Below are 122,821 nucleotides of genomic sequence, written 5' to 3'. Positions count from 1 at the left end.
GGTGAGGAAGGGGGGGGGGGGAGAGAGAGATGGAATGTCTTTACTACAAGGTAATGCGCCCTTTGAGTTTATTGGCTGTCTTTTAGATAGCTACCCGACTATAACTTAATTACAGCCGTTGCTATTCAACAATTCAACACATTTGTAGGATAAATCGCAGAGGCAAGTTGCTGTGACGCGAAATAAAGTAAAACCAAAATCATTGCGCCCGGGCTGGGAATCATACCAGGGTCCAGTGTTTTACAACTGTACCACGTAATTTGGTTTTGTGGGAGGTATATATCAGCGTTTATTGGAGATATTTATATTCGGTGTTAATTCAACGTGTCAGAGTGGTGAGAGCAAAAGTAAAACAAATAACATATTATATGATATCTCAAGAAATATATTTTAAGCATTGATTTATAATAAACACAATTACGCAATATATTCGTTTGATTTAATTCCACATTACAGCGGCAATAAGTCGAACGTTCTAGCGATAAAAAAAATTTTTGTGGGATCTTTTGAGGCAAGATCTGTAGTGGTGATCTTGTAGTTTGTTGTGTGGGCTACCACTGCTACCTGGATTCCCACTCTCGTGACGTGTCCTCCCGCCCCTTCTTCTTTCTCTTGCGTCCCTCGCGACGTTGCCAAGTATATCAGACATGTAATATGTAGGTAGCCTATCTTGTACAGTAGGCCCATTCTAGCGCTCATCTGGCGTTAAACGTGTCCGTACCTACGGCGGACAATTTGCTAGTAACTTTGGCCACATCTTCAGGTAGCTAACCTGAGGCGCCTAGGAGACTTGTGGAATACATATTGTCTCAAAATATTGTAATGAATCCAGACGGGTAATTTATGTAATGGTTGTAAGTCCATGGCACCACAATAAAATAGTTTTAATGCTTACATAAAAACGCATTAAAAAAACTTTAGAAAAAATGAAATGGTGCTTTAAATGCTGTCAACTATCAGGCAAACGAACGGCGTTGCAACGTATTTGAAGAATGCTTTTATTTTACGAAAGTATTAAATATGAGTGCAAAAATTTTAAGTTAGTACGAAATGAAGATACATATCAGTCTAGGTCGAAGTGGTACCTACTTTAAATGAGTCAGGCATCTCTTAAACGATATTTTCACACCCACAAACTGTATCTAAAAATTTACGAACCGCATTAATGGAAAACTTGGACAGAGGCGTGCAAAGGACTTTATTTAGGCTATACACTAGTGTCCAATACAATGATAAAGTCACCACTTCTTCACATTCAGGCGAGTCTGACGAAATATTTAATTTTGAATTTTCTTTTCATAATTATAAAAATTCCAACCTTGCTGGCCAACTGTTAGCGGATACCCAACATGACCAAACAATTTAAATTGACAATCAACAGTCTGCAAACCAATAATAATATGATCACACTGTTTTTTAAGTGTATTAAACAGTCTGAAATTCATGTATTACCACTTTTTTAGAGGGCATGATAAATAATTTGACATTATAAAAAATTGATATAATAAGAGAAAAAAATCTCAGAACTTTTGTTCAATGCAAATATGTATTATCAGTGACATTTCCTTTAGTTCCACACTTCCACATATTCACATCTGCCCTCATGTCTAATATAGTACATTTGTTTTTAAATTTTGCTGAAATAAAACTTACATTGTTTCAAGATAACAACATCGCCAGCATTGTCTGCAGCACTTCAAATTTTGAACTATGACCAAATATTGACTGCGGGCTACCGAATGCGCAATATAAATCACCTATTACCGTACTTGGTTTATTAAACCATCACAGCAAGAGCTTCTATATGTTGTATCCATTATGCCTAATATAAATTGAAACATTACATCTTCACATTGTTATATACAGCTAGCATAGGGAAAAACACAGCTAGGTCAATAATTTTTTATATGAATGCAAATTAAAATAAAATAGTTTCAGCCTACACATACGTCTTGTACAGCTTTGCTATGTCCGAACATAACAGTCGTAAATAGTTCGCTGTTCGGTCGAAACTGACACGTGTAAATAGTATATGTATTACACGTGAGATAAATTTTCATTTTCTGTGTAAAACTGCTAATCTAATTTACATGCAGTGAATCGTAGTAATACCCTAAAAGACTGCTTTGAAATTTAGTACACAAACACTTATACCATTACATAAATTAATCAATAAAACAAACAACTACTGACCAACATTTAACTAGGCTAGGCAAAAGTAATTGAACACCGTGGTAATTAGATGAAAATAAATAGAACAAAAAATTAAATTATTTATCAGGTTTACTGGATTCTATAAGGTTTTAAGAGCATCACAATTAAATGAATAAAGAGCAATCAGGGTTCTTGTAACGTTTAATAAATTCTGTGGCAATGATTAAAATTTCATTAAATTGTGAATTATTTATAATGCAAAATGACATTAAATCTAATCCTCAGACACAAAGTGGGAAAACATGAAAAATATTGAAAACATTGTTTGTCAAAATTGGTTACTGAAATTAATACAATTATGGCAAAAACAATCAAGGTTATTACAGTATTAATATGGAATGCAAATTACTAATGCGAAAAACTAATGGGAAAAACCAATCCAGTTCGAAGCCTATTGAAAAAAAAATAGTGTTAAAAAAACCTGGACGTGGCCAGTAGGATGGACGTATATATTGCAAATGTTTTTAATCTCAGGGTAAATAATAATATTCTCGGCTCACTCAAGTCAGTAGGGTTCAATTCCAATCCCTAGGACTACTGGGGCGGTCGCCTATCAAATGTTTTATGCCAAAATTACATACTCGAAAACATCCCAAATTATGTTCTAAAGATATTTTATTTAAATTTTAAGTACTGTTAGTAAGGGTTTTGGTCACGTGCGGGCAATATCTGAGACACTATGTACACGACGTCAATAGCCGAGGTACCGTGACACATGCACGATAGGGCCTACCTCTTAGCTGCGAAGCGTCACTGGGAATTAAACTGAGGAAATCTTACTGCGGCCGAAAACGTGCGAAAATAATATGCACAGACTGCACCACCAATATAAGGTGACAGTGTCCCGTCACACGCACTCGCCCTAAATCACTATTTAAATGCCTGGTGCAGAGAGGCCTGCACCAAGCCTACACCAGCAAGGGCGCCCATATGATAATTTGTAGGGGGGGGGGCCAGACTTAGGGGTATGAAGTATTTTTAATATTTTGGAAGACTAACTGCGGCCTGTTACTAGCCATAAAATAGTTCCAGTTCTGACCCTGTTAAAATTTTTTGTCCTGTTACTAAAATAATAGACCACAGTACTCATTCGCCATAAAAAAAGCTTTATTGGCTACTTTATTAATTAAATAATAACTATTTTATTGTAACAAGTGAATTTTTAGCAACACAAATGCAGGAATACAGTCCTTATATTTTTGCAGCGTCTCGGGAACACGAATATCAAGAATACAGTCCTTCAACTCATTGCTCTCTTTACCCCTAAATAAATGTCGCGTACAAATTAAATTAAAATAATTATAAAGATTAAACGTGTTGGTCAAAAGATTTAACTTTGGGAGAGAAACGATTTAAATATGTTATCACAGTAGGAAAATAGTTGTTTTTAAATGTAACGCCTGAACTATGCTTATAATTATAGTCAATTTTTTTTCAACTGTTGTTTACCTTTACCACGGCGATATTGTATCACACAAAATATTCCCTCGTTCACAGTTAAATGAATATTAGTATGTTTTGATATAAATCATAATTGCTTATCATTTAGAATTAGCACAGATGGATTCAGTAGTCGAGGACTATAAGTTTATTTAGTGATAGTAAAGCTTCAAATTACAAATGTGAAATCTGTTTACAATATTCAAATAAGATATAAGTTACTAAAAAAGGAATTGTTTCAAATCATGTAACTTCAAACTCAATTTAATATTATCAGCTCAGATCATGTTATCAATGAGTGCCTTTAAACAGTGCTTACGGCTATTTTTGCTCAATGGTGTCAGCAAATTGGACCACTGGATATGAACTACACTTAAGGGACAAGGTAAATTCTCAAAAGTAAATTGCAAAGTTAAGTTATTAATCAAACAGCAACTTCTAATTCCATCTGATCAGACACAAAATCAACATTATAGTTAGAACAAATTAAAATTTAGTTCATACCAAAAATTATTCACAATAAAATTAAATTGAAGATGAACTTCTGGAAAATTAGTGTGATCTCAGATTATATGAAAATAAATTGATTTAGGTACTTGATAATCGATAGTTCAAGGGACTCCCGAAAATTGTTCAAATGCTATTCAATACGACGGCAACCAACCTCCGTCAGTACATGCGAAAGTATGACGACACAGATGACCCCTGGCTCTGAAACAGAGCTGTGCGTGGTCCGGGAAATATGGCTGCTCACTGCCGCTGCTTCCTTCCTCGCAGTGGGAAAGGTCTTGTTCGGTACGCACCAATGGTCGATTTCGAAGTTCTGTGTGAAACACAGCGCCCTCAACTGCTTCTATATCGCCACTGTCGGTCAATCGTTGGCCTTCCTTCCTTCCGGCTGGAGCGGTTTTGATATGAACTTGCAGAAATTATTCTCCTCAGCTCGATTCTCTTCAGCCAAAAATGTTGATCGCTGGCATTACAGCACGTTGAACAGCGTCAGGAATCAGTCTTGCAGGCTGTAAACTTAGTTGACTGGTTTCATTCGTTTCCGTCGTGAAAATTTGATAGTTCGTTTCAAAGCAAGCAATAGATCGTGAAGTAACCCTATCGTGGTTGCAGTTTATCGCCTACGATGATTAAAATTTGATGTCACAATAATTTAATTCATTAATACTACTTCTGCCACATAGCTTTATTAGTAAAAACTTGAATGTCAGTCGAAACTATAATAAAATCGTGCAAAATTGTTATGTCGTGGATAATCAAAAGTAGGTAATAACGATGTCTCTTCAAAACCGTGGTAGAACGAATACTCCTTTTTTCTAAAGAATGTACTTTTCCTTTGCTATTTAAACGACTTTCAGATGTCAAAACACAAAACATAAGCTGAATGTCCTAGCTATCGCTATTCGCTGGATATGCTAGCCAATCATTAACTTTCTTACAAGTTCATCTTCTTATAATAATTAAATTTATTGTTCAACACATGAATGTCAATGGGTTATTTATAAAATATGAACATTTTATGAAACAAGCAAAGATAAAAAAGAGGAATTTCATATCAGTGTCTAAACACAATCATAGAGGATTAACCTAATTTAAGTTAACAGAATTGTTAAGTATGAATAAAGTATAAGAATTTAAATTTCAGTATCTTATGCTTCTCTACCTTCATAATTTAATACAGAAAACAAATTAAAAATGCACACATCACACAATTTTTCACTAGTATTGACATAAAAAGCAAATTTTAAGATAAATTAATATGCATAAGTTTGATTACGGATTTGACTATAATATTTATCTGAAAAAGCAAACTGTAAATTTATTTTCTTTTTGCCGAACAAGTCAAGCACTTTGTCCTCGAAACCAGGGTTTTTCACTCTTTTCCTGTGGACACTTAGAAGGCACAAGCTGGACAGACGGTCCTCGCCAGTAGTACTTCTCAGCCACGTCTTCACTTTACGCAGTGTGCTGAAAGAACGCTCTATTGTGCAAGTTGTGGGGGTATGGTTTGGTAGAATATAAGCAGTCTCCTTAGGTACTGATGGGTAAAACATTGTTTCTGAAAGTATATCATGGAGCTTTGTTTTTTCCAAACATTCCGTATTCGTCCAGACGTCATACCATACTCTGGCTTCTGCTTCCAAGTTGTCGATTTGATAAAACTTTTGCAAACTTTTTATGTTTCTCATGAAATCTTTCGTCTCCTTTTTCATCAAATGTAGTTGAAGAATTCCACCTTTGAGAGGTATGCCTTTATCTCTTTCAAATCTTGTAGTAAGAGACATAATTATAGAATCCATGTACGGATTGTAAATTGCAACTTTGAAATAGTCTTCAGGTGATGAGCACTGGACATTCACGTTACATCTGTGGGTCTGTCTTCCAGCCAATATTGGGATTTTTATATCTATGTCAAGCTCATTACAGTCTTCTTTTACTGCCTCGAAAATGGTTTTGAATTCGTCATTGCTTTCTCTCTGCTTTTGAAATTTTTCTAGCAGGTCAGTATTGATGTATCTGTCACCACACAAAAGTTAACATGATGCAGTGCGTGGTGCAGCTGTGGTTAGTGGCTGTGAGGTCACTTTATATCACTCGTGCAATGAGGCAAGTTATGGAATGTTAAAAAAATAATAAATAAGGGGAACGCAGGGGAGGGCAGAGGGCGGACGGCAGTCATTGTTTTTACTATTTAATATTATATATATTCCGTTCAATAAATTATAACATGTATCTTCAGGGGGTGGGGTGTTTAAAATTTTATGAAGATAACGTTTTTACGAATGCAATCCAAGCGACCGTGAGCGTACGTAAAATCGGGATTCCAGTGTGAATTGCTTCCGAGTCTACTGAAGGTAGCGGAATCCTTATCCTTTTAAACACTTTTGAAGGAAAAAATAAAGTTTTCCTCTAAGTTCAAAATTCCAACATAAATTTTACGTTGTAAACTTTTCTGAACAATAATTCTTATTTGAGTAACTTTAATGGTGTAAGCTTACCTTAAAAATTATTGTGAATATTCTGAGCGGATGTGATGAATGAGGAAAACTAAGAAGCACTACATAATAACAATGGTTTTTATCTTTACACTTTTCACTTATTTATTTACAATTAAGTTATTTATACTGACTGAATACACTAAACTAAATCTAGACCAGATGCATAAAACTGTAGATCTAAAGACTATTGAAAAATCTCTGTTTTGAGATGTTATTTGTGAACATACACATTATTATGACGAAAAAGTAGCAAAACATTTCGCCGTCTGCAAGCACATGTCAATTGTCGCGTCGTCTAACTCTGACTGGTCTAAATCTGTTGTGTTGTGTTATCGAGTGAGCTTGGGCAGGATTACGAAGGGGAATGACTCGCCACGGGCGTTGCGCTTGAACAGCGTTTTCTCCCTGTACACAACACCTTATATCGCAGCAGCAGAAACTAATGCTTGAACTAACAAAAAATGAAGTAGACATGTAAAAAACGATATAAAATAATAGATTCGTGTTGAACCACTTCTACATAATACCGAATTTAAATAATTTTCTTTAAAGTAAAACACCTGACTACACTATATATTTTTTCCTTCCCTGAAAGCTAGGGGGGGGGGGCCACGGCCCCCCCCTGCCCCCGGGTATGGGCGCCCTTGTACACCAGTCAAGCCGACACAATGGCGTACCTTTTTCAACAATCTCTTCCAAACAGTTCAGCAAACGACGCTATCCAAGTTGAAGGGCCCTGAAGCTAATCAGCGCTCAGATAACACAGCTTGGTTGGGCTAAAGTTCTTAAACTGTCCAGAAAAATGCAAATAAAAGCGAAAAACGTCGTTAGAGTTCACAAAAATTAAAATTTAGTAGGTTTAAGCTCCAAAATAATAGGTATTTAAAATTACCTTCAAAAAATGTAAATAAACAAACAACGGTTGCAATGGCAACGACGGCTGTGGAGTTAGCGGCGTGGGCATAGAGTAATGAACTCTTTAATCGTGTTCAATTACAGCTGATAAGTTACATTACCAAATAAATTACGTGCAATATTTCCAAAATATACAATTATAGTTGGTTATTAGAATATATAACTATATATTAAGACCGATTTATATAGGTGTGCCTATTTAAATGCAAGGAATCGAGCTTCTTTTTTAATGCAATTTCATTTATTATTATTTTTATGTGTTACAGCCCCGTCATAACAATATCTGTATACTCATTGCAAGATTTCTACGAGTTCCCGCTTGCACTGTAATACTGTTTTCGTAGCTAATGCAGAGTATATTATAGTTTGTACATTTTCAGTAGACTGTACTTTCGCTTTAATTTTGAACACTTGGTGCATTATTTATTAAAATTTGTTGTCATATCGTTTTACAGAAGCTGGCAGTAGAAAAAAAAATTCTTCTTACATGAATTTTTTTTTACTACATAGAAGTAAGTCAATAAAAGTACGTGGAATACAAAAACTAATTGATGGTAATGTATTGCGTAACAATTAACTATTTAATTTGTTATGAAATGGTTTCTCTTACTCGGTTATACAGTTTGAAATAATTCCGTGGATAGTAATTGAATGTTAGTTATATTTGAGTAGTTATAAATAAATTAAGAACATTTTATATAGTCATTTTCTTTACGTCATGGCCTTTCTCGTAGCACGCAGCGCTAAGTATTAAGGTTAAATATTTGAGCTGTGCAGTTGCCCCACCTAGGCAATGCATTCAATGCTGCGGCACGCACCACGCCTATACGAATTACTAGCAAACCAGATCTGTAACACTGTAGTGTTATTAGAAGCTATGAAACTCAAAGGATTAATCTACTAATTTAATGCGGTATATTTTGAATTTTATTTAAGAAAACTGAGTAACCAGGCTCTTAATATGTGCTTTACCGCTATTTTCGCCATTTTTTCTCTCTGGAAATATATGCGATACGAAAAAAGTAGAACATGACAATGGTAGATAATGCATCTTTTTCTTTCGTGGGAAAAAAATCGTATACACACAGATTTTAGAGAATGCTAGGGAAGGTCCTTAAATGCACGCAGTTACAGGCGTAGATTTGTTATAAAGGTAGACTAAAATATTTTAAATTTTATTTTAAAACATTATTTCAGTGATTTACAAATTTGTTTGTTATTAATTATTTCGCAATTTAGAGTGCATGAAAGGACGGGGATACAATTAAGTCGATCTGACGAAGCAAATAGTTGACGTCATTGGAAGCACTGAAAGAAAATCCACATGAGAAATTGTGGGCGCCTCTCAGGGAGTTTACCCAGATTATCGTTATAGGACACAGGCGGTTCCATCACTACACCAGCAGTTCCTGATACATCATCACGTGGGATAACATATACACGTTTTAAACATTTATTTCTCTTGTAAGAGAAACAAAAAATAATAACAACAAAAAACTTTATTAAAAGCAATTACTATATACAGAAACGATTTACGTTATTATTTATATGTGCTGGGAGAAAACAATACATATTATGTATGTAATATTTATTTACATATACACATATATATAGCCTACACACATGAATGTATGTTGGTATCTTCCTAAGCTCCATACTTCTATTCATCTACGATGTAATAGTGTACCGTGTAGTGTGGTCAGCTGCAGACCATCGACATGGTCTTCAGCGCCCAGTTACCAGCCGGCTAGCCAGACATCCTTGCCGTCGCCAGCATGCCTGACTGGGTAGGCATAAACCCGTCATTTCCTTGGAGGGGGGGGGGGGGGAGCGCCGGCTTGACCACGTGGTCAAACGGTGTTGCCAGCTCCGTTCCATTTGAGAGCAGGCGCGTGCCTCGCTAGCAACGAGCATACAATCATTCTAGGGGCTTCAACTGTCGACGAGCCGCGAAGCAAGCTCACTGTCACTCAGCAGAGTTTGCAATGCAAGATTTGCTTAAAAATGAGAACTTGAATCAGCGTAGAAAACCTGTTACGAAATTATCTTCAAATATCCTAATGAATTTTCCAAAACTGAGTGAAAATGACCTTAAAATATTATTTACTTACACTTATCAATTAGCACAAGCAGTATATTATCTTACTGAAATAATTACTGACAACGAATTAAACCTTTAATTCCTAAAATATCGTCAAAATATTATAAAAATATGGGTACTATCCAGGCACATTAACAGCAAGACATATAATTGCTTTATCGAGTATGAGCCATATTCGAACACCTATGAAGATATTCAAAGATATTTTTGTGATTGTGCAAATGGAAACAGAAAAATGTGCTGTTGCGCTCATGTAGCGACGGTTATTTACTACTTAGCTCACGCTCGTTATGAATCAAAAACTATAAAACCACCTGAAATATTCACCTCCATGTTTAATGCGACTAATATAATTTCTGCTATTTAAGAAAATAGTGAAGCTGATTAAATTCCCAATATTATAACGTTATCCATAATTATATATATACTAACTAAACCCGGCCACGCTTTGCTGTGGCACAGTTTAATATTAATTCATTGTTTAATTTAATATTTTACTGTGCATGGCTGTGGAATGTAATAGAAGAAATAAAAATGTGTTTAGCTTAAATATTTTTATTGTAAAGCTAATGGAAGGACTACATTCCTTGTTTTCCCATTTTTTGCATAAACATATAGATCAGATGGTTTACCGACTCTGGAGCACCCGACATATAACTGTCCATGAGAGAAGCATTCATTTTCTAAATTCAAACCGCACACTTGCAAAGATTGTCCTTGTGCTTTATTGATGGTCATAGCGAACGCAAGGCGTATTGGAAATTGAAGTCGTTTGAACTCGAACGCCATATCTGTCGGAATAAGTGGCATTCGTGGAAGTAATACGTCTTCACCTTTATGAAGTCCAATCAAAATTGTTGCTTCAATAAGATTATCCATTAATTTTTTAACTACTAATCGTGTACCATTACATAATTTAGGCTGACAGATATTTCGAAGCAATATAATTGGCACACCAATTTTCAAATTAAAAATATGTGGTGGTAATCCTGGAACATCGAGTGAATTGAGAAATTCCGTTGAAAAGTTCACTGCTTCATTTTGGTGCACTACTGAATCAATAGATTTGTATGTCATTGTTTCACCTTCGATTCTGTTTATAATACTATTGTTCATATCGTGTACGTCAACATTTTTAGCCGCTAGAATGGCTCTTTCGCTCAACCATGCATGATTTTTGAATTTTGTTTCGATGTTTTGGAATACCTTGTCTACTAATTCCTCTTTTGAATCTACGATGTTGCATAAATCAGATGATAAGCTGATTTTTCCTGTTTCTGGATTTGTAGGTACAGTGCCGTTACCAACTTCAATTAATTGTCTTGAAAATATGACTGCTGTTGGATCGTTCTGAAGTTTAACTCGCATATTCGTGGTTAAATGCATTTTTTTTACTGTGCTCCAAAAATTTGAATATTTTTTAATTTAAACGTATTTTTATCAATAGAGTCGAAAGAATATACTTTCAAATTAAATAAAGTTTTTTATTCTTTCTTGAAATATATATATATATATATATATATATATATATATATACATATTTGTGTAAATTATAGTCGTCAAGGCACAATGGTCGAGTAGCCTGATGTGCTTCAACGTGCTGGCGTTCCACTATGTATACCTCTGTAAATATCAATGTATGCAAACATCGCAATAAAAAGCTTTTGAATTTGAATTTGAATTTGAACTTCGACAATATGGTACAGCATCGTCGAGCGTGGTCACAACTAAGTTGGGTGACCATGATATTTAGTTATAGAAACTTTTTTTTCCGACTTTTCCGGTGGATTTTCCCAAACTTTTATTTCATATAAACACTCTTCTGTTAAGATGCAATGTTCTGTAAAAATTTCAATCCAAACCATCGTATACTTTCCGAGTTTTGCGGCCAAATACATACGGAAGCTAAATTTTTATATATATATAGATAGATTTTGTATGATTTAATTTTTCATAATACATTATTTCATATACGTACCTTAACTGATTTTAATTTTTTAAGCTATGTTCCACCAATTCAATCATTTTGCATCTTTGACATGTAATAGGTAACTAATTAACAAATCCATACTTAATAATTTAATATAGTAGATGGGAAAGTGAGTTTGTTTGTTTGTGATCTTTTCACGCCTAAACTTCTTAACCGATAATCATGAAATTTTGCATACACGTTGTCAGGGGTACAGAAAAGGACATAGCATACCCTTCATTCATCCAAAATGAAAAATTCTATTGAAATAACATCAGTCATTTTTAGGTTATGTAGTAGGTACCAAACAACCAAAAATTAATAGGTCATGAAAAAAAAATCCCTATTGGCACAGCCTACAGGCGTAGGTAGATTTAAAAGTAACTATTTCTTCAACCCCCCGCAATAATGGTTCGTCTTATCAAAATTGTTTCATTCATGAGTTTTAGATAAAAATTATAAAATGTACGAACAATTTAAACGGATTTGATAGTGTACCAACTGAGGGAGTTATGGTTTTTTTTTTAATTTTAACCCTTATTTTTTCAACCCCTTGAATCAATGGTTCGTCTATTCAAAAATATCTTTAGACAAAAGTTTTGAGATAAAAATTATATAAAAATACATAATTTGTACAAATTCAATGTTATGCCTACGAATAAAGTTATGATAATTGTTTGTCCACCAACCCTTGTTTTTTCAACCCCTTGCAGTTATGGTTGGTTATATCAAAAACGTTTTTAGACGAAAGATTTTGGCATTACTCCTACGAGTTTTATTACGTTCAAACGGATGTAATATTTTCAATATTACGGTAGTTAGAACCATTTATCTGTTTTTTGAAAAACATTCCACATTTCTACCCCTTTGGTCGGATATTGCCCATTAACGAACTCGACCGAGATTTTTCACAGTTGGATTTTATGTATCAGTTTGGAATTGATTTGAGAAAAATTACGACAGTTATCGTGCCCACAAGAAATTTATATTGTTACGATTTACCTGCGGGGGTTCGTAAAGGATAGCCCAATTAATAGATTTTATTTCACACACACTTTTATTTATTACTACTACTTGTCACTTACAAATAATCTTCTAAATTGGCAAATAATTAACTACACTTAAAGAAATGCCAATTCCCCAGTCACTCGTTTCACACACCTCGCTGGGCCGCACTTCCGGCGCAACTCTGACCGCAGCACCCCTCGTGGGTCTCCGCCGCGGGACTCCGTCGCCGCACTCCGCCGCCGCCGTCACACCCTTCGCCGAGATCCCACACGACGCCTCACTCGGAACTTCACTCGGCTCCGCCGCGCCCGCGACTCTATCGCCCGGAAACTCCGCCGCGGGAAAACTCCCGACTCCACTGAACTTACTCACTCCCTGCCCTGGAACCTTCGTCCAAGGACTTCGCCGCTCTGCCGCACCTGCGGTACTATCGCCCGGAAGCTCCGCCGCGGGAGAACTCACTCAGTCACCGACTGACTGACTCTCTGCCCTGGAACCTTCGTCCAAGGACTTCGCCACTCTGCCGCACCCGCGGCACTATCGCCCGGAAACTCCGCAGCGGGAGAACTCCCCACTCACTGACTCTCTCTCTCACTGACTCGAAGGTCGGCCCAACCTCCTTAAATAGCCCTTGGGTTCCCATCCAGAACAATCGGGCATGTCTCCGAGATATCTCGCGACCTTCGCCGTCGAAATGCCCAGAAACGCGTCGTGAGTCCTCGAAGGACGCGGTGGCTGCTCTAAGAACGCCGATAAAGGCGTCTGAGTCATTTTATTCCGCAGTGCGGCCTCTTTTAAGTAACCCGATCTGAGGCAGGTGCGCGCTGCGACGGTCAGGATGTAGCGAGATAGTATGACACGAGATACCAGGGAGAGGATGCGGGTGGAAGGGGGCGCAGACAGGCCGAACGAGTGCGGCGACGCCAAGCACAGCAGCCAAGCGCGCTCGTAACAATATATATACTTTTGAGTTGACTGTGGTTTTGAGGTCTATGAACCATGAAACGAAAAACTATATAAAAAATTTTCCGGAAGTCGCACCATGGTAACGGCTACAATAGGTAGCATTTCTTTTAAATCTACCTAAAAGAGAGTGTGTATCATTTCTCTAAGTCTGCCATGGAGCGCGTGGTGGGTAGCGAAATGAATGCGCTAATAACAGTTTATTTTATCGTTTGATTCGTTTGTCACGTCTAGCTTATGTTTCTTAGTTCTTCACAAACTATTAATACAAAAGTTATTTTTACTAATGAATTTGAACTCACGCATACGAAGTTAAGTTTTTTATTCGAGCGATGGTATGTCCTTTATTAATTTTGTATATTAGTTAAATTACTTTATTATTATTAAATTAAATTCATTAAATACAGCCCACAAACATGGATGATGCTAAGTTCACCTGGGTAGACGTAGATTTACTTCTTCCAACGCATATATACTACAGACTTGAAACTTATATTGCGTAGTCATCAAATAAGATTCCACTTGGCGCAATCTCAATTTCGTGGAACGACGAAAGACTACTATTATGTAAATACGCTTGGTGAGTCAAAGACATTTGTAATTTTCTTGATGATATAAGGCAGGACATAATCAATCAGCTTACTGATAACGTAGCAACGAACGGACCATTAAAATATAACTTATGGCTCGACTGTATCTATGGTAAGCCTTATCCGTTCGAGGATAAAGAGAATAAATGTGCCTTCAAGACATCTGATGCAACTATTTACAGTTCTAATGAAGTGAAGCAAGCTGTTAAACACGGTATTGAAAAACTATGCCAGGAGGAAGAAGACTATGTCACTAAAGGATCTGGCTGGTCTCTGTCTAGAATAAACCATTTGGAGCTGAGAATTACACATTTCGCCCCATGCAGAACGAAATGTTTATTAGAATGTTAACTTTCGCAAGTGTTCTTGTAGTAGAGTAGAAATGTAATGAAAATTATTTATTTGAAAATTTAAGGTGTTTTATTTCTTGAACCTGTCATTATTTATTTAAATTAATTGATCAAGGATCGAACCTACGAGATCGAATAAATCAGTATATTAATTGCAGATTTTTTTTTATAAATTTTAGAACTTTTCCTGAATTTCTAGCTCAATAATTAGAGAATTACAAAATGGCGCCCAAATTTCATGATGGCGTCCAAGATGGAGACCTGACAATAAATGAATACTGCACTCTAGCAGGTACTAAATAAACTTACAAGATGGTGGCCTCCAGCAGACGAAAACAAGATGACTGCCTCCAGCATCTGGAAACAAGATGGCGGATATGACATCATACCAACTTACGTAATATTTAATTTGGCATAAGTTGCGGGAGGTTAGTATGGCGGTGGCTTCCATGAAGGAAGGATCGGTGATCTTTTTTTTTATTTTATTTCGGTGAGCTTGTTTTGGTTAAACGCCCGATTATGTCAGAACACTATAGAGTTTCGGCCGAGTGGTATAAATATGTACCTGTTCGTTCGACTGATGTGTCGTTGTTGCTGCAGTTAAGTGACCTCAGGCATAGTGATAGCGAAGTGAATTGCGAGTGTACCTAAACGTTGTGAGCGCAAGTCGGAGCTTAGGGAGTCTGTATACGAGACAGTGGAAAGACGGTACTAACTGTGGACTGTAAGTTGCGGCGTGTTTTGTAAACACACACTTAATTTGCATATAGACTTCGTTGACATAAATCTTTGTGCTCGCCATCTGAGACTTTGTGAATACTAGCAAATACATTATTTTCCTTCCTCGTTTTATCAATAGAACAATAATTATGTAATTAATATTGTACATTTGTATAAGGTTGTAGTTTTTAGGGAAGGTATTGGAGTTAAATTTTAAGGTTGATAATTTTAAATGTGTATGTTTATCAAATAGTTGTACTGGTCATAATTATTAAATCAATACACATTTATTTAATTCTTTTATTACCTCTTGATTGAGACCTCAATCCTTCTTGAACAGCAAATATAATACTGTTCTAATACTTTTCTCCGGTACAGTCGTGCTACCTCACGTCCATTGACATTTTCCTGTTCGTACGTAATTCAATTTTGGCCTGATCCTGGCTGGTATACCGGGCAATCGTCTCTCAGCACTGCACTGCACTACACGACACGACACACTTTCACAGCAGGGTAAGTCGGCAACACCAGTGAAGTGGACGCCATATTGTATCGATGTATGAGCGCACCACCGTCATGTACATCATCACTGCCGTCTTGGGGATGGAGCTAAAACACTAGTACAGACAGAATATAGCTTATAACATTTTTTCCCTGATTGGTCCCTTGAAAAAATTATAACATGTTGAGACATACATTCAAAGAAAGGCATCACTCCCTCCCACATCCTTACCCAAGACCCGCTCCCATACTGGGTGCGTCCCTCGGGTACGTAAATAATACAGTTGTACGGATAACGTTTTCTTTTACTAATAATCATCCATTTTATCGTTTTAACATGTGATATTGACACCTCTCTCCCAATTATTGTGTCATAAAAATATTATTTGCGACGTAGCTTATTCTTGGGTTTTGAAAGTGGTTTTGAGACATTGATATCGTTAGCTTTTTTAAGCAATGAGTATGAGAAAATATTACATTTCAGATCTACTGAGAACAATTTTTTTAACTCCTTTCCACTCTTCTTAGCTATGAAATCCTACCGGCAGCTCAAAAAATTAGTGCCATGCTGAAGCAAGGCGATACAGGACATAAAGATCTATCCAACACACTCACGTATTTTGAGCGATTGGTGATTTTTTGGGAGTTATGGATTTTTTCAACAATTTTGGTTAACACACAGTTTTGCGGGAATTTCGTTAATGGTCGTATGAATAACCACGATAAACACTGGAATGTTTTTATCATACGAGCTGAATAACCAAATTTACTGCTATGATGTATTACGGTGCCGAAAATAAATTGAAAAAAATATATATAATTTTAAACACCGTTTATTAATTATTATATTTTCTTGAAAGTTGATACCAACAATTTTATTGACCATTTTATTATCTAATTATACTGTGAAATAAAAATGCTACCCTTACTGTTTCACCCGAAAAATCAGGGGCTACTCGTTGTAATGAGTGTGATATTACAGGTGCTAGGAGTAAATGAAAAGTGATAGAAATGCCTATGAAAACAAATCAAGCAAGGGTTTATTATTACATTACACTTCAAAAATCTTTTTAAATAACGTAAAACATCTTTTAAAAATCTATAATTACATTTAAAAAAAACTGATTGATCTGAGAATCATACCTATAATTTTTTATCTGCCTGGACTACTAGAAGATTTCGCTTAGCAGACGTGCACAAAGATTATTGGCCTAAACTTCTAATCAAATAGCATTACAATTAAAAGCAAAAGTGAGCATATGTATTTTATTTATTTGGTAGGTACTTACTATCTCACACATTAGCACGAAACAGAGGGTTAACGTAATAAATAAATTTAGGAGATTATTTTATTTGGATGTTAAAAGCATTTTCAAATCATATTGGTCTCTTCCAAAATGGGTTTTTACATATGTGCCTGCTGATACTTGAAAATTAAAATATGCACAACTTGTACAAATATTTTTGTATAAAAATAGAAGTAAATTTGTAAACCCCTTTGGAAGTTATTTATAAGTAGTATAAAACTATTAAGATAATAATTGATACAAATTCAATAATTAAATTTTACTGTATTTAAAGTGTGATAGTAAGAAAAATTATTCACTGCAAGGACACTTGAATAAAATATGTAGAAACATATTTGCAGTGTCATAATATAATAATAAATTGCATGAAGACACCTTTTCACCACTAGCTGCTAGCTGCTAATATTTTCGTATCGATTATTCAAAAATTCTGCCAAAATTCTCTTTACGTAAAATAAAATAATCTAATTGGCAAATGCATTTGATATGAGATTACCCACCGTTATGTTTGCCCTACATAACACATTAAATTAACAATCATTACGCATCAAACGAGTTAAACAATCGCTTTGACTTCAGAGATTAGGTAGCGTAACTGTTTTACGCATCTTTTTTCAAGGAGGGGGCTTATTCTAAGTTTATCGTTTCGATGGAATTTGACGTTACCTATCGATTATCGTTCGTTCTCGACAAGTTCTTATTCTAAGTTTTCTGTGACGTCATTCTCAATGTACAAAATCGTTACAAGCTATCGTTTCGTAATGAGAGGGTATGAAGCTATCGAAACAAATAAATACATCGTTACTGTCATAATTGGCGATGCGTGGAGGCGGTATTTGTTACATGTAGCTGTCGAAATAGACGAAGGCGTAGATATGCGCAAAGAAAGGAAACTTCTTCGGGATAAAACTAATCCCTTTGAAATGAAAGAAAAGGATTTTTTGTGTTATATTTCGCTTGAGTCGTGATTTAGTGCGACAGTTGTGTGTGAACTTACAAGGACTATGATTTGTCTAAAAGAAAACAGATTTTACTAGCTTACTAATTACATAATAAATTATTGATTACATATTGTAATACGGTTTCAACTTCTATGGCCACACATTTTCTTAAGTTTTATTATGATTTTACCAAATTGTAATGTTAAAATAAATTGTTTTATAGTATTGTTACGATTTACCTGCGGGGGTTCGTAAAGGATAGCCCAATTAATATATTTTATTTCACACACACAGTTTTATTTATTACCACTACTTGTCTCTTACAAATAATCTTCTAAATTGGCAAATAATTAACTACACTTAAAGAAATGCCAATTCCCCAGTCACTCGTTTCACACACCTCGCTGGGCCGCACTTCCGGCGCAACTCTGACCGCAGCACCCCTCGTGGGTCTCCGCCGCGGGACTCCGTCGCCGCACTCCGCCGCCGCCGTCACACCCTTCGCCGAGATCCCACACGACGCCTCACTCGGAACTTCACTCGGCTCCGCCGCGCCCGCGACTCTATCGCCCGGAAACTCCGCCGCGGGAAAACTCCCGACTCCACTGAACTTACTCACTCCCTGCCCTGGAACCTTCGTCCAAGGACTTCGCCACTCTGCCGCACCTGCGGCACTATCGCCCGGAAACTCCGCCGCGGGAGAACTCACTCAGTCACCGACTGACTCACTCGAAGGTCGGCCCAACCTCCTTAAATAGCCCTTGGGTTCCCATCCAGAACAATCGGGCATGTCTCCGAGATATCTCGCGACCTTCGCCGTCGAAATGCCCAGAAACGCGTCGTGAGTCCTCGAAGGACGCGGTGGCTGCTCTAAGAACGCCGATAAAGGCGTCTGAGTCCTTTTATTCCGCAGTGCGGCCTCTTTTAAGTAACCCGATCTGAGGCAGGTGCGCGCTGCGACGGTCAGGATGTCGCGCGATAGTATGACACGAGATACCAGGGAGAGGATGCGGGTGGAAGGGGGCGCAGACAGGCCGAACGAGCGTGGCGACGCCAGCACTGCAGCCAAGCGCGATCGTAACAGTATGTTAGTTTTTTTTCATGTGTGTGGGGATGGGGAGCCCTAAATTACATTTGCATATATCTGTGATGCATCTTTTGTAGGTTAAGTTAAGAAAATAAGGTTTGTACATTATATCATATAGTGAGCCATTCGCACTATTTTATAATTTTATGTAGCTAAAGAACCTAACCAATTTCTCACAAAATTTACCGTAATTTTAATGAAGCAAAGTTAATCCATTCTCCAGATTTTACCTTATTTTTGTGCACCAATATTAGCAAATTGTTAAAACTGAAAAATACCAGAAATATATTTAACAATTAGTAATTAGCACCTTTTTAAATAATTACAAAAATGTCATTAAGTAAGATAATACATTTCTGGAGATATTTGTGTCTCTTTTTTCCCCTTAATGCACCTCTCTCATCTATAACTACCACAAAGTTCTTAAACGTAGTTGAACAACATAACCACACTTTGTACATCGGTGGCTCTGTTACCACTTTATTAGGCTATCACTAGACTTTCATTTCAATAAAATACCAACCACAACACATATAAATATATTTCAAAACTAAGCCTAACTAATTATTTAAATAGACATTTCATAAATACCTTTATCCACTTGTCTGTCTTTTTATCAGGTCCCAAACCATTCGAATTCAGTACACCACTAAGCTCGCCCCAGAGTTGGTTTTTCTTGGCTGTGGTGAAAATAGGCGAAAATTTATTTCGTAGCAGCTCTGGATGATATTCATAAACTCCATCATGATTTGTTGCTGTATTTCAGAAATGCGTCCTTTACGTGAACTTACTTTATTTTTGAAATCCATTTCGCGTAAGTCGTGTAGCCGTGTAGCTTATAACACAAACAACATATAAACTCCGCGCCTGAATTGTCACCACATTTTCTAACTTAAATTCTTTATCGCGATAGTTTTTGTACTACTGTGTTTATTACTACAATTTATCTTTTAACTAGCAAACATTACACTCAACATAAAATATATCACTTCCGACGTAAATATTACATACTTTGTGAATCCCATACATAATTTAATAAAATTGCTCACTCTCGTGTCAGTAAAGAAGGGGAGGGTATAGAAAACTCCGAACTTACCCTAGCGTCTGTGTCGTCGTAACGATAGCATACTTCGAATACATTTTTCTTGCTCTCTATATTTTTTGTCGTTAGAAACCCTATCGAGTGAACTCGATGTCGAGATGACTCGCTGTATGCAACAATATACTTATAATAAGCCCCCAGTCGCAGCTTAGTGCGGAAACAGCCAAACTTACTACGATAATCAATAAATTGTTGCACTTCTTAATAGGAACAACTGAAGTTTTAAAAGAGGAGAGACAAGAAGTAATTATCATAAAATTTACTGTACGGAATTAACGCAACCTGTGTTATGAAGTTTACTAGATTGTATTTTAATACCACGAAAATATAGAATGGTCTTGCAACTTCGCGAATATTTTTTTACGCGTAATGAAACTCGCTGCGCTTCTAGTGTTGTACACGATTGCATTCATACAGTTATACTTGCTCGTTTTGATACCTCATTTTTTTTAAATAGGCTATATGACGCATCATAATATACCAACATGAGCATAAAAAAGCACCAATAGCGCTCTTAGTTCACAAGCTACTGCTAAGTTGTATCATTTAAATAGCTTGGGTCAACGTACTACTAGCGTTCTTAATTTTCCAGCTGGTACGAGCTACACCAAGTATACGAGAGACATGAGTGCCTGACTCACATGTACGCTGATCGCGCCAATCAGACAGAGTGGACATATATAGTCGTTTACATGAATCAGATTAGTTTTAATGTTTAGATTCAAGATGTCTGCTTACGGCCACTTTTTTCTTCGTACATAAACTTTCGAGGTGTTAGCTATACAACAAAAAGACGTAGGCCTAAATTATATTTTTCTGTATAGTATTTAGTCGAATACCACAAAAAAATTAAACGAAATGGTGGGAAAACTATTATATTCTTATTTTGTGTATTTCAAAAATTTGAAAAGTTAGTGCTACCTATCAGACGCTTTCAAAACGAAATATTTTTAATTAGTTTTTTGAGTGAAACGAGTATTATAACTTGCCAATTTCATATAGTTACAATAATTTATTAATTGTAACGTACTTTTACTACACTCGATTTCACTGATCACAAAACATAGGTTTCAGAACGTGTGAAACGATGAAGTTCTGGTAACTATCAATGAAGTCTGCTTCTTCGGTGCGCAAATATCATCGGCGTGAGTCACCTTTAAATGGGGGCTCGAGCGGAAAACGCAGACGCGCTCTGATTGGGCTTGCCATCTTCCCGCTCGGTCTGGTCGGCGCGATCTGCTTATATGTATGTGAACCAGGCTTTACAAGACGTGTCTGTAGTCCATTGTTTACATGTAATCAGAGGAAATTGAAATGAACACACGCGACATATATTTCGTATTTTTTTCCCATGTAAATATAAGCACAATAACTTATTAGTTACTCGTCACAAAAAAAAAAGTTTTCAAAACAGAGTAAATTTTAAAATAATTATGTTTCTAACTAAAAAGAAAATTTATTGAGAACTCATAGTATGTCACCAGGAGTGGGTAGAAATTGTGAATTGAGCCCCCCCCCCCCTACCCACAATTACCATTTTCCTTTCCAACGCCAAGTATCAAGCCCTTTTCCGGAATCTTACCAACCGACCAGCAATAAACATACACAATTTAATATTAAACAAATAAACCATTCTAACACCCATTTATAGTGTACGTTTGGTTTTACGCACTGTGTAGCTATATATACTCCTATGGGCGTTCAAGTTTATAAGAACCACGAAAACGAAAGCTAAAATAACATAGTTTTATTTTACTTGTTATACACTGTTAAATTATAAAATTAAAAAAAATTGTTCGACACCACGGGCACACCTTTCAAACCTGGCACCGGGGTCAGGCTGTCTCCCTTGACAGAACTTCCTAGATCCGTCCTTGAACTTACCATTTCAGACGAAAGAAAAGTTCCAAAACAGATTATTATGCCATCACGTGGAAGATTTTGTAACCATCAGCGATAACGGCAGAAAATGCTGCTAGCTTGTTGGCATCTACGAACTCTAGTATAACATTTTAGAACTACAAAACACAAAGATGCTCTCTTGTGAGCAAAAGTGAAACCTTCGAACAGTTTTTTTTAATTAAAGCAAGAGTATGCGCTTATTTAGGATAACACAAAAATTATTAAAAAGGAATTTAATAGTATTTTATAACGAATGATTTAATTGATGATAAATATCGGAAAAACCGCCCTTAGTCAAAACGCCATTAAACAAATCGGAGTTAGGCATAACGCTGTTAGGCAAATCGCCGCTAGGCAAAACGCCGTTAGGCAAAACGCCGTTAGGCAAAACGCCGTTAGGCAAAACGCCATTAGGCAAATCGCCGTTGGCCAAATCGTAGTTAGGCAAAACGCCGTTAGGCAATTCGCCGTTAGGCAAAACGCCGTTAGGCAAAACGCCGTTTGGCAAAACGCCGTCAGGCAAAACGAGGTTTTGTCATCATAGTAACATTTTAGGCAAAATGCCGTTAGGCAAATCGCCGTTAGGCAAATCGCCGTTAGGCAAAACGCCGTTTGGGAAATCGGAGTTAGGCAAAACGCCGTTAGGCAAATCGCCGTTAGGCAAAACGCCGTTAGGAATATCGCCTTTAGGCAAATCGCCGTTAGGCAATTCGCCGTTAGGCAAAACGCCTTTAGGCAAAATGACTTTAGGCAAATCGCCGTAACGAATTCGTGTTTAGGCAAAACGCCTTTAGGCAAATCGCCTGTTACTCCCTGTACGTGTCAAAAATAATTAGGGGATGATGTAAATACTTAAGAGGCTTGCTGGATTGTTTCCTCCAGTTGAGACCAGGTGGATTGTCAGGTTGCACGCTGAATCGCGACCTGTCGGGGAACAGGACGGATCCCCACTCGCAATGCTACTCCTGCTGATGGCACACACGCCGCGGACCTGAGTGCGCAGCAACAGAGCACGTCGCGAGTCTGCCGTCGTGCCCTGTGGGCGCGGCACAGCTCGAGGCATGGAGGTTGTGCGCCGGTGCTCGGACAACACCGCGACACTGTACTGTCATCACAGCTGTTGCTGCGCCAGAGCCGGGCACCGAACCAAGGTACCCGCGCGGAGTCCCAGGCCGCGCAGTGCCGCCCAGTACCTCCTGTTGTGGATGTCCCGGTGCGCGGTAGACGTCGTGCAGAGTGTCGACGTGGTGGGTCCTGGTACCAAGAGCGGATCCAAAATGAGGCTCGGGCAGGGGTACAAATATTTTTTTATAATAAATTTTAGTTTGTTTGAAATTGAAATACCGAACATTTAAGTTTAGTATGGTCTTAATTAGCTTGCTGTTCTATTTAACAGTGGGTTGGAAGCTGAATAATAATTTTGTAGTTCTTATTTTAGTCGTGTGCGTTTGATTTCTGGTTAAAAAAATAAAAGCTCCTATGATATATAGCACTGCAGTAAAATAATACTTTAGTAATTTTGGAAAACTATGATTAGGAAAATCAGAAACTATTAAGGGTTCAGGGAGTGGGGGGGGGGATGTAGCTATGGCCCCCGCCCCCCTCTGAATCCGCCAATGCCTGGTACACGTGTGTGTGTGTGTGTGTGTGTGTGTGTGTGTGTACGAGTGCATTTCGTCGGTCAGTCCGTGGTGTGCTCCTCCACGTGACGGACCAGCTCCCTTGCCGGATTATCGAACGTCAGCTTAAACGGAAACATATAAAAGAAAAAAAAGGTGCAATTACATTTTTATAACAAGCTGTGATAAGCAAGAAGAAAAAAAACATCAAAAAAATACTCATAAAATAAAAACTGTGTGAACTAGAAACGAGGAAAGTGCAATTGCGCAACCTGCCGCCTGAGATCAACAAACGGCCGAATCGATTCCGTATTTAAAAGTTTGCTGAATCCAAGAATGTCGGATTCTGTACTGCCGACTGTATAAGAGTTCAAAAGTTTCTTAGTTGCCACTTTCGACGGGCGTTTTTTAACCTGTGTAGACTGTAAAAAAAAATCATGCTTAGATATACGAGGGAAGTTATTAACGTATACATTTTATGGAGAAATACTAATGATAAACTTTTTCAAAAAAATCTTCAGTGTATCTAAACCTTATGGGGGTGATATTCTCTATCATCCCTGAAAGATTGTTGCATCACCACGAAAACATCATTTGTGCATACACAAACACATTTACAGGCCATAAAACTCTAGCTCAATGAAGATATTTATTATTTTAACAACACAAAGTTTTTCATGAGATTTTTAAAACACAGTTATTGGTCAGATTTGACTTTCAGCCGTGTTTGTCTGGTTCCTCTATCAGTCACTTATTGTTTTTTTTTTTTTAACATTTCACTGTTAAATCGAGGAAAAATAAAATATTCTGTACTACACTTTATGGGTTGATATGTCTTCAATACTTTTCCAAATTTCGTGTAAATATTGTGCATTGAAGAAAAACAAGTCACGTAGTGGAGAACGACTTAAAAAAAAAAAAAAAAAAAAAAAAAGGCAAAATCATTTATTGAATACTAATTAGAAGATTCAAGCTCACGACGTTTTGAACGTGAAGTTTGTCTGATATTCTAAAACCCATTTAGTCTTCAGGATACAGTTGAAATAAGTTAAAGTGGTTTGTCATACACTTTGCTTTAAAAAAACTGTTTTACCAAACCGCTTTTTGTTGGTATAAAGTAACTTTTGTTCTTGTATGTGTATCTACCTGACGTTGAAAGCTTGAAGCACAGGCAGTGCAGCGATAAGATACGTTACTAAACATAGTAGGTATTTAACGAACAAAATTGCGTTCTACTTTTTTGATAGATTTACTAATCAAGCTAATTAGAATATCTTTAGAAAGCTTAAATTTTCTGAGGAATCATGAAGTGTTGTCGTGTATGGCATTTTCACGTTTAAAAATAAGCACATTGTAGATACATATTTTAATGGGTGGATACATAACTACCTACAAGATTCCACTGACAAAAGTGTAATCGAGGATAATTTCATGGGAAATTTATAACGTAATAACCGCGGTAAAAAGCAAAATTGACATGCTCAGCTGATGTAGAAATAACAGCCAGGCTTAGCTGTGTTTCTTTATTAGTGACACTATGATCATACGAAGTATTTCTGAAAGTTGAATATAATAGTAGCATCAATGTTTTGCCTACAGTGACCTCATTCCACCACCGGCTAGTTAACGTTTTCTGGAGCACAAACCTTTCCTGTGCTGACGTCATATGGCGCAAACCGTTGGCGAGACCACTTATCGACATGTACACTTTGAGAGTGATCTAGTGTGATGTTATTGCCTCGAGATTTAAAGATACGCATTGCACTTTTTGCATAATTAGTTATCATAGTTCCTTTTAAAACATTTTGGCAAGAAGAACTGTGTAAAGTTGTTGCCTTGCTCGTGTGACTTTCTTAATTTATGTGAGCATGCAAGACCTTGAAATCTGTGAGACCAATAGAAAGGCCATAGCCGGCTAAGTATGAGTGAGCGGCCCCCACGCGCATCCGTTCCCAATTTTGGCCAATAGTTGCGTCTGGTGGGTTACAAACTCACCCCAAATTTCAACCTTGTAGCTGCACTAGGAAAAAAGATAAAAATACCACTAGTATTTTTGGAGATTTTATTTCTCAGGATCTACTGGGACGATTTTTATGAAAAAAAAAAAATATATATGTGTTGTAAATTAATATATTCAAGGCAATTAGCAGAAAAAATCCAGAACCTAATTCCACGAACGTAACTACCCGAAAAATATTATTATAGTTTTAATGCTTCTTTCGGTCACTCGCTCACGAGATACAATTATCATTTTTTTTATATTAGACATCTTTCTACAAAATATAATTTTTCCAAGTCGATCGAAGAGATGGAGCATACTTAAAAAAAATTAAAATTCCTTTCTGTCGAGTGTGCTTCCTAATGTGTTTCCATTTTGCCGAATGTGATTTTATTTTTACTGGGCTTCCTTTTTGACGAGTGAGCATCAACAAGTCTGTCCTCATGACATGATTAGGCTCGTGGTTCGAAGACGTCTGGTCTATACGCCTGTCATTTGAAAATGACCTTTTTAAAATGTTGATCGAGTATCGATGAATAATATCTCTAGGATAGGTGACGCTTGGCCTATACGCATTCTGGCAACACCCTTTATACATCTAGGGCTTGTTTTTCTACCCAATTGATTGCTTACCAGAGTGACCACAAATTTGGCACAAATATCCATTCCACAGACTAGTACCACCATGCAATCAGTCGACAATCTGTTTCTATTTACGTTAGCTCACGAAGTTGGATAGCCTAAAGTTCACAGGGATGAAAGCCACAAACACAACACGAACAGTTCCGAAGTTTACAGAAGTAAAAATTTAGGTTAGGTTTGGTCATTGTAATAATTAAGTTCTTTATTTTTTCCGGGAGGGTAGGGTAGTTTAGGTTAATATCGTATCTAAAATGAAAGGTTGGTTATATTAGAGTTATTAAAAATACTTAATGACCGTGAAATTTATAAATCGTTGCAAAATGGTATTTTTTCACGAGCGATCTGTGAACTTCGGAGAACTTCGGAATTGATCGGGCCTGACTCTCATCCCTGTAAACTGTAGGCTTCATCGCGAAATTTGTAAATACGTATTCTGTGCCAGGCAGCCTGTCATCACTTACAAGTACTTGGACCCACAAATATTCTCGAACGCAAGGAAGAAGCGGTAATGTATTTTTATTAATATATTTTGGTCTAACGTGTCGAAGCGAGATCGTCAGAGACGGCAACACACAATGACAGAGATCAGGAAAACCTTGAAAGGAATCGCCCGGGCCTCTTGTGAGCAACCATCAAATGTATTTTCTCGGAGAAGTTTCAATTATGTAACCTACAAAATTATTTTCGAAATGGCGACGTATATTTATTTGGAAGTACGCGAGAAATTCACAGATCAGAGTATATCCATGGTAGCGAAAGGAAGGGGGGGGGAACTGCTCCCTTTTCCGAAGAAGAAAATTTGTGTTCTTACTTGTGTTATTATGTATTAAAACCTGGCTAAGAAGTACTATTGATGAAAACAAATTTTTAAATTAAATGATGCTCTCTTTCTTTTCTGGGTTTTTTTTTTTTTTTTTTTTTTTTTTTTTTTTTTTTTTTTTTTTTTTAATTGTATGTCACCATGGATCCTCCTCCACGATGAAATGGGTTGAATTCCGAAAAATTCACCACATCCCTCCCCATTTTATTTACTTTTTATTTTTGAGCTGAATGAGTCCTTGACACAGATTCGTAAACTTTCATACCTGCAAACTTCACTCCTGATTCGAACAGTCCTCGTGGTGTGATTTACCAGTACAAGTGCATACAGGTATATACTTCAGATGAATTCGAACACGGCCTTGCCTAATGCATGGGAAAGATATCCCGTGGTATACGGGTGTCCTTCGTCATGAAGGTGGGGGACCACTGTAACTGAGGCGTTGCTGCTATTAGCCGCGAACTCGCAAAGTTAAATTTTCTAAAGACAGCTGTTTAAAATGTCATCTTACATCATTCTCGGTCGTTCACTCTGTAATTCTAAAGCAAATATCTGAATACTAGGGATGAAGTCGACTCCTGAAAGGTATTGCATCAGTTACTACATTCTTTAATGCGTGTTATACGTATATCGATCTTTTTCGAGCAAATTCGCAGCGCCTCAATAATTTAGCGCTCAAGAGTAAGAGAAGAGGACGCTTCTTCTGACCCACGTCTTCTCATTCACAAAGGCAATTTTTTTTTTATCAAATATTCACATTATCACAGTCTACGTTGCGTGAGACCAGAAGCACAAATGAAAACAAGGGAACGTTTTCTACCCGAAGTTTCTTACGAACGGAAAGACACATTAAATGTTTATTTCAGTGAGGTGGCAATGTCTGCATGATTACACGGTAAGTGTATGAAGCCGTTTTTTTTTTCCTTCAGCTAATTGTTGTGCCATATTAGTTATACGCCCAAAACATTGGCCTTTTGGAGACAGTTTTAAAAGACTTGTTATTTTTTAATGAAAGTAACTGTTTTTAATGATGGAGATTCTAGTTCATGCTTACTAACTATCATCAGACATTATCAAACACAACTTTCGCAATGTCTTGGGTGGTACAATATGGCGATGGCGAGGTTAGAAAGTGACCAACTACGTCAAAGCATGCCGTCTCCTGAACATTCCCAACTCCGTGTCGTTTAATCTTTGGAAATTCCATCGCGTTACCATTTATGTTGTGTTGCGTGTCCTCGCTCGGAGTGGGATCGAGAGTAAAACGTCGTCGCAAGCGTTGACATTTCTTATCGAGACGAACCGGGAAGTGGAGTACGTGGCCGTCTACGACAGCACGCCCCTGTGATCGCGCGCGGGGCCCTCGATGTCCGGCAGCGGAGACCCCGGGAGGGCGGGGCCCGCCGAGGACAACTGCAGCTCCGAGGGCGCCGTCAGCGGCCTGTTCGCCGAGCTGCGGGCCGTCAGCGGGCAGCTGGACAGCTGCGCAGTCGTCGACGCCTTCCGCGGCAAGCTGCGCAGGCTCGAGGCCTCGTACCGCAGCACCCACAGGGCGCGCTTCGTCGGCGGGGAGAGGGAGGGCTTCGCCCGCGGGCTCAGGTACTACCTCGAGCAGATGCGTCTGCTTCGAGGCGATCCAAGGTGCGCCGCGTCGAACAAACCACGAGCGTCTGACTCGACCACAGCGTTAGATGTTGGCAGTCATCCAGAGTCATCGGACGACTATGAAACAATAGCAGAATACGAGACCGTATCTAGTGGATGCTCCGGGGTTTGTATTGATCTTCAAAAACAGAATCTCTCTGATAAAGATAACAAAGATTGTCATAAAGTTACTAAAAGAATTTCCGAAGATGGAATGATGCCAACTTCTGAAAAGCACATTGCAGCTCATAACCAAAGTGAAATGAGAAGCGCTTATAGAGAAGGGAATGAAAATCACAATAAATGTGGACATGAAAAACCAGAGGATATTCCACAGGGTGACTATTCCCATGAAGAAAGGCCTGCGTGTACTGTTGATCTCTGCACGTGCTTTCGAGCAGAAAGAAATGTAAGAAACGATCACAACAAAATTAAACATACGCATTGCACTTGTCAAGATGAACGAAAATACTGCACGCTAGACAAACACTCCGGCGATGAACAAACGGCGGTACATGATATGAATAATCACTACAGCAAAGCGGTTACATTTCTCGATCAAAACAACCAAGAACAAAATATCTCAACCCCATTAGAGTCAGCTTGTGCTGGATCGGATTGGTCGAGCCTGAATGATATGGAACATAAACTCCGAGGGTGTTCTGACGATGTACTGTTGGAGGAGCTCGCAAGAAAAGTGAGCAGAGTGAAGGGCGAAGCTAAAGAACTCAAGTATTTCATGAGTTTGGGAAACATTTCAGCCGACTTTGTTCACGAGAAGACTTCGGTGCTGATGGCCAGGAGCAAACGGCTCAACGACATCGTCAACTCCTGGCAGGGGAACGGCGTGTCGTTGACGTCTTTGTCCCGCTCTCGACGGGCCCGGAAGCACGGGAACGACGGAAACAAACCGGATCACCGCAGGACAGCCCGCGGTTCGGGCCTGGCTCCCGGCAGGGGGGAACCTGCGACCCCCGTGAGGATACTCCGCTACTTCAGAGTGCCGCCGTCGTGCGTCTGCGAGATGGAGATCAGCGTCCTGGACAAGCGCACTGGCGTCGCGCAGGGTCGAGTCGTGACGGTCACCACTTCCCACTCGTCTCAGGACGTGCTCCTGGAGTTCGCTCTAGACGACACGCCTCTCAGAGATTCAGCACCTGGCCACTCCAAACTTCTCACATCTGTGCTGACCAAATGAAGTCATGCCACGCTCGTCAAATTGGAAATTAAAATTAACTCACCACCGCTACAATAATAAATATTATGAGATTATTCCACGCAGATTAAGGTACTGCCTAGAAAATTTTTACAACATCGATATATTGTTTTTTATGTGGGACAAGATATGCGTGTTGTAAAACCACTAACGCTATTTACGACATTTTGTTATTTTATTCTGTGCAGGGAGATTTTGAAACAGTAAGTTTTAACTATTATTATTAAGTGAGAAATCTAAAAAAAATGTAAAATAAAATAACTCTTTTAATTTTTAAGTAATGATAGATGCTCCATGCTGTATTATTTTTTTAATGAAGGAAAAAAATTTATACTGTAAAACATCTTATTTTCAAATATTTTCATGCAAGATATTAAATGTAACTTTTAATTAAGATTTAAAATTGTCTTGTATAAATAGTTACATCATTAAGATTGTACAATAAGTGCGTGTTTAAGGGCGCAGCTGATCGATATGCCCTGTGATCACTGGTGGGCTTCACCGCGACCCAGGATCAACACTACCCTTAAATGTCGTAGCTCGCGGAACTCCTCCTCAGGGTCTGGCCAGCGGTCACCACAACTTGCAGCTGGCATGTGACCATGTGTGTGGAAATTTTAAATAAGTCCAGTAAATAAAATACTTGAATATCATTATGTAAGCATGTATGACAATTATTCGTGTGCGGCAGGTCGTTACCTATTTTAGAGCCCTTTAGTTTTAAGCCTTGTTAAATTATATTTAAGTAGGTAGTAGGGGCAACGATCACAAACCATTATTAAAAGAGAACAATTATAAAAGCAAAATTGTTTTGTAATTATGTCTTGTCACAAATCTTGTGCTTTTAAGTGAATAAAGTCCTCCAGGCAGGTTTGTTATCATTTAACAGAAATCTCTGGACTGTAAAGCAGCACGGCTCAAATGGGTGTAAGATACCTGAGATAATAAGAAGGAAAAGAATTAATTTCATATCGTAAAGTTTCATTAAACGCGAGCATTCATTGGTCCTTTTGGGCTTCGCCCACCTTTATACGCAATGTTAACATACAGAATCAACTAACAAAATTAATGAAAAATTATTTTTTCTCACTATTGAAAAATTATGTTTAATACAGAATAAGAGGCGAGTTAAAAAAAAAAAGAGAAGGCGTTGCATTGGTGCTTTAAATTCTAAAATAATATTTTCATTTTCAAAAATTAATCTAAACTACATACTTCAGATGTCACATCGAATAAATTAATGCTTATTTTTTCCTTGAATTTTGCCCTGCAATCGATAAAAATCTGGTTGCAATATGATCATCCTGCTTTATTAAGAAACGAGGTCTAAGGAATTTTTATTGGACGTTATAATGTAAGGTGACTCAAACCTTTGTCTAAATCATTCATAATCATTTTCACATTTTTTTTTTTAAATTTATAGCAAAATAAGTGAACATCCATTCAAGTTGTACACAGACAACAGTGCGGCATTCGACATTTCTACTTGTTAATAAAATATAACCTCATCATGAAACTTGATTCACCACGCATCTAGCATAAGTACATGCACACATCTAAAAGTTAATCACTGATATTCCATCTTGCCATTCACATCCCTAGTACCACGCGTACTGAGGTGGGTTATCAGTGAAACAACTTGTAACTGACTGACGGTAAACTTGTGCGTACGAACATCTCTGTCACCTTATTGATCACTTGAATGCAGATGTCATTATCACGCGGCTCTTTGACATTGAAATTGAACCTTAATATTCAATCATGAAAGATTAGTCGGTTGAATTTCTAATTAGCTTCAACATAATGATTTTATTTTTATGACAATACATAAATTTTTAGTATACTGCATTTTTGTATAGTCGTTCGTTTAATGGAAAAGCTTGAATGTTTAGCAGTTACATAGTTTTTATTGTAACGGAAGGGAATTCAGGTCCGTAAAAAATTAACCAAATTTATTAACTAGAGTTTGTATATTAACTAGTATTTACACTATTTCGAAAATAACAACAATCTAAATGTTTGTCCACAATCTGATAAAACATTTTAAAAAGTCCACAGATTACTCTCCCCACTGGAGCTCAGCTCGACAGTGGCTCTTTCTTCTGTTCATCTCTTACCGTGCACCTCGGTCCGAACACTTTGCTTCGCAATGCTCGCTCTTCCGCTGCACTGCAACACTGCCCTGGGCGCTCCGATCCTCGCACGCCCGTGATAACACACCTGGCAGTCGCGACGAGCAGTTCCAGCGAAATACACCGGCAGTGACTCTGCCAGACGACACTTCTGGCAGTCGCTGCCGACCGTCGCGACGAGCAGTTCCAGCGAAATACACCGGCAGTGACTCTGCCAGACGACACTTCTGGCAGTCGCTGCCGACCGTCGCGGCGAGCAGTTCCAGCGAAATACACCGGCAGTGACTCTGCCAGACGACACTTCTGGCAGTCGCCGCGACGAGCAGTTCCAGCTTAATAGTACCTTCAGGCCGTGCCTCACCCGTTGTTCCGTTAGCGGCGCTACGAGTCTTAGGGTGCTTGTGATTGACGACTTCATCCAGGTCGTGTAGCAACCCAGTTCACGAAACAGGGCATCACTGACGACAACTGCCAATACGGTATAATTAAATGTTTCTACTTGATACGACATTTGAGATGATTGACATGTTGGTAAGTGTATGGTTAACGATAATGAGTGTATGACATTGCTTATCCATGATCATTCGCAGCAGCACATCACAATACATCACGTTATAATATGTGAAACATGCTTTGTGTGTTTACATGCTTTGAATGCTGCCCAGAAGCTGAATCTATGTACACTTATGAAAATTAAAATTGCAACATCAATGAGGATGCATATGTAGGACCGAAGTAGGGTAAATGCATAAAATGTAAATTTTGTAATTAGGGAATCGAGTGGAGCATCACATGCGTCACTGGTAACACTGATGGACGTTATATAGTGTAGGTCACTAAGAGTTAGCTGCAGTGCCTGTTAATATCACCCGCTATTAAAATTTACTCTATTTTAAATTAAATAATCAATATAGATTAGGGTAGCTATTCTTCACTATTAAAAAATAATTTAACTTTTATAACATGCCATTAAATTTTTTCTACATTATATGTTTTTTTAATGTTTGATTTAAATTACAATAATATACTGCTGATACAGGTTATGTGGAGTTTGCACTAATTACATAAATTAACTACACAATATTTGACAAGGCTTGGATTCACTATGGTTTATTATTTGGAAATAATTATTGTAGTGGTTTAAAAAATGAATGTACACGATAAAAGTTACTTTTTGTATTAACATTCACTGCCAAAAATCTTGTTACATCTCACATGTAACGTCCACTCTTCAATTATTATGAAATAATGAAATATATTGTTTCTATCATCTCTCTTAAAAAAATTTAAGCAATTATTTAAGAAGCATAATCTTAAAAATCGTCTATTAACCATTCCACACAGAAATTTTATTTACGATAAGCTCGCATAGTGACTTAAATTAGTCTTACTGTGATGGCTTAATTGAAGCTTATTTCAAGTTTAACTTGATAATTATGAACAGACTTGCATTCGTTAGCTTACAGAAAACTTGGGTTAAGCTAGCCAAGTTGACTTGACATGGAAACTACCATTTAAGCTTGTTGTAAGTTTAAGTACAGCTTTATTACTAGTTTGAGGCAAACTTTTGTCAGTTTGAGTTAAGCATGCAAGCTTGCATGAGCAGACATTCTGAAAACTTAAAGTTCTGTCTGGAAACAGACACGAGTAGTATGTAATAGGGGTTCCGGGCCAAGGATGCAGGATGTGGTGCCGGGTGCCGAGCCACCATCCCTGATTGTGACGTCACGGCGGCGCAAGCGTACAATGAGTGTAACGGGACACAGCATAACGGGACAAGTAGATCACGGCGGCCATCTTGGATGACCGTGACCTTGACCTTTGACCTTGTCATTTTAACTTGTCCTTGACCCCGGCAGACATATTGGATCCGCCATATTGGATCCGACATCTTTAAATCGAGCGCCCCACTCATTATGATGAAATTTTCGTCTGTCGCCATATTTTTTTTTCTGTTCCACTGGAGGCCACCATCTTGGATACCGTCGACTTTGTTTCTGCTGTTTGTTCCTAGAGAGCGCTAGCTTCGCTCTTGATTTTTTTCTGTTCCACTGGAGGCCGACATCTTGGATACCGTCGTCTTTGTTTCTGTTGTTTGTTCCTAGATAGCGCCAGCGTCGCTCTTGATTTTTCTGTTCTGCTGGAGGCCGCCATCTTGGATACCTTCGACCTTGTTTCTGTTGTTTGTTCCTAGAGAGCGCCAGCGTCGCTCTGTCACATCACATAAGGTCGTTGTTCCATTACCTTCCATAGCTATTATTGTCCTTATCGACATATTAAGAGTGGTATATAGAGAAGCGGCTACTCAGAATCCGGCGCGAGCAGCACAAAATACTTCTAGCCTGGGCGGAGTTTAGCCTTGGAGGAGTGGCCTACTAGGAGCGCGTCCTGGCGAAATGATGTCGGTGGAGGGGATAGACTCGGTTTACCCTCCCTCACTCCATGGTCATTCCCTCCTCATGACGGCGCGGTACGGGTCGGGATGTCTCGACAGCATTGCTACCTGCCTGCCTGCCTTCCCCGTACGAGCGGAACGCCGCGCGAGCTAACAGTGGCTACATACAACGTTTCATTCAACTCAAATGTCAAATAACGCGAAAAGTATGTTTGTCGTAATGGTAGCATTTTTTTACGCGTGTTTAGTAGTTCATAAGTAAAAAAAAAAGATAAAATGGATTACTATGTTTTTGCTAAAAACACAAACTTTTACATGAAGTGGGAAAAGTGATATTACATCGTAATTTTCGAAGTCACGTGGATATTAAACGTTACATATCCTCCAAGGAACATGAAATTACCTTATTCTGCAAACAAATCTTGCCGAAGTTAAATATATTTTCCGAATCGATGTTATGTATTTTTTATAACTCGCATCTGTCAATGATAGTTGTAAAAGCTTTTCGAAATACATACATATTATGTACTATTTTTTTAAAAAAAGTGTTCGTGTTTTTATAACATGGAATAATCTCATTTGTAATTGTTTCACTTGTGTCATGGCAATGAGTTATCATGCAGGTAGCATATATTTTATTTGGACGTGGTATAAAAAGGCACTATACAGAAAATCGTTACATAATTCCACATTATAAAACATGTATTTATTTCACACGTAATTCATACATTTTGTTTCACACCAATATACAATGTTCATTATGTTATAAAAGACAAATAAATTTAAAAAGAGCACTATAAATTAAACCAACGTGGGCACGAGTTACTTCCAAGAAAGACAAATTTAAAAAAAAAAAACTGTACGGTATAATAGACATTTTAAACACAAATATTTTTACATCACAAAAACCTTTTTCAAAACAGTTTGCAGAAAAGTCCAACAATCTTAAAAGTATGTAGATGGCCTTTAGAGAGGTATTTAAGAGAAACAAATGCTTAAATAGAAATAATTTTACAAATCCGATACAGTAAACGACAACAGATTATTTAAACAAGTTTAGTAGAATTACACACAAATTGGTTTTTACCTGTGACGCACAAAAAATGTACATAAGCTTTATATTTTTAACTAGACAGGCATTTATACTATTCGATTTAATGCACACACACTTTTAAAACAACAAAACACAGAATTTAATTCAGCTTACCACTGAAGCAAAATATTTTTATGGTCGCTATTATACATTTATTTCGTTTCTCCTTTTTGTTAGGACTTACCAGACAAGAAGTTTATACATACCGAACACTCTTTTTATGAAATTCTCTTGTTTCTCATTTAAAAATTTTACAAAATTTCTCAATTGGCTGCCAAATGAATTAATTTCCTTCAAAAGTAACAGTTACGAACACCTCAGTATTTATTCACCTAAACAAGCAATGTCTTCTATAATTTTAAACACCATTGCTCACTTGAGCATTTAAGGCCGGGCTTCAACCAAATTCACTCCGGCCGCGGGATAGGCATTTACATGCAAAACAAATTCCCGCGCGATTTCCACAATTTTTGTGATAACGGCGTCAAACAAAAACCATGTTGTAGATTTTGAAGACCTTAACAGCGCTATATCTTTAAAAGTTTTAATTTTTTATTTCAAGATGGTGATATCATGTGATATAATATTCAAAGTATCATAGTTTTCAGGCTATTCATTTAATCGCTTAAACGGCTGTACTGGAACCTTGACTGAGTTGAATTCTTTAAAAAAGTCAGCGGTGCTAATACTCTATCTCTAAAAACAAAGACACAGCATGGTTATTTGTAATGGAAACATTGAGGCCGCGAGGCTCTAGCACGTGGTTGTGGACGAGGGGCGACAGGGGGAAGAGGATGACGCGCGGGTGGCGGAGACACGCTGCCATGTTGCCAGCTCCTTCCTGGAAGGTCACCCACCCCTCGCGACTGTGAGCCAGGGAGACGGACACGGACTAGTCATCTGTAACACATTGCGCGTGAGGTAGTGACATTTCTGCATTTACAACTTCAGTGGTTAATGTTTAACTCTTTACAGGACAGCAAATAAAACAAAAACTGATAGCACGATGGCATGTATTAAAAACAGTATAAATTGTGCTCGCGCAGTTCGTCTTCACAAATTAAATTTGTTCATTATTTTAAATAGCTTTTTCTGTGGTCGTTTTTTCGTATATAATTTAGGAGGATTTTATGTCACACTTTTATGCACACCGACGCTTCATCAAAACAATCCTGTCTAAACCAAATGTTTATTAAAAATTTTAACTTCACATTTATTGTGACACAGATCTCAAATTCCTATCTGAATATCTACACATACTTGATAAAATTTTATTTTAATAACGAGTTTAAAAAATAACATAGAATAGCTTTTGCTATCTTTAGGTTTAGGCTTCTCCTGAAAATGCAAATGTTTCTGAAGACGCACAAACTATTACATTATGGAGGTTTGCTTCAAACTTTGATATTATTGGTAGACCTGAGTAGATAAAAACACCTAGCGACACTCACATTCTGTCAATTAGAACTTTTTGTAATAAAAAAATTTGATGGCGTTGAGGCCCGTGGCTAGTTGCACCCTCGACTACTTTGCATGATGGGAAGGGATGGGGAAAGGTGTTTGGCGCCAGCGTCTCACCGAGGTCACTCATTCTCTCTTGTTTATTATTAGTGTTCGGAACGCTCGACTACGTGTGACTTATTCAACGAAATTTATCAAGTCTTGGTACGCATTGTGCGATTATCGGCAGCACAAAATGTCTCAAGAAACGGCCACAATTATCAAAGCGAAAGAAATCCGCAAAAAAAGAAAATGCTTCTGGCACGTAGGTACTGCTAAAAATAAAAAGGATGTACATGTGTTATATATATTATTATACATACACGGATATGAGACATTTATATGTGACCTACTGTAAAACTTTTAAAATAATATTGAAAACTGAATCCTGGAAATTAATTTTTAACATTTGTAAGAGTTGATAAATATATTTGCTCTAAAAACATTTTAAACGAATTTAACGTTTCCTTTTATGCGTAAAAATAAGCCTATAGTTTGAAAATGTATTAATGATACATTACACATTTGTTCTAGTGACAATGTTAGCCGTAAAATTGCGGATGCATGCGGGGCAATTTTGATTTTTATATGCAGCTATAAATACCATTTTTATTAGGATGCAATTTTGTCTATAATTTTTTGTAATCTTTGCTGTCAATTTTACGTGCTGGCACTTATTGTCGGCGACAATAGATTATAAAACAGAAACTAAGAAAACAATCCCGAAATATTTCTGTAAATATGCTTTATGTTATTCAATTTTTAAATTTTACCATGTATAAATTATTTATACGTCTATGTAAAACAAACATTTTATTAAAAATTTTAATTTAATGTAAAAATCAATTTACTTTAAAAGTAGTAATAAATTATAATTTCTGAGTTTCGGTGACGCTTTTGCCCACTCACCGATGGACTGCCATTGTGATTATACACACGTCTTATATTTACTATAATGTGACTGAAAAACACTATATTAATAACGTTTATTTTTATTTATTAGTAATGAACAGTATTAAAAATGTATATTATTGGCATGTTATAATTGCATGTCTGACATCTAACAGGTGCACAAGTTAGTATATTTAGGAGTATTATTTCTGTGACAAAACTACTTATGTAATTATTGTTGATTACATCGAATCACTGCAAGTCACTTTTGGAGAAAGAACTAATATCGTGAAACGAACAAAAATGCTAGCTGATTGTGAGCTATGGCACAAAATGAGACGTGTGCGGTTAAAAGTCAGTAATTTCGGCGTTGTTTGTCGCCGGAAAGAATCTATGTCCTGTTCAAATCATGTTAAACACTTACCTACTTTACACGCCCCCGTTTTCGACACTGGCAATGGAGTACAGTGGTCGCAATGAGCATATTGCCATTCAGAGGTTTCAAGCACAAACCGGATTAGTTGTACAGAAGTGTGGTTTATTTTTGGATCTCTAATACGGATATTTCAGTGCTAGCCCTGACGGACTTGTGGTCGAAGAAAATGTGATTGTTGAAATCAAGTGTGTGCCTTCTGCAGTTGACCAAGGGCTCCAAGAAACTGCAATAAGAAAAAGAAAGTTTTTTCCACGTGTGAATGAAACGGAAGTTTAATTCTTAAACGTTCACACCTTTATTTTTATGAGCTGCAAGGGACTTTAAACATACATAGCGCGAATACTGTTACTTCATGGTAATGTCTCTTGTTCGTCAGAATGTACAAATAGAAAGAGTAGAAAGAGATGAGCTCATGCGGGAAACAGAAATGTTGCCGAAACTGACTAGATTTTATCGTAGGTGTTTTCTGCCTGAGATAGTGGTGCCAAATCAAAGCATAGACAGAGCCATTAAAGAACCAGACTACATTTTGGAAGCTGAAAGAAGCTTGGCAGAGAAACAGCAATCAAGACGTCAAAAACTGACCCGGAAAAAGCAAGGGATAAATGAATGTAAATATAATTGAAGTAAGATATTTTTGTTCTTTGAAACTCTAGACGATTGCCATAAAATGTTCTGTTGTGTTCAAATTTGTTCTAACATCGAAAACATTAAGTTAAACGAAAGCAAAAAAAATTTTTTTGGAAGTAACTGTACATGAGTTTTATATAAGGTTATAATTTTATCTGAAGTTTATATTTTAATTCTGTTGAGACATACCTTTTAAAATATTATTTACACTGAATTCCGAAGAACTGATTATAGTTGTTTATTTTTATTATGGTTATTTATTTGTTTTGTATGTTGTAGTAATATACGTGTCTTTTGGTCTCTATGCTGATATAATCTGTGTTTCTACTATCAGTTATAGCCTATCGTTTTTCTTCTCATTTTTCTATTTTGTATGATATATTATACTGAATGAGTTAATGTCACTATTATTTTGAATTCTTTGTAAAATATTAAATATAAAACATGATTTTCAAACCTAATGTATTTTCTTTAACTGTGGTTCACATTTCGCAACAACATAAGAAGTGATCATTCTACGTAATAACTATTTGTAGTACCGGTAAATGTAATAATTAATACACGGTTACCAATAGTTGTACAATCATTAGCATTAAACATTATGGCAGAGGGTACATAAATTTTTTTAAGAAAAGTTAATCTAATATTGTGTTAATTCTGATTTAGACACATTTTTCACAATACCAATTTTTTGAGCATTGTCATAGCCACATCCTCTGATAAGATCCTTCATAAATATAAACTCATATCGCTGCATTTACTGATCAATAAAGAAAAATATTTGTAAAATTTACAGCTTTGAAACGTATGGAACCGTATTTATGTTTCAAAAATACATAAAACATTTCTTGTAATTATTTTGACTCACTCTCAGCTGATATTAATTGCCTGAAAATAATTTTTAAAAATCAAAGCAAACAACTTTAATTATTATGTAATACTTTAGCTGTGAAGTTATATGTGGATGAAAATTATTCAAATTCTGGCAGGTTTCATTAATGTTTTATTATTATGAGGTTTTTTTTTTCTTGCAGCAATTGAATATTAAAAATGTAAATCGGTTTCAGCTAAGAATGTCTTACACTTAACTGAAATTAATGATAAAAACATATAAATACGTTAACGTGTAGTTCTTACTAACTTATAACAAACTTCTTTATCTTGGAGAGATCTCAGTTTCGCAAAAAAACTTAGTTTTCAAAGTAAAGTTATATTTCAATGACACACACAAACACACACACACACACACATATATATATATATGTGTGTATGTGTATATATATATATAATTATTTTTCATGCATTAAGAACAATTTTACTCTACTGAAAATCTCTGTGTGTGTTAATAAATGCTGATTTATCATTATTTGCTTGGTAATGGGAAACTAAAAGGAAATATATATTTTTTAATGAGGTTTGGATGGCCACTTCTAGAAAATTGAGAAAATGACTAAGTGAATACGAAACTTCGTACACACGTACTGATTTCACGTTACTTCCATGTAGGGACACGGAAATTTCGTGAATTAATCTGGAATCAGGATATAATTAAATGTCTTACATGTGCTCAACCCATGTTTGCTTTTCCTTTGGCTGATTTCTTATCCTAGTTGATCAGCACTACCTGATTTACTTTTTTTTCCCTCCTATTTGGGCATCGCAGAGGGGTAGCCAAATAACTATCGCCCAAAAATGAACTCAGTGGAACAGTATAAATGTTTTCATACTAACTTGCGACGAAATTAATGCGCGAAATTTACCTATCTCTATGTATAGGCCTATCCAGACATAATACTGGCTGTGATTCGATTCGCCAGGAGTATAGGAATGTATGTCCGGGCACAGGCGCCGGCGCTGGTGCCGGTGCCGGGTCAATGACCGACCGACCTCTGACGTCACGGCGGCCATCTTGGACTCAAAAATTCCTTAAAATTTCTCAAAAATGACTCAAAATTTCCTGTTTTCCAGGGAAAAATTCCCGTCTCGAGGGAAAACTTACCTTTTTAGATCTTAAAAATACCAGCGACTAGAAATATCCATATTTATAAAAAAGTTATATTTATAAAAAATTTTAATTTTTTTCATTAAAATCGGATAATAAATATTGATTTTCAAGATGGCTGCCGTAACGGAAATTGCAACGGTGACGTCATATTACATGATGACATATTCAATGATGACGTCAGAGGCTTATCGGAAGCTGTAGACATGGATGCTTAAGCCTCAATATGGATATTTCTAGCCGCTGGTATTTTTAAGGTCTACAAACGGTAAATTTTCCCTCAAGACGGGAATTTTTCCCTGAAAAACGGGAAATGTTTTAGAAATTTTGAGTCATTTTTGAGGAATGTTGAGTCATTTTGAGGAACTTTTGAGTCCAAGATGGCCGCCGTGACGTCAGAGGTCAGTCGGTCATTGACCCGGCACCGGCACCAGCGCCGGCGCCTGTGCCCGGACATACATTCCTATACTTATTTCGCCTCTTTTTACACTTCCGTCCCTGTTTCAGGTAAAAGGTCTAACAGATTTGGTAACCAACCTTGTTTTGTCTAATCTGGTCATTTGTCAGTCTGCATTTGCTTTTATGTCTTGTCTGCACTGGCCTGTAGATCATAAAAGACAAACTATAAAAATTTCCATGTTCACATATTATATATGTAGTTTGTTAGGAACGCTGCATCTGCAAAGTTGTTGACAGCTCGTCAAGCATAACTTTACCGTGGTTACAGCCAATATGACTGAAACATTGTTGATTCTTATACTGGAAAGCTTAGACAGTACTCAGTAATTTTTTTTCAATCAAACTGAAATGTTCATGCACACAAAATTACAGATATTTGTAAATCTGTACATTTGCACGAAAGCAAATCGCTGCAAATGTGGGATTGTATTATTGCCCGGGCATTTATGCTTTGGGTTGTCCCAGTACCTGAATTAGTTTAAGTTATTTATAAACTTTTCCCTGTATAGCTTTCCACGACTAAATGCGCACATACAAAAGCACAATAAACAATTATGAAGTCCAATTGCTAAATATTATTACATTTTCCAAGGGTTAAAAAATGAACTCTTGTACAAAAAAGTCGAAATATAATATAATATTGCAATATTCGTAAGCGCGAAAGTAAATATTCAGCTTTGTTTCGAAAAACTCAAATCATAAATTCAAAAATAACCATATCAATGTTTTGTAGAAATTTACTATATTTTCTCTTGTAATATTACGAAATATTTCTTGGCAACCGATTTCTAAAGGAATTTTGTGTAAATGTCCAAAAACATTTTTTTCTGTGTAAGGAATACGATATTTAATTATATTAAATTATTTTTATACTACTAATTTACAGATTACTTCAGTTTACAAGTTTGCAAGCTAAGAACACATATCCATGAACGATACGGAGTACTTGATTTACCTATTGTACTTGCACTTGGCAATTCTTTTATAAACTTAAGTTTTAATACATACTTGTATTAGGTCCTAATTTTTTACATTTTGTTACATTGCCAATGTGTAACAAGTATATGCATGTATGTACATCGTATTTTATTTCTTACGAAATATTTGTGTCTTGAAATAAATAACTATATTTCAAGAAACGCATCTCGACTACTGTTAAATTTTTTAATAAATGACAAATTGTTTAATATTATGAAAATAGTCCTGCCCTATAACTCGAGTATATATATATATATATATATATAGATTTATGTTTATATCTATAAACATAATTCAAACATTTGGTCACAAGTGTAATATTCGCATACATTATGTGGATAAGTTAAAATATTTTAAATTAAAAAAAAATAGGTTTGTTCATAAAATGAAATGCGTGTGTAGGAAAAACCCGCCAGAGTGACGGGGCTTATGTTATAGGACGTGTAAGTGCACGTCATCCTTGAACGTGACATGCAATAGATTTCAGTTTAACTGACCATTGGTTGTAGGATTATAATTAAAAAAAAACGTTATCGATGTCGTATTATCTGAATTCATCTCCAAAAACATCCTGCTCTATACGATGCCCAATGAAGATTCCGGCTGTCCCGGGCTTCTAGTGCTGAAGCTCTGCTGAGTGAGTGTCGCTCGCCTAACGGTCCGCCCCTAGCCAGGCACGCGCCTGTGCTCCTCAGTGGGACACAGAGCTGGCAACACCGGATGGACACGTGATCCCGCCGGCGCCCCCCTCCCACCCTTCGGCCCACTCGCTGCCACGGTCTTATCTCTGTCTGCGATCTGTCGCTCTCAGCTCCACCCCAACACTATCTGGTGACCGTGATTCACAACCGCGACCTTGAAGCTTGCCCTTAACCATTCTGGAAAACTTAACTCAGCTTTAAAATTTACATTATAGGTAAGACATTTTATTTTTTTACATATCCAAAATAATTACGGTAATGATTCTCTAGGTAGCCACTGAACGTGACCACACGGGCTATACTTTCTTATGCACTCGTAGGTGCTGGCATACTAAAAATGAAGGTTCATGAAAATGCTTGGCATGGTTAAACGTTCTAGAAACAATGAGCAAGAATAATTTCCAGTATGAAAGGTGATAGTTTATGAAGCAAAGTGAGCAGGCGACTTAGATTGATAAATCAAACAGGTCACTATAAAAATTAGTTTGAATGATTATCCAAGACCAACATTTTCTTGAAAGTTCTGCAAAAGCTTGAAAAATGTTCACGTTTAGTGTAATCAGGGTGTAATATTCGGTTTTGTTTTGGACGATCTTCGTTTTCCCATGCATTTTATCTTATGACTTCTGATAGCCTCTGTTATGTGCGGCGGATCCCGAATTTCCATATTTCTTGTGTGTCTAGGATCAACTAATTCCGGAAGAACGCATTGTGTGTAAAATAAAACGAGTTTTGGTTCCATTTTTTTCTTTCCAGAATGTGTCGTCTCTGAAAATTTCCAATAGGTACTTTTAATTTATTTTGGCTCGAAGTCCAGATGCCAAACAAGCAAATATCCCTTCTGGTTATGTGAAGTTGACCCTGGACTTGGTAGAAATATTCAGGATCTTTTTTAAATGAAATGACAGTAGGACTTTCTTCAGAATATTTCAAATACTTTATTTTGCCTTCTCGCATGGCTTCATTTATGTCCATTCCATATGCCGAAGCAGGACACTATTTCTACGAGACGACCTTCGCCAACAAGGCCATCGGGTGTTGCGGCAAGAAATGGGTGTTCTTGGTCAATAAAAAGACCAGCTTTACTTATATTAATTTTTTCCTGGTCTTCTAGCTATTTGATGACTATTTCTTCGGACTGCCTGCCATGTTGTACTGCTGGAACATTAAGTATGTCATGAGAGTATATTATGGCTCTTACTAGGTTCTAGCAGGTTGTTGTTGGCTTCAAATAGGTTCAAACGTTTTATTACAAAAATTCTAAATCAGCAATAAATGTTTGTTCTAAATACCTTTCTTTCCTGTTGAACACTGCTCATTTCATACGCCATTTTATTAAGTTTTCAACGATGTTGATGTTTTCTATGATGATGGTGTCAGACACTTCCGTGGACCAATGAAAAACACCGGCTTCCGTTTCCAGCAGTTGGATTGGTGGCTGAAGTTTGGCGTACGATTTGGTGACTGTCCTGCAAAGATTAAAACAAAATATATTTGTGACATGTTGAGTATCAAAATTCCAAAAGTAACGAAATTTCCTATTTTGGCTCTCATATTTGAGTACAATTTTATAGTTGTGTGTTCCGCTCAAAATGTTGATGAATTACTCTTTAAAGGTAGTGAAATATTCAGTTAATTCTATAATCCTGCCTATAAACTCTACCACTGTTCGCAAACTAATCAGTAAATGTGGGATATGATGTAAGAGAGTTTTATTGTACACTAATATGACAAGTCTAATTCCAGAATGTAGGTACAGCACGAGATACGGGCATACACATGCATGCACGTACAAACTTGCATACAAAGAAGTAACATTCAAAAAAAAGGAAAGGCTACGTGGAACAATAATAATTTATGTCATATATTTACTGAATGTTTTTTGTTTGCAGGAGAGCCATATTGTATATCGTCCTTTACTAGAAAGCCTACGAGGCGAAAATTTTTCGCACTCAATATTTTTTATAAGGAAACATGGACAATCACCCAATGACGCACTTGAATATTGCAACATACAGCAGTAAGGATTCCTGGCGTTTTTCCAGCTAGCGGCTACCACAAGTAACACAATAATTTGTTGATAGTCGAACGCATTTGTAAACTGAGACACGCTCAAACAAGGGAAATGAGGTGGGGGATGAAGAAACTGTCTTTTGGAACCGAACACAGTGAGTTATCAATAGCTTGCCTTCCATTCTCGCAATTATTCCCCCACCCTCATAACTTCACCCATACTGATTAATTTAATTATCTTTCGGCTTGTTTTATAATAGCACTAGTATTTTTCACGTCACATGAACTTTTCTTGGACTGAATAAATGCCCTATTAGTTCACTTTTTAAAATTACTAATTGAAATTGATAATCGATGACGTATGTATGGTCGTCAAGCCATAATAACTTCCTATGACTTGCATACAACAGTAATACCGAGTATCTAACTTTTCTTTAATCTGTCCGTAACACTAGGCCTATATATATTTTTTTTCCAAGAACAAATCCATAGAAGTTCAATTACTGAACTGAAAATTATTTATATGAAAAATTTAAGCCTTTCATTAGACTCTGAACGTAATAAAATGCTAATTATAAATGTTATCGTTAAATACAGTTCGCAGTTTGTGTAGTATAAAACACTGGCTACTTACTCCTCATCAGGATTCAGAACCATATTTTCATTCCCTGCGTTGCTTGATCCTGGTAAAGAAAAATGAGCCGTCAAGTTAGCTGTTTGGGGATCAGTTATTGTGCTGTTGACTTCCTCTTGAACTGCACCATATTCTTCAACTCTTCGGATTTTTCTAAAAAATTAAATGCATTGTACAAACTAAGTTGTAAAATATGTTTCTTAAAATAGTTTTTAGCCGGTTTTGGAATTCTCCGGTGTTCTTTTACATTGATAAAAGAAAAATTAATATCGGTATCGCTATATCTTACCTTTGTTTCTGGTACTCAATCAGATCCGTTGGTCTTCTTTTCTTCCGTTTCGCACTTAAATAAAGTCGCCCTAACTTACCGATTAATTTGTCTTGCTTTTTTTCCATGCGTACCGACTAACAGATAATTGCGTCTTTTTTATATTATGCGAAAGCTCACAAACAGCATTAACGAACCATTGATCGAATCAGCAGACTTAAAAATCTTTTACAATGTAGTTTGCTACCGAGTGAAGATTCTTTTCAAGCTACTCGCCAAGGAAATCGTCTGTCCCATGATAGTCCAGGAAAGATATGAAAAAAACATGGACAAATTGCAAGAAAAGGTTTTTTTTACATCAAAATTCGCAGAAAAATTCATAGAATAACATATCCAAAATCCACCGAAATCCACTTTCTTTTGGTAACTTTTTTCCGGGTTTTGTCCCGGAAAAAACACGAAATAAAATAATAACTCAAAAACGGTGCATGTGATGACAAAACCTGTAGAGGCAAAAATTAAAGAAGATTAACTTTTCCATAACATATCCAAAGTTCAAGAAAATCAGCTTATAAATTCTGCTTCGTTTTCCGGGATTAGTCCCGGAAAAAATATTAAAAATGAAATAAATCGCAAATTGTGCACTTTACAGCATAATGGTTTAGGAAAAAGATAAAGTAAACAATGTTTATCATAATATATGAGAATTTAACACAGATCAACATTTAATTTTTTTTTGTTTTTCAGGAAATGTCCCGGTAAAAAGTTATCGAAAGCAAAAAAAAACGGAAATCGTGCACTGTACTTCAAAATAAATCGTGAATTAAATTATGGGCAAAAAAATTGCATTATATAATTGACCTTTATCAAATTGTGCTTAAAATTTGTGTACTATTGTCCTGGCTGGTATATGTAGTTACTATTTATACGATTGAATTCCCATTCCCTTGTACTGAGTGATTTTATGTATCCATGTGTTATAACTCTGCAAACGATAAAATATATAAAATTAAATTAAATATGTCATTGACGGAGGATATTTACTTCATCAGTTACCTTGGCCCCATACTGCAACATACAACGAGATCGCTCAGCTGTACGTGAGTTTCATCTTAAAAAATTATGGATTAGCAACTACTGTATTAGATGGATATGGGAAAACTCACAGTACTAAAGACACAGCACATATGAGAAGAACAAGAGGTAATGCATCACCCGTAGTTGAATTCACAGGAGAAATGCATCTATCACTCCGTAAAGATATGTTTCTTTTGAACGAGCGAAATAAAGGACAATTTGTAAGGTTATTAGCAATACATTTACGCGAAGCAGAATGTCCTGTTGTTGAAGCACCAGGTGATGCAGATATTTACATTGTCCAAGAAGCTTTAAAATGTGCAAAATAACAGTTGACAATAGTTATAGGAACAGACACAGATTTACTTGTCCTTTTACTCTACTACTTTGGCTCACAAACACATAACTGTTTGTGTTTAAAAAGTGAACAAAGGCAGAAGAAAACATATCACATTAAGGAGCTAAAGCTGAAGCTCGGTGATGAAATTTGTAGTAATATTCTTTTCTGTCATGCATTCATGGGATGTGACACATCACACATCTATGGTATAGGAAAGGGGAAAACATTGGATCTGCTCCAGAATGACAGTGCCTTCAGGCAACTTGCGAAAGTATTTCAGATAGTATTCCCAGTGTGTCAAAAGAAGACACTGTAAAATCGGCAGAACAGCTGTAGTACGCCTGTACAATGGGTCAAGAAGTGACACACTCGACACTTTGCGTTGTAAAGTGTTTAGTGAGAATGCAGCTACTAGTTCCAAATGTGTACAACCAGAACAATTACCTCCAACTAGTGCTTCAGCTCGTTTCCATTTCTTAAGGGTTTTCTATCAGATACAAGAATGGAAGGGAATTAAGATGAATCCAGAAGAATGGGGATGGAGAAAATGTGGCTACCTTCTCTTGCCAATTTCGACAGACAAGCCAACAGTTCCGGAATGCCTTTTTAAGGTAATCAGGTGCACTTGCAAGGAAGATGGTTGCGGTGCATCCAACTGCAGTTCTAGGAAACACGGCATCTCATGTTCTTCGGCTTGTGGAAACTGTCATGGATCAACCTGTAAAAACCGTGAATTACCTCCCGAGGACTGCAATTACTGTGACGGCTTTTAAGGTAGGGTGTTCCTACATATCCATGCAAATTAGCCAGTTTTCCTAACCAAATACACAGATATTTAATGCTGTGACCTTTTAATATACCATTTTGTTCAGAAAAATATAATCTTTTCCAATATAGTTACAAATTTTCATTTTTCTCATCGAATAACTAGAAATTCGTCAATGAATTGCTTGTTTTTACCATTTTTTTAAATACATTTTGCGTCACGATTTCCAAAATATAAAACTATATTGGAAAAACTGCATTACTTTTCTCGTCAGATTAATACTCTGGAAGCTGTAGCTATCATAATTCTCGAGAAAATAGGCTAGTAGTGGACGCATGTATAACTGGTTTTAAAAAGGGGTATATACCACTCTTAAACAGGATGATTCTGTTAAATAACATTTCGAGCTTATATGTAGGTAATTTTCCGAATTGTTGGATCAGTTTGTTAACATTAATAGAAATATAAAATCACGTTAATGTTTGTTTAGGTAACCTATATTTTAAATTAAAGTACTTATGTATGTTACCTAATGCATGTTTATTCAGTATTGTGTGTTAGAGTGCATCCCAATGTGTGTATATTTTTCTATTTCTTCTCGATACAGGTCACTGGAAATCTTGTGTAAATTTAATTGTATGGTATGTTTTGTGAGAATGGACGTGTCGAATTTTTCTTTCAAACGATAAGCAGTTGAAATGAGTCTGATTTTGTTTTCTGGAATATAATTTTGGTAGATTTCAAAAACGTTTTAACACATCACTAACTGAAAAAAGGAATATAATTTAAGTGACTTTAAATATATATTATGGAAAATGAATATAGTTCGGATCTGACAATTTGACATGGGATACAATGCTTTCTGTTATTTTGCCTACATATTCAATACTTTTTCCGTGGCCGATCACAAAATAAAATCTATTTACCAGATTTCAGTGAATTTAGGATATGGTAAAGGAAATCTTGTGTGCTTCTGTTTGTCCCACCGAAACTTTTTCAATACGATGTTCCGTTTTCGTTTTATTGAATTTTTAAAGATTTTCCAGGACGAGTCACAAAAAAAACTATACATATAAAAATATATACATTTATATATATGAGCAGATTTTGGTGAAATTAAATTATATTTAATACAAAAAAAGTCTTTAATTTTAGTCACGACTTTCTTTGACGTACGATACGTTTTCGATTTGTCCTTTTTTTTCCAGGAAATTTTCTGGAAAACCAAAAACCTATTTTGTGTTGATTTTTGTTAATTTGTAATATATTATGAAAATCGTTGTGTACTTTAACTTTGTCCTGAAACATTTTGCTGTAAAATGCGCTATTTTCAATTTATTTCAATATTTTAGGTTTTTCCGTGACGAATTCCAGAAAACAAAATAGTAGTTATTAGTGTATTTTTGTAAATTTTTTGTATGTTATGGTAAATTTGGCTCTCTTTAATTTTAGTGTCTCTACCTTTCTTCGTAGAACGCACCGTTTTCCAGTTATTAATTTATTCCGCATTTTTCCGGGACAAATCCCGGAAAAAACGTTACCAAAATAAAGTGGATTTCGGTGGATTTTGGATATGTTATTCTACAAATTTTTCTGCAAATTTTGATATAATAAAACCTTTTCTTGCAATTTGTCCGTAAATCGACCCCTTTTTCTCATAAAATGCCTGGACTATGAATCCTTCAGAGAAACGGTGTTGCTGTGTAGCGGGAGGAGGTTGAAGGGAGGAGGGAGGTTTATCACCGTTACAGATCAGCACTTCCCCTACAGCGGGCGACGTTGAGGCGTGTCAGTGTCATCCCCACCCTGCTCGTCTTCCCGGAGCTTGGCGTCAACCTTCACGTCGAGCAGCACAAGGCAGACACTGAAAATGCCAAATTAGCCAGTTTTCCTAACCAAATAAACGGATATTTAATGCGGTGACCTTATACTTTTAATATACCATTTTGTTCAGAAAAATATAATCTTTTCCAATATAGATTCAAATTTTAATTTTTCTCATCGAATAACTAGAAATTCGTCAACGAATTGCTTGTTTTTACCATTTTTTTAAATATATTTTGCGTCACGATTTCCAAAATATAAAACTATATTGGAAAAACTGCATTACTTTTCTCGTCAGATTAATAATCTGGAAGCTGTAGCTATCATAATTCTCGAGAAAATAGGCTAGTAGTGGACGCATGTATAACTGGTTTTAAAAAGGGGTATATACCACTCTTAAATTTAATTTTTTATGCAAAATACATCGGAAGCGCTGTGATTCTAACCATCGCAGCTCTGATTTTTAGGTTGGAAAACATACGCCTTTAACCGCACGGCCATCGAGACATTTACCAGACTGAGAATTAAATAAGGTATATATAAAAACTAGCTGCCCGATCCGGCTTCGCACGGTTGTATTAATTGGGGGGGGGGGGGGGGGGGGGGGAAGGGGGAAATGAGACCAAATCTCTTATTTACAGTTATAATAAATGAAATAAAATGAAAATTAATTAATTTTGACAAAAATTTAATACAATGCTTTGTAATGTACTGAAGAAAAAACGAATAGCACCGATGGTTTCCCGACTCTCGAGCACGCAACGTTGTCATGGAGACGAAGTGCCCACTGTTTCCCGGGCTTAAACACCAATCAACATTGATGATCAGTTTATTATTAATAATAAATTTTTAAGACCATTGATCGAAATAAAAACTACCCTATCTCTCAAGTTGGAAAAAAATACACATAAATGCCCATTTTCATCGAAATCAGTTGACTTGGTGAAGGGGACCTTTTTAGAAATCAGATGTAGTTAGTAATTGTCTTCTTAATTTGAATAATTTATATCACTTTCAAATCCCGACCGACTTTGTTCTACCAGTGTATAGTTATTTACCTGTATATATCTAAAAATTGGTGGTCTGTATTTAATGAGTGATGAGGACTACACTAACAATGAAATAGTCGTTGCCATGGAGACGAATGAAGCATCAACAATGCTACAGCCGTTGCCGTGGTGATTTTCTGCCAACTCATACATACATCACATTATAAAACTCTAAAATTATAAGATTAAGACCATTAATCGAAATAAAAACTATCCTATCTCTCAAGTTGGAAAATATTACACCTAAATGCCAATTTTCATCGAAATCGGTTAAGTGGTTTAGGAGTCCATTGAGGACAAACATTGTGACACGAGATTTATATATATAAAAATAACATGCATATTCGGACTTGTAATTTTTTTAATTTTAAGTAATAATAGCACTACCTGTTCGAGACAGAACCACCATCTTGTATTAAGACGTAACTGTTACAATTATCGTTACGGCCGCCACCTTGAAAATACGTAATTTTTATGTTAGAAAATCGGGAAAATTTTTAAAAATCATTAAAAAAGTTATTTAATCCAATTGATTAATAAATATTTAATAAAATATTACTTAAAAACCACTGTTGCACTTATCGTTACGGTCGCCATCTTGGATTATATAAATGTTGCATGTTTCGATACGTCCCGCCATCTTGGTTGAGTACGATGCCATCCTTACACTTTACGTTACGACCCAGGGCCGGATTAAGGGGGGGGGGGGGGCCCAAGGGGCCCGGGCCCTGGGCCACCCACCAAGAGTAGGCCTCCCACCAATATAGGGGTGAATATCACAAAACAGGAAAAAAAATGCATTTTTGCTGTGAACTGTTTACAATTATAGGGAAAATTTAACAAGACATCTCTTGCTTGATAAGAAAAATGTAATAACCAAACTTTATATTCTAAATTAGTTAAAATTATTAAAAATCATGCAACGTTATTGCACTGGCTAGTTCTTCCAAAAACGTAGTGATGCACATTACATTTAGTTAAAATGGCTGATAATTTACTAATTTACACCAGTTATAATTATTCACAATAATATGTTTAGTATGTTTATTTTACTTGAAAAATACAAATTGCAATATGTAAAAATAATAAAAATGATTTATTATTACCGGTGACCAGGAATATGATCATTAATCTCGCAAGTAGGTTTCATTTTCTAACTTGTTCATAGGTGGCAGTACAATCACAATGTCAGTACAGAACTAGTATTTGTCTTCTAGAGAGTAGTGTTGTTATGAGTCCCTATGACAAGTGCGATCTCAGTTATGTGTAGTTTACTTGTGTAAAAGTTAATTCTTATTTTTCCTGGACTTTGACTTATGATACATCTTGGTAAGTGAAAAACTGTTTTATTATTCTAATTAAAATGAACAATGAATGCATGCTAACAGTGCTTTCAGTGTAAACCTAACCTCAAAAGACTTGGAGGGAACTCTCAATCCTAATATGATGCACTTTTCATCATTGCCATTCCTATTTGGTCAGGACCACGGTCATATAGATAGGTCTGGCAACTTACCTTCATTCTAAATAGGCTTAGTGAAGCTTGCGGTGGCCTGCGAACTAACGGCACTACTAGTAGTTGAACCCATCATTAACATTGTGTTATATGGGAGTTTCATGTAAAAGTGGATATATTTTTTAAAACTCTGTTTCATTTTAAACATTGGGTAAAGTTTTGAATTTTTTATTTATTTAGAAGATTTTTAGGGTTTAATGCATAGCAATAGCTTGTAACTTTGCTGCAATTGTCAGTTAAAGTTTTAATTTACTAAAGACACTATATATCACATTTTTTTGATAATTGATAAGTCTTTGGTGTAGTGTAATGGATAAAATCATTAGCTGGCAACTTGTGAGCTCGGGTTCGAAAACTGCTAGATCCCTTTCTGGTTAGATTTTAATTTTTTTTATTTCTCGCAAAATTAAACTCTTATTTACATTCGTTAAATATATTTAAACAGTTAAAAATGTATTATTTGATTGGTAGATGGACAAATGTTATGTTTTGTCTGATAATAGTAGTTACGTAATTACTTGCTAGAATTTTTGTTAATGTTTATTATATTCAAAATCTCATCTAATTATGTAATTTAACAGTTTAAACATATTTAAATTATGCAAGTATTAGTGTACTTTGCATTTTTTATTTCTTTTGTTATTTTCAGATTACCAGCATGGACAATCGTGAAGTAGATAGACACAGCCATCGCATAAGAATTTGGGAGTCTGGTGCTTCTAAAAGACGTAAGGCAAAAGAAGCAACAATGTAATCAGCAGAAGAGATGGCAAAGATAAGAAAATTGGACCAGTTCTTCACTGTTCAATCAAGACATGTGTCGGAAAGGAGTGATTTTCCAGAACGTGATCAACCTGACAATGCTTCAGTGGAAATGGTTGTAGATCTCGGCGAAGAAACGGCAGAAGTAGTAACTGGTCCAACTGAAGAACATAGAAAAGGAAGCTGATAGTGGCACATCTTATGTAGAATCTGAGGGCCCACCAGGGGGCAATGGCATTGGACTTTGGCCATCCATGATTTCGGAACAGATGCGGGATTACTGGATGAAAAGGGGTGTGTCAACAATCCAGCACTGTGATGAAAGTTTGTTCATTGCACACTCGGTTCAGCAACCTAGAAAGGACCGCAATATTACAAGAATATGCACACTTGGGCCTTTTCGTCATCAAAATTATAATAGAGAAGTCATAACGAGGAATTGGTTATGCTTCGCTCCTTCAAATGGACGTGTTTACTGCTTCACATGCAGATTGATGTGCTTAACTACACTTACAGCACCTGAGTCTTTTCAGCTTTCGTCTAATGGATTCTGTGATTGGAAACATTCACAAGAACGTATACAAAGTCATGAGCGGTCAACGGAACATGTGAAGGCTACTATTACTTTCAATTTGAGGTTAAAAGCAATTGGGCGAATTGATACGGAGCTGACCGAACAGGTTGAATGTCTAGAGCATTATTGGAGATCAGTGTTGAAACGAGTAGTAAATGTTATTCAGTTTATTACCGAGCATGGCTTAGCATTTAGAGGAGATAACGAGTTGGTGGGATCACCTAGAAATGGAAACTTTCTGGGTATTCTTGAACTCATCGCCCAGTACGACGACTTTCTTGCACAGCATATAGAAACTCAAGCCAATCGTGGCAAGGGTCACACACTAACCTGTCATCTACAATAATGGAAGAACTTATCAGTGTAATGGGTGAACAAGTCCTCCGAGAAATTATTTCCAGAGTTAAGAAATTAAAAATATTACTCCATCTCTTTGGACTCCACACCCGATGCAGCCCACATTGACCAACTAACCCTTGTATAGAGGTATATGGAGAAAGATGTCTCCGTGGAACGCTTTGTAACTTTCATGGCAAACAAAGGCCATGGTGCTCAAGACTTGTTCAATGGCTTAGTGCAATTTTTGAAGAGACATGACCTAGACCTGGGAAACTGCCGCGGTCAAAGTTATGACAATGCCTCTGCAATGAGTGGAAAGTACAATTGTTTACAAGCCAAAGTGAGAGAAAAGAACAATCTTGCATCCTGGATTCCTTGTATGGCACATTCTCTAAATCTGTTTGCTAAAAATGCTGTAGAAAGCTGCTCAAGTGATATAAAAATTTTCTACTTCCTTGAAAAGCTGTTCGTCTTCTTCACAGTTTCAACGCATCGGCATCAGCTTCTGACTGAGGCTTTGAAAAATAATGACTCAGCATTGACGCTCAAACATGTCACAACAATACGTTGGTCCTGCAGAGCTGACGCAACTAAGACACTTAAGCTTGACTATCAGCAGATTAAGAATGTACTTAAACAGATTGCGGATGACTTAGAAGAAAAAGGCTGTGTACGGTGTGAAGCAGAAGGACTGTTAACACAGATGAATCAGCTTGAAATTGGTATTTACACCACCTTCTGGAATGATATCCTGCAAAGAACAGATGCTACTATTAAAAATCTACAACAAGCAAAACTCGATCTAGATACAGCTGTGGCATCACTGACCAGCTTGAAAAACTATGTCGCATCAAAGCGTGACTGCTTCGAAATTTATGAGAAGCAAGGCGTAGAGCTATCTGGTTCAACAGAGTATGTTTAGATGAAAACTCGACATAAGCGCCAAAATGTGCGTCTTAACCCATTGGATTATGGCCATATGGAAGAAGTGCAACTCAGCCCTTCTGAAAAATACAGAACAGAAACTTTATTGCCTGTTATTGATCAGTTCATCACTTCAGGCATATAAATATATAGCAAGCCAATTTAGCTGTTTTAGCCATATGAAAGAACAGTCTTCAGATGAGCTTAAGGCCGCACCAGAACAGCTCGTCAGGTCTTATTCAGATGACTTGGACATTACATTTATTGATGAACTGTGTCAGTTTGAAACATTTGCCAATATATTCACTGACGAAGAGCCAAACGATATCAGCACTGAACTTTTCATGTACAAGCTTATCATGAAAAAGGGTGTACAGGACACTTTCCCAAACATTGAGATAGCTTTGAGGATATATCTAATTTTGATGGTAACAAACTGCAGTGGCGAGCGCTCCTTCTCAAAACTTAAATTAATTGAAAACCGATTAAGGACATCCATGAAGCAGGAACGACTTGTAAATTTGGCTATCATGAGCATCGAGTCAGATATACTGCGTGAATTGGACTTTGGTGACATCATAAGCGATTTTGCAGCACGAAAATCAAGGAAAGTGCCTGGATTGTGATGGTTTTATAATGCTATTAATTTGCTGATTTGTAATATATTTATGTGTTATTTATAAGTTATGTTATACTATACTTTTTAATGAAAAAAAAAATCAAATAATTCTAACTGAATTATTTGCATGAATAAATTTAGTAAATAAACTTGTGTTCGTTTCATTTTGTGATTTTGCATTACATATTGCAACACCTTGAATCAATGAGCCTCCCACCCAAGTGGGCCCCGGGCCACCCACATCTTAAATCCGGACTTGTTACGACCTCCATATTGGATCCTATTAATGTTACAATTTCCGTTACGCCCACCATCTTTAACTTTTTTATTTATTATTTGATTTTAATGAAATAAAAATTTTAAAATTCATCAAAAAATTTACTTATTAGAATACGGATTGATTAGATCGATTTCCGTCCTTGGTTCGAAACCGATAAGAGCAAAAAAAAAACCATCAGATCCTTCCTATACAGAAGCCACCTACAGACTGACCTACCACCAATATCAAGGCATATATCATCAGGTAGTATGACGTCATGTCCGCCATCTTGTCTTCGTCCGCTGGAGACCATCATCTTGTTTTCGTCTGCTAGAGTGTGCTGGCGACATGTTAGTATAATTTTCTGTTCACCATACCTTTAACCTCGTCTGTTGGCATTGAACTTTGTCATTGAACTTGACATTGAACTTTTACCTTGACCTTCAACTTTGACCTTGACCTTCAACTTTGACCTTGAACTTTGATCTTGGCCTTGAAATGTGACCTTGACCTTGAACTTTGACCTTGAACTTGAACTTTGACCTTGACCTTGAAATGTGACCTTGAACTTTGACATTGACCTTGCAATTTGACCTTGACCTTTGACTTTGACCTTGACGTCCATCATGGATCCGTCATTTCATGTTCAGTACATGCTACCATGAGCTACCACCTGCTAGTGGTCATTGCCACCATCAGGTTTTCGTCTGCTGGAGGACACCATCTTGTGTGTACTCGTCTTACCATCGTGCTAGTTTTATTCTAACCTGCTACAGTGCAGTAATCATTTATTATTACTGAGGTGCCCGCCATCTTTAAATTTGGGCGCCATATGAAATCATGTAATTATTTAGCTAGAAACGCGGGGAAAATTCCAAAAGTCTCCGAAAAAATCAATTATTAATATACAAATTGAATCGATGTATTCCTGTCTTCGGTTCGATTCTTGACCAGTGGCAGGTGTAACTAAATATTAAATATATTTAATATTTTATTTTCCATTACCTTTAGTGGAATTTATTAATCATTCACTCTACGAAAAACAACTCAAGACAATATACCTGACAAACAAATTAAATACAGTGCCGCTATGCCTTACATGAAAGTCTAATTTTTCGATGATCTGAATAACCTATAAATCGTTCATGTACAAAGCCACACATACAGGCTAAGTGTCTCCGAACCATGAGACCGAGTCATGACAATATCAAATGTATAGACCTCATGACCTTCTTAATCGTTAGCTAATTACAGTCAATTAGACCATCGTGAAATTTTTATAAATACTAAACGACAAAGTGACCTTGAAAAATATTGTAGTAACACCAAGAGGTTTTAAACTAGTAAATATTCAGTAACTACATATTTTACTATGCGCAATCAACGAAAAGGAAGTACCATCAACGAAAAGGCAGCACATTTTTGAAGCACAATCAAACAAGGCAGCACATTTGGAAGCACCATGAATGAAAAGGCAGCACATTTTGGAAGCACAATCAAAAAGGGCATTTTGGAAGCACCATCAACAAAAAGGCAGCACTTTTTGGAAGCACAATAAAAAAGGCAGCGCATTTGGAAGCACCAACAACGAAAAGGCAGCACATTTTGGAAGCACCATCAACGAAAAGGCAGCACATTTGGAAACACCATCAACAAAAAGGTAGCACATTTTGGAAGCACCATCAACAAACAGGAATAACATTTGGAAGCACAAGATACGAGAACTAATTCGTAGTTAGAAATCAGAATACAAACATTAAATTTTTTCTTTCAATATTTAATTAATTCTCAACATTATACAAATGCAAGTAAAACAAGCCATTATTGTATGTAGCCAGCTTTCCTCATTTCTTTGAGTATGAAGAGTATTTCTTTGATGCACGAATAGTTTCCTGCACAAAGCGAGCCATGTAGAAGTCTTAGCCAGTCAACCAATATGTTTGGATCTTTCCATGATGTGTAATCAATCTTTTCTACCACCATCTTACTTGCTTGTTTATTATAAATACTTTTAATAACACAATCGTCCCAGTGATCATAATAAGCTTTATCAGATGTATTTATTATAACACGTCGTTTCCATCGTTTCGGTCTCAGGACACCGCCACATTCTTCGATCTTGTCAGCTTTAGGTGCTTCATCACAGGCTATGCCTTTGTAAACAGCCTCAGAGTGACCGTAGAAGCCATCGTCTTCACCAAGATTACCGTAAGAATTTGATATCGATGATGTCGTAGTGTCTTCATCGTCTTCATACTTCCTTTTTAGGAGTCCATCATTTTTACAAAGTAGGAAAAGATTGACTTGAATTCGGCTGGAATGTATTCTCACTTTTCACGTTAAGGATTCTTCCATTGTCTTCATTCTTCCATTGTCTTCATTCTTCCATAAATCATCAACTTCCTTCAATTTAAGTTCTTTGTCGGAATCGGAAGAGCCGCGAACATAATCTCTCTCAATACAAGGAAAATTATTGTCGTAATGCAGATCACTCTTCCTTAGACTAGTAGATCCATCGTTGTCCTCTAGCTTGTACGCAGGCTTGGCATTACAAGTTCTGTCATGTCTTTTTAAGCTCTCTCTGCGTAAACGACTTGCTACATCGAACACAACGTATCATATTACGTGTAGTGGATTTTTAACACAGTCATTCTTCTCGTGTTGTCTTCCCTTCTTTCTCAAGATAAATTCTTTGCTGCAAAACTTACACCTGTGTCCTTTCGATACAGCAACAGACACCGAATCATGATTCATATTAGTTAGGTACTGAGACTAATGCCAGATGCAAAATGAGTGAATTAAATTAGATACATTACTTAAATAGAATTTTTTTAATATTTCATCAGCGAGAATTAAGTTACCTCATACAAAATAACTTGTTACATGTGGTCTCGATTATTAGCATTAGATGTCGCCACGTGTTGTGTTGAGTAATAATTTATTTAGTTCTTTTATGTAGGATGCGGGATGCTCACTAACGATCGCAAAAGAAGGATGGCTTCGCTAGACACCAAGGAGAAATAAGTTCGTCTTGCATGTTAGTGCTTCACAGATGTCTCATGGTATATTATTTGACTGAGTAATGGTTGTTTTTTTTTATTTCCACCTGGTAAAAAAATTGCAAGTGTTGATTTATTAGCAGAATTTCACTAATTAAATGTAACTCTGAATAAAATGTCATGACTCATTAGGTAAAAAATCCATCATGCAGAGAGCGGTTTCTCAGAATAGACAGAAGCACTTGAAGAAACCACAAGAATAATCATGAGCACACTGAAAAAAACCACCATAATATTGTCAAGAATAATCAGAAGCACACGGATAAAACCACCACACGTTTTCTTTGATATCATAAAATTACAGGGAAAAAATATTTAAAAATAAAAATAATTAATAAAAAATTTAAAATAAAAACAAAAAAATACATAATATTCTGGCTTGTACTAGAACTCTATCTTTGCGCAACAATAAGAAGTTTACAAGTTAGCAGAATCTCGAGATCTTAATCTCTCGCCTTGAAGTTAGCAAATTTGTTTTGTTAGAGTTTGGCTTTTTATTATAAGTACATTATTTCATATTAAAAAAAAACATATATATAAAGTCGAATAAAAAAATATGAAAATAATACAATTTTTTGTTCAATTTGAAAATTGTATTTTACATACCCAGCAAAAAAATATTGACACACTGATTATCCCCATAATTCCAATAGTTTTTTTTTGTGTTTAGACATTTGTTTATTTATAGGTTATTTAAACAAAGTCTCCCATATACAATTCTTATTGGTAATACTGTACAAAAAATTTTAAAGGATAAAAATAAGGAATTAACACTTTCTTTAAAACTGATAATTCTTTATTAACACTTTCGTTAAAACTGATAATTCTTTATTTTCGTCAGGTATTCTGACAAGGCACATTAGTTAAGTGGCTTCTCACTAAGGCGATTGGGGTTCAATTCCCGGCGGGATCATATCCGAATTTTTCGCAGGTGGGAAATGTGGTGGACGTTACCATGGCCCGGGGCACTCCCGTTTTCCCCGCCAATTCATTCCGTCGCTGCTCCATAGCATGCCATCTCACTGCACGCATTCTTCGGACTGGCTGGAACGACAGGTCTGTCTCTCGAGTAGGGCAGCTGGTTCCTATAAGTGTCAGCCCCATTCAATCCATGCAGACCCTGCCTCAAGTGGGAAAATTTATGTCGATTTTCATTTCATTCTGACAATGGATGGCCTACTAATAATGGCGAAGAACCCTATGTTCGTCAGGCGTTGAAGAAATTACATTTTGAACGTACTCCGGCACAGCATTCCATTCTTCACAAAAAACATTTTGAAGCTGATTTAAGTCATTAGGAGGAGGATGACAATGCTTACATGTCTGCCTAAATTAAATCACTGATGTCCTACGTTTCCTTATGTGATATTATGATTGCACCTGGGTGCTTAGGGTGCCAACTAGCTTAATGTGAACCCTGTGGGATAGTTCACAGGTAGAGCAGAGTTGCCTATGGGAGTGACGTCACCACATGGCTGGCAGGAAGTTTTTGTTGTAACCACCAAGTTATCCTGTATTAAACAATGACTAATTACGAAATCATACTCTGATAATTCTGCTATGATTTTCTTTATTGCCAATCATCACTCGTACAAGGCACTACCATCGGAATGGTTTGTCTTACATCATAGAACTGGATTTCGACACTGCACAGGTCTTGATTACATAGTCGTAGCCGATTATAACGAGTGGAAGTGTGCCGTCAGCCGCGGTCTCGTGTTCGAGATCGGGCGCAGGTCCTAGCGGGTTGGCTGGCTTTTTTAGCGTTTTCTGCTCCGGGAGGGCACCAGGCTAGCTCGGTGTCTAACCGTGTGATGGTCGTGGGTTCGTTGCCCCAGCGTGGTCCGCTAGAACCGTCGGCGGTAGTGAATTTTGTTTCCTGATTGGGTTGTTTAAGTTAATTGACATACACTGTTTGGTTTTTCTACGGGTCGCACGTCGCGCACGGGGGGTGCGGGGTGGACTTTTTATTGTTCACGATTGACACTGGTTCATTACATTGGGCGCGAGGTTTACTCGGCAGTACATGACTGCCAATGGGGCGTCGGAACACGTAGAAGTTTTGATTACACTATGATTACAATTACACTTGATAAAATGGCACTCTGTGGTGCTTTTAAGTACACGGTTACACTGCACACGTTATTTGAGCGGGGCACCTGCGTGCCTCTACGTGCGTTTACTTAAGTCCTCACGCCAGTTGCAGTCGAGGGAGAGCGTTCAATTAGCATCGGCTAATTTCGTAATCTGTAATTGGCGACGCGCGGGCCCACCTGTGCGGACCGCGGTTCGCTATTAAATTAAAACACGTTTAATCTTGAAGGTAGCCTGTGCTTGTGCACTAGGCGATTAAATAAAGTTCTGGGGTGGCGAAGACGGCCCGTACCGTATACTGCACGGCCCCACGTAATGCTTTGTGTGGGGCGTGTTAAATTGATGCGGCTGGGTTAGTCCCTACACCGTAAAAGGACCGGGCGCACACGGGGAGTATTAAAAAGAGGTTTTGGTTGTGACTATAATTACCAGATGGACGTTCGGTGAAACAAAGAGATGCTGGCTCCCCGTGGGACGTGCGTCCGTCCCGGTCCGCGAGTCGCGCTGTACTGACGTGCAGCCCTGGCGCGAGGGGAGGGGTAAGCTCCCTGTCGCGCCAGAGTTTCTTAAGTTCCGTTATTCGTAAAAATCTATATAATTAACTAATTTTAAGTGGCTCTAAATTCACATAATAAAACATAATGATTAATCTAATAACTATATATGTTATAGAGATGACATTTAATAAGTTTGTCTAAAATAAGTTTGAATATTAGAGTCAAGCTGGAGACTGTCCGTTTCTTGAAAACTACTCCAGTGGCGAACGATAATGCTAATTTGGGGGTGGTTTGAATTACGTCACACGTTTCCCTACTGAAATTAGGCTGAAGGCCGCAAGGGTTGCACTCACAGCTGTTTTAGTAGAAAACTACACGTGAGTGACCCGGGCACTCCTACGTCGCACTCTATTAATTAGGGGCTTTTGTTTGTTTTTGATTACTTTATTATTGTGTGGGGAATTTTGTAGGCACGGGGAGTGCGTTGCATGCGTAATTAAAATGGTTCGCTATTCTCTACCTTGGGCTGCGGTCCGCTCACTTGACTCAGGTGGGCCATGGCTAGGGGTGCTTTCCATTAGCGGAGCCGAGTACTGGCGGGTGCAGGTCGGGCTTTGGGGTGGCCTTCAGCGGTACGATGTCAAACCTAAACAATTTACACGGAGACAATTTGTCACTATATTGACAGTCGCCAACTTGGTGCGACATTTCAAATCATTAAGTAGTACAAAACAGCTGTTAAGCCTTAAGCACCCAATTACCAGGTGCTAGATTTTATTTAAGCTCCTGGAATGTGTTTTTTGTTATAATTCAACCAATTAATATAATATAGGTTTTTGGCGCCGTCTCACAAGGGAAGTGAAAGTTCCCCCCCCCCCCATACTTGCGAGGCGGCCATGTTCGGCAGTCTCAAACCACTCCGCGCCGGGTCAAGACGTGTTCGTCCGTGAGCAGCCTTCACCTTTGTGCTCACCGATCGTTCCTTCTGTAAGTAATGTAATCATGTAACATTCTAATTCGCTGCTGCTCACGTCGACTCGGCGGATCACGCCACTTACGGTACTGGCCGACTCCAGCCACAGTGTTTTTAGTTAATTCACCGCGCATACACCTGCCGGCTCCAACATCACGTAAATGTTACAGTTAATTTAGGGTCACGCTCGTCGAGCCCTCCCAGACCTGTTAACTCTCAGCGCTGGCCGTTTCCAGCAAACATTAATCACGTTCCCGCGAGACTGCCGTGGTAAAATCCAAGGGTTGTTGTAGTGTTGTGTTTTGTTTTAATGTGTAAATGTAATACGGAGTAGATGCCGCACAGCACATTAGCGCGGTTTGTGTAGCGACTTTGTACCGCGTAGTGTACGTGTAGGGCGTACAAGGTACCCACGCGTACCACCGGAAAGTACGTGAATTAAACACTATTTAATATAAACTGTGTCGTCTACCGTCATTCTGCACCCTTCCGTCCTCCACACGGCCGAGCGCCGCAACTCAGGATAGGTTTCAAGCCGCGTACCTGGCGGGGCACGCGGGGGCAGAGTACCCCACGACTCACCATCAACGGCCTAGTATCGCACTAGCCTGGCGCCCCCCAGACATAAGCAGCACCACATACCCGTAGTGCCCGTCAGGTACCTCCCGGGCCTTAATCAGAGGTCGGGTGACAGCACATCTATAAATTTAATTCACAATTATACTCGTTACATACTAAAATAAATATTTACCAATTCCTCACCTAGCTTTAAATTGCGCGAATTCATTTAGCACAATGTTAATTTCATTGCCCCAGTCTTGAATAGCACTTCTGTAAATTTCAGCTAGCATGAAATCCCCACAGGCAAAAACAATGTCTGGCATAATGCCACGAAGTTTGCTTCAACCCTATAAAAGCAGATGTGCCATGTCATACAGTTAGCTATACAAAGGGGAAAGAGATGCGCGCGTAGGTCTGATTATACTATTGACTGTTGTACAAACAACAGTTACTGCAAGTTAGTTGCTGCTATTGAGTGTACAGGACCAAATGTTATTACGTCCGCGCATATACCGCCAGTACATACCATTGCCACCCGGCCACAGACCGGGTTGTGATGAACTTCAGTCTAGACTGTAGCAAAGAACTCGCATGCACAAACACAAAGCTACATCTGCCCATTCGTCAAGGGGCTCAGATATGCATGATGTGTGAATGTGACTAGCCCCAGTGATGTAGAAGGTCCAACTGACCGAGGCCCTAGTAGACATGAAACACTTGGTGCCGGCATCGCGTAAAAATGGGTTATCAAGCCATATTTTTGGTGTGATTGTGCTTTATGTTATATTTGAAACAATGCTTAACATTCCTTAATAATTAAAAAGTACCATTATCCCACTGGTGGATTGCGCCACACAGAACCAAATCGTGCCCCCATTCCTTCGCACACTCGCTCCTTGGGCAATGATCTGTGCGAGCAGAGGAATACCGACAGGTGTCGTCATTTGTTTTTAAAGTTCAAAAATGTACAGAAATCATAACGAATTCAAATGTTTCATGCAACACTTTGATGCATGATATATTTTCAAATCATGGTTTAAAAATTAAAACGTATGAGGTTACTCACACCAAAAATTAATTTTGATAGTGCGATACGATTTGAGAAATATTTTAGTTTATCTGTCCAATATATTCGATGGAGAAATATTGAAGCATTTTTCCATCCATTATTACCCTGCCAAATCTATTGCCAAATATAGTTGCAGACAAAAGTTTGACAGTATGACAAGTTCTTAAAATATGTTCTTCATATTTAATTTAATTTATTTCTGATATTAATGTAGAGACTGGCTGCTATAAGTAGTTTTTTGATTAATTTTGAAATTTCTTCAAGTGAAATAATACTATAAGTGGGCTCTACATTCTTAATAAGTGAGTTCTGCTTAAATGAAGGCAAATATTATATAATTTTCATTGTATAAGAAACTCTGAAACCCATAATGGTGCCCGTAGATTCCTACGTTTCACTTGTTTATAAACAGATATTTCAAATTTAAAGTAGGCTTTTAACTACTAGTTATTAAATTTTAGACCTGCCAGGATAGATTTATAGTACCCTTGACCCTTGCTGCTCGGTCATTAAAGACATAAAAGGATTTGCGGGAAGTTATGTAAAGATTTCCATAGGTTTAGTTTGTGGCTTTGTGTGGTTATCGGAAAACAGCCTAGTATCTCTGAAATATTTTGTGCTTTGAACCTGTACTCTTGTAGTTTTTTATTCCTTGTGTCGTGTCAATGGAAAAGTGTTGTTTGTAATGGCCGATGGTATTTTGCGTTTGGTGTAAAATAAATGCCAGGTTTTATGTTTATACACTGTAGTTATGTGAACAGAATGTCGGTTTTGGTTCTAATGTTAGCAGTTAATCATTATTTAGTTTTAAATGTATGACAATGGAACTACCTAAACCTCCACAAGGTAAAATAAAATACAGTTAGTGAAATAGTGCGTGTATGGGTGCGTATAATTATATTTTAGATCTGGCACTAGCCGAGGCTAATCACTTCTGATTTTTTTTTTCTTTGGTGACTTACACCCATTTTACCAGAATTATGTGTTTTTTTTTTGTAATCGAAATGTGTTTTGTAAATGGTGAGATATTGCTAGGTCATTAAATTTATGTGTTAGGTTACACATTTAAACATGTTATATGATATTTTATTATATTTTATACAGTTTAATACACTTTTAGCACTTAAGGAATAAGTACAATTTTATATTAAGGCTAATATTTCGTGTGATTAAAAGTGTCATAATAGTGTGTTATGCAGAGGGTAAAAAACACTACAGATTAAGTTCGAATGCACTAAATTTATGAAGTATACTAATTTTGGATAAAAATGTTTTTTTTTTTTGATCTTCTGAATAAAAAGTGTGAATTAAATTATTATGTAGGTATTTTTGAGTCCCCCATATTTTATGATAATGTAAAACGGCATGAAAGTAGGTAGGCCTAACCGGTATTTTACATTTTTGAAAAGTTGGGTAGGATGTGTTAGCCACATTAATAATACTGTGAAATCATGTGAACAGTTATGTTTGGTTAGTCACATTTAAAATAGTTTTTTTTTTTTTAATCAAGTCTGCAGGTGGTTATGTTAGGTTATCTTAATTTGAACTACTGTAGGTATATTGGTATACCAGTTTGTTAGGTCATGGTAGTGACATTTAAAATATTTAACTGCATTTGTTTTAACAAGTTAATTGAAAACATCATTTTCGAAATTTAAGTTTTTTTTTGCTGAGTACCTTTGTTGAAAATTACTTTTTAAGCACTTTTTAATTATTTTTAATCAATATTTACTTGTTTTTAGTGTGTGGAATTTCACATTCTCTTTCATAAAAAAGCTTTTCACACTGTAGGATCTTTTCATGAATCTGTGAAAAAGAATCACTTTTTTTTTTTTTTTTTTTTTTTTTTTAAGAATTTTGATATTTGGAGATTTTACTGTATTTAAAACTGGGTTGACTTGACCTAATTAAAACTTTTACTTAAGTTATATGGATAAAAGAGCAATTTCAAGTCTTTTGCAAACAAGTGGAATTAAAATTCTGAAATAAATTTTTTTCCCCCTTTTGCAAATATCCTCAAATCTTCGGTTTCTTTAACTGTTTCATTATTTTCTAAACCAGCAAGAACCTAGCCTCTTCCTGAAAAATTTGTATAACCGACAGCAATGTAAAATGACATAAGAACCTTTTTGGAGTTGTCATGAATGCTCAGCATTACTTATGTACAGGTTACAATTTGATTCAGTGAAATATTAAATTTATTTTACAGTATTCACTGAGTTACTCATTTTTTAAAACATTTATGGTAAAATTTTTGCATTGCGGCTTTTCTATAAATAAAATTTGAAAATAGCTTTCTCGGACACTAAATACATTCCTCTATTTACCCTGTAAACAGCATTTCTTAATTCCTATTGGTTTCTAGATATTACAATTTGTAGGTCACCTTAAATAGCATATGCACTGAAGTGGCTGTCGCCTTGTTGTGCTTAATTATGTTGACAATCCTGTGGTTTTCCATACATATAAATGTGTATAGGATGTGTATATTTTATTTTTAATATTTTAATGTAGATAATAACTTTTAAAAAGTTTTGTTAGTTCCTAATGTGCATTAAATCCCATGACTGATTTTTTTAGCAGTATGAAGGTGCTAAGCACTGACGTTTTACGTGCGACAGCACATAACCTGACATGTTAAAGGAATTATTACGGTGATACATGCAATGACCGTGTTCTCCGAAGGAAAAGTATAAAGCTAGGTGGTCCATGAAAACAGCAGGCTGCCACCAATCTTTTAACTTGATTCAATAAATATGAACACTCTTGCTAATATTCGTGACATGCCTTTATGTACTGTTACTGCCGCTTAAATGATTTTGATATAGATAGTATGTTCGATAATACTTTTTAGAGAAGTGGAAACTTTTGTAATTCTTCTACAAAAGTAGCCTTTAGCCAATGAGTTTACATTGGTTCTATAGCTTATATATCTAGTGTTAGTAAGTTTTGCCTTGTAAATTTTTAGACATAATTTGTCTCCAAAAAAAATTTTAATTGGTTTGACCCATTTCTGATTAATTTCAATGGTACATACTTCAGAATTCCTTGCATGTAGGTACTTAATAGGGGAATTATACCAAGCCATCTTGCAATTTCTTATATTTTAATACATGCTGATTTTTCTAGTTAGACATGGTAAATGACATAGCTTTGGTTACTTGTTGAAGTCAACACTTGTGAACTGGAGTATCATTGTAGCTGTAGTTGCTTGCAAGAAATATTAAGTTATTTCCTTGTAGTGCTTACAGATGAGCCTTTTAGTAAATATATGGTTGCAACAAGGTGCAGAAGGTCTGGAAGATATAAATTATGCCTTGAAATGTCGAAAATTTTGATAAATAGTTGAAAAGTAGAATTAGCAAAAAGAGGGGAAAATCCAAGGTGGCGGGCGTAATCTCTCTTATTATACAAAATACAAACCAATCCTGTACACAATAGTTAAGCCAAATTCATTTCTGTGTTAAAAAATATTCAATTTTCCTTTACATGTATGTGTTTGATTGTGTGCTCACTGTAAGTGCTTCAGTGCTAACATTACCACATTTACAAGAAACTGATATAGGCCTACTAGTGTTTTAGTGTTTTTTTTTCATTTACTATATTAAGTTTACTTTTTAAAATGAGAAAGGTTTACTTTTTTGGTGGCATGTAACATTCCTTACTCATTCTAAAAACTACTTTATAGCATGACTTAGAATGTAGTTTGGGATTTTAAAGTTATGTTAGTGGTATGTTAGAACACACAATAGAGTTTTACAACTGTCCAACAAGTAAAAGTACACACACGTGCCAATAAAAATAATTGTTATATTGTTATAATTATTATAAATATTATAAATATGAAACAGCATTCATCATTAACAACATGCAAGTGTTTCTATAATGTTACAACATTTTCTGATAAATACCTTTTTCCATTGAAAACCAAACATGTGAGACTGATAGTATGAAGGTCAAGTGATATTTCAATCAGATTATTTCAAAAGCTAAACTAACCACTTTATTTATTGCATAATAAATTGTATTTGGATATTGTAAATCTTAACATTTTCAAAACTAGAATACTAAGTGGTTGGATGTGCATGATTAAACATATTTTTAAAAATTATTTAGTCATTTGATTTTCTCATGTTTATTGAATATTTTGTGATTAGAATGCTTTAAGTTTGGTTTCTTCTTTCATTGTTCTTGGATTAGTGTGCACTTGTATGAAATACAAGCATATGTATTTAAGATGAAGGAAAGTTGCTGCCTGTATTGCATACCTACCATTGCCGACTAACAGACCTATACTTGTATCACTTTACAGAATAGTTGTAAAAGTGTTAATAATATTTTGGCTATAGTCTGCTACACATAAAATGCTCATATTTCAGATGCAAGCATATGAGCACGCTCTATTGTTTTGTGTGCATTTCTATCATTGCATATGCTATTTGTGCTAGCAGTGACCGAATTGTGAGATTGTGAATACGTACACAGAGCATACTACTTTTTCAATATCAGTGTAAATGGCAGAAATAGACAGTAGGATGGCTAAACTTGTATAACTATTTATCAGTAAAGCAGAGGTCACGCAGAAAGCTACACTATGTTTGCGATTTTCGGTATGTTTGTTGCATCAGGTGACCAGACAGGATAGTCTAGTTCACGATGTCGGAGAGACTCATGCCGTGGGATTCCAGTGATGATTTTGATTATAATATTCTACCGGCTCTCACAGTATATTAATTATGTGAATGTAAAAATAAATGGGTTCATGAATTTTAAAACAAAAGAATTTGAATAATTAGATCATTCAATGAAGCAGTTGCTAGTGAGGATGGAACCAAATTTATCATTATTATTTCAGAATAGGTTCATCTCAGTTTGATAGCATTCCCTTGGAATCAAATCCCAGGCATTGTCCTGTATATCTTGCCTTCTTTGTTCTTCATAAACACGGATATTTTTGTAATCTTTCAGTTAACTTTTCCATCGACATGACTATTTACAGCACAATACTGAGTGAAATTAAACTTCACAAAAAGCAAACGCAGAACACAGCACAATTCTGCTCGAAAACATGTTTTTGTTTATCAGTGCTTGTGCAATGTCAACGATTTTAGAAAAATAGTCGAGAACCAAACATCTGGTGACATCGCCAACATAGCGAACACAGCTTTGTCACAGCTTTGTGTGGCTAGTGACACTTGAGATGCAGCTGGCTATATTTTACTTGGTAGCGAACATAGCGAGCATGGTTCCATGTATGGTCGTAGCTTAAGTATTAGTTTAGTTTTGGCCAACCATAAAAAAAAAGTCATTTTATCCTTGAACTATACAACTACAAACTCAGAAATATTATACTTTAACCTGAAATCATAATATACCTACCAGTTTTTAAATATTTTGAGAAAGGACTCTCTTGGCTCTCAATGCAACGCATGTCCGATGATGCTGTAAAATGTTTTTATTTTTAAATGCTGATAGATTTTTTAATTATGTGTAGCAAACACAAATATGTTCATCATGGAAAAAAAGTTTAAGTTTGCTCAGAAAAATATTCAAAGTAATTTTATTATGTTTCACATTTTGGTACATAACAACCTCCAATGACACAGAAGAGGAAAAAAGATGTAATTTACACACATGCTGTTTGCAGAGTTGGATCTAGTATGACTGTTTCTGTTTCTATGAGTAAGTGAACAAGTGTGAAGGTGGCCCTGTCCTTATATACATTATTTGTTTGTCTTAGGGTTGTAAATAGTTAGCTGAAAAATTATGGCTGAATTAAAGTTTCTGCAAATAATTAATCATTCATGTCAGCTACTGCTGGTTATCATGTGATTATTTGAATATGTCAGCCAAGCAGGTAGAAAATTAGATGGGTGGCTTCCCATCAAGGTTGGCTGCCATGTAACCAACCTGCAGTTCTTTTTTTTTTTTTTTTTTAAATAAAACTCAGTTGAAAAATCCTGGTCTATTATTGCCCACTTTGGTTTTTTTTTCCCAATATTAATATAAACCAAAATTGTATTATAGTTTACTAAGTACGTACATAAATTACAGTTGCACACTAAAGTACAAAGCACAGGCTTATTTCAGCTTATAATTTATAAATAAGTAACCCCCTAAGAAATTCATACACGTAATAAATAAATATTTCAATAAAAAAACAGAAAATAAACAATTAAACATAAAAATTTCATTAGGTTTAATATTATTAACAATTTAATTGTTTTCAAAAATCATTTTCAGGTATTAATGTGCATTTTTGTGACATTTTTAGTTTTAGCATTTATAGGTTCATATCAAAGTTTTAAACTATTAAGTTCTGCATCAGGTAATTTACCATGGTTGGTTCTGAAACAGGGCTGACAACTCTTATAGTTAAATTTTAATACTTTTAATTTGCTTTTAATACCTGTGTTGGCTTAAGTCAGGCCTTTTTACAAAATAAGATTTTGCTTGTTACTATGGGAGTTGCATTACTCTCATCTCACTTTACGTAGTGGGTGGTGTCTTGTGATGTGAAAACTTTTAGCCAGTCTCATCATCTGTTAATGCTCCTGTGGAATGATGGAACATATCTGGATTAAGTTCACACACTCACATGCAATGATCAACGCATTAACCCAGAGACACTGTGCATCGGTCTTGAGGGGCGTAGACAATGTCAACAATAATATACATGGACCAATTCTGCATGTCTCCAATCCTGCATTTCATGCTTGAGTTGAATTATAGTACATTGCTATACTTAAATTGTTTTTTAGTATGATTATTTTATCAAGAGATTATATAATGTAATGTTCTTGTGTTATCATTTTACAGAAGTGGAATTACGCAATATTATAGACAAGTTGGCTCAATTTGTTGCCCGCAATGGTCCAGAATTTGAACAGATGACCAAAAATAAACAAAAAGGCAATCCAAAGTTTGGTTTTCTATTCGGTGGAGAACATTTCAACTACTATCAGTACAAAGTTACCACGGAACAAGCAAGTAAGACAGTATTTTTTTTTCTATGTATTGCTAGAAATTAAGTTTGTTGTATATCCATGTGTCTTTTGTGTATCATCACTGAAGATGCAAAACATCGTGTCAAAATTGGAAGGTTTTCAGGAGATTGAAAATTGCATCTAAAACCAACCAATGCAAGTTAAATTTTTACATCTTACAAATAAAAATTTTGATTAATGTGTATGTTTATACTATTTAAGACAGGATTTTTTATTATTAAAAAACTACACCAAAACACATTTGTGGTTTTGCATCTGCAAAGACATACATATATACTCGCTTTGTTGTTTGAGGGCTTAGCCCCCAAACCCCCACTCTTTAGAGGCTTCACCTTCACACTTGCCCCATGAAATGCTTTTAAGCTTCCATAAAACACCACTTTTATAAGGCTTCACATCCAAGTTTTCCTTCTGTTGGGAGCTTTGCCAACAAAATCCTACTCATTGGGGGCTTCCACCAAAATTTCTACTCTTCAGGGCTTTATCCCATGTAGATGAATGTGGGCGAATTCTCCAACAGTGTCTTGAAACCCTACCAGTGGAAGTTTGGGCTTTTTATGACCATTATTGTAGAAGTTTAAGAGAATCAATTTTGGCATTATTACAAAAAAAAAAATTGTGTTTTGACTGGCCAGAATGTAAGCTATTACTAAATAGTTTTCATCTGTGGAATCACTAGATCTGCTGGCAATTGACTTGGCCATATGGTAAAATTGATATAAAATTACAAGTGATTTTGTCTTTCACAATTAGCTAAAGAAATATTACAGACAATTTTAGAAGTGGAGGTGGTTTTACAAGACACTTTTTACCAAACTGTAGTTCAGTTCGCAATCTCAAATCATCTGTATTTGAAACACTGACATCAAACAAACATCTTGGCATCAAACCATGATTTTTTTCTAATATTGTATAAATGAATAATAAATACTCATCCACATAATTCTTAAAGCAAAATTTAATATGGACATAGCCAGGGCAGAGGTTACTCCTGAAATTAAATCCTGGCTATGCCCCTGAACTTCTATTAATGACTAAATTGATGATACACCTAAAAGTAATATTTTTCTATATTTTTATATTAATATTGTAAGTAGTGAAATCATACATAAATTACTGTCCTCTACATTTATGTTTAAACATGTGGTTATAGAAATATAAAATTACATGTTTATCATGAATGATAACTAAAGCGAAAAATTTTTTGAATTTGTTTGGCATCGGGCTAAAATTCAAATTCAGAGACTTATGTTTGCTGTACCGACTTTTTTTTGTATTGTTGTTTGATTTCTTTAATTGGCACTACCTGATTTGCTTACTTCTCCATCTGGGCATCTTTGGCTCCCGGTCGTAGAGGGATCGAATGAATCCACGACATTCCCTCGCCTGTAATGACTGTAATGATGGCCGGTGCGGCGTGAGAGAGACCGCGCTGGAGGTGAGTGACCGGTGCGCGTGCAGTTCTGAAGCAGAAGGCGGCCCGCGACAACTGCGCGTCCCAGGGCAGCCCGGGTCTGGCCGGCGGCATGTCGCCCCTGATGCTGAACAGCCCCGTGGTGGCCGGGGGGAGCGGGGCGGGCGCGACGCTCTCGCTGGCGGCGGCCGCGCAGTGGCTGGCCGTGGCCCAGCAGCCGGCCATCACCGTCGAGACCCTCTCCGTGCAGCAGAACCAGCTGCAGGACCAGATACGCCAGAGCGAGCAGAACCTGGCCGCGCAGCACACGGTACGCCTTCCTTAGGGTAGTTTGTACCATACAGTTACCCGTCGCAACTTAGAGCCCAGGAGCAAATAATTCACTCAGGCTCCCTACCATTATTTAATGAAAAATTTTTCCAACCCCTACAATTAAAAAAAAAAAAGAAATCTAAAGAATAAAATTTACTGGGGCCTTAACTGTAAACGTGATCTGGAAAAGTTGCATAGTTTGTAAGGTTTTCAATCAATTTTATTAGTAATAAAATAGTAATTTTTTATCTTACTATCAGTAGGAGCAAAACCTACCGTTTGATAATTTTACGCAAGGCAATGTAGTGAATAATTAGTGAGTACCGTGCTATTCGGAATATGAAAGAACATTTTCATTTCGTACTTACAAAGGGCAGTGAACAAGCTGTTCCATCAGAAATTTTTTTGCATGTTGTGTATGTTTAATTTCTGTCCCCAGGTTCTAATGCAACAGCAGCAAACTCAGATTGAAGAAGCACTTCGAAAATCCCAAGAAGATGCCCTCCAACGCTCTGCAGAAGAATCTGGCATAAATTTCCAAGAGTTTGATGCCATTTTGCAACCTATTATTGACTCGTGCACAAAAGATGCTATATCATCAGGGAAGGGATGGATTCTTGCAAGGTCAACAACGCCAAAGGCAGATGAAGTAGTAGCTCTTCATCTGCTGAGAAAGTGAGTTATACTTGACATTTATTCTTAATGTTTATAATGTTTTTTTTATTATTCTTAAGAGTAACATTTTTTTTTTCTTTCAAAATAAGTAGGTACTTACATGCTGTGTGGTTTTGTGTAAAGAGGTTTTGGCTGTTGTAGCCAAATTTTTTTTATGTCGATGGATATTTTTGTATGTAGATAGTTAAATTATTCCCTTCATTGCCTGGATTGTGTGCACATTTACTTGGCTAACAATTTATTTTTTATTTTTACCTAAATTTTATTCGTACTTAGCTGTAAAGAATGGAGAGAGCAAAGACATTTTAAGGATTTTATTTGTTCCAAAGTGGGGTGAATCTCTCCCAAATTTTAATCACATGTATGCTCTTTTTAATAAATTGATACTGATAAACTTTAAAATTTAAAAAAAAAACTTGACTCCCATATGCAGGACTAATAACTTTTATATACAGGTTGCAGCAACATTACTTTTTTCAGAACAAAATAAAATAATCTAATTTTTTTTGTATAGTTTTGAAAACCATATCTGGTGGTCCATACATTGAATAAGCCGATTTTTGGCATTTGTCATGGCGTTTACCAGCAGAGCAACAGGTACATTGGCAATTTCTGCCCGGATGTTGGCCTTCAGGTCTTGTAGGTGCCTTGGACAGTTGACATAAACACGGGATTTCAAAAAGCCCCACAAAAAATTGCAAGGGGCCAAATGAGGGGAGCAGGCTGGTCACTCCAAATCACATCTTATTGAGATTAGGCACTCTGGGAAGTGTTCACTCAAACGGCCATCGATGCCCTTGAAGTGTGAGCCGTTGCTCCGTACTGTTGGAACCAAATGTCTTAAGTCCAATTCATCAAGTGGTAGAGAAAAAAATTCCTCCAACGGTTGGAATTCACTGCCTCTGTGACCTCATTTTCTTCAAAAAACCAGGTACTATCAATCCCAGCTGAGGACATTGCACACCACACTGTGACTAAGTGAATGCAAAGGCCTTTGATGCAATTCTCGGGTATTGGATGGTGTCAACCCAGTAGCGCATGTTCTGTTTGACACATCCAATCAAATGAAAATTGGCTTCATCACAAAAAACAATTTCATCCTCGAGAACATTTTCGAGAAGCACCTCACATGCATTCCTCCAAGTATTTGGAGAGTTTCTGCACAGTGACCAACTTGTACGGATGGTAATAAAAGTCATCATGAAGAATTTACCTTACTGAATAATCAGAAATTCCAAGGGCAGGCTCATGTTTACGCGCAGAATGCCGTGGGGATTGCAAGATTGAAGCTCTCACTGCCTCAATGTTCTCTGGTGATCTGATGGGCCAAGGGACTCCAGTTCTTCATCTTGTTGCACTTGCTGTTTGTCTGAACGTAGTGACCCAGGTAACAATTGATTTCCGGTCCGGGACAGGGCCCAATGGGTCTACATTGAAGCAGTTTTGGAAGGCACGCTGGGTTGCATTCACAGAACATTCGTTCGAAAATTAGGCCTTGACAGCAAACGCACGCTCCTTACTGTTCCAACGCATGCTGGCGACTGACCAAGGCAGGGAACAAAACTTTAGAACCATGCCTTTCGACTGGGACCACACCCACCCTACTATGACCTCTACAGCCTGAATGGCGTAGATTTCATAAATGAAGTTATGTTGCTGCATCCTGTTGGTCTTTTGAGAAATTTTAATTTTTTATTATTTTTTTTTATTTTTAGAAACATGAAGTTTGATCAAAATATGATTATTTTCATGAGTTCATCAAAGCCATTTCTGAAAACATCACATGGTACATCATAGATTGTAAAACAGTAAACAAATTTTCAAAACAAAATATTTTGATATCTCGAACTTAGTATTTGTTCGACTACAGCATTAGGTGATAGTAATAGTTTAAATGAGATATGTTTCTCTTTGTAGTGTGTGTACAACAAAAGTTACTCGCCTTGTCTCTTGATATCTTTGGTTATTTTGTGAAAAATACAAGTCAAGATACTCTGCATTTTATATTGATACCTGGTTTTATGTTACTTTTCTATTACGTGACACTAAAAGTGCTGTGCTTTTTAAGTTCAGGATAACCATATTTCCTGGAAAATGTCTGAACAATCATGAAAATCCGTATGGTAATAACCTATCTTTTTGTTTGTTTACATTATGCAATGTGTTGTATGCATGTTTGGCCCCATCCCTATGGAATAAGAAGGTTATAGAGATGGTCATGCATAGGTGTATACCTAATTTTTCAAGAGATTGTTTCAAAATAAAATAAATTCTCTAGCTATAATGCATGGGTTATAGAGCTAATTATGAAGGGGGAAAAGACAAAAAATTAATATTTGGTCCTGAATTTTAGAACTTAATGAAATATCTGCACTTATATTTGGCACCATTTTTATTTTTTCAGCCAAATTTTTACACTGCTTTTGCTTTTTTTTTTTTTTTTAACCCCTCTATTGTATATAAAGAAAAGGAAACTTGCATGCCATTTACATACAATGCAGAATGAAATCTTTTGTACTTTATTGGCCATTTTGCCTAGATATTGTATCTGTAAATATATTGTGTTATAAAAGAATCTGTCAGGTGCCGCTTGTTTCTAGTTTTGTTGTGGTACTATTATGTTAACATTCATTGTTTTGTTTATAATTTCTTATATATACTCTTGTGGCATATCATTTGAACCGTTACTGTTTAAATACTATTTATTGTTTCATCATCTTTTTTGTTCTAACAATGTCATGTCACAATACACAAAATTTTTTGTATCATTTTAACAGATACAAGCCTGCCAGTTTAAGCATGAATGTATTGTTACTAACATCTTGTTGGGATTCATTGTTAGGTTGAGTTGTGACAAACATTTCTGCTAATTTTGGCCAACAATTATTTAGTTAGCTGCAGGGTTTTTTTTCTCCATAAAATACCATCCTACTTAATATGTTTCTAGTAGGCATGTTTATTTTGCAGGAATTTTGTAAAAATTACTTTCATGCCACTTATTAGTGCAGCCAAGCAATTTTTGAGTTTAAAGTTCTTTTTTTTTATTGTATGATCCAAAATCTTAAAAGTAACTATTTATGAATTATGCCCAAAGAAATAGCCTTTTTATACAGTCAGTGTCTTAATGTGCATAAAAAAACTGGTGTAAGTGACCTATATAGGAGTACCTATACATATATATATATGTGTGCGTATGTGTATATTTCATATATATATATATATATATATATATTCCCAATAACTTTAAATGCTTTCACTTCATGTTTGCAGGAATTGATAAAACATGTGTTTACTGTAGTTGTACATTGGGATCATGCAGAGGGTTCATAAGTTATTTTTACTTATGCATGTATATACACACATGTGTTTTTATATTTGTGTGTGTCTCACATGCTCGTTTCCTGTGCATGGATGTTAATGTGACCCTGAGGGCTTTGGGTCAGGCCAGACAAGATACGATGGCACGGAAAGTCTGCAGTGGATGTCACTCCCCCCCTCTTTTTGTTGTTGTGAAAATAGTTTTTCATCCATGTGGTTGTCTGGGGTTTTGGGAAATTTTTTTGGGTATAAACTGACAGCCTCCTGAGCACAGCGCAGATGGTTCATTGAGAAGTCAGTGTTTAAAGAAAAGTAGAGTAATTTTTATAATTACATGTTATTGATATTCTCGCACATAATGTATGGCTCTGTAATTAATGTTATTTATTGGAGAGAACAGTAATCCAAACAACAATGGGTATATGTTAACAGGGTTTTGTGGTGTTGCGGTTATTCTTAACATTTAATGGAAAGGATGACAAGTAAAACAAACAAAACATTTCTAGAAATGTTACGTTTGAAGCATATAACATAATTACAAATAAGGTACCTTGGTAGTAATTTATTTTGCCGTTAACGTTTTTTGTACCACTGTGACAGGGGACTCAGTATAACACGCATTCAGAAAGATCCACGTTGGTATCCTAGTTTAGCCATTTTGATTTGGTTTTTCCAAAATAACTAGGAAAATTCAAGAATGGTTCTGAATAGAAGGCCAGTTCCTTTGAAAGTTACCAACATAACTTGAAACCCGATCAAAAATGTTAACCATCACTTTAACTTATTTTAGCAGCATTGTGTTAATGTCACATACACTTCATGTTGTGCTTCTTGTATTTTGTTGGACAGAGTCATTAGCCAAGCTGTCCCATTCAGTCAGAAGCTGCACATTATCTACCTTGTGAATGACGTCCTCCACCACTGGTAAGTCTTCCTCCGTTCGAAAAAAAAATGGTTGCTTCTTGTGTTACATTTCGTGTCAACAAAAAAACTGATCTGCATCAAACACATCATTTGATCCAAAAAATAATTCCAAGTACAGTAATAATTGCAGAGAAGATAGTTGTTGAATGTGTTGGAAAAGCAAATCTTGATACTACATAAGAAAAAAAAACTGGTGGAAATAGATGAATAACTATATTGTTGGATATGTTATTGTACTAAACCTTCAGTGCGAGAAAGAATGCGGAAGATCTTAAGAAGGCTCTGGAAAATGTGGTGGTGCCAATGTTCTGTAATGCTTCCATCGGCATCACAGAGGAACAGCAGTCGAAACTGAATAAGGTAACCTGCGATCTTTACTACTTCTCTTGTAGGTATTTACAGTCCTTCAAATAAATTTCATTGTGCATTAAACTTGACAAAAAAGAACTAAAAATAAATAAAATGATCAACTTTTGTCATTTTATTACAAGTAATATCTATGCATGTAACATGTAGGTATAATGATTTAAAGTTACAATGAATTTCTTACTTTGTAATTATTGATTGATAAATTGTGCAGTTTTAATTATTGTTTTTATTTTCAGTCCAGCTGCACCATGGTAACAGAGTAGTTTATTATAATAATATTAATAATAGTTTACTATAATAATATTAATAATGTCTATTGCACACATCCAAAGTGTGATTTTAACCCATGACCCCTCTTCTGGTGTGTGAGAATTTTCTACCCATAAATCCAAATCTAGTAAAAAAAATGTGGTGGTTATAAGTTTGCTTCCGACCCTTACTCACACCACTTAAAATTATTTGCAAAACTGTTGGACTGTGTAACTAAATAGGTTAAAAATGTTTGAAACAGCTGCTGACACTGTGGGAGTCGAAGAACAACTACTTTGAGCCGTCTGTGATGGAGAAGCTGAAGAACCCGTCACGGTCTTGGTCGGAGTACCAGGCAGGCCTGATCACGCAGCACGCGTCTGCCATCACGCCCATAACCACCAGCACCAAGCAGACGTACGAGGGCTATCAGACGCAGCACCAGGCCTTCGTGCAGCACGCCCTCCAGCAGATACAGGTGCGGCCAGTCTGCGGCTGCAGCTGCTGCCAGATGGTGTGCGACCCCCCCCCCCCCCCCCCCCCTAGAGCCATCGGGAAATGAATAGAGCATTTTGTCGCGACCCGGAGTGTTTGAGGAGGAGCTGCAATAAGAGGGCTGAGGCTACCCATCCCAACATCATTGCCACCCACTCCCCCTTAACCTAATTAGGCTGGCCCGTGGTTGACTCAGAGGACCCCCCCCCCCCCCCCCCCCCCCCCAGTCTTAGATTATCACATGGCGCTTATCCAAGTCTTAACGTATCTCTGGGAGTGCTAAGGAAATTTACGCTACTTGAAATTTTAGAAAAGTCATAAAAACCACTAGTGGTAATAATTTGAGAGGAAAATATGCTGCAACAATCACCCTGACCGTGAGAACTTTTTTTTTAATTTGGTGTTTTAGTGCATACACACCATAAAATGACATGTGTTATTATCTGTTTCAATTGAAAAAGAACTATATCAGCTATGAGGTTGGTGGATGCAGGATTTTCTTTATTTCTTTCAGAAAATTTTTAAGTTTGGTAAATTATTTTTAAAAAAAAGTAAGTCGTGGAAGTTTAAATTTTTGATCAGGGAAAATCAGGGAAAGTTTATTACAGATTTGTGTGGACACCCTGGAAATGCATCTTAGTAAACATTCTCTTCTTCCAGAAACTTAAGTACCAAAAGCAGGAGAGTTCTGGAGAAAAAAAACCTGTAGTTCTAAATTCGAGCGAACGTGATAATTTTGATAATTATCAATTAACTGTAATGAATCTAATTGTCACAGCAGCCCCGACATTATTAGATGTTGTGACATAGGTTGTGTTGCTTTCCAGTTGTTGTCCACATGCTTTGCAGTGTCATGGAGCATGAAATCTGGAGCCATGCCAATCCCTGTGTCCCAGCCCTCTCCTAGCTCAGAACTCTACCCGTCCCAGGTAAGATGTCTGTCACTTAGGCCTAATGTAGGAGATGAGCTACAATGTTATTGTTCCAATATCCTTGCCAACAAGTTATTAAACTGGCTACCTGCCTATGTTTTTAAATTGTTTTACTTGCCTTGTTTCAATATGAAAGTTGTACTAGGATACTATTAGAGCTTTTTGAACTAAGATGTGAATTATTTTCAACGGAGGTATTTAATATGTCACTTTATTAGCTGGCTCAAGTTCTGTTATGCAAAATCAGTCTACTATTTCACTTCGTAATTTTTAAAAGTGGCAGTATTCAATAACATTATTGACAGTATTTGCTGTGCAACAGTAATACTAACTACAGTGAAAGGTATTTAATCTTGCGGTCTAAGGTTCGTAATGTTCTGTAATCTGTAAGCAATCGAGTTTCTTGTATTAAAATATTTTTTATTGGGTTGATACATTAGCTGTCACATCACATTACTGTGCTGCCTGAGTTTTCAGTTTTCCCAGAATTTGTTACTGTCAATTTTATATCAGTACAAGTTTACTGTTTTGTAGCTGTTTACATTTCACATTTTCACATTTATTATTCCTATTAGATTTACATTAACATTCAGTAATCCAGCAAAATCTTAACGCATCATGACCAAGTTCCCAAACGTGCCTCATTAAAACTTTTCGTAGTACTTGGTTAGTGGATGTTCGCTCTTGTCACTCATGTTTGGGGACCTTCAGCAGTGCTCTCCCTGCTGGTTTTCCAAGGTGTAGACCTTCAGTAGTGCTCTCCCTGCTGGTTTTTCCAAGGTGTAGACCTTCAGCAGTGCTCTCCCTACTAGTTTTTCCAAGGTGTAGACCTTCAGCAGTGCTCTCCCTACTAGTTTTTCCAAGGTGTAGACCTTCAGCAGTGCTCTCCCTGCTGGTTTTCCAAGGTGTAGACCTTCAGCAGTGCTCTCCTGCTGGTTTTTATTAGGTGGGGTCTTGAGAATGCCCATCCTTCAGTTTTACTTTGCAGTTTTAAACAATTCATCTTTTGCATTCTTTATCATTATGCACAATAACTGCAATGATATGATCACTGCAAATTGCTTAATATAAATCTTTGTAACTCTCTGTTCTAATTGTACTTTTTTACAATTGTTAGTACCATATTTTCGACAGATATAATGCATGTTTGAAAAATTTAATTTACCTTACAGGTCATATTATGTGATTGCATTCATACAGTTGCATGAAGTTTGTGCATTGTTTAGTATGTACTTAGGTTACCCCTGCTACACAAGATTCCAGATATTGTTATTGGAACTAGAATGACAACCTGGCTTCAGCCTGTTTTTTTACGACTTGTATCCACACTTACAGTCGGCTGTCAGCTAGTGGTGTTCAGTACTCTCTCTCTCTCTCTCTCATGCTTTACTTAGTGACATGGTCATGTTTTGAACTTAAAAACATGGCAGTTTAAGTTCTTTTGTTTATAAAACTGCTGTTTGATAAGTTTCAGAGGACTGAATAATTGGGGGGGGGGGGGGGGGATAACTTTCTCTTTCAATCCTAACTCCCCATCCATCACAGCTGTCAAGCCCTAGATTCTTTAATTTGAAAGGTTTTGGCTTTTTCTTTTTTTAACTTTCTGTTATCATACCAGCAAATGTACACATAAACATAGAGTGACAATCTCTATGTTACATTATTTTTTAATAAATTGACACTGAAAATTTTTTAGTTTGTGTGAAATTTGTGGTACTTTCATGCCCAAGGTGAAGCATCTTATATTTCTTTGCAGTTTCATTACTAAAAATCTGTGATGCATTGTATGGTGGAAACCACTTCAAATGTGTCTGTAAACAAACTGCCATGCTAAAAAAACACTTAAAAGTGCCTGCCTAGTGGAGTGCCATGTCATGTGCAGAATCAGACTGTTTATCTTCGAGAAACACTCTTTATTTCCATTCATGGTCATTGTTTTAATATTTATTTATCCATCATGGCTTGCCCTGCCTAAGATACGTGTGTCAAATGACCTACTAAAGCTTCAAGACTTAAGTAATTTTATAATTAGATTTTTATAAATGTTTTAATAATGAGATACATAGTAAATATCAGGTAGAAACCCTAAATTGTGATATTTTTTTTCTTCTTTCATAAACCAAAATTTGTGGTTACTGGTTAAACTACTGGTTGGTAAGCTTGTTTTAATGTATGACATTTCTGCAAGTACGTAACTGTTTACCAAACATGCTTTGAATTTGAATCCTTGACTCCCTCCTTCGTTGCAGTCTTGTATTGGAACACAATCCATGCTAAGCAGAACAGTTAGGTCAGGATTGTTTGGTTTATATCTTGGTTCAGCCATCCTGATTTTAGTATTCCTTTGCTACTCAAAATTACACTAGGCAAATTTTTTTTTTAGAATATATTTGTATTATCAACTTTTCTACCTATTAGCTTGATTTGTGGTTTTGTCTCTCTTTGTCTGTAATCAGATAACTCCTTGCTATCAACAAAGAGTTAAACCATGTAATAAATGCAGTTCCAAAAATCATTAGTAATTATAATAAATTTAAAATTTTATTCTTGCCAAGGCAGTGATAGTCTCACATAGTTGCTGTACGTAGTAAGTATACGCCTGTTGCAATGATAATGAGTTGTAAGCTTGTAACGGAGCAATAACACCGGGAGCTGGAAAGCTGAGACAGTTGAACGGACCGTTCTTGTTGCAGACCATAGAGCAGCAGAAGCAGCTGCTAGAGCAGCAGCAACCAGCCCTCACATCGGTCGTAGCTCAGCAGGCGCAGGTGGCAGGTGAGTTCACACTCGTATGTTCAACGCCATTGTGTCTTGCTGTTAAAAAAATACTAAATTTTACTTACCATAGATAAATATTATGAAATCTATTCAGCAGATTACATTTACATAGGTCTGTGTGTTTGTATTTTTTTTTTTTTTTTTTTTTCCAACTGGTTTGTTCAATGGTCATATTGCCTGGCTGAGGAAGAAAAATCTCCCAGTTTAATTCCCAACGGTTTGGAGATTTTTCAGGTTGAAAAATTTATGTTCCAGTGTTCAAGACTGGGTGGTTATAAATAATAAACTACATAATTCATAATGAATGACCTTTCTTAGGGGCCAAGGATCAAGTCACAGTGCTCGGGCCCTCGAGTGTCGCGACTCATCCATAGGTGTCGATGGCTTATCTTCTATATCAGTTGTGAGATCACCTCGCTGTAGTTCAATTCTAGTTTTAAAAAAATACAAAGTATTTTCTATCTACAGTCAAACCTCATTATTACAAACCTGAAGTGACCATAATTTTAGCTTTGTGTAATGACCAAAAAAATTGGGAAAACGTTACGACATAAATAAAGTGATTACCTTCTAATTTTTCATGTTTTGGACCTTCCCTTTGCAGTATTTCATGATTGACTACAAGTTATAGCTGTTACAGCTGATGATACTCTTGTGTTGTCAGGTGCACTGAGTGTGGAACCTCAGGCTCTGCAGCTATCGCAGCTGTTGGCCTCCCAGCAGCCCCCACCCCCCCTCCCAGCCGCAGCCGCCCCCCACTGCCCCCGATGCAGAACGACATCGGACCACAGCACAGGCACCCAGGTGGATCTCTACTTATAACCTTTCACTCCCTGTAGGCTTGTGCAAACATTCAGTAGATTAGGTAATGAACTCCAGTTTCACTTTCGATCAGAGATTTTCCAAGCTGACGGTTGAATAAGAGGTGGTTTTGTATACTGTGTGGTCACGCAACCTTTCAAACAGTATGCCACTGTACAGACTATAATAATTCAGTTCATGTTTCTGAATAAATTTTAGTCTCGTAGTACTCACAAAAATTAAAATAAATTCTGATAATTGCTGAATTTTAAATGATAATGACTTTTTTTTTTTGCCCACTTGTGCACCATTATAATTCAAAATGACAATTGAAAACTCTGAATCTTACTACATATTCCAGTAACATAATCTGCAGTAAAAATCTGCACTATCGTTACGTTGAATGGTCAGCTTATCCTATCCATAATCATATTAACTATGGGCATAATAGATGATGTTAGTTTTTTAAAGCTAAATTTACGTCCACTTTTGATGTAAGGATATAATTTTTGTTGTTTGGCTCTTGAAAACAATAAGTAAAGATACATGTTATATAAAATATATAGATAATAAAACTACAGTAAACTCCCGGTATACCGCGCCCCGATAGATCGCGGAATTGGGTATATCGCGGGTCAAACCATGTCCCCCAATCAGAAATGAATAATAATAATAATAACACAGTAGAACCTCGTTAATTCGTGATGGTCGGGACCGAGATAATCACGGATTACCGAATTTCACGGACTAGCGATTAAAAGCCCGGAAGGTCTATTCAAGCTTCTCAGAAACCGGCGTGCAGCTGGGTTAAGGCCAAGGTCATGTGACGTAACATCTACCGAGGCTTACTGCGCCTTGGCAGCAGATGCAGACCTGCCAACTCTCACAATTTTGGTGTGAGGCTCACGATTTTAAGGTCCATCTCACGCCCCTCGCGCCAAAATAGTGTTTCCTCACGATTTTTCGGAGCCCCAAGATTTTGTTTGTAAAAGTTACAAAACAAGTTTTACGAAAGCTTACAGTAACGAGTTTCCATCAATACTCCAGTCACGTAAAGGAAGCAATTTTGCGTTTTGTAGCGTGTGCGGTGCTGATTTTTTTATCTCGCATAGTGGAAGAGGAGACATTGTGAAACATGTCGCTACAAAAAAAAAACACAACTAACACGTGAAGTGTATTGCTTCCAATAAAAAAAATTAATTTTGCTGTGAACAGTGATAATAGTGTTACACGAGCAGAATGTTATTTTACATCTTTTTTAGTTGCGGCCCTGCATGATCACTACACGACATCGCTAAATTATGTTCAACTAAATTAAATCTGCAACCTATAATTTGTTGAAATAAATTTTGAAGCAGGGACCATGTAACATGTGTACAGGTATGTCACTTAAATTTAAAGATTCTCATTTGTTGTTTTTTTATATCTAACCTGTATTTATGGGCCTGAAAATTTTTATCGAGGACCTCATGATTTTTTAAATTTGAATGTTGGCAGGTCTGCAGATGGATAAAAAATAGTAAACTCTCCATTATTCGTGTTAATTGGGACCCACCGATGCCCGGATAATTAAAATCCTGTAAAAAAAAAAGTAATAAACCCGGATAATCCGTTCACGTTAAGGACCGTCTTCGAATTAGTCTCGGCTTAAAAAAATAGGGCACTGCCTAGCCATTAGTTCACGGTCATTTACAACAGCCGAAGAGAGAAAGATAAGATCGTGCTGAACTTGCACACATAAATTTTGGGTAGCAGCCCCCCCCCCCCCCCCCCCCCCCCCCCCCTTCCACCCATCCCACTTCGTCCAGCCGAATGCCAGCCAGACAGGTCACTCGCTAGGCCCCTGCCGTGTGTTGGCGGGTGGAAACAAACAAAGGGAGACGGGAAGCAGAAGTCAGGACATCCCCCTCAAGTTTAAAGAGTGACAAATATGACATCTGAAAGGGGGACGACACAAAGGGTCGGTACAAACAGCGTTGCAGAGTTCGGCCAATTATGGTCCAATCCAGCCCAGTGTTATTTTCTGAAACACTAGTTCTTAACATTTTTTTTAACCCACGAATAAAGCATCGGACAGGGGACCCGATAAAGCCCACCGTCCAGCGACATTATCCAGCGTGACTCGGCTGGGGATTGATTTTGGATAGGTATTGGTTGACGGCAAGCGCTGGTAGGGGAGAGGCGAGCCGAGAATATGCGACCAAGACACCCGGGTAGACAGGAGGAGTGGAATATAAGCGCCAGTGATGAGAGGGGCGATTAAGCCGAAAGAGGGGAAGTCTGGTGACCTTGAGTAGTTCACTCATTTCCATCTGCACACTTCTCGTGGTCACGTGTGTTGACAAGCGGAGACATATAAATGTTTTGTTACAACTTGAACCTACAGACGTTATATTATTCGTTGTATTATACACGTTTATCTTTTTACTTTGGTATAATTTTTTAACATTAAATAGTAAAGTAAATCAGCTAGCGTATTTTTAATCTTTGCTGAGGAATTCCCAGTGGTCCAATACTTACGTGAACCATACTGTACCACTTTTGCGGTGAGGTAGTAAACAAGCCCCGGAAATGTTTATGTGTAGCGGCCTCCCGACCTTTAACCAGAGGCTGGGGAATATAACACTTGCCGATCCGAGCCACACATACTCAGCAACTCGACACAGCGTTTGATGGAATAAGTAAAGACAACGTTTAACAGACTTTTTAATACGGCGCCACTGATTGCGCTAAAATTATTTTGGCGCAATTTTTGTATCCCACATGTGACCATTTATAATTTACTGTAAGCATGGATAACAAAGTTTAACCACTTTACACGATAGACGATTCTTTATTTTATATTGTACGAATGCTAGAATCGTTTTTCACGTATCTGCTGCATACTTCTGCAAAAGACACGCTATCTGTAAGTACGTAAATCTAGAATTTTTATTTTGTCAATCAAACTCGGTACTTTGCGATTTATATTCGGTTTGAAGTATTACTATGGCCTTTCTATTTAGAAGACTTTGACCACAGAATCGTGTGTAACCGCACACACTGCACTTACTTTGTTACGGACACTCAGACGAAGCAGATACTGTGGCTGACACCACGAGACTGGCAGCAGCTTGTGTGCCGCACGTGTGTATGGCGGCGTGTGGCGCGCTCGTAGGCCGTGCGACAAACTGTGCGCGGCATGCGGAAAAATAAAAAATAAAATTCAACATTTAATATTTATCTTTAAAATTTATTATTTTTATTTTTTCACCCGCGTTTAGTGAAAACTGCGGATGCAAAGTCCGCACAAAGGCGGGCCGTCTATACTGTGTGTGCTTGCCGACCTATTAGAACACAGGCAGTGTTTTATGCCTTTTGACCTTGGTCACATCGAAACATTGCGGTTATGCAACAACGCGGGTAAAAGTTATGTCCCCCGACAACCGCGTTAAATAGGGAGTGTACTGTATATGATATAAAAATCATGAATTAATAGGACTTTACTTGCCATCACATTCATTTGTAATACTAGCAGAACTACTAATTTCAGGTTCTCTTTACATTTTGATATTTAACAATATAGGTGTATGAAGCAGAAGGTAATTAACACATTGTTTCTCTTGCTTTTAAAGATCCTACCAAAATCTAAAGTGTGTGACGAAAAACATGGAGTTACGGTTTTTACAACACCATGTTTATGTGCTTATGTGAACAGTTATTCTTTGCTGTTATCAAATAGATAAATAAAATAAAAATGAAACTCAGTTTTGGTTTCCAGTTTGATTTGAAATTATTTAACTTTTTATTGAATTGTAGATTTTTAGGAGCTCAAAAAATACCCAAAAATTATTAAATATTTGAATAATGTGACAAACAAGCTTTTAGTTTGTTTATGATGATATGTAATGTTTCAGGTATTCCACCTCACATCGGGCCACACAGCTCTTCGACTCTACCTCCTCACAGCTTGCCACCCCAGCACGGGCCACCCGATATCAACTTCAGCCAGCCTCCTCCGGGATATCACCCTCCTAGTTTTCCTCCTTCAGGTAACTGTCAACTGCTTAGAATAGATCATAGGTAGAGACCTGAAAAATGCACATCCCGATAACCTTAAAAAATAGCACTATTTCTGATGCTTGACTTTAAAAATTATTTTCTACATTTTATTATATTTTGTTTACACAAATTTGACTAAAATAGGTTCACATCTTACAAATGTTACAATGCATTGAAGAGATAAAATACATAGAATTAAATTTGTATGCTAATTTTTTGTTTGTTTTATTTTTATTGCTGCATGGCTGTTTTGTAATTCGTTCACTGTAACTCCAAGCTCTTTGTACCTCCTCGTAGTGCCGATCACTCATGAGTCCTTAAATGTGACTTCGCGCCACTGTACCTGAGAGTGGCCACCCTAGTCCGTAAAAATGTAATGTTCCTACCCATATTCCATATTTCAACACATTTTGTTTCTGAATTGCATTTTATTTTTTAAACGAGTATTTTTTAGCACAATTAATGCATGATATGTGTTACAAAAATTATAAGTACTTATAAATGTTTTGTGTGGTTTTTAATCAGGTTTTCTGAAAAGTGATTTTTTTTTGTGTTTGCATAGTCAGCCAGTATAGCTTCAACTGTTTGGGTGGCACTGAAAAACCACAATAAATAAAATAAGTTAATACTGTCTGTGTCCAAATAAGCTACACCATTGAATAAGCCTCATATCTAATATTTTCACCATAATTTTTTTTATTTATATGTTTAGAATAAGTCTCACACTAAACTTCTAAAACTAAACTTGTGACCGTATTTCAAGTTAATACATCAAACCTCAATAATACAAAACCAAAGGTACCTTTATTTTGTCACTTTGCAATAACCAAAATATAACTAAATTTAATTTTTTTTATATGATTTCTAAATGTTGTAGTGAGGTGTAATTATATTTTATATGATTAAAATTTTTTGCCAACAGACTGTTTTGGTGTGGGACCGGGCCCTGCTGTTGGTCCCCCGTTGGGGCCTTCGAGGTCTGAAAAAATGTGGCCAATGGGCAACGATCGCGACTACCAAGTGATGAAACCTGTGATGGAAGTCGATCAAGAAGGTAAAATGTCATTTCCACTGTTGCAATCATTTTGAGACTGTATTATACTCTAACTTGTTTGTTTTCACAATATTTTTTCTTTATTTTAGTTTTTAGTTTAAACTTTTTTGATGGGATCTATTTAATGTTTATTATTTAAAAAAAAAATTGTATTAATTCTTCCTTCTTGATGTTCACTGAGCGTATATGTTGGCCATCATACTGCAAGAGGGTTCTTTTGCTAAATGCATCCTACAGCTAAGTGCATTTAGGGCCAGCTCTGTACTCCTAATCATGAAGTAATTTTCACAGCATCCTTAGATAAGAAAATAGTCTAGGTCCACATTTGGGCTGTGGATACTTTAGTAATCGTGTTTAATCACTATATTAACAGTCTTTATGACTTAGTTCTGATATTATTGGATAAAGAATTACCTATTTTACTTTTCTGCAAGAACATGCTTTAAAATAAATGATTAAGGTTGGATAAATAATGCACACGAAAATTTGCAAATTTTCAGGGTAGTTAAAGGTAGCCAAAACTGAAAATTGCCAGTAAAATGCACTACATTGTTATGGAATGTAAATATTTGTGACCTAAAATATAAACTCATTTATTTTAGAGATGGGTGATTGTAAATTTTTTAGTCATAATTTCTCCTCTCCTTTATCTCTTTCATAAAAATTAGATATTGTCGTGTCCTTTGGCACAATTAATAAAAGAGGGGAGGAGGAAAGTATCAGTGGTGGCAAAATAAGTGATAAATGTCTTAAAATGTGTAGGCCTATAAAAAAAATACAAGCCGTTATTAGTATTAACACTCCGCATGATGTCCACAACTATTCACGTGATCTTAGGAATAACAATGTGTGTGAAAGGCAGACAAGATTTCACCGCATGATGCACGTAACGTACAGTAGATATTTTTAATGTTTGCAACGGGAGAAGCAGTAAAAAAACATGTTCAAGCGTCTGATATCGTAAGCAGTGCAGAGGAGAGCAGACGCTAGAATGAGCAAACAAGCGGCTGCCAGTCCGCACGGTGGTGGGCGGATGAATTGGACCGAATGTTTCATGTTTACACGCTGAGGCCGGAGGTTTTATTTACTTGTTCATAGCATTAATATTCTTTGATAGTATTTTTAAGTCCAAGTACACACAAATACCAAATAGATTTAGTTAAAATTATTTTTAAAAAGCGATATTAATGCACTCTGTGAAACGTGAGCGTAACGTAAATTGGTGGTACTAGTGTATTGTAATAGTGGGAATTCGTATTAGCAATACAAGCATGAGTAAAGGCAACAGGAAGCAGTCAGGCAGTGCATTGACGTGAATATACTTTCACTGAAAGAACACAGATTGAGTACACTCAGGCTGTTGCATACACATATAGAGGGTAGCTGCCTACTCCCCTTTCCCCTCTACCAAATTGATACCACTTTCTCTTCTACGGTCTGTTGTTAATGACTATGACACTCTCCTCTCTTCTGCAAGGAATTAATTTGTACTTTACGGTATAGTGTGTGTGTGCATAACATTGGTCCTGGTTTTCTATTCTTCCAGTTCGTTACATTTCAAAGTGAGCATTTTACTAGATGGCAAAACCTACGGCATCCTGCAATCAATGGACTCTTTGTTTTAATTCTATTAGCTGACACTTGCTGCTGGGGTGGTCAGGGCAATAAACAACCCCCCCCCCCCCCCCTCCCCCATAACTTTTTTTTCTTTCAGATATGTAAAAATTCATATTTTCATAATTTTTGTTCTGAATAGTTTTCATCATAAATAGCAATGCTTTATCCTCAGTAATTTTCTATAATATTGTAGTTAAATTTTATATATTTATATATATCAATATATAGAGCCCACGAAAAATGGTAAATAAAATTGCCTGATTTCGGTAAATAAAATATAGGATTTCGGTGCTATATTTTGGTAACAAAAAAGTATTTTGGTGGTATATTTCGGTAAAAAAAATTTTTTTTTTGTTAAATGAGTGCATTTGTTCTACTAATTATTTAATTTCATGATACACACAAAGCTGTACAGCAATCACTAGATTCCTGCGTAAGCCTTACAGAAGTGGAAATGTTATCTAGTAGATTATATACACATTACTTAAATATTACATCACAAATAGTGTCTAGAATTTTACAGTCTGTGTTTATGTATTTAAACATTTTGAGTACAGTCAAACCTCTATCTATCGAACTCGCATGTATCGATTGTCCGTGTTTATCGTATACTTTCTACGGTCCCGGCAAAATTGCCATACAACTAAGGTTAAAAAAGTCTGCTTATACCGATGTTCGATTTATCGTTTTGTCCACATTGATCGTACAAAATATGTGGTCCCGCCACTATAAATTATAATAGATGATCGTTTAACCATAAAGGTTGTGCAGAAATAACCATTTCTTAGACAGAAACAGTCATAAAAACAGTAACGATTGTATACAGAAGTAGTAACAATCACCTTAAATCTGCAGCCAAGTAATGGAGCACGTAAACATGAAGAAAAGACAAATGAACAACAACTTACGAAGAAATATGGATGATGTAATATAACTACAGTACAAACCCAATTGTTATCTTACGATAATTACCATAAAAAGAACTAAAGATTCTTTGTTGATACCATAATACTACAGAAGCACGATAGCTACCACATTTGCACTATAGTTACCGTAACAACTGAGATGAGTATATTTACCGTGATGGTAATGTATTTATTTATAACATATTAAAATTAAAGAACATTATTGAGAAAAAAAAGCATGTTAAATTTTTATATGTACGGTTGGCACATGTTGCGAAGAAATAATGCGATATGAAAGAATGCAGTACTACTACGAAAAGTGAAAAGGGTACTCGTGGATTTTTAGGTTATGGCAGTCTCTCTCGTTTTTTCAGTAATATCGGCCGAATATTAACAAGTGTATCGGAAGTCGGCAGAAATGCCGGTTCAACTACCTATATACATATTGGCAAAATCGGCTTCTTCAGTACAGCTGTACATTTGATGACATGAGTAAAAATATTTCAGACTTCAAGATATTGAAAAAGACTTTAATTTCCATGTAGGTTTATTGTGCGTATGTTTTTTTTTTTTTTTGCAAGTGTAAATTGAATTAAGCAAAATGCTTCCATTTTTATTTTTTTTCAACTGATTAAACTTTAATGACAAGTAACTGATATATTTCTGACACTAATTTTGAGGTTGAAATATTTTTTTCAAAATCTAAGAGTGAAGTCCACATCTATTGAATGTCCGCATCTACTGAATTTTTGACGTGACAACGTCTAATAAATCGATGAACGCCAGCTGCACGCACGAAAAAGTGTCCCACTACGGATGTCCCACTACGGATGTGACGTGTTTGCTCATTGTACGCATGCGTGGCATCTCTCTTCATGCTCATTGTACGCATGCGCGGCATCTCTCTTCCACTCGATTGGAACAACCATCGATTTGACTTTTCAATCATATTTTCGTCGTTTGAATTATTAATATTATGTAATTTAACGATCGTCCACCGATTTTCAGCACAATTGGTACGGTTATTTAAAAGTAATGTTGAATATTCAAAAACGTTTTGAACCAACAATGGAGTTTTTCAGTTACACATAATAATTCAAATTACACCCGGGATCTTTTGCACAATGTTTTAAAAAATATTGTAACACATTATAAATAAGTTTGGTGTATTTGGGATGCGTATTTGTTATCAAATCGTGTTATAAAAACGAAATAATATTATTCCCCTACCCTGAAAAAAAGTTTATCAATATATATATATATATATATATATATATATATATATATATATATATATATATATATATATATATATATATATATCATTTGAAACTATTTATTTTAACGTATGGCTTCGTGGTCTTGCGGTCAGCGTCGCAAACTATCAATCCAAAGGATGTTGGTTCGAATCTTGGCAGGTGTAAATTTTTTTTTGTACTTCTAAAAATAAATACGGCGCACGCAACATTTCAATAAAGTAATAAATATATTTGAATTAATGAATGAATGCAACTAAAAGTAAATTTATTAATTAAATTGTACATTTCATTTCACTCCTTTGTATCCATACAAAATAGTGATAATTAAAAAAAAAATTCTTTCTCAAAGAATATAATATTTTTAATGCCTAAATGGTTTGGTTGCAGAAGCCTATTATGGCTCAGTCTCAGGCCGAATATGATATTTCCTTTTCTTCTGGATCAATCATTTCATCAATGTTTTGTTATGACGTTGTCACGTTAAACTATCGTCCGTAAACCGGCTTTACAGACAACCAATTTTTTTTGTTGGTCCCCTGAAAAACGATAGAGTTTTGACTGTATTAAATAGGCCTATGCTATGTTCCTGCACAAAACTTTATAGAATTAATTTTTTCCTGTCAGGAGAATTGGCCACTTTGGCCAAATAGTTTGGTAAACATGTAAGAAAGGGTTCCCTAAAAAATTAGTTAATTACAATGATTATAGTAAGTACATGTAAAATTTCAGGCTCACGGGTTTTTTTTTAATTTACTATAATTTTGGTGTACTACACATTTTCCGGCCTCTTTCCCATCAAATTGTGTTTATTAGGATGTTAGAACCTTAACACATTTCCTTGACTAACCTTTCATGTATTGATTTAACCATTCCCTCATAGCTGGGTGATCTAGCTTCTCTAGGGGAATATTTGCAGAAACAAATGCATGCACTGTATAGCTTGCAAATTTGACTTTAATTTCCTTTGCTCGTTTATGGAGAACAATATTATCCTCGAGTGTCACTTGCCTTTTAACTCCACAACCTGATGGTAATGTTTACCTGACTTTTTTTCTTCTCTAAATGAGATGCTCGCTGCTTGCAGTGTTTTTCACAAGTATCTTTCCTTTTCCAATCGACTACCGTATTGCAAAATTTACACATCATTATCCGCTTTTCTTTATTAAAAACAATGAATCATTCATGCTCGTATTCTTCAGCTCGTTCAAACACTGATACGACCTTAGGCATTGTGAAGTATCAAGTAAACTTCAAACAAAACAAACCGCAACTACCTATTTTCGTTCACATTTACCTATTTACATGGAATGTAGGATCTTTTCAAACCTCATTTGGTCATTTCACATTACCGGCGTATTGCAACGTTAAAATCTCATAACCTCTCTGTTATTATTTACAAACAATACAACAACGGAACAGAGATAAGTATCTCTGCAACGGAAACGAATATGGCCAAACGGCTAACTTCATCCACATCCCGCTAGAATCGCTGATAATGGTTGCCACTTTCAGGCCGAGTGTTTGGTATTTATTTTGCTTCAACTTATCTATGGCGCATCTCATAATAAAGATGGCTTACGATGTTTTGGTTTACTAAACGAATACGTTTTGTGGCAAAAGTATTATTGTGAAACGTAATATTCAATCGCGTTAAAATTCTGACATTTCGCGGATATTTCGTGAAACAACAAGAATATCGCGAATAGTAATGAATTTCGCGGCATCGCCAGTTATTTCGTGAAAACGAAATGCTTTAAAATCAAAATAGGCGTAAGTGCTTAGAATGAAGTTCCAAAATCGTTAGTAAAATTTTGCGATTTCGTCATTAACAAAATTCGAGTACCTCTATCAATATATATATATTCTGTATTTAAGTTAAATTAGATTACCCTCTTTTATCGCATAATGGTCGCACTCGCGTAATCGTCGCACCCATATTTTAGGTCGTCAAAATTTGGATAAAAATACCTCTCGCGTAAACGTCGCATAATGTTTTTGGTCCTGCTATTAGATTCCGAGCGCTTTGTGTAGGTATTTTTTCCGTATAAAACGATGTATTTTAAAATAGAAATCTAATATTTATTCTGACATTACCACTTACAGTAGAACCCGTTTATAGTGAACCCGCCTATAATGAATTCCCGTTTATTGTGAATTTCCGTCTCAGTCCCGGCAAAATGATGTGAGGTTATGTATTAATTTATTGGATATAGCGCACAACTTTTGTCAATGTTGATACGTTTTCCCGTGTACCACGAACAAATTTTGCCGACATAATGCACATTTATCTCAAATATTTTCATTTAATTACAAGTTTTTTCACAAAACGTCTATTCTGGATCACATTGAAGTTTTTCTCCGCAATACGCTACTCGATTGTCCACTGTTCATATTATAAACAAGTCGTATTCGAGTGGCCTCGGTAGGCTACGTGTAGCCAAAGATGGTGATCAGTTTGGTGAAAATAAAAAAGTTTTCCCTTCATAGTTAAAGAATGGGCGAACGCGTGTACATTTAATATGTTATCAAAATTAAACATAAATTACCGCCACACAAATACGTATGTACATTATAGCAGCAAATTCAATATTTTTACGTTTAATTTTTTTCGTTCACGTTTCAGACATTTTGATCGAGTAAGGTTCGTAAGACTACCACTAGATAGAACTCTGTGGACTAAATTTTTCCATAGAAAGTGAGAAAATTTTGTTCCAGCTTTAGCAACTGCAATACAAAATGATACGTAGTGATCTTTGATGCGCCAAACTCGTTACTTTTCGTTTATTTACTTTTGACGGTAAAAAGAACTTCGTGTTATTAAGCTGCAAATGTGCTTCAATAAGAAATATGTACATAAAAAGGAATGAAAAACGCGGTAAAAAACATATGGCATTATCTGTGCGAGATAAACTGGACATTATTGAAAAGATAGACTCCAACCCCACTGTCCCGCACGTGTTAATAGCAAAGGAACTGGGAATTGCAGCATCCACATTAAGTACAATATTAAACAAGCTGAACAATCTTCTTTCTCAAGCTGTGAATACGTCACAGAGTATTAAACGCCTGAAAAATGGAAAATACGCCGATGTCGAAGAACCATTAATATAAAGTTTGTACATGTGTAGTGCATTAAAGATATCTGCATTTGCTAATAAAACTGTTGCTTTGAGTATTTTCATTCGTTCTTTTCTTGGCTTAGGCCAATGTGTAGTTAAGATTTTGCTTTTGAGTATGTATTGTCAATACAAAAGTTTTCCCAGATATAAAGTTTCCCCTCTATAGTGAACATATAAACTACTCCCTTCAGATTCGTTATAACAGGGTTCTACTGTATTTAATTAACGGAAATACGAAGTTGTCTGACGTGTAAATTATCTTTTAAAGACTTTTAAACATTATTATCTTTATCTGATCGTCTGCGTCGCCGCGGTGTACCGGTGTAGATATATTTTCCGTACTAGCTGACCCGGCGAACTTCGTACCGCCTTAGCGTAGCAATGATGCACTACTTTATTTTGTATAGCTGACCTATCTTAGGTATGAGTACCTATTCAATTTGAACTGGAATCTATAATATCTATATATATAAAAATGAAACCCGTTTTCCTTGGTCACGGCATCACTGTAATCAATTGCCACATTATAACTGAATGCAGCTCTTTGGGGATTAAACACAACATTCCTATCTTGATATCGATTCCGTTCAAGTTCATTTCGCGCTTCGCGTTGCTCATCACTTTGATTTGCTCGTATATTTCTTTGACTTGCCGTATTTCGAGTTCTGCAGCCTAAGCTTGTACGTCTGGTTGGTGGCATTGTTAAAAACGAAAATCCAACTGAAAATAAAAAGCTCTCATACATTTTCTGTATAACCATGTATACCAAATTATAGTATTGTGTAGTCACCAAAAAGTTCTAAAAATCAATATGAAGCTGTGAACTTACCATGATTAACAAACACTTATTAGCAAACAAAAATCTTCTTAGTCTTTAAAACAATTATATGTCAAATGACATAAAGTTACATTAAAAAAGTTCAAAAATGAAAATTCAACTGTAAATTAAAGAAAACGGTTGTATTCTTCTTTATAAGCAAGTATATCACACAAAAACAAACATAGAAAATGTTTACATAATGTATTGATTTGTTTTACTATTTTTAAACTGCAACACAGTAATAACGAATTATGGCATGACAATGGCCTAGGCAGAATGTTCACAGCCAGAATAGCCTGCGCCAGCAGCTCTGTACCGAATGTACCGGTACAATATGTAGTAAAACGTTAATGTTGATAAATATTTCCTAAACGATACAGTTTCTTTACATCCTCTTTGAAGATATTTGCAGCAAACATTCTGTCAATTCTATGTCAAACGTCATAAGGTTACTTTAAAAATATTTATATTGTACAAAGTGTTGGGTTAGTTTGGAAATAATTTTATATATGGTGGTTCAGTATTCTTAAATTTTCTAATTTTCCGTGAAATTTTTTCTTTCATAATAACCTTCTCGTGACAATAACAAACACAACAAAAAAAAGAATTAGTGAAATCGGTTCAGTCATTTACGCGTGATGGCGTGACCAAGGGAAATAGGAATTCATTATTCTTAAATTTTCTAATTTTCCGCACAATTTTCTTAATTTTTTCTTTCATAAGAACCTTCTCCTGACCATAGCAAACACAAAAAAAAAAATTAGTGAAATCAGTCCAGCCGTTCACGCGTGATGCCGTGACCAAGAAAAACGGGTTTCATTTTTATATATATAGATAAAACAATGTATTTTAAAGTAGAAATGTAATATTTATTCGGACATTACCACTTACTTATTTAATTAACGAAAATACGAAGTTATCTGACGTGTAACTTTTCTTTTAAAGACTTTTTAAATGTTATTTACTTCATCTCATCGTTTGCGTCGCTGCGGTGTACCGCTTATGAACATGTAGCCAGCGCTAGTTGGCATCATTCGTGTTTGGTTATGTTGCTTCCCGTATAGAGGGCACGCACGTAGTCGAATATTGATATCTCGCTGATTGCATGCAGCGCGCTCTCTCTGTCGAGTGCCGAGTTAACTACATTTGATGGCCCACATTCTTTCGTGGTAAATGTGTACTACGGCAATAGTTACGCGTTGGTTCACGTCACAGAATCAAGTGGCTTCCGTTCGTGTTACAGTTTGGTTTTTCTATTTAAAGTTGAAGAAAGATTTTTGTTTAATGAATTATTAATATAAATTGTTTGGCGTGCCCTTGTATACTCCACTTTATTTTAAATACACATACTTTCCATGAATGGGTTTTGTTTTTATGAATAACTTTACCTAACAAAAAAAAATTTTCCCGCATAATCGTCGCACCTCTACTTTTCAAACTTGATTTTAGAATAAAATGTGCGACAATTATGCGAGAAAACACAGAATATTGTAATGTGGAGGGGGGGGGGATTATGTAAAGAAAAGTTGTAATAGTTATTAAATTAAGTTGGTATTATAATAACAATTATAATTAGCTTATGACTTCAACCATTGGTACATCATGGTTTGCTTTCCACCTTGCAATTACCATTAAACTTATTAAAGTATGGGAGGAAATGTAAACTCAGAATTTAACCCCCAGTTAGTAGAGCACAACTGCTGGAGATAAAATCTGTACCTACTGGATCTTAAGTTTCGCCATCTTATACAGATGTTTCCTTAAATTAATATTTTTAAGAGGGACTCTTAAATGAGCCTCTCTGCCTGAAGAAACCTAACTCTCAACTTGTTTTCTTTCTTCATTGAAATAGCCACCATCGCGAACTTGCTCTAGCAGGCCCTAACGGACAGTGTGCGCTTAACTTTGACTTAATACTCTATGTTCACATGACCAAGAATCACCAACTCATTAGCTCAGCGGGGCAGAGCCTTTCTTCTAATTTAGCCCAGAACAACAGCAAATACCCGCTTAAACACCCTACCACACAACCTACTGGAACAATCCAGTGTTGTTGAAACCAAACTTCAAAACAGCTAACCAATTAGCTGATTAGGGATGGGTCGGTACTGGTTCTCGGTTCTCGGTTCCTACGGTTCTCAGCATTTTAACAGGCACCGAGGACCGCAGCTAAAATGTCGGTACCGGTACCGGCAGTATAGCAAAACCCTTTACGAAAATAGTCCTTCACTACAACTTAACTGCAGCATGAAATGGCTCAACTCACATTCAATTCACATATGAATTATTTTTTTGGACTTCTGTGGAATAATATTCATCTCTAACTATAAAATAAATTACACGTGAAAATATTTAATTTTCTCGTCACATCTGTAAACAAAGTACGTTATACAATCAAAACATAACAGTTGAAGGTGCCATAGATGTATGTAGTTCATAGATGTGTGCAACTCTATAACGTGCCTCAGCAGAGATGTGAGAACAGAAAAATGCCATGTTTGTTTCAATTTGTTTTTAAAAATTGATAGTTAATTGAGTCGTTGACACGTAAATAAGGGTGACTGATGTATAAAGAACAATTAAAAGTGCAAAATTCCACAGAATATTTGTTTAATAGAATTAATGATTGATTTAAAATTTTCCGTAATAATTTTCGGCATTCTAAAATTTTTTGCTTTTTGGAGTGCTTTGGAGTGTAAGTTCACTGCATCTGCAGCCATCTAGCGTAATGGCTAGTAACTTTCTCTTTTAGGTAAAAGGGATTGCTTTGAAGGGGGAAGATTTTTTTTTTTTTAGTAAAGTGGTGTATGGATGTGTAGATGTATTTTACTATTGGCTGGTCAAACGAAATGCTTGTTGACACTTCTAAAGTATAATTATTCTGGCCAAATAGAGCAAATTGTGTAAGAAATGGCATCAGAAGTGTGGCAGTAATTTACTGTTGACTGTGCAAACAAACTGAATTCAGTGTAGGCAATAAGTTTGATTCACAATTTAATATTTTAATTCTTTGAAAGTTCACCATCATTGTATTTATTTCCATTATTGTAACATTTTCTTTTTATTCCTATGTTTTAAAGGAGGGTGTATGTAGATTTCTTGAGGTAATTACTAGATTGATATAGTAAATTTTAGTTTTATGAAAGTGTTCTCTATATTATTTCAAATTAATTTTTTTATTAATACATATTACATTTTTAATAGGTTGATGTGTTTACTGTAGCTTGAAACAGTGCTTTTTTTGTAGCCAAAACAATAAATAGTTTATTACTTAAAACACCTCATAAATAATGTGTGAATAATATTTATTTTATTGTTTAAGTCAGAACCGAGAACCGAGAACCGAGAACCGATTTTTAAGAACCGGTACTGAACTGAGCACCGGGAAAAAAACAGGAATTGACCCATCACTATAGCTGATGTAAACAACACCATAATCATTTGTTTATAAATGGTACTCAGACAAACATGCATAGGTGTATTTGTTATAATTGTTAAGTAAATGTATAAATTAGATGTAGATATATATTTAAATACACTATTAAATATAAAATACTGAAACACATTTAACCATAGAAAGAGCTCTCAAGTTTTTGACAGTTTTATTGACAAATAAATAGTTTATTTTGCGGCTTGCTCATGTTAGGTTTGTTGTATGAGTGAATTTAATTACTGACAGGTGTGCCGGGCATTGGTAGCACTGATAAACTAAGCGGGCGTACTAAAAATCCCGGAAGCGCAGTAATGTAACCAGGCTGCTAAGGTCGACAACCAGAATCCAACGGGATAAATTTTTATGGAAACGGCTCAGTTGGTGCCGGATTGCAGATTGTGCCAAGCATAGAATGATGAATTAAAGACCTTTCGCTGTACAGTGCAAAAATATATTTAATATATTTTTTTGATTCAATAATATGTATTCATAATGAGGGAGATGTTTTCATTATAATTATTTTAATAAATAATTGAGTGAACTAAAGGAGCATGGGGGAGACTATCCATTACCCATTACTAGCATAATTGCAGTACCACAAATTATAAGTCAAGTTTTATTGGTGGTTTTGTATGTGGCTTGATTTAGTTACTTCTGAAGGATGTTTGTTTGTTTAAGATTATAATTATTTTAGAATTGAATTTAATGTTAGATACCAACACAGTATGTAATATTTAAAATCACAACTTGACATTGTGATCTTTTAATATTAGTTTTTGCTTACTTTTATTTTTACTACCAGAAAATTGTCCATTGTGTTTTGTGGAGAAACAACATTCAGTATAAGAAGTAACTTTTGACTGCTTTAAGTGTTATTTGAGTGTTTCAAAATTAAATAAAAAAGTAGTTTAGTGCTCTAATTTCATTCCCAAATTGTTATAATTAATATCATTCATATGGTGTGTTTTTACCTGCTAAGGCTGTCGTATAGTTTTCCTTCACAGAAGCTGCATCCTACTAAAATTACTTCTTTTGTCAGTATTGATTTGTAATAAATTTTTTTTTCATTTCCATAACAGTAATGACTGCTGAAACACACATCAACAAAAGTTTACAAGCCACAAAACCAGAATTATTAGCCACCCGATCACCCCACAAAAGAAATGTACACTCAAGATGGCTGACGCACAAAGAAGGTGCGTGAATAGTTAAAATTAAAGAATTTGTTTGGCTTTGTTTACTAAATTGTTAATATTATAATGTAATAATAGAGAACTATGTACTTTATTGATCGGTTTCAACTTTATTATGTACGTGTTTGCTTAGGAGGAATATATTCCTGTGTATTTTCAGTAGTTAGCTAACTATATAGGATTTGTTATTTTTACCATGCTTGTATTAGCGTCACATGTATGTATGAATGGACTATGTAATAAAATCTTTCCATTTAATTTTTATCCACTTTTCCACGTTTAAATGTGTTGAAATTTTGCTTACATATAAAGAACCTCTGACAACACAATATTTTGATAACTTAAGACCTTAGTTTTAATGGGGCAGGGGTTTTCAGAAGGTCAAAAAACCACTAATTTCGAGCTATGGGTAATAACCAGGCTTTTTGTATATCCATGAGGTTAGGGAATGGTGAGAATTTGTCCGGGTCAATTGTTACCCTGGGGAGGTTAAAAACCAAAATTTCAAAAATTTTAGAACTTTTTGAAATGGAGTGTTTCCGATTCAAAAGGCCAGGTTACTGTGGAAAATATGCCCGGATAAAGGAGGGCGTAATTCCCCTAAATTTTTAAAATTTTAAAAGTATATTCTTTTTGATTTAAGTGTTTTTCCGAGGTCAGGTTGTGGTGAAAAATGTGCCCGGGCTTCGTCTTTCTTCCCTGGGGGGTGGGGGCCATAAAGTCCCTAAATTTCAAAAATATATTTTTTTTTATTAGAGTGTTACGGAGGTCAGGTTATGGTGGAAAATGTGCTCAGGGTTCGTTAATGGCAATATGGGTACGATATCCAAAATTATCTGGTTACTCTCCGGCGTGATCAAGTGTATGATATGGACATTTCATCAGTCCGTGTTGATTACGGCACAGATGGTGTACAGTAAGTACACATAATTAAACCAATTGCCTTTCAGTTTCCAGCAAAATACAGCAATGGTACTGCTGAAAGATGAATGTTGCCATTAATACTGAGTTGGGCATCTACCGTGCATAAAATATGAAGTTGCACTGTAGATTATGCAGTTGTTTATTTGGGATCACGTCTCTTTGCTGCCAGACTGGCTTATGTAGCTGAAATGACTAGATTACATGAACATTATTGACTAATTTTAAGTTTATTGTACTCATATTTAGTATTTTTAATTTTTTAATAACTCATTCAATATTTTTATTTTACTTTGAGATTAAAAAGAATAAAATAAACTGATAGTTAAAAATTGTAAAAAAAAATTTGTATTGTTTAATAAACTAAAAATTAAAAAAATAAATTTAAATTAAGTTTTTTGTCCAACAGCCAAATAATGCACAATAACCCTGTATAACTAAAAGCGTGGGGTGCTCTCTTCTTTCATTTTGTAATGACTATGTCCAAAAATTAGTGACAGAAAATTTAACACATGATATCAAGCAACCCCTGGGTGTAGAACCCATGGTGGCCCTCCTGGAATTAAAAAGCCCCTCACTAAGGGGGAGGGGGGGGGGGCTGCTTGCACCTGAAAAAGCATGACTGTGAATCGTGTTTGATGTCAAAACTATGTCTAATGGAAAACTTTTCTGAATATTTTAAAGTTTTCTTCTAATTGTATGCATGTAGGCCGAAATATGGGCAGTGTATAGTATACAGGCACCACATTCAGATGTGACGTGTCGGTTAATTTTAAGTTCATATATTTTCTTAATGATTATATCCTAAAATTTGTGATTAAAAAATCTATAACAAATTATAATGTTGTTATTGATTGAAAATTTAAGAAAAATTATATCAAGCAACCCTTGTTTTCAGTTGTAAAGATATTTTGGTGCATTATTTGGTTGATGAACAAAAAATGAATATTTAAATTTAAATTTTTAGTTCATTCAACGATAAAACCAAGGTTTATTTTTTATTTTTTTAACTATAAGTAAGTTACGCTGCAACTTTCATCATATTTTAACCTAAGGGTGCTAAGGTAAATGTACTAATTTGTGAAGATTATTTAAATTTTTCAGATACAAAAGCACTGTGATGTAACAATTTTTATGCCATGCCTGCAACTCCCCACTACACATTTTCCTCTCCTCCGCCCAATTCTACCGAATACTTGTTGGTTGTGTAACTGATTCTAGTGCTAGCTGTATTTTATATACTTTTTTGCATGCTCTTATACTGAATGTCCCATATGGTCGAACAGTGTACTGTAGAATGACGAAGTGCACGAACTTCATTCATATCTCTGATTTTATTATTTCAAAATTTTATAAATATATTATAATTAAAAATGTCTTATTGTGTGGGTGAAATGATTAAAGGCAACAATTATTATTTGAATACAAACAATAAGTATTTGTAGTTAGAATAAGCCTCACATAAGCATTTCAAAATAGGACTTGTAAGTTTTAACCATATTATCAAGCCAATTTTAAAGGTATATTTGTACCGTAGTGATATATAACTATAAATTGTCATAAACATTTTCTTCCAAAACCAGATAACATTCTTGGTACATTCATATGATAGTTATTTTTTCAGCACATTATCTTCCTTCAACAAGAGTATTATGTTTGAGTAGGTACCCTAAAAAATGGTTATCACGTCTGACCAAAAGTGTTGTTAAAAAAGCAAAAGCAGTTTTTACGTATGTTAAAATGTAAAGATATTTTTAAAAATTAATATGTTTTGATGGTAACACTATAAGAAGGGTAAACTGATGAACTCTAGTCTTCATTCAGTTTAGTGTATTTGGCCATGCAGTAAACATACTGAACTCATATTGGTAAGGTTTCATATAAGTTCACTGTGCGGTTGGGAGAAGAAAAAACCCTCCCTCCCGTAGTTTTTAAGTTCTAAAGTGTCAAGAGGTTCACCACCTTAATTCTCTAAGAAAATTCTTATTTTCAGTTTTTAAATATTTACTATTGCAAGGTTAGCACTGCTGCCAAGTCAAATATAATTTCTGATACTTATATATAATATATATATTTAAATAAAGTTATGTTTAGACCTATGTGATTATTAAACCATGAAATAGATGGATTAGCACATTACTGTATAAGTGTGTTAATTGTTTTGTTGAGTGTAGTATTTGGCGTAAACTTATTCACATTTGTTTTATATGTGTTTTATTTTATGCATAAATGTGATTACTGATGTTTGCCTGGACTTTGGCACTTTGAGTTAGTAAGGATTGGGCAGATACACCTTACGATTACTCTTCCTCTTTCCCTAACTTGAAGGGGCCCATGGTGGTTGGAATGTTCACACCACATCGCCTTATATGGGGAACTAGGATTGATTTCTGGTGAGAGACCCGGGATTTTTCACAAATGGGAAATAGGGTGGATGTTACTCTGAGCCGGTAGGCAGGGGCGCAGATCTATATGATTCTTAAGGGCCCCGCATGCAGGTGGGGTTGACCGACACGCCATCTCTGGATACGGTGCTCATTGTCTCTAAAAGACCCAGGTGTTGATAAGACCTTAAGCCCAACTTACTTGTTAACTCATCTTGGATGGCTGCGTAGCACAGTCTGTTTACCACTATCCCCACAAAGTCATAATACTACATGCAAATTTTTTGTCCTCGTTTTGAAGCGAAACAATACATGTGTATGTGTTATGTTCATTTCATGATATTTTTTGCAGCCAGTAATCACAACCAATTCAAGATTTTTCTCATGATTTGTTCCTGCTTGACATCAATAATTTAACAGAATGAGGTGACTGGTAAGACCATAGCCTCACATTTAAAAAAGGCCCATTGTTTCTGAAAATCACTTGTGGTTCTTTAAAATAGACCATAACCAATCTGTGTGTTTCTGTGATGAGCTCTCTCTCTCTCTCTCACACACAATAAAATGCCAACCAAAACAAAATCATTCTTGGAATTGTTGATATGCACAGAGGTAAATTCTACCATATTGAATCAACATTTGTGTTAATTTTCCTTTTTTCCATGAACATGTTTCAAGATCGTAGCCTATGTATGTTTTGTTGTAAATAGGTGGTAAATGTTAATGTAGGGTAACATAAATGCATTCTGTTGTTGAGTTTTATGTAATTAATTGTTGGTAAAGACTGCTTCTGGTTAAGCTTACAATAGCTATTTTGTGGAATTTAATTTGCATGCAAACAAATAGAAAAGGAATAAAAGTGCCTAAATTAATGTAGAGTTGGAACCATATTAGTCACAATGAAGGTAATCCATGTGTAGAACACTTGTCGGTGCATATTTGACGTTTGTGTAATGTTGTGTGGTGGTAGACTTGGAGCTCCCGGATCTGAGCAAGCCTCCTCCTGGGTTCCCACTGCCGCCCATCAACAACCAGGGCCCTCCTGAGGTTCACATGGACGAGCTGATGCCCAGTGTGCCGTACTTCGAGCTGCCGGCGGGACTCATGGTGCCCCTCATCAAGGTACCCGCTGCCCGCATGCATCCATCCCAGTCATGCCTCTACTTTTACCTCAGATGTTTGAAAATAATTCCAAATAGTTTCTCTCACCCTCTCATTTCCACCAAATACTACCATAATACTTGCCAATACAGCCCAGTTATTGTGCATTCACTTCTCTATTCACTCGCAGCAACTCTAAAAACAGCAAAATCCCATTGTTATCACCCCATTTATTATGACCACCTTTCAAGGAATCAGAAAAAAAATTTGTGTTGAAAAGTTTACTTTATATTATTTTCCACATTGTGTGTAGCTGGAGGATGGAGATTACAAACCCCTGGATCCAGACAGCATCCGCCTGCCGCCGCCGGCTCCTCCGAGCGACAGACTTCTCTCTGCAGTCGACGCATTTTACTCCCTGCCCTGTCATGACAGGCCGCGAGACAGGTACATTTCATTTTTCCTCCTTTGGCTAATGTTATAATGACTAGTGCCATACTCACACACTGAAAGAACCTTTTTATTTTTGTACGGGATCCTGAATTCATAAAATAACTGTAACATATCTTTCCTGAAATGTCGGGCGGGAAATTATTTTTTTCCAGTTTTATTATATTTTATTGTGGTAGTAATCATGCTCATGTTCTAAAATTGTTCTCAAACTATTTTTAAAGAAAACTCTGCATTTTAACCCAAGTCTTTACAAGTCATTTTCATCCATCCATATAATCTGGGCCCAGATAATTGAGTGTTTACTGTACTTGTAACCCTACATGATTATAACTCAACCAACAAATCAATGTTTTTATTTACCTATTTACCCAATTAACAAGTATTTAACAGTAGTCTAAAGTGGCCTAAATGACACATTTAGAGGCAGCTTTTAGTTTTTCAAATAAGCCTTTCCTGATGACAAAATACAAGTTTGCGCTCGTAATGCGACCCCCCCACTTGTCGCACTGAAAAGAGCCCTGCTAAAATAGTGATTTCCTATGTCCAAATCTACCGTTTTTTGATAAAGTATTCACCAGTGCTCAGTAAAATATACAGTGCCAAAATAATAATTTTTTTTTTCAGTTGTTTTTTTCTTCTAGGAATTGTAAATGAGTATACAGCTAGTTTTGAATATTTGTTTAACCTGTGAAAGTTTTGGGAGTCGAATAATATTTATTTATCTTCTAAGACAAAAGTAAATGCTAATAAGTGAATTCTTGTGTTTGGCCTTTAACAAAATTTACAACAAAAAAAAATCGCAAAGTCTGGAGACATGGTGTTTAACCAATAATAAAATTACACTGAGATATATTGTTCAGTCATGGCTAGGGTTCGGAGTTTTCTGCACACCAAAGGCCAAAATTCTGCGATAGTGAAACACATATTCTGCGATAGAAAACAAGAAATTCTGCGATAAGAAATGTAAAGTTCTGCAATTTATTAAAAATAGTTTATCACGTTTGAAACATGTATATACAACCTAAAGAAACCAGTTTTTCCAACGAGCTAACAAAAACAATTTTGAATAGCTGTTTTACTCTCGCTGGCTTCTTTAAAAACGTATTTACTCAAATACATTTTCATTTACTTTAGTGGATCACGATATATCTATATATTTATATTTTTTAATATGCTTTGTGGCCTACATCTTGCGCCAACCGCCATAAGGTCATTCTTTCGTATTCTAAGCCTTTTTTGATTGATTAGTCGATTGATGCGCACATATTTCCATCGACTGTGACTACAGTTGTTTCATAAACGCCGGTAGGATCGCTTGCTCAATGTGCTACTCATCTTATAATCTTATCTTTGGATTCTCTGCAAACGAAATTTATTTTGCTGTACGTGATATTTTGGTAATTCAAACTTGTATTTTTTAACGATATTGCAGCTAATTATATGAAAACGTATGTTTTATACAATGTTTGGAAATTATTCACTCTGCCCATATTAATTAAGATATTATTTGGGAGAACATAACCCTTGCACGCATTATTACTGCACTCTAAATGAACAAAAAAGGTACAGCAAAATCGGTGATTCTGCGATTATGCGGGACTCTTGTAATTCTGCGAAATATTCCGTGATCGCGGAATCGCGGAAAACTCCTAACCCTAATCATGGCGCATGGCAGCAGCACTCACAGAGTGACTCAGTCTTCTCACAGTTACCAAGCTCTCTGTCTCTCTAATTATTACGCAGCTGGCAAACTGTTGCATCAGCTCGTTCAAACAAAGAACCATGTCAAAAAAAAAATTATGTGAACAAAAATTTACGAATAAAGCATAAACAAGCAATACTTAAATATGTGAAAGCACATAAAAACATTGCCACACAAATGAACAAACAGGTAAAAAATAACATCTAGGGGCTTATTCACCATAAAGCAAGCAAATCGCCAGAACAACTTTAAAAAGCATGAAACAATATAAATTACAATCATAAAACATTACTTCTCAAAAGTAAATAAAAGCTGCTACTTAAAAATCATTAATGAACTGTGTATCAAGCTCGGGAGGGCAGTAGTAGTAGGTCAGGTAGAAAACATCCAGCTATAATGTAAGACATAAGGACTATGTTTTTCGAGTAGCTATTCATAGCAACGGTCTACTGTTGGAATACTCATCCGCCACTTCACCTTTCGTTTCAACTGCTGCTGGGGATAATTATCTTGACAGCTGAAACAATTATCTATTCTCTTGGGTTGACAAAAAGATTGTTACTCCACAGGATAATTAAAAAAAATCTCCCCTCTCCTCCCCTTTTATCCTCTAATCATGTCTATTATTAAAATAAATTTATATTTGAGTTTGACAACTTGCGTAATTTGACGTATAACGTTTGGGGGGTGGGGTGTTAATCTGTCCAAAATGTTTATTACGACACAAGCCCCTGTCTTAATATCGACCCAATGCTCATGAAACCTTGAAGGGTTATAACAAAGGGTTTTTAATGCAGTGGGGTTTTTGTAATTTTGTTTAACTTATTTATTTACAAATATTTTTTAGTGTTTTTACTAATGTTCAATTTTGTCTATTAAATTTGTAGCATGTGATACATTGAAGAATGGCACTAGTCATAATATGGAACTTTTTGTTTTTACTACTTGAATTGTTTTTGTTTTTTAAGTTTGTGTAGTAATGATTTTGACTGTTCATTAACTCATTGTAGACGCATTGTTGACAGCGAGGGCTGGGAGAAGTTGGGTCTGTATGAATATTACCGTGCTAAGAATGCAGCTCGCAAGAAGAAAGAAGAAGACATTATGCATGGTTTGCGAGAACGTTCCAGATCTCTTTCCCCCATTGTCAGAGTGAAGTCTAAGAGCAAGTCACCCCCTAAGAAAAGATACAGAAGGTAAGGATGATTTTTCTTATTCGTGTTGTACTTTCATTTTCTTATTTCAAAACATATTGAAAGATTATAGGGAAGTTCAGTTTTGGAATAGATTTTCATTGTTTTATTTAGAACAAGTTATTGTTCACCATTCAATAGTGTTTATGTGATCAATTATGTGGTAGTGCTGGTGGTCTAATGGGTTGTGTTGTATACTGTTGTTTTGGATTGTGGTGTTTCTGGCTTGTTGAGAGGTGATGGTAGTAATTTTAGCAAGACCTGTGGCCCTTCCATTAGGGCTGGGGCAAATGAATCTTAGATTTGATGGATTTGTAAAATTCTTGGGATATAAGGATTCACAAGATTCGATGTAGGATTCTTTTATGAATAAAGTTGATGACAACATACTACCTAACAAATAATTTGAAGGTGTATTAAATTTTTGGAAAGCAAAATATATATTTTACCGTCTTAAAAACCTACTGTAAAAATATTTTTGTCTGTAAATAAACACCAACAGTGTATCATAGACATAACGTAGTTAGGGACCCTTAGAAATAATATGGGGAATTAGGATGAAATTGTATGGTTTTTTTTTAAGTTTATAGTGAAACTCAACATTGTGGAAACACAGTTTTATGCAAAACACAACTATTTCTGATGTGTTGATCGACACCATTTGTGAAATAATCATGTTTTATATCATAGATTTGTAACAAGAAAATTTTTTTTAATATCTGGAATGTTGTATTTTCTCTATTAATTATTTATGGGTTGAATCACGATTTTCTCGACTCCAAATTTTGAATCCAAATCTGAAAAAGTGCCTTGAATTCACTCCTCGGACCCGAATCCAGGTTTCAAGAGTCAAAAATGAAATAATGTACAATAAATAAAAATTTTAACAAAGATAAAATGCTTTTTCATAGCACTTGTTTGTTGCTGAGATTGTTGGCTATAGGTATTTTAAAACTGGTAATTTTTAATGATTTGACAGTATTTAAAATGTTGATAACCTACACCAACCAACCCATTATATAATATCACTTTATTATATTTGTACCTAAATTAATCATTTTATATAATGATAAACTACCTGAAGTATCACAATGCCTTCTTGCAAAATGATTGGGAAAACATGCCAGAAAAAATAATTTCATGAATTTTTGATTGTTCTTACAAAATAGTTTTGGTTTCAGAAACTATCTCAAAAATGTACATAATTTCATCTCAATAACTTTATTAAATTCTACCAAAAAATTAAAATAACTACAGTTGAATCATTAAAACACATGGTAGGTACTAGTAAATGAAGCAGTATATCAACTCTATCTTTTGGCATAAACAGAGAATCCTACACAATGTTTATATTTGTAGATGTAATAACAACTATAATTAATAAAAACATTATATTTTTCAATTTTTTTATACATCTTATGAGTTGAATATTTCACTATCTTCATAAAGTAAAAAACCTTTATAAAAATCTTGTCTTTAGTTATTAAATTGTGAGAAAGTATAATTAATTCTTTGTCATGCCCAACATTAGTATAAATATCTCCAAATAATTATATAAATAAGTATTTTTCTTTTTAATGTTTTGTGGCTGAAAAATACACTCACTGAAATGTTTAATTTTCATAGAACTAAATTTTTGGCTTTTAAGTGGACTCTGAACTGTTTCCTAAACACAGAATTTTTTTTTTTTAAATTATGATCTGCTCCCATGTTATCAAAAGTGTTAATCTGTATTTTTTTCACCCTCTCAGTAAGTCTAGGAGTCGCAGCAGATCAAATTCAAAACCACGCTCCAGATCGAAGTCACGTTCACGTTCTCGGACACCACCCGGTCGACATTTAGTAAATAGAACAAATTCCAACAACACTCCCTCGGGGTCGCCACCCAAGAAGCAGCCTCGTCTCTACAAGCCTTCTTCAAGGTGAGCTGCAGTTCAGAAAGATCTGCTAACATTTGACACTTTAGTTATAGAGTCCTGCTAACCCAGACTAGATGGGACCAGATCCTGTCTGGATCACCAGTAGTCTGGATTAAACTAAATTTACCTTAAACTGCGCTTGATACAAGTTTTAGAATTTTATATGGGTTTAAAGAAAACTATGGTTTTTTTTTTATAATGACAACTTTTGCTGCAGCTTAATTTTATTTTAGAAACTAATGTATAAGTAGACCTACTATGTTTTTAATATTTTGATGCGCAACGAGGCGTGAATGTCTAATCACTAAGCCATCAACCTCTCCATTCGTTAACATGTGTGCGGGCCACAGTCGCTCGCTCGTTGCCAGGTTGACCACGGCAGCGTATCCAGCCGAGGGCTGTCGAAGCATGTCCATCCAACCAGTCGCTACCCCCAGCCCACCCCCTCTCCCCCCAGGAAGGCTGAATGCGTGCTGCACCACAGTTGCCTGGAGTTCCCAGAAGCAGCCGGCAATTCTCAGTAAAACCCTTGACTACCTACGTCGGTCCCAGACTTTCAGGAACTGTATGTAAGGCCGCCCGAAGGCAGCCGAGTTCGCTCACCGCATCCCCTGCTTGGCACAATATCTGAGGTCTTGTAACCAGGAGCCAGACCACAGAGTAGTATCTGCCTAGTTGAAGGCCGTAGTCAACCACTTGCTGGGAAACTGCACCATGTGTGAGTAGAGTAAGTGTGTTGATTCTGGGCCAGTATGTATGGAGAGGCTGTCATAACAAAGTGTTAACTCGTAATAAACCCTGTACATCATTATCATCAGTGAGTGTTTCTACAAACTATTTGCCAAACAGTGTAAGTACCTTACAGCAAGAGACTGCCTGCCCAGCCTTACTTGTGGACACGGTATATATAGCTCCATTAACATGTTCATGCTCTCACAAAAGAGTCAGTAAACCATTGTTATCCTAAAGCATGGTTCCAATTAAAGTCAGCTGGAACCCTAGTTTGGAAGCATAGGCAATAAATCTGAATGGGATTCATGAAACAATTCTGTACAGATGAGTGGGGTCCAGATTAGCGGTACCCTAAAGTAATAGAAATATCCGTCTGTGCCCTACCTGATACAGGATATCAAAATTATAATCTACATTCTTTTTGTTTTGATATAACTTATTTTTAATATTCATTCATTTTTCTAAGTAAGAAATTTTCATATCAATATCAGAGTCTTTCAGAGGCATGTGAAACAATGAGAATGATGTATTAATGGAATTAATTTTCGGGGGCAAGCAGGAATACCCTGATGAAACCCATAATTTCAAGGCAATGACTTCCATGATCCCAATTTGAAAGAAATTGGGCTTTGACCCCATCAGGAATTGAACCCATGTCTTTTAGTGGAAGTCTCAGCCATAGTTTTCCCTCGTTTCTTGATCTTTGATGAGTACATTAGTTAGCCCTCACTCACACAATTACATCCGTAGCTAGGTGGGCCCCCTCGTAAATTATGGTTAGAATGATTACCTGACTAAGCCATCAAGTTGCATGCAGAGCTCCAGGTATTAACATGTCATTTTCAAACCGCTCAATTTTTTTAAGATGTCTGATTACAAATAGCATTTAAGAGCTTGCCTATGCAAGTTAAGTTTTCATATGTACTTTTTGGTAAGCAGAAAAGGTTAAGACATGTGAGTTTGCAGAATTTTTAGAAATTAAAAATGTTATACATAGTAATTTAATATTATAGGGACATGAAGGAATTTTTCTTTACAATTCCTCCTTAAAAAGATGGGTCTTGCTTAAAGTCTCATTGAATGATTTTGTTATTAATTATTACATTTGTTATTCACGTTAAAAAGGCTTCATAACCGTTTCATTTTATAAAAAAAGAATGTTAATTTATTTTTTCCAGGTCCCGTTCACGTTCCAATTCAAAATCCAGATCGAGGTCCAGGTCAGGATCTAGGTCCCGGTCCAGATCAAGATCCAAATCTAGATCAAGATCCAGGTCCAGGTCCAAGTCCAAGACGAGGTCAAGATCCAGATCTAAATCAAGATCTGCTAGTCCATCTCTGAAGCAGGTGCAGCAGAGGAGTCCTGAAAGAAGTCCTACGCCCCCATCATTCCTGTAAGTGCTGTCCACTCTGTCGTTGCCCATAGTTAATAGACCTGGTGGAGGTGGTGTGCTCATTTAGAGCGATTCCTAACGATGTTGCAGTGATACAATCCCTTCAAACCATAATTTCTTAAGAGCAATGGATCCCAAGCATTTTTGCTATTAATTTTTTAATCTGGACCATTAATAGGCATTGTTAATCCAGTTTTTAACTCTGCCAATGAATATTAGGAGTATAAATTTTGGATTTATTTTTTTCAATTTTCTTAGTTCTTTGATAACAGGGTGGCTACAGACTGAGAAAAGTCTCTGAATTTAAAACAAGTCAGGGAAAACCTGGAAAAGTCGGGGATTTTTTTGATGGTCTGGGAATTTTTTGAGATAAGCTTGTTTCAGCATTGTAATGATTTCTTCAATGGTCATTCTTTATTTATTTTTTTCCCTCCAAATGATTATTTAATCTGTTAACGTAAGTCCCAGCTCATGTTTACTAAATGCATGTCAGCCATGAATTACTAACCACTTGACTTGCACATCCTGGTAGGCATCAGGTAAATAAACCCCGAAAACTTCTGACTGTTCTCACCAGAGCTGTTGTTGACAAGCAGGATGGCATAATATAAACATTGGCTGAACACACTGGCATCTGAGATATTTCAGTGTAATATAAACCAAAGAAATATATTAAATGGCTAAATAAAATTCACAATGTTAAAATGAAAAAAGTGTTACTTCAAACCATGCCATGATATATTTACGTTGTTTCTTCAAAATCATGCAAAATTGAACACAATTAGTGGTGGGTGTATTAGTGTGATAATGTATGTTTAATGTGTGTGTCACTTGGCTCAGCGAAATGGTTGGTGTGTGTGCTTGTTTAGTGGTGTGCATGTCTTGTAACACTGCGGTTTCTTTGCCAGTGGCTCCATGTACTCGAAGACAGAAGCGCAGCGGCAGCTAGACGAGAGTAACAAAGGCCACCAGATCCTGTGCAAGATGGGTTGGAGTGGTGCAGGTCTGGGAGCCAAGGAGCAAGGCATAGAGCAGCCGATATCCGGGGGAGAGGTAATTCCTCTAAGGCCAACCTTGCAATGAATGCTCTACTTTTTTTATGTATATATAATTTTTAATGTATTCTTAACTGAAATGTTGTTTTGGCAGATTGAAACCTTTAGTGAAATTCCGATTTTTTTTCGTAGGTGCGAGACAAGACAGACATGTACAAAGGGGTGGGGATCAGCTTGAACGACCCATACGAGAACTTCAGGAAGAGCAAAGGCCAGGCGTTCATCAACAGGATGAAGGCTCGAGCCGAGGAGCGGTTGTAGCAGCTGTCCAGTGATGTGAGCTGACTCAGGTATTGCATTGCGCTGCGTTAATTGGTGATTCTTAATTCGCTAAACTGCTCTTGTGTGTGGCACGAAATATGACTCTTAATTTATATAGCTTTGTTATAAACCTTTCATACATTTGTTCACAGTTTTCACACTTAAATAAGGAGAACTTGAACTGGTCACACTGGTCAATTTATCTTTTTTTGGTTCGCTCTCCCTTTTCCATTAATATTTTATCACAAAACACTTAAAAGTTGCTAATTTTAAGCTAATACTTTAAATTTGTAATTTTAATATTTGAACTTAACAATGTGTTTCATACGAAGCATGAAGGCGCATTGGAAAATTTAGCTATCACAAACCCAAAAATGTATTATTTATGGACTATATTTTTTATATTGGGAATAAGTCTACTTGTTGCAAGTCAAAATTATCTAAATTTTTGCAATTTTCTCTTTGTCCATGTTGTCAGGTTGTGCTTGTTTTACTTCATGCTACTAGCCTTGTGCTATAACAGCTCTGTGTTGTTGAGTGTTTGTACCTGCCTCTGTTCGTCTCATTTTCATCTGTGGTTTATTTGACAGTTGCTTGTGCCTTGCAGGCTGTCACCATCCTTGAGTGGATTTATGGAGGAGTTCTTCAGCTCGTTCAAGGAGTTATGCTAGTATTCGTATGCAGGTTTGAAGGTTTATTTTTTATTTTTTGGATAAAATGCTGCATTTTTCCAGCTGATTAATGTAGGAACCGCGTGAGCGTCGACACGCTGACCCAACCACCCGTTTTCAGGTAAGCGAAGAAAGAGCATTCCACTGAAACAAGGCAGACCTACTGTGCGACAAGATGCATCGTGGTGCAAAATCGTTTTTCAAATTGCAGTAGACTTTTGCGTACATGTTTAAAAATGGATTTGTTGTTTATAAAAACAATAAAAACAACTTTCGTATAAAAAAAATTGTTTATATGAAGTGTTTTGATAGTCTGGTGAATGAAGTTATATCGGAATAGATTTGTTATTGTAAAATAAACTTTATTTGTCCAAGATAAGTGTCAAATGTTACCTTCTATTTAAAGTCAGTTCTCATGAACTTTTTATCTGCAAAAAAACTGCTAGTTTTCTTTTTTTAAAGCTGTGTCCCAGAACGCTCCAAATGTGTGTCAGAATGATATCTGTTGCATGCTACTCAGAGACAGACCTGCTGTTTGATCTACTCCTGAGGATAAACATCCGGAAGTGTCTTGTGATTTGCATAATAAAGCTCCCCTTGCTGATTTTTTCTATGCAATGTTGCGTTTTGTATCAAATTTTACAATAAATGTCCTTGATTTTTACCATTATTGTTTAAGTGATGAAGTAGATATAACTTTTTGTGTACAATATTATTAGTTTTTTTGTTGAGAAATTTTTATCTATGTGCTACATGTGATAGTTAAATATTCTTGTGTATTTGCTCTGATGAAAGGAATGTGAATCACAGTATTGTTCATAGACATGTTAGATCTTGCCTTCAAAAGGCAATGCCTGGAAGCTATTGCATCAAGAGAGTTTAGGGAAACCATTTTTTTTTTAATGCTTTCCAAAGAATATTGTTGGTAGCCAGAAATTACTAAAAGGTCAAGGAGGGCAGATGAGAAATTAATTGTCCTAACGTGAGAGTTGCCTGCATAGTTACTGAACACATGTTTCAGTAAAAGTAGGTATATAATTAATATAAGAATATTTTTTTTGCTCAAAAACCAAGAACTAAACTTTTCTTTCAAACCTGTATAGTGATACTGTTACTTTCTTGTTCACTGATTTACCGTAATTCTAAGCGTAGTACATATAAGTAGTAGAGTTTAAAAACCTTTGAGTTTATATTGAAGTTTTTGACTATTTAACTTTGTATGTAAATAAAATACTTCTCCGTGTTTCAGAAATGAACTTTATTTTTTTTATTTAAATAACCCTTCTGAATTTTCCTAATTGGTGTATTTGGCTGACTTGTTTGCAATTTGATTTTTTTTTTTCCTTTGTGATTATATGTGTCAGTGAATTTTCAAGGCAGTGGCAATTCTTAACTGAATTGTTTAAAGAATTTAAGTTGTGACCAGCATCATAATATTGGGGTAGTAGCAAATTTTTATCTTGGTTAATGTCTGGTGATAGGTACATTCATCTTAGTTAAGAACAACTGGGTAAAGAAAATGGGCACCCTGTATGGCGAGGAACTATTCCACATTTGCCTGATCTTGAGAAAACATAACTTTTCACGATGCCTAGACTGGGCTTTTCCAAAAGGTGGTCCAATATTTTACCTTTCTACTATATCACATGTAAATGGTGGTTTTCATAGGCCTGTGGGAATATTCAAATACAAATACGTAATAAACTGTGTATTCGATTTGACCTTGAATACTAAAGCTTCGAAATAACTAATACTCATTTGATTACGAATTGCATCTTCTTCCCACATGACACTATCTTCACTGCCATCCAATGCATAAGAAATGCAACATTTCTTGAAGCTTTTGATGATCACTTCCGATAAGATTGTGCCCCATGCAGCCTTAATCCACTGATTTTGCCTGTTGGGTGTTAAGAACATGGTTGCCTGCCAAGAGCCATTCAGAGTACAGCACTTTTAGACGGTCTTTAAATGGTTTGTTGACACACACATCTAATACCTGCAGCTTTGAAGTCATTCCTCCAGGAATAATAACAAGGTCGGTGTTCATACCTTTAATGCATGATTTCACCTCTGGTGTTAACTGTCCTTTGAATGCATCTTACATTAACATCTTTCTTTAAAAGTGCCCCAGGCCTTCTATCCCAAACTGCCTTTAACCAGTCTAGCATCAACTCACTTGTCATCCAACCTTTTTCTTGACATCTCACCTTTTTCTTGACATCTCACCATTACCCAGAAGGCAATTTTTCTTTTGGCATAGTTTTACGGTTAAGAATGACAAAAGGGAACAATTTTCTACCATCAGCTAACACTGTAAGCATCACTGTTATCCTCATTTTCTCATATCCACTTGTCTTCACATTAACTGTTTTAGTTCCAACACCATCCATTGAATAATTTGAAGGCATATCAAAATATACAGGGGTTTCATCAGCATTTAAAATGTAAATAACATAACTTGCGGAACCGTTCGTCTTAAAAAAATAATCACAGCAAAGAAGTACTGTATAACCTACATTAATGTTTTTGTACAATCTTGTGCTATAGAACATTCCAAAAACATCGGTTGTAATATGTGCAGCCAGTAACTACTGCACAACCTGAAAACATTGACCTAAAATAAGTACCGTATTGGTCCGAATATAAGGCGACCATTTTTACATAAACGAGAGATGCGAAAATTGGAAGTCGCCTTATTTTCGCACCCAAGACGTCAGCACCGCAAACATTAGTTCCAAGCTGAAAGCTACAGTAGAAACATTGTTAAACAAAATGTTCACGATTTTTTATATTAACTAAAACTTCGTTACCTCACACGGGGAAAACGATAAATCCACGCAATATTGCAGTAATTCACAATTGTTTAAAGTTGAAAATTAAAATATTTGTTCCTGAATAAAAATGTGAATGTTGAAGCATCTCAAAATGGCAACCTTTTATTACACAATTCATATTTGTACTTTGTGTACAATCGCGTGTTAATATTTACGGTAATTTATTTTCAGATTTTTAACGGAAATATTTGTACTAAAATATCACAGCTATTTTCAGAACGATTGTTTACGTTTACAAACAGAAAATGTTACGAACATTTCTAATGTAATGTTTGGAAATTCATGGCTGCCAACTGTCTTTCCACAATATTTCTTTGTTGTAAATCGAACATTGCCGAACACGCACGAAGACGCCATATTTACAGGAATTTGGTACGTTGCTTCAAAAGCTATTTTAATAATCCACTCTTTATTTATTTAAAACCTTTCAAACAACATAATTATCATAGATTATTCTTTAAAATTCATAGGACAGAGACTCTCTGTCAGAGAGTAATATGGACAAATATTCGCGGTCACGTCATCAAAGTTATTCATGGCCGTATGCTTCACCATGGCAGCTAGCAACTTGTTTTGTTCCGGCAAGCTGCATTCTTTGTTTGGTTTTTTACGTTCAGCACACTACGAATGCGTGATTAGTAGCCATTGTAACAATTTTAATTTCTTAGATACAGTAAACTGTGAAAAATGAACAATCACACATCGGTGGAACAGCGGGGAACGAGCTCTAGACAAATAAACACTGGTTGTAGGAGAAGTTACGATGCGAACTTCAAAGTGTTGGTGGTAAATGAGGCTGTACGGACGAACAATTGTGCCGCTGCACGGAAGTACGGCGTCACAGAAAATAATGTCCGGCGGTGGCGTAAGGATTACGACAGGCTGCGAAGTGCTCATTCAACACGAAAGGCGTTTCGAGGACCAAAAAATGGACGTCATTCCGAAGTCGATGAGCGCGTAGCTTTCTTTGTGAAAGCAAAACGTGACGAAGGAAAACCAGTCACGCGAGAAATGATGGTAATGAAAGCAATTGAAGTGGCAGCAGAATTAGGTGTTCCGAGAGCCGAGTTCAAGGCCAGTATTGGTTGGTGTCGAAGAATGATGAGAAGGTTTGGGCTGACACTGTGGCGCACAACATCTGTTTGCCAAAAATTGCCTGGTAATTTTGACGAGAAACTGATATCCTTCCAAAGGTACATTATTAAATTGCGGAAGGAACACAAATATCTCCTATCTCAAATAGGAAATGCTGACCAGACAGCAGTATATTTTGACATGCCAGGGTCAACAACAGTAGACAATGTTGGGGCAAAGTCTGTGCGAACACTGTCAACAGGGAATGAAAAACAAAGGGTGACAGTTATGCTAACTGTGTTAGCAGATGGAAGGAAGCTGCCGCCTTACATCATTTTGAAAAGGAAAACAATGCCGAGGGAAAAGCCACCGAATGTCATCCTTAGAGTTCAAGAGAAGGGATGGATGGACTCTGTCATGGTCCAAGACTGGATTAAGTGTGTATGGTGCAGGAGACCTGGAGCACTACTGGGCCAGAGAGCCATGCTTGTTTTAGACTCTTTCCGTGGCCATGTTACTCCAGAGGTGAAGGCTTCTTTGCAGAAGGAGAAGACAGACTTGGTGATAATACCAGGTGGGATGACATCTCAACTGCAGGTATTAGATGTTGTTGTAAACAAGCCTTTCAAAGACAAAATGAGATGCTTGTACAATGACTGGCTTCTCTGTGACAACCATCCATTGACTCCATCGGGGAAAATAAAAAAACCATCTGTCACACAGCTCTGTGCTTGGATCTCGACAGCATGGCAGAGCATTACTTCCGAGAGCATTGTCAAAGGCTTCAAAAAGTGCTGTATTTCCAATGATCTCAATGGAACTGAAGATGACTGCCTGTGGCAGGATGTCTCTGAAGATGCAAGTGGTACTTCAGAGGAAGAAAGGAGCTCTGAAGATGACAATGATGCAGCTGCATTAGAGTGAACATACAAAAAAATTTCTAGTGTAATACTTAAAAATGTAAATATTTTCTAATTGTTTTCTTTTGACTTTTAGGGTAGGCTATTTAAACTTTTTTTTAATTAAGTAATGTGATAAAAATAAATTGTTATACATAAATGCAAAAAGGATTTATCAACACAAAATGTATGTCTAATGAATTTTCATATTAATTTCTACCAAAATTATTTTTACATTTGTTTGGCCTCCTGAAACTGCAGGTCGCCTTATATTCGGGGTCGCCTTATATTCGGGGTCGCCTTATATTCGGGCCAATACGGTATGTTTACCTAAAAATCAATGTATCTGAATATAAGGTGACCCCTTTGTTTTGAATTATAAATTGTGGTAAAAAATGTAGTCTTATATTCGGGTAAATACGGTACTTGACATAGCATACCTCATGAAGTCGTGAGTTTATCATATACTAACATTAAGTGCTGAGATTATTTGTGCTATGTAAATACCCTTTTTTATTTGTTTAATGGGACTTCATAATCAAAAACAGGAACATAGCTACATTTTAACACTAGGCTTACCATCATTGCCTACCCCCCTAGTCTTACCAAAGCAGTCATTTTGACTTTTTTATGTTTTTTTTAGTAAATATGTAATAATATATTTTTATTATTTTTAATGAAATGCACTTGACTAAAATAAAATTAAACAAGAAATTCAATGTGTAGAACAATTTTATAGTTGTTAATATTTTCTTATATTTTTTAAACAAGATGAGTTAAAATAAAATTATCAGCAAAAAATATTATTATACAATATTATCTATTCACATTCTTTATATATATTTTTATTTTTTAAACAAATGTTGTATTAATATAAACTTAGACTTTTGAAACAAATCTGTTGCCTAAAATGCGGTTTTGCATACTGGAAGAACACAATAAATTTTCTAAATACATATAATGTTGACTTCAATACAAACTTTTTCTGAACCCATAATGTTTACCAACATAGTCAATATCTCTGGTTTCATTTCATTGGTGCAAATATTTTCCTCTCTTTGTACTTGCACTCTAATATAATAAAATATGTAAATAAACACTGTAATTGCAAAATAAAAGTATGGTCATTACACTTTTATAGTTACTTACACTTGATGGTAAGTAACATTCAACTACGAAAATACTACACAGATGACATTTATACATCCCACATACAAATAAATGAGTAATTATAGCAAACACAGTAATGGCAATAAAATAACAGACTTAACTTTTACAATAAGCTAATAACAGCAACATTTTCCAAATACACTATATTAGCTGCGATTTTCTTATTCAATTATAATAAATAATAGTCACTATAGTTTTCCTGAATCATTCGTCACATTTTTTGCATATCCTTCTTTGTCTGCTGGGGCATACTCCACAAACTGGTTTCCTGCACTTGGAACATTTATCTCTGGTTTTATTGTTGTTACACAGGGATATTTGGCACTGAATACGCTTGTTGTCACTAGATTCTTGTGGAACATCCATCCAGGCACTTGGAAATGCCACTGGAACATGTGAACGTGTTGCCACATATGGTCCAGCTAACTCTTTTGCCAAAGAAAGAATAAAATTTATTCTTGAAATCTTATCTTCGGTAACATACTTGTATCCATCCATGCTAAGTCAAGGATGTTGTAAAAAACGTGAACTGGCCACCTACGACTCATGGCTCTTGTAGTGTATTTATGTGCCATTTGGTCAACAATATCAACACCGTATTTTGTTTCATTATAAAACTGTATCGTTTCTGGTAACCGTTTCTCTGTCTACTGATCAATGTGACCAGTGTGGAGAGTACTCATTATTAGAACATTTTTTGTCACTTTTCCTTGGTAAGAAGTAAGGACCATATCATTGTTTTTGAAAAGAGAAGTTGAATGTAAAGGATTGTGAGCATGTTTCACAGAGGGCGGTACTTCCCGTCTGGGCCTATTCAGTGTTCCAACAAGGCTTGTTTTTCTTTTTTTCAATTCCTTAGCAAGACTAACAGAGGTAAAATGGACGTAGTTATGCAAGAAGGAACCAACCCACATGAAACCTATTCTGAGTATTTTGAAGTTAAAGTTAATTATAAGTTGTAATTCTCGTATTGATAACATAATGTGGGTATAATTTTAATGGTCTAGTATAAATACTGATATAATAATAGCAACGACGGTACGACCAACCTTGTACTATTTTAATTTATTTTCAAATAAAATATGATAAAATTGTGGGTTGGTTCCATTTTGCATAACTACGTCCAAATAACTGTCTGTAGTCACATTTCTTCCCTTTGTCCTGGAATGGCTCCATCAGTTGGAGCACTACATGTTAACCTAAAGATCTATCAGCAGGCCTTGTTTCATCTTTCCCAAGGTAGGGAAAGCCATTCAAAATGTATCGATTTTTAGCATCTACAGCCAGCCAGCATTTCATTCCAAACTTGTCTGGTTTGTTGGGCATATACTGTGTAAATGGACGACGACACTTTGAACGAAAAAGTTGCTCATCATTTGTTATATTATCTGATGGTTTGTAACAGATAATGCAATTGTTTACAAACATTCTCCAAATCTCGGATATGAGGCAAAATTTATCATCTTGTTTTCGACGAGAGCGTGTGGCTCTCTCATCAAAGCGCAGGAATCTCATAATCTCTGTGAATCTGTTCCTACTCATTGTCTTAGTGAAAAAAAGTGGACCCCATTCGCGAGACCACAGCTGAAGAACATGGATTGTGTTTGTACCATAAGCTCCACGTCCATAAAGTATTGCTATGAATGCTTCCAGTTCCTCAAATGATAAGGTCCAGTTATTATCTTTTAGCACAGAACGTGCTTCCTGCTTTGTGCATATTTTTATTTGATGCAACATTGTTTCGTTTATGAAAAGGTGCCGTCCACTGAAAAGTCAGGTACCGACGAGAACAATTATATCGGCAGTTTCTGCAGTTTCTTGAAACCAAAGCAATTTTTATACTAATGA

The 122,821-nt window shown here is 36.2% G+C and overlaps 1 protein-coding gene across 1 annotated transcript; it reads left to right on the top strand.

The window, feature by feature from the left end:
• Positions 1 to 65,152: 65,152 nt before the first annotated feature.
• LOC134533167 (calcium homeostasis endoplasmic reticulum protein) lies at positions 65,153 to 115,611 on the top strand. Its single transcript, XM_063370531.1, is given in 21 exon segments — positions 65,153 to 65,338; positions 71,312 to 71,482; positions 72,961 to 73,223; positions 73,665 to 73,900; positions 78,068 to 78,142; positions 78,391 to 78,502; positions 79,023 to 79,238; positions 82,881 to 82,962; positions 83,630 to 83,769; positions 87,663 to 87,797; positions 88,730 to 88,733; positions 88,736 to 88,861; positions 101,094 to 101,210; positions 105,483 to 105,634; positions 105,927 to 106,060; positions 108,779 to 108,964; positions 110,713 to 110,883; positions 112,791 to 113,006; positions 113,915 to 114,059; positions 114,194 to 114,351; positions 114,930 to 115,611. Coding segments are annotated over 20 exon segments (2,835 nt in total). The 5' UTR covers positions 65,153 to 65,313; the 3' UTR covers positions 114,323 to 114,351; positions 114,930 to 115,611.
• The last annotated feature ends 7,210 nt before the right edge of the window (positions 115,612 to 122,821 follow it).

This window comes from Bacillus rossius, chromosome 6 (assembly GCF_032445375.1).
Source record: "Bacillus rossius redtenbacheri isolate Brsri chromosome 6, Brsri_v3, whole genome shotgun sequence".
Taxonomy (NCBI): Eukaryota; Metazoa; Arthropoda; class Insecta; order Phasmatodea; family Bacillidae; genus Bacillus; species Bacillus rossius.
This window is presented reverse-complemented; position numbering and strand designations above follow the sequence as displayed.